General features: G+C 36.5%; 1 protein-coding gene and 1 long non-coding RNA gene across 2 annotated transcripts; one reads left to right on the top strand and one right to left on the bottom strand.

Moving 5' to 3' along the window:
- Positions 1-71,087: 71,087 nt before the first annotated feature.
- LOC118259662 (uncharacterized) lies at positions 71,088-99,439 on the top strand. Its single transcript, XR_004782080.1, has 5 exons — positions 71,088-71,162; positions 71,986-72,083; positions 75,107-75,259; positions 75,689-75,897; positions 98,974-99,439. It is a non-coding gene; the product is annotated as an uncharacterized LOC118259662 (long non-coding RNA).
- Positions 84,255-143,968, bottom strand: CALCRL (calcitonin receptor like receptor). Its single transcript, XM_035569360.2, has 13 exons — positions 142,615-143,968; positions 108,428-108,527; positions 107,826-107,970; positions 106,438-106,548; positions 105,378-105,490; positions 102,386-102,477; positions 96,699-96,825; positions 94,962-95,115; positions 93,878-93,938; positions 93,692-93,758; positions 88,693-88,911; positions 88,285-88,326; positions 84,255-84,916 (listed from the first exon to the last, which is right to left on the bottom strand). The coding sequence occupies exons 2-13, from the start codon at positions 108,476-108,478 to the stop codon at positions 84,695-84,697; spliced, it is 1,404 nt and encodes a 467-aa protein (XP_035425253.1). The 5' UTR covers positions 108,479-108,527; positions 142,615-143,968; the 3' UTR covers positions 84,255-84,694.
- Between the last annotated feature and the right edge of the window lie 211 nt (positions 143,969-144,179).

The following is a 144,179-nucleotide window of genomic DNA, read 5'->3' as shown; positions in this document are numbered from 1 at the left end:
GAAGAAAAATTACTTTGGAGATATTTGGCATTTTCATCACTTAATTTTTCTTTAGAAAGCATAACGCTTTGTGCGCTTCACCTTATCAATATGTTCTTTTTTACTATGTCTGGCTACTAATTTGAAGGATATTTATTTTGTAGTTCAAAACTGTGGTCTATTATAGTTCAAAACTGTGGAAAATCAATTTGTTACTTGGAGAAATACAGAGGAAAAATGTTCTCTATTCTTATGTAGATGAGCCAGTAGGGAGCAGTATATTTCTTGGCATTAATTTTTATATTCTCAGTGTTTGCTGGCTGCACTGTAGCTTGCTTTTTCTGTGTCAGTCTGTGAACACTTGGAAACAGACATCCTCTAAACAAATTGCCGTTCTGAGAAATGGATTCCATAATGGCACATCTGCACAACAGATGGAATTTCAAAACGAAAGACACTTTTGGAAAAGTTAACATGTCTTTACTTTTTATTAATAAGTTTACTCCCTACCTAGGTTTCTAGAGGAAGTGATAATTCTATTCTGTTAGCTATGAAGTCTATAGTTTGGTAAAAGTCAGCATGCCGATAACCTGTTGGGATCCCTTGGTTAAAATAGTCACTCACAGGTGTAAGTGCCTTCATGAATCAAGCATAAATTAAAAGCTGCTATTGTTAGTTTCTGTGAAATCTGAGTCAGGTTTTCCTATTTATAGATTTAATCCTAGTGGAAATGGGCCAGTGGGGAAGCAGAATTTGCAAACAAAAATAGTTCATATTTTGTCTTGAGTTATATTCCCCCCACCCCCCTTTTGGCTGGGTTCATTCCTGGTTAATATTTACAGAATGAAAATCTGAAATTATGTTTTTTCTACCCAAAATGTTGCATTAATTTGTTACTTTAACATTACTGTAAAAGAATTAATGTTAATAATAATTAAAGAAACCTTAAAATCCTAACTCCCTATTCCCTGTTTGCTTGCTTGTTTTGTCTCTGTCAGCACTTTTTATATGCTACCTTATCTTTTCCTGGGGTAGGTAATTTTAGCAGTGTCGTATCGAGAGTTTTGAAGATGTATCACATAGTGCATCAGTGGGAGAGTTTATTTTTGCTTAAAATAAGTTCATGATAAAACCTGATGGGAAATTACAGTAAACTGAATAACCTTCAACTCAGTTTTGTAGGGGAAATAATTGCTATTCTGGATAAAAGTAATGACTTTTGGATATATTTGAAGTTATTTTTAGTAGTTTATGGTTCAAATTTAGATTCTTACTGATTGCACATATGATTTAGTTTCTGTTACTATACAAAGCTTTACTGGTGAGCATGGAAGGGATTCCCCTCTGTCTTCTCAAAATCTGTGTTATTTCATTTATTACTTCTGTGTTAATTTTTTTCTTATGTATTCTCCTGTTTGCTTCTTTCATTTGCCGTTACTCACTTTTCTTTATTGACTACTCACTTTCCTATATTTGTCTTGCCTTTAACCTCCCTCCCTTTTCTTGTTTATTGTCTCTATCATCTATTTTTGTATTCCTGTTTTCCCTTTGCCTGCCACTTTTTCTCCACCTCTCCAATCAGTGCTATACCTTCTATTCCCTTATGCTCATGACAACTTTTAAATCATATTTGATTGCTCCTTTCTGTGAGGAGGTTACAGGGGGGAACAAATACAATCCTTTCAGCTTTTGACAAACTACAGATAGCTTCCATGGGTGGAAGAATTTTGTTTGGCTTCTTTCTGTCTGGGGAGGTGTCAGACGACAGAAGTAGGAGAAGAGACAGAAGCATTCTGTTGCATTGCAATAGAAGTAGGCAATGGCAAATGTTGAAAATTCATAGAAAAGGGAAATTTCTAGTGCTAATTTCTATTTTGCTTTTTCTGCTCCCACCTCTACCTTTTTGTGACTTATTACCAGCAATGCTGATATACTGAGTGAGATCACTCTTCCTACAAAGTAGCAGACAGGGAGGAGCCCAGCAGCTAGTGCTGTTTCAGGCCACGTTAAGTCTTGATAAGATATTCTGCAGAATATCCACTTGATCAGCTACAATGCAGAACAATTGGGACATAGATCAGCCCACCTCCCAGTTCCAGAATAAACACTGAAGCAAGACCTTGGTGAACCCTTTGAGATGAATTTAAGCTAGTTCCCTGGGAGGAGGGGAAAATGCTGTGAAACTGTGGCTCTTCTGCTTGGATATCTCTTCTAAGAAAGCAGATGGATGGCAGTTCCATGAAAGCACAAGGACCATGATACCGAGACACTACAGCAGGATTATTGTTTCCTTGCTTTGGAACTTCTTGGTCTTGTGTGTGGAGCTTTAATTCTACTTCATAGAGTCTTAAGAAAACAATACCTTGAGTCTTCTGAAACTCCTGTAGGCCTGATCTTGAGCCAAATCTTTAATTACCTTCCTGTCTTTTGATTGTTGACTTTGCCTTGCAATAGCAAAACAGAGTCTCTATTTTAGATTCAATAGTGCTAGTTAGATCATGACCTTGCTCCGAAATACTGTTTCTTATACTCTTCAAAGCCAAGTAATCCTTAGAAATATAGGTTAATAAAGGCAGCACCTTTTTTAATGTTAACCACTCTTCAGATGTCAAAACATAGAACAAAGTTTTTGTGTTAAGAATGTCCAAACATGCTGGGTTTTGTTTTCATTCAAATTAAAGCTTTGTCCTGTGATATACAAGAATCCAGTTTCTTCTATAGATTGTCAGAGGAGTTGAATTTTCAAATATTTAGGTATGATATTGTTTCCTTTTAGTGAAATAATATTTTAAAATTAAGCCTGGCCAAATTAACTGACTTCTACCATTTGACCTTAAAGATTTTCTCCTCAATTGTCACCATATTTGGCAATTATATTGTGCCACTTATATAAAAGGTGGCTCCACTCGAGCTCCACAGATTTAATTACAGACTGAATTCATCTTCAAGCTGCTTCCTGGTTGGCTGGGGAAAAGGGGAGTATCTAGTATATTAATTAGGAATCTGTAGCTTACTTGATGATACAATGTATTAAAAAATCAGAAGGTTTCCTTACCTTGACTACTTGAGTAATTGCTCAAGGGAAGAAAAGCCCTGAGTTGATACTCTAGCAGGGAAAAACAAAAACAACACAAACAAACAAACAAAAACAACAAATCAATCAAACAAACAAAAAAAAAAACAACACAGGGGCTTTAGGAGGGAATATCACTAGCTTTACTCAGAAGCAGAGAAGTTCTTTACCCCGTACAGGCATTGTAAATTAAACTGACTGCTAGTGAGTCTCTCAACAGTTAAAATAACCTTGTCTATTACTCCCTAAGGAAACCTAGTTACCCCTGTAGTGATGGAAGATCACACTTAATATAGAATCAGTTTTTCTTGAAGAAATTATCTGGTGTCCTGCATGATACAAAACACTCTGCTCTTTTAAATTTGGTTTAGCTGCAAGTGAAAACAGAAGGGGAAAAAAAAAAGTGATTCTTGCCTCTTTCTGAAAAAGAGCCAAAGGATTTCAAAAGGAAAGGGACATGTAGTCCTTCGTTTTAGCTGTCAGGGCTGGTTATGTCCAAAGGGAAGGCCTGTTGTACCTCTGCAGTCATGTACAGGTACAAAGAGCTTTATACCTTGGTAGCTCCTTGAATGAAAGCAAAAGGACATTTTCTTCTCTTGAAGAGTACAAGAGAAGCCTTCTAACCCTGGTTAGTGAATAGTTAAAATCATGACTGCTTTATTATATACCTTTAATATATTGTATAGTCCCATGATTCTTCTGTGGCGGAATGCTTGGTGGTGAGCTTTTCAGCTGCTAAATTGTGGCTATACACTGCTGAACAAGCAAGTGTTCAAATCATTATTCAGTGCTTTCTCTACTTCCTAATCTGTATTCAGAATTTGAAGGTGGCATATGAATGGCCTAAAGGATTGAAGCTTTTTCTTTAGTATGATAGCAAGCCACCTACTTAGTGAGCAGGGACATTGTGTAATTAATATGCAGTGATCCTTTGACAAGGAATAAAAAAATATATTGTTTAGCATCAGTTCCTCTTATAGGGCATTACTGATTGGCTGCACATCAAATCCTATTCTGCTGCTCCTAACTGGGAAAAGGGAGTTTAATTTCAAGTCCCACCATTAAAATTGAAAAGGGAAGTGTTTGGTCACAGGAGCAAGTCATAGGAAAGATCTGAAGTCTAGGAATGTGGAAATATTAATTTTTTTGAATAGAATGCCATTTAATCTGACAGATGTGAGACAGAATAAAAGACCTTTTAAAATGTCATTAAATCTGTTGGAGCTGTTAACATGGCAAATTGTACAGTTGCTGCTTGACAGTTTCATGAATCCACTGTGATAGCAAATCAGAAAATTTCAGACTAAACTCAGAAGTGATGTGACAGTCCAGCATTCTCATTTGCAAATACAATGAAAGAAAAACTATTTTAGCCTAGCCATGGTATCCCTGAGAAGGGCCTGTGACAAATCAGGTTGGTTTTCTTGCTCCTCTGGTTTTGGGAGGAGGGGATGGTGATGGAAGGGATTTTTGTTCAGTTTTGCATTGTGTCCAAGGATAGGTTTGATATCCAGCAGGGTTCCTTAAAAGACTGATAAGCTCCAGTGGAGATTTTCTATTCCCATTTCTCAAAGCAGGCAGCAGTTTCACCAGGAAAGCCTCAAGCTGATTTTGCAAAGTAACTGTAAACCATTATGCTGACATCCCCAACAGAGGAGAAACATCTATTTCATGGGAAATCCCACAGAGTTCAATTTTAGATGTTTAAACCTCCTATAAGGTTTTTGTTTGCTTGTGAACGCACAGTCAAATTTAATATAAAATGATATAACATCTGCAGAGCAGGAAAAAATATAGAGAGAGATTTACAAGAAAGATCAAAAACATATTCAGAGATATTTCTCAAGAATGTCATCAAAGTGCACCATACAGGACTCTTTGTATGAGTCTATACACTTTTCTTAAGCTTGTAAGATGAAGAGCACTGAATTGCAGAGAACCTAGAGCAGGCTTGTGACCTTATTTCTGGAACACCTCAAAACAAAGATTTGTGGCTATTTAATGCATGGTGTTTGTAGAATAATATTTTGGTTGGTTTTAAGAATTCAAATGAATTCCGGTTATACCTTGACATGCTGCTGGAGGAAACCCTTAGAATGTGTTTAATGCAGACAGTCACCTCAGCCCTCTTAATTATTCATTAATTGAGAATTGACTAATTGATAGCCAGGAGTATTAGTTCACTGTGCATTACTGAGCTCCCCGTGGCCCAGTCAGTAACCTACAAAGTCAAGTAAATGTATGAAATAGCTGTGAATAAATTTAGGCTGTAAATTAGAAAGGTTCTAACCATTAACTAAATAATGCAGAGAAAATCTCCCAACTTGCTTTTAAGATGGACTACGTGAAATTTGTGAATAGGATTGCATCCATGATAGTTTACATGGGGCGAGACTCAGTGACTCCATGGATCTCTGTACAGTCCCGTTTCCTATCTTAATAAATGCAGAGCATTATCTATGATCTTTCATGCTGCTTATTAGTAATATTAGATTAACTGTTGCAGATGGATAGGGTGTATCAAATTAAACCAATGATATATTTGGATGTGTAATCAGTCACTGGAAGTGGTCTTTTTAACACATTTTTTTTTCAGTTTTCATTTCTGCTCTTGCGTTTTTCATATTTGAATCCAATAGAAACTAAATCTGAAAGCTGCATGAATCTGACAGTACAAAAATAGGTTCTGAAAAACCTAATTGAAGAATTGGTTAAATGTTTCCTGGTATCATTGCAAATTCAAACTGTGGTAAAATGGATATTTGAAGAGTCCCAGACCTTAAGTGATAAAATTATTATTGGTATTAAAGCTAAAGTCAAGAACATAGTGTGATAATTATCAAAGGGAAGTATGAAAACCAGTAGTAAATTACTAATTAATGTAATTCTAATTAGAACACTAAAGCCTGCCATGGATGAATATATATTCAGATTTCCTGAGTTGTTTACAATGAAGTAAAAAGATCCAGCTAGAGGGCTGTTTTATGTATGAAGGCAAAGTCTTGCTCAGGTTTGATAATTATTTCCTATCATCTATTCTGGAAACAGTTGCAAACAATATTCCTCTCCATTGGTTGTAATTTCCTCAGGTAATTACCAGATGCTTGGTAAAGCAGGGAGAAACTGGAGTGTTTGACATAGAAACAGAAATACAGAGCTAATACAAAGCCCAAGATATCCAGAAAAAGATTTCCACTGATGTAAATAAGCTGTAGGTCAGGCCTGTGTCACAGAAGTCATCTGAGTAATGGACCCCTCCAGTACCCCGTCCAAAGGGGACTCGTTATATTTATGTCCAGGCACTATCTTTGGAATGCTTCCAGCATAGCTTGGCTCTGATTTGACATTAATTTATTTCAGCTTGTTAAGCCACTACTATATGGTTTAAATAAATGTTATTTTAATGGATGCAGATAAAAAGAGATGAACTTTATGACATGTAGTTCAGTTTGTGAGTCTGACCACTTAAATCCCTCAGTTTTGTCAGCACAGAACTAAATTTTCATTAGCAAAAATGACACATAGGTTGGAAACATCTAAAATGCCCAGGACTGTATGTTGAAAAAAAAACATGTTCACCTTAGGATTTGAACTCTTTGTTGAGGGAATTTCACCTGATTTTTTCATATAGAAACAATTTGAGAAAGTTTAGTAGTGGAATTACTGAATCTTGTGCTTAAATTGCAATTCAGATCCCTGTGGCAGTAATGGAACTGAACTGTATACTAGTTCTTCATGTTAAACAAAAAGGTTGCATTTTAAACAAATAAATACAGAATTAACTAACAGTCCTTACCAAAAGTCTGGGCAACCACAGTAAATTGTAGAATAATATTTAGAAATGATCTATTCCAAATTTGGTGTTTTCTTTTTTTTTTTTTTTTCTCTAAACCCATTTGCAATTTGGATAATTGGAGCAAGATACAGTAAATCTCAAGAGACTTTCTGTAGGGTGCAGTTTGAATCAAAGGGATGGGCTGTTACAGAACTTGGAAGAGTGATGTAGTCCCACAGGGGGAATCACAGAGCCTTGGATTATTTGGTGAGAAAGGCGGACAGCTTTGTGCTGGGGAGTTTTGGGAGGGATGGGCTGGGAGAGTTCAGGGTTTGGGGCTCCTGCACTGAGATTATGGTAGGCGAGATCTTGATAGTTTCAGAAGGTGCTACAATTAGTGCCTGCAATTGTAATGACTTAGTATTCACCAAACGGGATGGCATGGGCCAGGTAATTTTCATTGATTTTAGTTTGGCTATGGCATACAGACACATGTAACTGAGGTGAAATGCAACAGTATGATTCTGCACTCTTCTACAGCTGATCCATTGTGTTACCAAGTATCGTAAACCTTGCTCGGGTGACATTTATGGCTTTCCTTTTTCTCTAACATGGGTGTTCTTTTTCCTTGATTTGGTGACCTTGTTTTTGCTCTGAAAGTGATTTATAATGTAATGTATGAATATTTTATCATCAGTAACCCTGATGCACAGAGTGATCTAAATTGATTCTGTACAGATCAAAATTATTATAGCACAAACCTTACTTAATATTAAATAAATAACACTAGTGTCTTATAGAACTTGTAAGCAGAAGTTTTACAGAGGCTATATGAACTCCATGGTGGTGTTGCATTACCCAGTGAATGAATTTATGTTGGGAAGACCTACACCTAATTAAAACTAAGATAACACCCATTGTGAGAATGTTGTATATAAGCATTACATACAATATAGAAAATTCCAGGTGGAAAGTGACTTCAGCGTGAAATCAGAGCCTTGGACAGGGCTATCCAGGGCCTGGCCAAGTTGAATCTTGAGTATTTCCAGTGAGGCAGATTCCCCCAGTTTCTGTGCAGTCTATTCCAATGTTAAGTCCTTCTCTTGATTATTATTTTTTTCTTCACATGGATTTCCCCCTGAAGTTACTCGTGTCCATCTGTCACCGTTCATCCTTGCCAAGACAGCATCTCTGTTTTCTCTGTAGCTATCTATTAGGTATTGCAAGACTGATTTGATCCCTCAAACCTTCTCTTCTTTAGGCTGAACAAACCCACTTCTTTCTACATTTTTCCACACATCATGATCTCCAATTTTCTTATCGTATTGGTGGCCCTCTGTTTGCTTCTTTAGTTCATCAGAATCTCTCTTGAAAAGGGAGGACTAAAACTGGTCTCAGTATTCCAGGTGTGGCCTATCGAGCACCAGCTAGAGTGAAATAATCACATCCCTTGATCTACTGAATAGACTTTCAGTAATGCAGCCCAGGACATGGCTTGCCTTCACTGCTGCAAGGAGACAACTGTCAGCCTAGGTTCAGCTTGCTGTTCACCAGCACTTCGAAAGCCACACACTTGATATTGAGAATCCCAGCATGTATCGCTGCTTGCATGTGTCCCATCCTGCAGTTAAGTCTTTACATTTGTCTTCGTTAAACCTCCTGCAATTCCTGTTAGTTTTCTATCCTGCTAAGCTGCCTTTCTAAGGTGTCTCTTCTCTCTGTAGTTTCTTCCTCTCTTAGCCTGGTGACACCCTCAGACTTGGTTAGAGTGAATCTGATTCCATCATCCCAATCATTTATAAAGACATTGAATACTATTGTACCCCAGTATTCACCCCAAAGGAACTTGTGACCGGCTGCCACTTTGATGCTGAGCCATTAAGCACTGATGCCTGATGGGCATCTCCAACAGGTGTCTGCATGCATTTACTTTGCATATCTAACCTAGAGGTGACAGTCTTCTGAGCATTAAAAAATGCACACACTTCGTAGAGATTTACATTTATGAAGTCATAGCTGTGACATGTGAAAGATTAATGTGCATAAGTATACATGCCACCCATCTGGCACCTGTTTCCCAGACAGTAACTTATGTAAGATTCATGCATTTCAGAACATTTTGGATACTCTAGAGATCTGTAGCAAAAATGTAAGTTGTGCTTTGAAGCAATACATGCCTGTCAGTATATCTTACACAAACACTTCTTTTTCTGATTCCATAATTTCTGAAGCCTCATGTTTTGCTTTTTTGTGTATATTGTCTCATATCAGAGGTGTCGTTAACAATAAAATGAATACAAAATATACTGATGAAGTCACATTTCTAGAGGCAAAATATCTTTAGAGTGTTAAAAAAAAAAGGATGCTAATTAATTAACGCTTCATGGCACAATGTGCTTGCTTGGTAGCTTGGTTCTTAGTGGGTCATTTCAACACAGAACGGACTAATTTTTTCATTCGTGAATTGTATATCATGTTGAAAATTGTATTATTTTTTAATGTTTCGATAGCATATTTCAGGAGTCTTATGAAAACAGAAGAATATTTTCACAACCCGATGTTCAAGGGCTTTCATCAAAGTCTTTTATTTAATTTGCAGAAAAAGTTGGATTAGAGGGCTTAAAATCTGTGTCTGTGTTTTAGGTTTATGGCTTTTCTCATTTTAAGCAGAAAGAAGGTACTCTGGAACAGAGAATTTTTCAATTACTTATGACAAACTTTAAAATCAACACAGAAAAAGATTTTTCCAAGTAGCATTGCCACAACACTTATGCTTTTTGAGATAAAGGATGCAAGAGAGTTATTAAAGTCTTGGCAATGAGAATTACATTATAACTGGTGCTTTTTTATTTTATTTTTTCTTTAGTTGTTGTTGTTGGTTTTCATTTGTTTACTCCCCATTCCAGGTGAAATCTCTGAGACTAAATAATCATTCTTTCCCAAATGAAGTCACTAGAAAATCTTAGTTTGCCTTTGGGATGGAACTCTGGTCTCCTTGTGCGGCAGCTGAGAGCACTGATGATTCCTGGGATAAGTTTCAAATGACAAAAGCGTGTCACTTGGTCTTTGATCTTTGGTTTTGAGCACTACTGGAAAAGATGTGATCACTCCCACTTTTTGCTAATTGTGGGTGATCACATTAAAAGAAAGAATTACGTTGCCCAAGTGTAAAACTGTTTTTGCAGTAACTGAGCATCGCTCTATAAAACTCGACAAACATCCTGCCTGCATCATATGAAGAATTTTTCTCACTTTTCTGTTGAACTGATTTATTACCATCAGTCACGTTGGAGGGTGCCTGAGCTCGCTTCCTCTTTCCTTTTCAGCTTCCTTGTTTTAGCTCAGATGGTACTTTACTTTAAATCACATGATATGGTAAAAGGTCTGTTATTTGACCTGGGACTAGGGTCACACAACCAATCTTAGCTAGTCTAAAATTAAATGTTAGCAGTGCTAAAATATACTGAGTAATTCTTAACCTAAACTTGGGAGCTGCCAAGTAGGCTGGTATTTTATTATTGCACAATAAAACAGAATGATGACTGTTACTGATTTAAGGTGTATGCAAAATGTACACACCAAACCATGCATCCCACACTTCTATTATTGCAGCTGTACCCTATTTGCTAAGGGCTTTAGGAGACATTTCCTATTTTGTTTGATTTATAGCCTCATAGCCTCACAAATAGTAGGAATTTTCCACTGGTGACTGCACAACGTATGGAAAGGACAAAAATATTTTTAAAATTGATCACGTTTCATAAATCGCCATTTCTCTTCTATAGTCAAGTATTCCCTAGTTGTACAGAGCCTGTTTTGCTCTGAACTGTAAGAAAATGTACTCACAGAGTCAGCTTTCCAACTACACTTGGAGTATGGTAGTGCACCAGCTTTGGCAGTTCCCTGAAAAATTGACGTGAAAGGATAAGAAAAATTAAGAAATGTTGCATGGCTTGAGAAATACTACATGGAAACACTGTGGTTTATTTAAGAGAACAAATCCACAATTGCTGTGTATTAATTAGCTTCCTTAGTGAAGAGCTGGCTCGGTACCATGTTCACTTCTGTTCCAGAATGCTTCCAAATCTCTCTGATACTAAAACAGTGTCCAGACATATTGTATATTGTATCGTGTGTCCCAAGAACATCTGTGGTTGTCTCTCTGCTAATCCAGCATGGGATTAGTTCACATGCAGCTCTTGCTTTGATGGGTGTGTGTGGTGAGCAAGATGATTTAAGATGGCCCGTTTTGTTTAGTTACTGTAATTCATCTGGGACAAACAGAAAAGAGAAAAAGACTTTTTCCCTCAGTCAGAGAGAGCAAATCAGCAATGCTAAAAAAAGTGAAACTACGTGAAGATGTGGAGCTTCTTTGTTTAGCTGTTAGGTTTTTTAAGCATATTGCCTTACAGCTAGGAAAACTTGCAGCTATTTTGCCAATATTTCACACAGGCCAGACAAATGTTGTTTTCTGTCAAAGGCACAAACAGGCGAGAAACGCTTCTTTTACAGTTTAGCATCAACTTTTATTTGGCCTGTTTAATACAGTATTGCTCTGAGAGATTCACAAGTAAGCCAGAACTATAACTCTTGTTGGTTTGGAGGCTTCATTTGCCAGAAATGGCAGTCTTAAAACAATCTCCATGTGACTGTGATTCACAGAAACTTCTAGTTTCTGGTTGAAAAAGCTGCTGAAGGTCACAAAGTACTCACCTTTGCGTATTAGCTCTGCTGTGCGAATGCAGTAACTCAGTAATCATCCGCATGTTCTCATCCTTTGCAACATTTTTAGGGGAAATCTGTGTATAATGGTATGACCTCAGTCTCACAGCCTAACAGAGGCAAAACTTTCATAATGTTCACTCACTTAATTACATAAACTGAAGAGACGGGGAGTGTCACTTGTAGCGGGGCCAAAGAATCAAGACCCTGTCTCAGTTTTCATTTAAAAGAATCATTTAAAAAAAAAATGTACTACATATCATTATCATCATCTTTGTCATTATTTTTAACTGTTTCATTAGAAGCTTCCTTAGCAAGTTCAGATGAAGGTCATTGTGCATGTGGGTGTCCCTGTGCATGTGTTCTCCAAGTATTTCTCTTTCATTTATTGTGGTTTTTAGTAAAGCTTAAAGTGAAGTGATGAAAGCTTAGACAGCAGTTTTAAAAGTGTCTCTTGAGTTCCAGGAACTCAGCTATTGTGGATTACTATTCTGAAGAAAAGGCAAGTTTCTGTCATTTAAAAAGAAAAGGCATTTTCTATGCAGCTATAAAATATTACCATTTTAAAAGCCTAAAAGAAAAAAATGTTTTTAGACAGGGTGGGATTTAGCATGCAGATTTAAACTGGTTTATTTTGGTTAGCTTTTACTTTTGAATTATTGGCATTACAGTACAAATATTCATAGTCATTCATTTAGAGATTAAAAATATACTGCAAATAGATTCTCTATGTAATGGAAATCAGCACATTTATAAGAGCCAGACTGATAAATTTTTTTGTTCTGGGTTTAAAATAGAGGCGGAAATTTTGATAAGTTTTCCAAGCCTCTAGATATTTTCATTGTATAGTACTTAAGAAGACACACCAGTAACCTAACATTTATTTTTACAGAGGGCATTAAGAGACATTAACTTTATTAATGATAGTCAGTTATTTTGTTTTTTAAGTTTATGATACGTACATCAGTATTAGAAGAAACTTGTTTTGTGCAAAAGATAATGAAAGCTGAGTTTTCATTTGGCTGAAACTTATAGTCATGCACCTGTGAAAATGAATATGAATCCATGTTTGTTCTTGCAGAAAGGGTGGTTGGGCAATCCAGCATCTGTTAAAAAATGAAAAACCCTGCTTACTGTGGCCTGCTATTCAAGAACCTCATCTGTATTACATAATTTTGCAACACTAGCTACAAGCTTTCGTGAATTGAGATTTTGGATCAAATTTTACCATTAAAAAAAAAAAGGAAGAAAAAAATAAAGAAAAGTCTCAGCATGTGACAGGCATGATGCAAAGCCTCTGAGAAAAATCACCGATGCAGTGAAAGTAACCCAGATGTCTTTTCAGGCAGGGTACAACCCTTCTCTTGTTATATATGGTTTCTCTATCACCTAACCAGGTTATGATTCATTATGTTAACTATGAAATTATCTAAAACTCAGATGGTTCTGTTAGAAGCAGAGATGAATGTGCTTGACTTTAAAATAGGTTGGTTGACCTATTCTTTAAGATTACGTAGAAATTCCTTGCCTTTCCATATCCAGGAAACAGAATAATAATTTCTATTCATTGTGCAGAAAGGAAACCATACAAAGAGACTTCACTACCCAAACCAAAGTATTAATATATACTGGTGAAAATAGAGGAAGATTTCCCAGTGTATATAGAAACAGTACAGTGGGAAGTGGTGATAGAATTATTTTGTTTGCGATTGGAATACCTTAAATTTAAAATGAATGCATATTACTTCAGTTGGCAGATTGTGTTATCCTTACCACAGTAAAGGTAGTGACAGTAGTTTACAAATTCAGTAAAAGCAACAAGATTTTAAAGCATGAAATCATAATTTAGTTGAGTGCTCTGGTTGAAATGTCTATTTAAGTTAAATGTCTGTCTAAAGTTTTTAAGAAGTAAAGTTTATTAGCAATTCATTCACGTTTTAAGGCTAGAGAATGAATCTTTGACTTAATGATTTTTCATTACAAAGTTACTCAGACAAAACATCCACAAAACTTTCAGTAAACATTCCGAGATCTTTGAAATATCAGAAGTTGTGTACTTTGCTGCTATTTGCCTTTTTCTTTTGGTCTGTATCATTAAAATTTATTTCATCTATTGTATATTGTAAAATTAAAATCTTGGTATTTTGACAGGAGTTTCATAAGTGCCTAGAAATACAAAACTGTGCTCAGGAAAGAAGAAAAAGTGTTGTACTCCAAATAAAGTAAGGCAGGATTTTACCTATCTCTGTCTGTATCCCTGTTTTTAGATCACAGTTTTCACTAGTTGCTGCTGGGCTCTGCGTCTTTCTGCAGGGGGAATTTCTGTGACAGGAACGTGGTAGCCTTGGAAATTTCTCCAAATGACTATCCTCAGAAAATTGCTTAAAGTGACTGGCTGCTTTTTGGAGTGAATAGCAGCCTGTTTCTTTCAGCATTCTCTTGAACTTTTGCTAAACCTCAAAGTTAAAATCCAGGTGTATCCCCAACTCTGACAGAAAAACTTGGTACAAGTAATTAAATCAATGTAATTAGATATAAAGACAGCCCATTTTCACCAGGTTTTTTAGTCAGGAGTGAACTTTTGAAATGAATCTCCCTACTGTCTGCTCTTACTGTGCATCTGCTTACATTGAAGAGCACACCTTTTTTAGTGTACTAAGTTCATATTTTTAATGAATTAAATTCCTAACAGACAAAACTTAAATGGAAAGGGTGCGCCAGCAGCATACATAATGCTCTCCAGTCTGTGGAAGCAGTAGAGGGTGAATGGGAGGTCTCTGCTGCGCTTCGCTCTGCAGGTCTTTTCTGACTGGGGCATGCTACTCGCTGCTGTAGGCATGCATAGTCTGAGTTGTCTGCCACAAAATAAAGAAGCTAAACATGCAATTCACAAGCTGTAAGAAGGAACAAAGTTTTGTTATGTTTACATTTGTAGAACCACTTGAGGGCTATGTGCGAGCCCGAGTACGAGTTGAGGATTTTTCAAGTTGCCTGCTGATTCTGGGTTGCTTTGAAAACTGCTGAATAGATAGTTCTGGAAGTCTGCCAAAGTTAATGCCAAAGCTGCAGCAAATGGCTCAGAAAGTTTTGCTGAAGAGGTACGGGTTTGCTACTGGAAGAACTAGCAATGTATGCAAGGCAATATCACAGAGGCACTGTGCTCTGATTTTGTGGAAAAGGTGCCAGCTTTTTAGGTAATTCATAGGCTGAAAAGGTGGTGTGACCATCCTCCATCTTCTGTTTATTTTCGGGGAAACAATCTTTGTAAATACGGTTTTGTTAAGGAGATATTAAACACTCTTTGTAGTTTCTTCACCCAGTGGTTCTATTATTTCTCCTTTGCCCATCGAACTATGAATATGGGACAGAGGAGCGTGTGTGGCCCCAGTCTGAATTGCTTCTCCTTGTGGATCCATGGGCATTTCCTGTGACCTCTTCCTTTGCAAGGGTGTTTTGTGCTAAGAAGGCCCTGTTAGCCTCTGGCTCTAGCACCTCCAAAAAATACTTTCCTGACCTAAGTGCTCAGCTAAAAAAAGAGTAACTCTTAATTAAAATCAGAACAAAATAATTTGTCTCAGAAAGAAAGGAATAATTACAGAATGGTTAAAAAGAAAGAGAAAAATGGGAAAGATCTGACTGGTCATTTGACTTTCCCCTTTTTGTTTTTATTCTAGTCTGCCAAAGCAGCAATTTTGAAAACACTTGGCTCATTTTTGACTCAGTTGGCAAATTAGGTCACACAAACCACATGTTGAACCATGCTTCCTTGCTTTTATGTTGCCTCACATGGTGGTCTTCCAACAAGTCTGCCATCCAAGCTGTGACTGTGGCTGTTCAGTTTCTGAGGTGACAGGAAACCAGGTGTGCTAAAGCTGTCATACAAGGAAGGCAGACTGTTGCTATGACTTTGGCCTAAACTAGCAGGAAACTCAGGTTCTATAGGAGATGGTTTGTGGCAGGCATGACTGTAAGGTCCTTTATTTGAAAGTCTTGTCTTTCAGTTCTCACAACATTCTCTGCTGATATTAAAAAGTACCGGAAGCATTTTTTAGGAAAGCAGAACATGCTTTCCAAAAATATAAAAGACTGTATATGTCCAGAGAAAATCAGCATACGCAATGTTGTGTCAATGTAATCTGAATGAAAATATGGAAGCTTTATACAGCAGGCATGTGACTGTTACAGCAGACTGTTATTTTGGTCATCTCGTGGTGCAGAAATCTATCTTCCCTATGGATTTTTAAATCAACATCCTAATTATTTTCTTTAGCAATAAATATTTACATATAACTTATTAATAACTTGCACGTATTTGATATTTTGGATATTTTGGATCAACCTCAATGAATAAAATATTTCAATGAAGCAGCAATACCCTCACAGAGTACTAAAAATCACTCTGCAGGATACCTAATGCGATGGGTATACTTAAAAACAAGTGCTTTGTGGTTTTTGTGTCTGGCTGTCAACCTGGATAGAGAGGCTACTTTGAGTTTCCCCCTTATGGAAGGTAATAATTGTTAGGTGGGATTGCTCCTAGGGGCTTTTGAATAGTCCAGGGCACATAAGTTGTGAGAACTCGATACATGAATAATACAGCACGACGTACCTTTTGAGGATGTGTGAGCACAGGGCTGTGACTGAGGCCCTGGCTGAGCACAGAGTTAGTCTTCTAGAAGAGAAGCTGTGTTTCTAAGAGTGTTGGTGGGGTGATTTATTTGCTGTTTTGAATTTGGAGAGTTTTCCTCATTGAGTTCGGATCTGGTGGAAACATCGTTCTCTATGTAAGCTTCTCTCACAGCACTCTGTATGAAGTACAAAGATTGCACATCTCAAATTCAGTGTTTCGTAGGGACATGAAACCTGCTATAGTTCATTGTCTAATAGCTTGTTCTGAGTGTTTGGTGTAGGAATGGGCATGGGGTCGTCTGGTTGTGTCAGTGCACTCCTGTCTTGTGGCTTGCAGAGGGCAGCTGCAGTCTTCTGTGCCCCCTGTGCTAAAATGTCAGCTCCTAGACACACTTCTACACTGGACCCACACCACAGTGCTTGATAAATCAAGTAACCGCTTGCTGTTAACCATTTTTCTGTACATCTTCTCCTAACTGTGCACCCAGTTCCCATTGTGTTTCTTCAAAAGTATACCTTTTGAGATAAAGGCCTTCCAAGATTTACTCCTTCACTAAAGAGTGAGCGATTTAACTATTTATGATAGGGAGCATATGCTGCCTCTTGGCTACTGACAGTACCATGAGGTAATTACAATGTAATGGAATTACTTTCAGCATGTTGCTTTGAATTACTGTGAGACAAGATAATAAAGAACTGACTACTGTAATTGCTTTTGCAACATCACTTTGGATTTAGAACAATCAATGTGCCAGAGGATTTCTCGAATACAACAATTTCATTAACAGAATTTATTGTTTTTTGTTTTTTTTTTGTTGGCTGTGTAATCTGCAGTTAATTGCTTAATTCGTGTTGGGACCATTCATTAGAAAGAACAATGTAATATTTTTTCTGATGCTATTTTTAAATGCTATCTAATCTGTCAAATAGTAGATCTTATCTTTGTTCCAAGACTAGATTTCTTCTGTATTGCTAAGTTATAAAACTCTTATAAAACTCAATACCAAAGTTAAACTAGTTAAGTGGTGTTACTGCTGCTTCTTTTCTGAAAGAAAGAGTTGTGGACTGGCTCTTTCAGTTATAAACTTCTGTCCTGGAGAAAGTTCATGTCATTAGTACAGGTCTGACGCATCTTTTGGCTGATAAATGATGATATCACTTCAAATCTCAGGGGTCTTTAGATTTTACAAAAAGGATCTTTCAAAAACAGTCTGATATAACTTCTATTGCTATTACTTCTTGTGTTATTGTAATTACATCTGTGTGTGTGAATGGGTAGTGTGAATTGAGTTTGATAGGCAGTGTAAACATAATAAAAGGGCAGCTTCTACACCCAGGGAATTCCTCCTAGACCTCATCTGCAGTGTTGCATATGCAGTACGTGCCAAAACCAGCCCTCTTCCAGTGCAGTCTTGAACCTATGGAGAACTAAACAGGCACTATTTATGGTATCCATTCTATTTAATTTTTGTTTCTTACTTGAGTATTTGTTTTTAATAACAAGAGAAAATGACTGTGTACTGAGTGGTGAAGTCCTAGCTCCTTGCTGTTTTCTGTACACAGGGAGACATATTTCCAGAGCTGAAGATTAATGATACAGTTTGGATCATACAGTCCTATGTAAAAGGTCAGGCAAACATTGTCTCACATCTCTTAGGTCTCCCTTCCTCAGGCTTTTTTTTTTTTTTAAACAAGTACTCAGCTTTAACATAATAAAAACAGCTGAGCAGTGCTCCTTTCCTTAAACAAACATGTTTCAGGCCCTGTACAACCACCAGGGCTCTGATCCTGAGAAATGTTAGCTGTAGTGATCTCAGGATCAACAGTGACAATAGCAATTCGCAAGACCCACATATGGGTTGAATGTTGCCTCTTAAAGCTTCCAACCTTATCCAGAAGATTTGCAAAAACAAAGAGAGAAGCTGGCTATGATTATATAGTGTTTTTGGTCATAGGCGAGCTAAGTTAATTACATCTACCATGGAAAGCATGAAAAATGAAAAACAGAAAGGAAATGATAATGTAAGAGATTCCTTGGCAGAAACAGATGGCATTTAAGAATCATGTAGTATCTGATAGAAATGTTAGCTGCTCTTGTAGAATATTTTGTATGTTTTTGTTTGTCATCAAGTAGTTGATGGAAGCTGTATAAAAGTTAAGTGAAATGTATGATTAAACCAGCTCTTTACTGAACCAGCGCATATGTTTATCATACATTCACCCATAAAAGAGAATTATATGAGACTTTTTTTTTTTTTTTTTGCTATACTTGCAAAAATTCTGGGAGCAGCTCTAAGTGCACTTCCTACCATTGTCGTAAATCGCTAGCTAGATGTTTAGCCCTACTTGGGAAATTCTTCTGTAAATCAATGGCTTCATTGAAAATCAGTTACTTCTGAAAGTATGCTGAGAGCTATGTTGAGATTTTTATTTATTTATTTATTTTTCTGGGAGTCAGGCAGCGCTTTTTTTCCCTCTCCGCCCAGTTTGTGTGATATTTGAGTTTCAAGTAAAATTTAAAAATAACAAAAGAAAAAAATGCATAATTATGGAAGTTTCAGTAATGACCTTGGAGAAACTTCACATTGTCTTCATTTTGTGATTAAAAAACTTTCTCATTGTTTTTTTTCTCTTATCACTGCTTTTGTCTTTTTAAGTTGAATTGCAGACTATTCTGTTGCAAAATAACTCTAAGCAATGAAGTTACACAGATGTCATATTTTGAGGTCAAATCTCCCATTTCTTTCTTAGGTGACTTTTTTTGTTTGTTTGTTTTAAAATTCATCCACTGTGTCTAAATCCTGGGTAATAAGCATTCTTGGCAGGGATTATCATTGTACAAGTACAGTTTGTTACTTCTACTTATAATATTTGGCTTGGTTTTGCTGTGTGGGTTGTACTTTGTTATTTTTTTTTTTTTTGGTTTTGTTCATTTTGTTTTTTAGTAGAAATTATGTATATTAAAAACAACTAGTCAGAGGTGATTATTTTCTCTAGACAAAGGTTCCTATATGTCCATTTACTTGGTTTGCTGTACTTCTTTTCAAATAATCCCAAATTATATAGACTCATCACATTTTTTTAGTGAAATATGAATAGTTGCATGTCCATTACAAATATTTAAATGGAAGTAATAATGTTGTTTTAAAGCAGGGTTTTGTAAATTATTAATAGATGTAATTGACATCACAGATACATTCTTTCATGTGAGAAATTCTGTTCTCAATTTTCTGTTTGCATTTCCCAGCACATATTTAACAAATATAAAAGGTGTAGCGTTACTGAGTTAACTATGGTACACATTGCTTTTTTTTTTTTTGGGGGGGCAAAGTCAGTTTAAAAGGGCATATTATAATCATCTTGGCACTTGATCATTTTATTCCTCCCTTCTGAGGTGGAGGTCACAGTCCCTCAGTTCTACAAACTTGAGTGTTTACATGGAAATGCTGTAAAACTAATCTGTGAAATGAGCCTTAGATGGGCTTTAAGATTCTTTCTAAACTCCTTTAAAATAGCTTTTTTGTAGAAAAACAAACAAAAACACATATTATTATAAATTTTATTATATTATTATTATTTTTTTAAACCAGACCACTTGCCTGTTCAGTTTAGGGTGCAGCTGTGCTACCTGCAGAATCAATCCAACTGAGGAGGCAGTGACATCCAGGAGGGCTGAATCAGCGAGACGGAAGGTCGTGCAACATGCTCAGTTCAGAATGAAGTTTTATGGGCACTGAAAAAGCCCTTTATAACAATTTGCTTCATTCTGATTATTCTTTGGATTTATATTGATCAGTACAAGCAAATTTTCCAAAGGGCTTTGTCCTGCTTTAATTGAGATAACAGCAATTGCTGTTGATCTCAAGCTTTTCTCTGTCTGTTTCCACAGTGCATACAGGGATATTATTGTAGCATAATAAGAACAATCGTTTTCCATTGAAAGAAATCTCTTTTAATCTGTGACTTAAATTGGGGTGTTTTCCTGATGTATTTGTGAACTCATTAAGAGTAAGAATCAACCAAAGGGAGAGAAATTGATTGAGGCCATTAGAGTTTAATTCACAGTGCCTCCATCAGTTGCATGCTTCGCTCTGTTCCTGATGGTAATTTCAATAGCTGTCAAAATGACTGTTCTCTGTGGTTAAATGTACTAAGCAGTGTAAATAATCATAAATAATTTCTTAATAAGCTCAGCTTTGAAGGCTAAAGTAAGGCTTTCAGAAAACTGTGAATCTTACTATGTTCTGACAGCCATAGTTTTCAAAATATGTATTTCAAATGAGACTAAGAAATATAAAATGGCAACCTACTGACCTACATAACCTGAATACATAGGGTATAAATTTTGTATGTTATCTGTGTTAACAAATAATAACAGTAATGTCAACATTTACTAGAAATTAATATAGACCTTAAGATACTCTCAGAATGAATATACAGAATGCTGTAATTGTCAGACCAAAAGTTCTGTCTAGTGCAGTACCTTTCTCTGAAAGTAACTAAAAACAAGTGCTTGGAAAGCAGTGAAAAGACACTGCAGTAAGCTGAGTGATTCCATCCAGTGGACTTGAGAGTGCTTTTGTAGTCCTTCAGCCATATGGTATCTTTTTTACATTACATTTACACCATTTTTACAATAGGCAGAGGTCTGTTGTGATGGACAAAAACCCTTTAGTGTTAAACATTTTAAAAGCACATAACAAAACAAGCAAACAGAAAACAACAACAAAAAACCCTTTGTTTCCTATTGCCCTTTTACTGAGCATGAAAGCTGTGACAGTAGCAGCATAACTCCACTGCTAAGATAACTTACTTTATCAGTAACAATTGTGGAAAACAAATATGGATAGCAAAACAATAGCAGCAGCAATGACAAAAACGCCACAGAAAACAAAACAAAAACAAATGAAAGAACCCCCCCCTACCCACTAAAACCAAAACCCACCCACCCATTTTTATAGCTTCTGAGCATTTTCTTTAATTACTCAGTTGTCTTCTAGATAGAAATGGAGTGGGCAATATGATAGTGTAGAACAGTTCTAGAAAACAATAATTGAAATTAGCCCTAAACGTAATGATTTTCTTCTTGCCATTGTTTCACGTTATTTTGAAAATTGGTAGGCTAAAAACATTTTTAGTGTCACTGCTGCAAACTCTCCTGCCTCTCATACTAATATAAATATGAAACGGTTGCATCTAGGAAAAAGCATGCTATCCAAATTCTCCACTGAACTGAAACCATCAGATTTTGCCATGTAGTTCCATTGTGTTAGATCACAGCTCATAATGAAGTGTCAGAATACTGAATGTCAAATATAGAACTTTGCTGGCAGAATAAGCCTGAGGCTTACTAATGAAATCTCTGCATTTTGTTCAGGCTCCATGAGGCTGGTTACACTAATTTTCTGTTCCTAAGCACATAAATGTATTTGCAAAATACTTTTTCCTGAAATATTTATGCTAAAATTGGAAACTGTTTCTCCCCCAAATTGAAGTGTTCCCTCTCCTATAAAATCCATCAGTGAGGTTCTTCTTACAGCCAACCTTAAGATTCATCACAGGGAAAGCATGCTCCTGTAAACTCAGCTGAGTCTGATTTGTTCATTTCACGCCAGACTTGCAGCACCACTTGCCTTACGTTTCATTTTATCAGAAAGATCTGTCAAAAATATTTACTTACAGTCTTTCTTTCCTTCATCAAATGCAAACAGAAGTCTTCATGGGTGGATGGGAAGCAATGTTTTTTAAACTGCTTCTGCTTATTTTAATGGGAATCTTTGCAGTAGACAGTAGAGGAAAATTGGGTTCTTTTATCTTCCTTTTTCCTAGAGCATTCCCTATGTGAGTGCAAGCTGACATACTGAAGAACTTCATTTCTCTTTCCTGTATGCCTAGCAAGAACAGTGATGCTGAATCCTTTTTGGTAGTACTCTTTTTTAGTAGTGGTCTTTTACTTTTAAACTTCAGAAGAGGAACACCAAATATCACTGAGAGAACGGCATAGTTTTGGTGAAACACTGCTCTACGATGCATTAGCTGTGGTTTTGAAGACATACCATACCCATTCCTAGTGTGGATTTGGAAATACATATCTCTTTTGCCTTATATATATACATATAAAATGAGTCACTGACTCATTTTGTGTTGTCCAGTAGCTGTCTATGTTGTGCTGACCTGAAGCTTTCTTCAAGACTACAGTGAGAGGCCAAGTGTTGAATATTTGCCTGTGACCTGTCATAACGTATTTTTCTGTAGTGATAGAAACTGTCTGTTGCAATGAGGATTCAAGATACCTTGGTCGTCAGCTAGGACATCTGTGGTTGCACCGTTGCTGACAATAAAATTTCTGCTTTGGAATGTACTCTGAAACAGTTTTATGAGGTGATTCTTGAGTTACTGTTATTAGGAGAAGTAAAAAAAAAAAAAAAAAATACAACTAGTGCATTATTGAATGAATGTCAGCTGCCTATTGAGAAACTGTTGCTCTGTAAATCAGGTTGGGAGTTCAGCAGGATTTTCAGAATGTCTTTTTTCCTGGAAAAATCAAATGTACATTTAAGTCTGCTTTTCTCAAGGCATTACCTTACTGATACTCTTTGTATCCAACAAGTGGAAAAAATACAGTACAGCAGCACTCAGTGGCACTTCCCCAGCTTTCTGGCTTTTGTGAAGTCCTCTCTCTCACTCAGAACTGGTTTCTATAGGTAGAGAGTATTATTAGAAGCAAGAAAGGATGAGATACGGATGTCCTTTTCTGTGCTCCAAAACTTTGGCTTATGGGAATTGTGTTTGAATATTTATTGTTAGTCCTCTTGGCTTGTTCTTTTCTTTGTGATGTTGATCTTGCAGGGATCTAAATGAAGACCTAAAGTTTGAACTGACCTAGCTTTTAAATTAGCAGTTACAGTCTTGAAAAACAGAACAAAATGTTAAATATTTCCTTTTATCACCGCATCTCTAGAATGCACTGACTGCAGGGTTCAACAGCTAATTGGGGGGTGGGGGGGGGGGTGGGGGGGGGAAGAAAAAAGGTTGCCTTAGGCATTATCTTTCTGAAACTGATTTCTGACTCAAAGTTTTGTTATTAATGCTTTGTTTAAAGAATTTTCTGTTACATCAGTTTGACTTGGTTTGAACTCAGTTCCAGAGGTGAATATTCAGTGCTGCAAAGTGAGTGCTCTACCCAGTGCACTGATTATTCAGGTTCAAGAGATTTCTTTTCCAAATTTTCCACCCAATGTGTAGGGACAGAACACTTGGGATGACACAACCACTTTCTGTATTTGTGGGAACTGTTGCTAGGAGCAGATCCTAATCCCATATGTAATGTTTCATTTTCAGGGAAAAAAAAAAATACTAACAACTCCCCATACGCTACCGAAATAACAAAGTATTATTTATTCCTGTCCTTAAATCACTCCAGTTTGTCCAGACCACTTGATGGCTTGATGGTCTCAAAGCAAGTTAAAGATGTTAACTTACTATTTGATAACCTGTGCAAATGGTCTTGTCTCAGACAGGGTCGTCACAGCAAAGAAATACAGACAAGTAAACTTGTGTAATTCTTACTTTATCTGAAGGATTGAGTAGCTGTAGTAATAGAAAGATCCCTTTAGTCTTTGGTACCTTCTCCTCAGACAGTGGTTGTGAAGCTGTGCCCTTGTCATAACTTTGAACTTCTCTGAGTAAAATGCTGGCTATGAGAGAGGTTTAAATCAGAATTTACGGAAAGAACATGTCATTCAGTTTAGCTGCGTATGGTAAAAACTTTAAGTTTTGCTGAACAGAATGCTATTACCTCAGGTAGTGAAAAAGTTGAATTATTGATTATATTGTACTGACTAATCCAAACCAAAACTATATTCAGGTGATGGAAGGCATGTTAATATAATGTGAACGCTGTACAGTAGGAACTGTAGTCTCTGAAAATAATCTTAGAAATAAAGATCAAGAGTGTAAGAACAGCCAAAATGCAGGACAACTGCTATTTGGTAGCAATACAATGGAATAATTACAAAATTAAGATTGATTAAAACAGATTTTCAAGGGAGATTAGATGAGCATTTTTACCCAGACAAGTATGAGAAAGATGGAGAGGACTGAAGAAGGGAATGTGATTTCAGAGGAGAAAGAAAGCGTTTGGGTTGGAAAACAGCATATATTAGAAGAAGAATGATGAGAGAGGGAGAAGGAGATGAGAGGAGGGAAAAAATTAAATCGAAGGGCAGGCAGAGTTACTGCTGTTTGTGGTTGTGTGGAAAGACAGCACTTGACTTGAAGGGCCAATTCCTAAAAGTTATTAAGCAACTGTAGTTCTGGCTGAAATCTATAGAAACTGCTGAAGAACATGGCTGGTTGGTAGAGCATGCAACCTCAGAGACAGTTGAAGCCCAACCAGACACGGCCCTGGACAACTTGCTGTAGCTGATGCTGCTGTTGAAGGGTGATGGGGTTAAATAATGTCCAGAGGTCCCTTCCAACCTCAACCATTCTATCTCTCTGATTTTTGCTGTACAATTGAAAGATATGTTTTCCTGTGTGGGAACATGTGAAATTGGACGTGTGTATCTAATCTGAATGTGGTCTTGGAAATGTGGCCAGTGGTATCCATAAAGGAAATATGATGAAAATAGAGGAGAAGAAATATGTTTATAGAATGAGATATTATAGATCATTAATAAAATATGATTACTTTTTATTGTCCAGCTTCTTTATCTTTGCTGGTTTTTCACACTCCGAGATTTTTAAGGTGAGATGAAGTCAGCGAAGTGAAGAAGCCTCTTATAGAATGGCCTTCTATATAAATAGATTATTGCCTTTTTAATACAGTTATATTTGCATGGAGCCCATAAAATATTTTAACATACTCAGTCTTGAAATTAAATTACTACCCTAAATTACAGCATGATCAGTGAGTTACCATTGTACCAAACTGGCACAGTTATTAGGAGAGCCTATGGAAACCTTGGAAATGACAATAATAGATATGTCTTTCAGCACTGTTTTGGGAAACAAACATTTGCTAGTGTTGGGACTTATTTATTCATGTAACCAAAAAAGTTGATGCTAGTTAGCTGTGGGACAGAACTGAAGTGTTTAAGTTGACTGAATATAATGTTTTAATATGAGGTCTTTTTTTTTTTTTTTTTTTTTGGGGTCTGTGTAAACATAGTCATGGATTTTCAGTTATAGGATTTTAAGTTTGTTTTTTTTTTTAAATTGTCTCTTTATGCAATGTTTGCTTTAGCAGTGTTTGTCAATTAAGAGGGCACTAAAAAGAAGACTTAATGTGTCAAGTAAAGCTAGGCAATAAGAAAGAATGGTTCTGAGTAGGTTTGCTGTTTCAGAATGTTGTGGAGTTTGAAAAAGTTACTTTTTGTGGACAAATTCTCATATTGAGTTCCAGTATTGTAAAACACATACTTTCAAAAATTTTGAGTAGTTATGATTTAAAAAATAAAATAAATATCTTGCTTATTGTTCCCAATTCCTCTTCTAGAGATGACATTGAAATAGTAAATATAGACATTTCACATCTTTTTTTTTTTTTTTCCTTTCTTTTCCCTGATGTTATTAGTCCTCCATTCTAGATTTCCCCATCTTTAGGATGAGACTGAGGCCAAAACTGGGGGTTATAGCAGCACTCACAAAGAAAAACACTTTTCTGCCTCCCTGGAGTTATAGGATTAATGCTTAATTTAAACACCCTGCTTCTGCATCTTGCGTGGCTTTCTAGGTTGGGCTTTGGGTAAGGTTTGCACCACCAAGGGCTGAGGATTTGCACTGATACTCAAATAAAGAGGATGTTTCTGGGCCAAGCTACCTCTGGTTGCTATCTCTGGTGGGGTATAAGGCTAGTGCAGGATTAGAAATAATTAGAAATGTCTATTCTAATTAGAATGACAAAAGTCTGGGGAGTTGAAATATGGCAGCTAGGAAGAGGAACCTTTCTTTCTCCTTCATTTCTTCCAACTATTTCTGCAATTTCAATTGATAGTTTTTGCTTTAGATGTTTACAGTTTATTTACTTCTTTTTTTCCATTGTGTTATGTAAATAGCCAAAATTACATTTAGGTACTCTGGGAAACAGAACAACATTATCCCAATTTCTATAGATGTGTATATATGTGTGTGTGTGTGTATATATATACACACTGCTCTTTTTTTATTATTTTTTTTCCCAGAAATAACAGATCTTTAACATTTCCAGAAATGTGTTTCTATCAGAGCAGCTCATTAACAGTGAAACCCAGCAATATATTTAAATAAAGTTACCACAGAATTTCCAGCCTTTTGCAACAGATGAAGCTCAGACCTTTGCCAGAGAAGGTCTGAGCTCTGCCAGGGAGTGCCCAAGGCTTTGCTCAGGGAAATTTTAGCTACTGCCAGTAGTAGTAGGTTGGTAGGAGGCAGAAGTGAAAGAGTGGGCAAAAGGCAAGCCACCCTGCAACGCCTCTAACAATAACAGCTTTTTACCGATCAGCACCCCCATCCCCAAGGGAGCTTGTAGCTCTGTGTGAAACCTCTTGGTATTTTTATTATATCTCATAAGTCAATATTGAAGCAAGAGGAAAATGCTGTGGAGGCCAGTGAGGATACTTGGAGGGAAGGGGTTATATGGAAATATATAACAAAATGGACTGGCTTGCTCTATGTTCAAAACCATTTGTTGAAACTGGACAAGAATTGTGAAATAAAAACTGTAACAAAGAGTTGGTTTCTTTCCATCCCTTAACTGCAAAGAAAACTGAATAGGTTGAGAGCTTGAGTGTTTTTGGTTTTTTATCCTTCTGCGCTGCTTAAAATAGTTGCTTAATTTTTTTTCCCCAGATTTCTAGATAATTTGATTTTCAAATATACAAGGTGGTGCACTGGGGGAGAGAGATGGAAATTATTTGTTTAGTGGTCAGACTCATCTGCACCTTTTAATTATCCAGACCTAGCATAGTCTAGTATCACTATATTTATTAAGAATAATTGAGTGGTTTAAGCTTAAACTTAATGCATGTTATAGTGTTATTTGTTTATAGTGTATTATTATTTATTTTTGTTTCCTCTGAAGTCATTGCCACTTATGCTAGTGCTTTCCAGCACCAGTCTTTGAATAACTTCGGTTCCTGAAGTGCAATAAGATCTTAAAGGCAGATGCTCCTGTGGTCTTGGCATTCGTTTACGTAGCTCGTGGATCTGGATCCTCCCACTGATGTCAAAATTCATGATGGTGACCATCGTGATCCTGGTGGGATGCATTACCTTCTGTCACTCTCTTGCCTGTTAGGGAGCATATGTGAATTTTAAGCAGCCTTAGCTAGATGAGGCATGTCTGATTTCTCTATGTTGAGGTTTGATTCTTCCAGCTTGTGTGACAATGTAAGTCTCAGGAGCAGAACCAGACAATTTTATAAGTAATCTCAACCTTTCTGCTTTCTACATCCATATAGGTTGTCCAAATGAAAGTGAATGTCCCTGGAGAAGTGTCCAAAATATTATATTCTGTTCTTCCAGCATCCAATTTCTGATAGTATCAAAATTGTTTTGATCTTAATGCACATAAATAAGCTTCCTGCAGACAGGAGACCTCCATTAATGGAGTATTTGTATTTCCTATGTCGTTTCCTTTGTAATAGACCATCAGCCTGGTAGTTACCGTACCTTGATTTGTGCTCATCTGATAGTACAAAACAGCTTCCTGGGTGATAAGACTGTCCAAAGAAGTAACTTGAGTGCTTTGTCATAAAGAGCAGTAATAGTCTTAGTTGCATGTGTTAGTTTTCTTTAAGTGTTTGAATTTACTTTAAAAATTGCATTTTAGTTTGCAAAATTGTACTCTCTTACTAAGTATTACACTTGAATCCCTACAGATTTCCAAAGCTGAACACAAAAATCTGAGGCAGAAAGTTGTATATTTTCTGAAAGTGTATCGGAAAGGTTAGGGTCATATTAATATAAGTCGGCTGTCAGCTGTTAAACTGAGTTTTGAATTGCTGATCAGTGAGCTGCTGTTGAGATACTTGAGTTTAAAAAACATTTTTGGACAATTCCAAAAAAGTTCCTCTTACTATAGCTACTTGGAACTGCTTTTGTCTTTCTGATCGTTAACAGTTCTTTAGTACAGTGACCTTTGGTGAACAGAGCTGGGCAAAAGAGCTTCTTCTGACTTTTAAAAAAATATATTTTTAGATCAGTTCAAAAGTTAATATCTCTTTATAGCTAAGTCGTATGTGGCTCATATTTACAATGGGAAAAATCAGATGTTTTTTTTAATAGTTGGACCTTTTATATATTGTTTACATTCAAAGCTGAGAAATGTCAAGAGCTGTGCTGAAGTTTAAGTCCTAAGTTCTGTGACTTCTGCTTTGTAAATTTTTGAAGATGTTGGGCACACATTCAGGATATATGATAAATATAAACCCTCATCTTATAAATCCTTCTTTACTGGATCTTGAACAGACTACACGAAGAAGTACAAGTGTTTCATATGGATGAAAACTCATTATGCTTAATGTATTCAAATTATAATAGCAAGAGGTTTTCAGGCATTAGGTGATAACAGTTGCTAAGCAAAATCATTTAGAAGTTGCTTCTATGCCTTTAAGAGCTATGTTTTTATGTATTGTATTTCACATAATACAAATACCCTGCTAGATACTACACAGCATTTTAAAAAACTGAAAAGGACTCTAACTGAGCCATTGAAGAAACTTCATGTTTTCTTGCTTTATGTAGAAAATTGGTGTCATGTTAAAGTTTGTATTCAGAAAAAGATGATAAAAAGTTATAGTCAGACACTGAAGAATTCAAATACACTAATGATAGCAACAGTTGATAATAGTTTAAAGGAAGAGTTGTACTTTCCTATGTCTTTATTAAGCCAGATGACAGTTTAAGGTAGGTGAAGCCAAAAAGTACAACTCTGAAGAAATCTAGATGTAGTTTTCTAAGACTTCAGTTTTGGACCCGTTGCCAACTGCTACTCGTGAGATGACACTGTGTTCACTAAAATATCTCAGGTGACCGCAGAGTCAAGGTCCTTTGGGCATGATCTTGGGTTAATGCTGAGTGTGGCTTCATCTGTTTGGTGATGGTAGCGAGAAGAGTCAAGTGACAAGAGGAACAGGGTATTTTAATGATTCACATCAGCTGACATAGTAAGGTTAAATATTTCAGGTAGCAAAGACAAACCCAGTGACAGAAACAATTTTGTGTTGTTGACTATTCCTGCTTAATTTGAAGCTAGAATTATGCCATTTGGAGCATAACTTTAACAGGCATTTTTACTGAGGTTCAAACAGCATCTTACACATTCTGCTGAGTGTCCCAGTCTTTCATGTTTAATTTATAATTGTTTTTAAACAAAACAATGGTTAAAGGAACCAGTCTAATAATAGTTAGAGATGAAAAGCAGGACAAAAATCAACCTTTACCTAGGCTAAGTCAGGATTAAAAATTGCAATATGGAATTAATTTTGTTTTTTGCCTTTTTTTTTTTTTGAGGAGTATTCTCAAAGAGAATTAAATATAATTGTTCAGAAACTTTATTTCAACAATAATTTCTCTAAATAAGTCTTGGCTTGTGACAGTTTTATAATGAATTTATTTCAAGTGCTGTAAGAAAAACAAACCTTAGTCACAGATCCTGAAGTGGTGAAATGAAAAATGTTCTCTGAAAAGCACCAGCATCTTGCCAGTATCATTTTGTTCTGCAAATGACTGCAATTTATTATGCAGGAAATAAGATATCCATATGTATACATGGAAATGTTTCTTGTGTGCTTTTTTCTTTTTAGTAATAAAATAAGTACTCTTAAACCATAACTATATGCTTGCTCCTTCAGCTTGGGAAAATTTTGCTATAGACAAAAATGGTGATTGCATTGTCTGCTTGACATCTACCAAAAAATCAGAGGTTACCTATGCTGTGAAGTCTTTGTCAGAGTGACAGTCCATCTATCCATTTATTGCAACGTCATGTCATGTGAGGTCGATACATCCTTTGCCATGCTTTTTTTTTTTAAATACAAAAATGAAGTTTAATATCCTATTCAATCCAGATTGAATATATATAAATGAGGAGTACTTTTAAGTTTGCGGTATTTGTAAGTGTGCAATGCATGAATTTTAAGGATTTTAAAAAAATAAAAATGTTTCTTGAAAACCATAAAGGTATAATCAGAGTAGCAATGCGCTTGATCCCTCCTTTCCAATCAGTAAAGTCTCATCAGTAAAGGTGCATATTTTGTATCTGATTATATCATGGGAAATTCAAGGTCATGACAAGCTCAGTGCTCAGAATAGAAGTGTAAGAGGAAACATTTCTCACCCCCCCCCCCCCCCCCCCCCCCCCCAACATCCAGCATTTTATGTTTATTTTCAAACATACTCTAATGCAAGTCAGGTTCATTTTAAGGTCATAAGTGGAGAGAAAACAATCACAGAATGCATCTCAAATATAAAGGTTACTCTCGCTAGGTTGCTTGTAGTCTTCCATAGAAGTGTATTTTAACCAAAGGGAAATGGAAAAAAGGAGGTTATTTCTTGGATATCAGCTTTAGAATTCAGCTGAAGTCCCAGTGTTTGTGGGCAGGGCTGCAGAGAGCTCTTTTTTAAGAACTGCAGCTTGTTTAAAAGCTTAGCCAGAGTCATGGGGTGGCTGAGGTGGCACAGGACCTCTTGAGATCGTCTGGGTAAACCCCTGCTCAAAGCACCATCTGCCAGAGCAGGTTGTTCCCAACCTGGTATAATTTCACTGTCTGCAGGGATGGGGCCTCCACGACTTCTCTGGGCAACCTGCTCCAGTGCTCGTCTGCCTTCGCAGCCCAGCAGTGATTGAGCAGAAGGAACTAAACCTAAATAAAATATTGTCAGTCACTCCATCATCTATGGATATTTTGACAAAGAAAGCCAATTCCTTATCTATCAGAATGTTTGTGTAGCAAAGCTGCAGTAGCTTTGCGGTTGTACACCACTGTGCACATCAAACTGCGTGTATGGTAACTGCAGACAACCAGTAGATTAGCTTAAGTAGTCATATAAGCACCTTCAATTCCTCTTGTGCTTCATTTATATTTATGGTTAAAAAAGTCAGCTCAATATTTAAGTATTGTTTGAGTAATATTTTTAGCATTTCTCAGTTTTTTATCTCTCTCCAATTTGGCCTTGGTTTATTAGTTACAGGAAGTTCAATTTCATTTCTAATAAACACCCGACTTTGCTGTTTATTTGAACTTTATGTTATTATTTGAGCTTTCTAAGTATCTTGAGATTTTGTAGTTGATGATGTTGGACATCATGAGAATAGGCTTGTACTGGCTTTCCTCAGATTTAATACTTTTGTCATCTTCTGGTAGAAGGTTGACCTCGAGCACTGTATTATTCATTTGAAATTGTGCTGATTCATTTTATAAATTGCAAATACTAACAGAAATTTCAGGGTCTGGAAGAGAAATAAAGAGCAAGTCTGTTATATAAGTTCCAAAGCCTTTGGATCAACAAGTTTTTATAATTAGGAAAGCAACACCTCTTCATTAATACCATAAAATACCATAACAGAAGATAAAGATGATTACCATTTTTCAGAAAACCTCTGAAATGCCTGCTCTATGCTTCTTCCATGAATCAGTTCTCTTGGAAAGTTTCAACATCTCCGTAACATGAATACGCTGTGGGGCTAATTTGTGTGGCCTCACACAGAAGGAAGGCTCTGAAATGTCCCAGGGGAGGGACTTGGCCTGGGACATCTCCGTGGTGTTCTGTTGTTCAAGAAAAGATTGAGCAATCTGTGTTGTTGAAGGGAGAGATGCTGGGCAGAGCACTAAATAGCTAATGTGGATTCTAACTGTGAAAAATTGATACAACCTCATGAAAAACTGACAGTGCTGAAGAAAACCCCACATCACCTCCCTGTGGGGACTGGGAGTGTGGTGGCAAGGAACTGGTGTGATGTGGTTATAGTAAAGGCCACAGAAGGTATCTCTCTTGCCCTGTCCCCTCCATTTCTCCTTCAGTAGTACACGGGAAAGTGTGTGGAGTTTTATGGCAATTCTTAAGAGCAACCTACCCTCTGTGGTAAAAAAAAAATTCAGGGTCAGGCTTAGGAGTGTTTTCTTGCTACAAAGTCAGTGCAGGTTTGTAGGCACTAAATGTCTTTTTTTATGGCTTGTTCTTAAGTCTAGCTATAAATGTGGTGGGGAAGAATTGAGACTAAACCAATCACTGTTTTGATTTTACAGTTTAAAGGAGGGACACCTTCGGTGTTTCAGCATTAGGCAAGCAAAAATTATACAGGGATGTTAAAAAAAAAAAAAAAAAAGAAAAAGTAACTGTGATTTAATTTAAGTGCATTTTTAACAGCATGTGCTTTTCAGTCAGCACATTCTGGTTTAGATAAACACTGAGTTGGCAAATGGTGAGTGACAAGGAGTGGCTGGTTAGAGTGTAATCACTGAATGAGTCATGAAACCAATGTTATAATAATTATGCCACTATGACATCAGGTTTGCAAAGCCCTTCATTTGGAAATATACAAGCCAGTGACTGAGAAGTGGATTGCAAAAAGGCACCTGTAAATAAATTAGCCATGCTGAAATGGGAGATGACAAAATGCAAGTGCCTTTTAGTTGCAGGTGGAGGATGTGCTGACTATGTTTTTGTGGGTGATTTAACAACACACCAAAGTTAACAAAAATACCTGCTGTATTTTTTGCTTTTAGAAACATGTTGATAAGGCTGCAAGACCAAGCTAAAATTTTCCAGTTGTTTGTGCAACGCTGGCAGTGGAAAAATCCAGAAGTCTCAAATAAGCAATCTGTTGTTTCCTTAGTATGAGGGAAGCCTCTTAATGGCAATAGCCAGCAGAGCCCATTACACAGTTCTGTATGATGCCAATCTACATTACATAACTGTAAGGCATGCAGTACTTCTCATGATGCAATGTAGGCTCATATGGTGAGCATAAATGGGTGTGTTAAAGGCTTGGTGGGCAGGAAGAAGGAAGGGGCTGTCCTGACCCACCGCTCACCTCAGGACTGGGAGGCCTGGATGACCTTGCTGCTAGATGGCTCAAGAGCGTTCTGTCAGGATTTGAGCCTAGCATTGTGTCTTTTATAATCACAGTGTGTGTGATCATCACACAGTGAGTGATGCCATAAGAAGGACCAAGGTCGCAGCTGAATAATTGACTTCGTGTATCCAGCTTGATCAATACCATAAAATCCTAGATATTCGAAAAGCTGTGTCCCCCAGATATTTGCTTTTAATATGTAGGAAAACATCTTAATTTTTGAAATACACCAACTCTTTGGTTGTCATATTGCCAGTGAGCATTTGCAATTTTTAGTGAGGCAAATGTGTAAAAATCAGCTGCAACTTTTTAGAAACTTTGAAAACATATTTAAATGTCATTAAAGTTGGGCGCTTCTCTACATTTGGTTGTCATGCCTGAAGGAGATAAGTCAGATGTGCAATAATTAATACTAAGCAGGTTTGCTGTTAGATGTGAAATCAAAATTAGACATTCCCTTTTAATTCTTCTCTATTTTAGGTTTGGTTGAATGTAAGTAGTGTCTGTTTATAAAGAACTAATTGGTTCTGAAGAACTACTTATTTCCCTCATCAAATCATATTTGTCAAAACCGAATTATATACATGGTAATTAATTATGATGTTACATGTGGTGGGCTGTTATTTTGGTTCAGAAATAAGCTTCTGGAGCAGACGTGCAATTGCTGAGAAAATTTCCTTTTTGTTTCATAAGTAAGGCACATGTTAAGAAATAAAGTAGAAAAGAGAAAAACTTAAAGTTATGTATTAAGTTATTTTTACTAAGTTTGTTATGAAAGATCTGAAGAGCAAACTTACTAGCTGTATCTTTGTTTAATCAAGGATCTCATGGCATCTTGGCTAGCAGGTGGAGTGCATAGTAAATATGTCTACATATAGCACAAATGTCAAGGGAAACAAAGTTTTTTTAATGCCTATTATTGTATTTTTGGACTTCATGAAAAAAACAAAAACACAATATCAAGCAGTAAGTTACTGTTAGAAAAATAACCTCCATGGTAGTTGTAGTGTATGCATCATACTATTTGGAGACTATGGCAACGTTTTCATGACTGATGATTAATTGCATAGGCAAAGGTTATCAAAGGAAGCAGTGACTCAAGTGGCTGTAATTTTTGTTTCTTTTCCAAAAATTGCAAATAATTGCATATACTTGGAAATACTGGCATAGTGATGCATTTATTGCAAACATTAAAACTCTACTTAAGTCAAAGAGAATTTTTGAAGATTATAAACCCAAGAGTGTAGTATTTCTGTCATTTGAAGTAAATAAATTGATTCACACAGTGACAAAGTTTTGTAGTAGGAAAAGTTCATCAAGGAATCAATGCAGGAGTCTGTAGCACCACACCAGCTTCTACTGCTCAGGAATCTGTTTCACATTTTAAAACATAAGTTTGGGGAGGGTTGGGTGGAGAAATCCATTACTTTAGGAATAGTTGATTGGTAGGTATGGATGAATCTTATTAGAAATAACTTAAGTAAGGTCAAATGTAACTGTGAGAACTTTCTTGGCATGAAGCATCTCCCTGCAGCTTCTGGACAGGCAGGAACTGTTGAAGGAGGTGCTCCAATAGATAGGAACCAGAGTGGAAATGCTTCAGCATCTGTCATCTGGCCAGTAACCCAGGCTACTTTGTTCTTCTGGGGTGGGTTCATTTTGACGTGTGCTCTAAACTGGCAGCTATAAAAGTGATCTTAATTTATTTGTTTCCTTGTTTGGTCAAGACTTTCCCCTAACTTCTCAGGCCTGTAGGATATCTCTCTCTGACAACCAACATGTTATCTTATGACAGTTAACCCCATCCTCCAGCCCAGTGAGAGGCAGAAAGAAAGTTGATCTCCCAGTTTATGACAAAGTTAGTTCTGCTCTTTGTCTGTCTTGCCCAAGCTGAGTAGAGGCCAGCTTTCCAGCATATGGGCTGATTTATGCCATGTCTTTGAAGTTTGGAAATTATAGCTGGCTTTCTTCACTGCCTGATTTTCACTTTCCAGGAATCTTTTTTCATAGTAAGAAACTGTTATTTCTTGTGAGGTTTCTATCCTGGCTTCAAATAGTAAAGAGATCTTAATAAAAACAACACTGACTTTCATGTCCAGTTCAAAACCTCATGTGTGTAGACACGTCATTACACTCCAAAATTTCCTCTTCTGATGGTATGAGACTTTTGTTCCAAATGGATATGAATATTTCTCCTTGCCCTATAATATGAAGAAGAAAAAGTGGTGCTATCAAAGTATTTTGAGGTGTTTTAGTTGTGAAACAGTACAGAGAACATAAAACCAGTCATTTACGAGTATAGGGAAAAAAAGTGGGTGTAGAAACAAATAAAGTATATAAGTAAGTCTGATAATATAGGAGTATCGCCTTGCTACTTTTGTCAGGTCTATCTTTAAAATAAGTATTCTCAAAATTCAGATTGAGATTTAGGAAACCTGAGAAGGTATTGAAATCTGTTAATAAATTGATTCATGTAGCTCTATTTTAAAAGTTTTGTTATATTAGAGGCTTTTTTTTTTTTTTTTTTGAAGTCATTTTAAAGTGTGGGAAACTATGAGGTTAGTAGTTGTTCAAAACAGATGTTTTACCCCTTACTATAAAATGGTGATGACTGGTCATATGAAACAGTGTGAACTATAGAACTCCTCTCAGAATGTCAACAGGAGACACACTGGTATGTGAACATAATCTGGAATTTAATGGAATATGCAGTTGAACCAAAGCTCCCATTTACTTTGGAGTATTCAAATACTTTGTTCATTCACTTTTGCTTTTAGATGGTGAAGATTTAAATACAAATCAGTTAGTCTTATTTATAATCAGCAATTCAGAACATATTTGTCCTGCATACAACTGAATGAGCTTCTTTGTTTTAAAGCTTTTTAAAGCTACCCAGTCCTGGGAAACTGGAGCCTGCAATTTTCTGTATACCCACTTTAATAATGACTAATGGATTCTAACTGTGGTGAAGCAGCTTGTCTTGTTTAAGCAAGATATCTTTATATAAATGGCTCTCTTTAATGAGAAAAGTAATTACTGAGACAAAGCCAAAGCAATCGTTTCAAATATGTAACAGTTCTGGTCTGGAGTGCTGTTCAGAATCAAGGCAGCAAATCGCTGAAACATTTTTATGAATGAATTCTCCCCCCAAAAAATATTTGGAGCCTGCCTGGAGGCTCCTTAGAGGCATAGGGCCATTTGGACAGAAGTTCTGCATTACTTTGCAAGCTCCCATCTTGCTTTGGTCACCTCCAGTCACTGGAGGCAGAAATCTTTCAGATCCATGCAGCTAGGAAAGCTTCCTGCTGGCTGCTCTGATGGTTTGGTCTCTTCACATGGATGCAGAACCACGTGCCGAAATTCAGGTGATATTACCTTAGGGGTGGAATTCAGACAACTTTGGCAGGAGAACATCACTGTGAGAACTGGATATTAAATGGATATAATGGGTTAAAAGCATCCATATATAAATGGATGCTTTTTGGGTCCAGCTTCATTATTTCCACAGAAGCCTAGTATATACCTCTCTTTCAAGTGACAGGAAGAGAAGGCTGCACACACAGGTGGAACAGACCGTTTCACTGCTTTTCTTCTCTCCTAGTTTTCTAGCTCAAGTTTCTGTGCCATTTTATTTCATCCTCTTGTTTAAATGTGCTGCTGTGTGGGCATAGCAATAGAAAGCTCTGCTTCTCCATACAAGACACAAGACAGCTTATTCACTGATAATGTACACCATATTCTCACAGAGCTCTGTTGCCTGTGCACCATCACGGAGGATTGACAGCTGGCCTTGGTGAGCCTTCTCAGGTGTTACAAGCTATGCACATGAATCAGCACTCTTAAGTTACTTAAATCTGAAATCCCTTCACATCATACTGCTTCTTCAAAATCTGAAGAATGATTATTTTTTCAAAACTCAGATTAAGTCAGATTTCTCCCAAAGATTATCTACAGTGCTCATTTAATTGTTAGAAAAAATGAGGAATCAGAGCAATGTATTTAAAATGTCCTTGAGCTGTATAAGGAAAAATGAAGTTTGAAAGTCAGCACAGAACTGGGTGCAGTGCACCCGCACAGCTTTTCCATGGTGCAGATGTGTATCGGGTTTGTTTTGTGAGGCTTCACAGAGCAAGATGCATAGCAGTGTTGACAGTGCTAACTTGTGAAAAGCAGTATCTGTTGTCCTGGTTCAAACAGGTCATTATTATCCATGAACAAATATGAAGCTGACAATTAGGGACTGCTAAGCTTCCTTTCAGTTATTCTCTTGGCCTCAATCCTAAAGACACTGCATTACTAGTGCAGAAATGGAGTCTTGGGGATTGTTTTAAGTGCTGAAGACTCCCTCCCTTAACCTACTTCCTCCTTTATCAGAGACACAGCTGATTAGATAGGAAAGCATGCTGGCTGGCGCCTTCCCACCCCGATTGTTTTTGTACCTCACTGCTATGTAGTGCTGGGGCATGTTCCTATTCATTTTTCATGACCTTTCCTCATTACACCCTTTTTAATTGCAGCTTGTTTCTGTGACCTTGGAGTCCTCCAGGCCAGTCCAAAAGATCAGGCACTGTGTTTTTAAGTTACCTTCTGAAAAGGCTGGAAATATAGTGAAATTTTTCAGCAAAGAAGTTTGTGTGTATGCGTTTACTTTCTTGGCTGAGTCCTGTAGAATATTTTGTTTGTTTGTTTTACAGCTGTGCATTAAAATTTCCATCTAAGACACTTTCTGAAGGCACAGCACAGCCATTTATATAGGAATTCATTTATAAATGAATTCTTGTGTTGGAGGATTCTTAATTACAGATTTTTTATATCTAGTATATGGTTGGCTGTTTTTATCAAAAAGGTATAATCAACTAGTATGGTGTAAATATCCGTCTTTGTTTCAAAGGTTTTCAGTCCCACATCTTTGGTGCTCATCTCCATACTGTCATGTGTTTCTCCCTTTCTAAAAATCATACAGTTGTAGTGGCTTTGAACAAATACCTGTTTATTGCAGTCACAGATGAATTAGATCATATGTTGAACTTATGCTATAGCAAACAAACGGAATTAAAAATGGGCCTTTTGATGTCCCTTACAACATTTGGATTCCCTTGAATAGATATTTTATTTTGATTATTGGATTTGTTTAATGTTTTGTTTGCAAGTTCCATATGCAAGTAGTTTAAAAAGTATCACTATCCTTTATTGATGACAAAATGAATTATTACTCATTATAACTACTTCCTTCCCATCAAAACCATCTGCCTATCAGGTTGAGTGCCAAAAAGGAAAGAAGTGGAAATCGTACACTATGTTTTGAGAAAATGCAGAGTATGTCTACCTGTGTAAGAGTACAAGAACATATTGTTATAGATCCGTTCTGCATGTATTTGAAGTGGGACGGATGTGAGGCACTTCTGGCCAGAAGTTGTGTAACCTAATTTGTGTGGCACCGAGCCTGAGTTAACATACCTTGCCTCTCAGCAGCAAGTTAATGCTGCTGCATGGCTTCCGGATTGGAGTTTTCTCAGCCCCGGTGAGCTGGGTGGAGCGGATGCATTATTGTCCAAACACAGTCAAGTCAACATGTGCGTAGTGCTCCTTGAAGGGGTTGGAGAGCTGAGGCATGAGCATTTGGTGGACAGCCCAATATAAGCTTTATTAGAGCATTGTCATTAGGTTACAGTTCTTAATGTTGTGGCTTAGTATGAGATCTGTCTGCAAGTGTCTGCTGCTTGGATGCTTTGGGTTCTTACAGGTCTCCCGAACGGTGGAAGCGGGGAAAGAAAAGTAGAACTTAGACAAACTGGATTCATCCAGAATGTCTACATGTGGATTTAAGTTTCCTTGCCATAGGTATTTAAATCTGTCAGTTTTGACACTGATGTAATATATTTTATTATAATATCCTGTATGGGAGGATTCTTAGAGCAAAACATCCTCTTTAACTGGTATCCATGCCTCAGAGGCAAATTAGATTTCTTCACTCTTCACCATTGGTGCTTCCTTTCCACATCTCTAGCTCATCTGCAGAAGGAAAATGGCTAGGATGTTTCAGCACCTTTTGTGCGGTCTTAATTCTTTGGAGCCGTTGTCTGCTGCAGTAAATCAGAATGGTCTTGGGACTGAAACAGAGGGACAGTAGTAAAACAGGGATGCAAACATTTGTTTTATTTTAATTGTGGCTCTACTTTCTAGCAACAGATGAACATAGTGCTTTGAATCATAGTAACATAAATAGTAGAGTACATAGCTGCAAAGCTCCTTTGAATAAAACCTTGCTGCTCAGTGTTGATAAACAGGAGTAGATTTTCCCCAATGCCCCTCTCCCAAGTGACTTTGATTACATTGGAAGGGCAGAACTTTAATTTAGAAGCATGCAGAACTCCAGCATAATTTAAAATATTGCTTCTGTTAACTGTAATTTAAATTTCATTCAGTAGTTGCAAAGGTAATATTTGTTTTCTAGAAGGACATATTTTTTCTTTTTCTTAAAGGCAAGTAGATGAATGCACACTTCTGACACTCGTAACTGGTGGTGAGAGAAACACTTTTCTGTAGTCAACCGTTTAACAAATAAACATGTTTTTAAGTTTCTCAGAAGATTCACTCTAACAGGATAAACCACTGCAGTCAGAACTGACATTCATGCCTTTCAGCCTTTACACTACTGAACTGTTAAATGTTAGTATATCATATACACATCAACTTTGTTTCAACAATATTGTGTCAGCAATCATACTGGCACTTATTACAGTATATATGTTAAATATCTGCTGACACCAAAAGATTCAATTCCACTGACTCAAACAGATTTTTTTGTTACAACAGCAGCAAAACAATCATTTGTCTTATAGCTCAAGCAGAAATATAAAGTTACAGGAAGAATTTTGAAGAAAACTCAGTGTTAATCAACATATTCTCCTACTGAAGTTAAGGAGAAGTCTTTTTTTTCTCTTTCAGCTGAAACATTGCAAGTCTCAATGCTTTGAAAAGTGTCTCTGGGGAAAAAAAATGTTTAAAAGAGCTAGAATTGTTTGTTCTGTCAAGCCCTTATCGCTTTCTTTGCAACACGAAAAACCTATTTAACCTAACAGCAACAAGTTTGGTTCATTAACTACAACCTATTCAAGATCTTCCACTGACTCCCATAGGCACTGAAGCAGGCTCTTAGAAATTAGTCTTGTGAAGAACACATGATTTGTGCCTTAGATTTTTTTTTTTTTTATATATATATATATAAATAATTACAGCAATCTAATAAAAAGATGTAATTTGTCTAGCAGGAGATCTCACTTTTATCAAAGTGCTAAGTAACAATGGAAGTAGGTCATGTTAGATAAAACTTACTGTTTTTTGTTTATTTATTTTGGCAAAAAGATTGTAAAAAATGCTTGATTTTCATTAGCTTCTCTTGAAACGTATGATTTGCTCTAAGCCAAATTTATGCTGAAGCAAGAGACAGATAGTATCTGTTTTAAGGAGATGAAAATGTCTTTCCTTAGAATGACTTTGTAGAAGATGCTAAAAAATGAGCGATTTCTGACTGCTTACGATGTTACCCAATGGTAATCATTGTACCAAGGGATAATCCAAACAATGCCTTCCTCATCATTTCTGGAAACATTTTCCATTGTTCTTGTTCTGGCTTCTTCTGATGACGTAAGATAATAATGGGCAGTAATGCTTTTCACACTGTTTCCGGGAGTCCCAGATTTGTGAAATAGCTTTGAAGGTAACAAAGTCAAAAGAAGGTTAGAGTATTTTCTTACTTGATCCCACATGACTGAACACATCTCTTGTACCATCCCTTTTAAGGGCTAAATCTATATTTGATCTCTACATAAGACACAAGTATACGGCAGAAGAGTGAGCTGGGTATTTAAAAAAAGGCACCCAAGAGTAATTTCCTTTAAGTCAGTAAGCTGTATGAATAGAATTTACTTATTCAGTCTATACACAAACTGATTTCCTAACAGTCAACTGAAAACAATTTATTTTTATATGCAACAAAGGAGGCAAATTTGCTACTGGTCAAATCTTAATGTTTTGTTCAACTAGTGTTTTTTCATTATTATTATTTATTTATTTATTATTTTTAATGCCAATTTCAGCCAGCTCTAATTAAACCAGAGTTTGCCCCAAACCAATCAGGCAGGGATGTTCCCTTATAGCTGCAGCATTGCAAATAAACAGTTGATGGGTTGGCTGGGGAGCCTGAGAATCAGTGTCTGTGTTAGAACTCTTGCTTTCATTCTTTGGTGTAAATAATGCATTTGTATTTTGTCTAAAATAGAATCATGTCCACAGGAGGAAGTGTTTCTTATGTGTACTGTAGGGTATAAGAATCTCCTGTAGGAGACCACTTGTTTGAAATATTTGTCCTGACTCATGGAGGTGTTGACCATAATCTCCAAATATCCCACCTGTGCCATTTGAGCTATGAGTTATAGAAGGTGGAATGTGAATGGCACCATTTCATTTTAATTTAGAAAATTCAGATCAAATACATGAATGTTTTTAGGTTAGTTCTCTATCTTTAATAAGCAATGGATTGGCTTTCCAATATTTATTCTCAGTTATAAAATTATCATGAGAAGGTGGGTATAAAGAACATTTATGGGTAATGATAATATAGAAACACTCATCCAAATAGGTGTCTTGGGTCATACAATATTCTTATGAGTTTTAAAAAAAAAAAAAAAAAGGAGGAGAAAAAAGTTATATGCTTATATTGAAGAATTGTCTATCTTTTCTTACTTCATATACAGTTCTTTATTTTTTAAAATATATATAGTATATTTCTACTAATTAATATCATCACTGATATACAATGCAAATTGTATTTTGTTGAGATTTTAGGCAGTACATAATTTAATTCATTAATTTAATTGAAATGAGTGAAACTAATAACACAAAAATGTTTGCTTTCAATATTGGATGCTTAATTAGTAACTAGGCAGATATCACAAGTAGGGAGGGTATTTCCTGATGGTTGACAATTCATTGAGTTGAGTGCCAACAGCAAATCTAAAGTCCCTTAACAGCCCTCAATTAATTATCAGGAAATACCCGGCTCGGGTGGAGTGGGTCATTATGCTTCTATTCCATGTAAAGCTATGAAGGGTGAGAAGAAATCAAAATAATGTACAAAATGAATTGTGCAAAGGTAGCACAGACCACCAAGCCCTGTTTATTCACTGTGTTTGGACAGTGATACAAATAAGGCATCATAGTTGCCCTGCTCATGAGCACAGCTCAGACATCCAAAACTTCCAAGGTGCTTTTAGGCTTAGAAGTGCAATGGGTGTAACCAGGACATGTTTACCATGAGGGGGTAGCATTTCCTAAAATGCTTAAGTGAACAATGGTAACAACTCCTAAGTCTTCCTCCTAACCTATGTTATTTAGAAATTACACTTATATTCATAGTTGAGAAAGGTTTTGGTTGTTAATATTTCTGATGGAGGGTACTTATTCATGGAGGATAAAATTAGGTTACAAAAACTGTTGCAAGAGATCAGGGTTGCTCAAGTGTTTCTCCTACTTTTCTTTGTAAATTGCTTGACTAATAAAGATGGATGTGTAGACCGTCCTTGATAGCAAATCATGTCCATTTCACTCAAATTATACCATTATTTCCAATATTTCAAAGGAAAAAAAAATACTTTTTTTTTTCTTTTAAACACTCCCTCTGCCTAGACCTCCATGCAGTCATTAACCAAGAGAAATACAGTAATTAAAAATATTTGTTGAATCACTTCCATAAAATACCTTATGCCAGTAATTTAACAGAGGTAGAAATTGTTGGGGAGGGGGGGAGGTGGGGGGGGGGAGAAAAAAAGCTTTTCTGATGTATTAGGATTTGAGATTTCATCTGTACACACCTGAGATCAATATTTTTTACATGCATCTAGTATTTACAATCTCATGTTGCTCAGATTCATACAGATGTGTTTTAGGTTAAGGTTTATAACCCTAGGACTGTAATGTCAAAAGTCTATCTCAAAGATAGGGAATCATTCATGAATTTCTTATTCTCCTTTTGGTATCCAATAATAATCCCGTCTTGAGGTTTCTATTGCATTGAACTCTTTCTTATATTTTAAAAATTCTAATGTTGAAAAGCCTTCCCTTAAATTTCAGAGCTAAGTTGGGAAATGTTTAACACTGACTAGCTTCACTAGAAAAGAAAAATGCAATGAAGCACCTTTCATTTTTGAAAGATGATCCAAATGTATTTGAGATTTTTTTTATTTTATTTTAACACTTTCATATCATTGACAGATCTTAAGGAGCTTTTCAGCTTATATACTAGCTCTTACGCAGAAAGCACTTGAAACTGTAAAATAGCCAGGATGAAAACCTGCTAATAGGTGATGACAGCTAAGTGTATTTCACTGACAGAGGTAAAAGGACTCCACCACAGAAGCACAATAGTGCATTTCAGAATTTATATTTAACTCAAGCAGCTCTTACGCTTCCTGTTAGATATCTCAAGGTCTCTTTCTTAAAATGTTTCTTTTTATTGTCTTTTCTTTTCCTAGAAGATAATTTAAAAGCATAATTAATTATGAATGTTTCCAGTTTATAAAAGATATATGAGTATTTTTAAAACTCTACAAAATATTGCTAATCGAAACTCTCAGAATTACAATTTGCTGTGATTTCCTTAACTGAAAAGTTTACTCTAGATTTATTTAAAAAAAAAAAAAAAAAAAAAAAAAAGGTTTGTTCAGGTTAATATAATTTTCAAGGTAGTTTCAATGTTATCTGGATCCAGTTTCAGAAAATGATAAAAATGCATAGCTGGATTGACTGCCATTTTCAATTTTAGTACAGTTTTGAAGCTCATTGAAATGTTCATATTTACATAGCTTTTTTTTTTTTTCCCCACACACATTCCAACTTCAGCATTTCAAATGCTTTGGGAGCCCAAAATTATTTCAAGCTAGAATGATAGAGATTATTAAAGGGAGGATTCATAATTATCCCATGAGAGAGTTCATGATGGGAGAGATCTGTGCAGTTATACCAATCATTTTAACTCTTCCATATTTTAAACTTCCCATTAATATGTACAAACTCATCTTACATGTAAGAAATTCTGACATATGATTTAGACATCAGGGGCATTCCAAATACTTAGCACTTACCCCTATTATTATTATTATTATTATTATTATTATTATTATTAAATAGAACTAGAATTTGATGAGGATTTTGCTGGATCACTTCCTGTGCACCAAGGCCACTCATATTATTCAGAAGTATATTTGACCACCAGGATGTGCAATAATTTTTCTCCATCAGCACCTGGTGCTTGAGCCCTCCAATTTTTTTTCCATCGTTGGACTTTCAACAGAATGCATGTACAGAGACAGAAAAGTAATTCTAAGTGGTGTTGCAGGAGGTGGAGAAACAAATGGGACGGAGAAAGAAAGTGGAAACTGTAGGAAGTCTATAGCAAAATAGTTCATTTCCTTATATTTACAAAATAAATGAGTTCCCACACATTATTTTTGGCCAGAATTGTTTTATATTCTTTTGAAGAGCCCTTGAGAATCAGTTGATAACAAGTATAGATAACTTATTTAGCCACTGGAACCTTTCCTTTTCTATAATAAAATAGTTCAGGTTTATTTTTACAGAGTGCTGTGTCTCAGCAAAATTTTACCACATTTAGGAAGCAAAGGAATTCTAATGTATCTTAACAAAACTCAAGAATACTGTTGTTATTCAGTGGCTAGTTGTTTAATTTAAATGGTGTTTCCATGGGACAGGAAAAAAAACTACTGATAAGAAACAATGTAGTGGAATGGTAAAGATCTTATGACTGTGAGCTTTTCAGTGATCATTCTAATAATTCACGTGTGTTCATAACGGAACAAGATGTCTTGGACTTATAAATGAAGGGTGGATATTACTGCATAAACTATATACAATGCCTTTCAAGCTTTTGATTTAGATGCTGTTTATGTATGCAGCTCAATTCCTGCTAACACTGGAGTGAATGATACACCTTCAAAGGAAGCAAGAACACACCCTCTTTATCTGCTCTAGTAGAGATACAATGAGACAATGAATACAATAACTTCTGTTTTTTTTTTTGTTTGTTTGTTTTTTTCAGACGTAAACTTAAGGGTAAGAGAAGAATGTATTGTATAGGTCTAAGCTTTCCCAGTGGGACACACCTAGGAAATACCGTAGTATAGTTTTTGATTTTTTTTTATGAGGAACAAATCGTGGATTTTCTTTGCAACCAGATCCTGTTCAAAAGACTCAGACATCTTTTAACTCAGCATCTAAATAAAATTTCTGTTGAAGAAAACTAATACCATATGGCCTAAAACTTAGAGCTACTGATAATCTTGCCATCACAAATCTTAAAATCACCAAAGTAGTTAATACCATTGCTAGGTTACCTGTTAACTTGTGGCATCTACATTTAGAAGTTCAGACTTATAGACAAAAAACAGTCTTAAATGGTCTCATAATAACTTCAGTACATTCTTAATGAGGAAAACTGACCAACTTTTTGAAATTTCATCTCTCTTTGTCAACTCAATTATCTTAACTAGAAAATTCAGGGAGAGATCATTTGGGTACAACTGGAGATAAATAATTGCTTAACAGAATTAAAGGCAAGTGATTGATACTATGGATACGTTATAGAAAATATATACCCCTCAAGTTTCTTGTTGGTGGTACATTGTTTTGAATCTTCCCTTATTCCAGCCTGTCCTTGATCTAGTCAAACTTGTTATATTATCCCTTAATTATTTTGTTCCATTTTGTTTTATTGCATCTGTGCAGTGCAAAAAAGAATATTGTGCTTAATATATATTGGGCAGAGACTGTACTGACGTCCATAAGGACAATGTCATTAACTGCACAGATTGTAAGGAAATAAATTTTCTTTCTAATTGTAATGAAATCAAAAAGACTAAATCTATTTAGGTAGCAAGATGTACTTATTCTTTGTGGAAAAGAAAAAAAAGTCATATAAGCTCTTGATAAGCGTTTCTGAAAATAGATAGATAACAAGATCTATGTTTTACAAGCCTCCAGCACACAGTTCTGCCAGACTATTGTTTTGTGCAGCAAGAAGTAAAGCACTGGCAAGTTTGCACAATGATGCACTTGACTATGACTTAATAAAACACATTTTGAACCCCATGGAACTTTCAGGATAGAGATGCTATATGTAAATATATGCTTTATACCTTATCTCTTACAATGTTCAAAGCTAGTTATAAAAATAATAATTATTATTGCTCAGGAAAAGAACAGGAAAAGTTCTAAAACTGCTGATGGTATCCTTGGAATTTGATTTCTCATGTATTTCTTTGGTAATCTTGGCATTTTATTTCATAATGGATTTTGCTTATGGTACATATAAAATCCAGAGACACAGTTATGTCTGTGTCTGATACAGTTTGCAATTATAAAATGTTTTTGTCTTAGTTCATTTCAGAAAGATATTGAAGTATGGCGGGGGTGAATATAAGAGTATTACTCTTTTTTTTTTTTTTTTTTTTTTTACATATATATGTACTGTTATCCAGTATCTTTTCCATTGCATTGGTTGTTTACACATTTAGCAATTTACTGTGGCATTTAAACGAGTCTGTGTATGTGAGGCTTTCAAGCGCTTTTTTTTTTTTTAAACTTTACCTTACTATAAATCTTGACCAATATTTTTCAATTTTAACTTTATTTTTTCTGTACAGCAGTATCACATGTTCCCTTAGATGCTATAGAATATATTTATTCTCTACTATAAATGATGATAAAAGTGGTAAAATACTTGTTTTGTTTTCCAATCATTAGTGAAGACTCTACATTTGTGTCTTTTGAATAAAGACATTTTTATGATAGATCATCTGCTGGTGTAAATCAGTGGAGCTATTTATGTTGACATCCTCCAGTGATCTAATGCTAGGACTTCTTCCCACATCCCTTGAAGATAACAGAATAAGAGTAATTATACTTTAAAAAGACTTTATTAACTTGACATGTCAATCCTTCCAATTTATCTGTTATGCCCTCTTCACTTGATTCTGTGCAAAAAAATAAAGGCATACCTGTGCCTGTGGTGTGGCTTCTCCCTGGTTTCATCCATAGATGACCAGTGTATATAATGTATATCAAAGGTAATCCGGGTGGTGGAACAAATGTGATTTTTTGATCCGGTGTATCTCATTCTAATGCCAAATTTTAGATGATAAAGTTTTTTTGTTTGTTTGTTTTTGTTTTGTTTTGGTGTTGTTATTTTTATAGCATTTGCAAGTCAAGGGATAGTCAGAACACACTGGGAACGCACAGGTGTAACTATACAAAAAAAGCCTTGTATCTTCAGTATTTTTACTACTGCCAAAACAAGTAAGACAGCACACAGCTTCAAGTTCATATCCTGTGGTGTTTGCAGGGCTGGCAGTCATGGGATGAAAGTTGTGCTAATTTGAATATGTACCATTGGCACAGCTGTTGTCAAGAAAATTTCAAAGCAGTTCTGCGCACTAAGTAAAAATACTGAATTCAGTTCAGACTACTATTTTTATGCTAAATGTATACTACAATAATAATGGAAAACATGTTTTCTGCAACATGAAATAATTAGCTGTTGTACTTGAATCACACATTTTAAATATTGTTTTCATTGCCCTACCTGTTTCAATGATTTTCACCTGGGCTGTCATCTACTTACTATTCATAACTTTCCTTTTTTGTCTGAAGGGACTCTCTTTGCTTTAGAGAAAATAGTAATTTTGTGGTATTACTCAAATTTTTTAACTTAGCCCAATGGTAGCCTTTCTGCTCCCAAAATTATCTGTATTTATTGTATGTGATAGGAAAGCTTTAGATTTAATCTGAAGCTGTATCCTGCAGGATTATGTGCATGCATACGTACACCAAAGGTTCTGGAAATAGAAAACAAAGCCAAGTCTTAACATCTTTACCTGTACAGTAGCGATTTTATCCTTCTTTGTTCTGTACTGCTGAAAGCAAAAATTTAAGTTGAGATTTCTGAGAAGATATCAAGTATTTTGATAATATCAATAATTTTGATATTTTTGTAGAGGTTAGGCTGAGAAAGGGGCTAGTTTTGCCTAAGAGGCTTGATGATTAAACAAATTCTGTATTCAATTAGCACTATATTTCCTTTGTTGGAAATGGAAGTTGCAGTAGTTATGTTTTACAAGAGCTAGATCTCGACGGTGTATGTTAGACAGTGCTCTGCATCTGATGACCAAATCAAACATCCAAGGTTAGAGGGCAAACATAATTTCTGATTCCTCATTGGGTTTAGCTGAGCAGTGTTGGAAGTGAAAAGGAGACTGCTCTGAACTGTGGATGCTCTGGGCAGATACAGAAATCTGTCATTTGTGTCAATGCACAAACCTCTTCATTTTCAGCAGCAAAAGTGTTGGTATGTCGTGAAACTCGAATGACTTTTCATGCAGTTCTTCCATAGGGTTCGTTAGATCTTTGTGAATTTAGTTTTAAGTCTTTTGCATTACTAAGGAAATATAAATTATTTATTAACTTTAGCTTTCTTTCCAAGTAACCATACAGCCTTGGAAAAGCAAACATGTCATATGATGGGTAGTTTTTTCAAGTCATAGATGCAGTTCAGGTGAAGGAGGACTTCACTTTTAAATAATGTCTAGAACAGATTCCTGTCTTCATCCCAAATCACATCCTAAAATTTCCCTCCCTCTTGTTATCTCTGATTTTAATTAACTTATTTATTCTGAATGCTGAGACTTGTGTTAAGATTTTACAACTGTCAAGTAATTCAGGAACACTTTTTCAGGTATTTTGTCAAATAGATAAAATGCATGTGAATACTTTTATTCTCAGTTGCAAAGATGTGGAAATATTCTTTGCTTTTGTTCATATTTTTGGGGCTTTTGAAAGTATTCTAATTGATGCATGAAGGATCTGTAGCATTCATTGATGATCTCACAAGTGACATATGTCTCATTCTGTTGTCCATGTTTTCATGTTTTACTTCATCAGTTATGTCATTCTTTGACGCTTTTCCTATTGCATTCTCATCACTTTTCTTATCTGTTTCCACATTTGTTTCCTTGTGGCATTGCCTCATTCAGTACATTACACCCTCCAAATTCACTGACAGCTTCTAGATTCATTCCTTTCTTTTCTTTTATGTAAAGGTTTTGTTCAGTCTTTGATTTATATTCCTCTGGTGCCAGTCCCTTTCCTGTAATTTCAGTTGTACAGTGCTCTTTGAGAAGTACTAACAATTCCCTGTGTTTACTGAAATGTAAACCATTATGGGTTATCATAGTCACGTTCTGGGGTTTTGTATTTGTCTTAGTTTTCTAACATTTATTATATCTGGAGCTAAATTTGTGATAAGCTCAACTGCATTTGATTCAGGACATGCATGAGTTCTAAACTCACCAAGTGAGTTAACCTACCCCAAACTTACTTTTCAAGTAATTTCTCAGGCAAGATTCTGCTGTGGTCTCCTCCACATTCTTTCCCTTCCCTTCTCCAAATATATATCTTGCCCCTTAAACTGCTTGTCATCATTTCTTTAATTCATACATAATAAGGAGCAAAGTATTCCATACTGCTAGTACTTTCAGTGTAAATTATTTTTGAATTATTATTTTTGAGGTCGCCCAAAGTAAATATGGAGTTTATGCTAATAAGAAGGGAAGAAATATTTCCCCCATGAAACTCGGTGGATTTATATAGAATTGCTTTGAAACCATCATGTCAAACTCTCTGGTTTTACTTGTTGCAAGTTACATAATTAGCAATGTAAGCTTTTCATCTGAGTCTTTGTGTCATTTCATTGCTAAAAGGTACTGTGGATATTGAAAATTAGGAATTAAATAATAATAAATATTTTTATGACAGGAAAGTATGTGAATGTAGCAATATCTGTTTTTATTTTATTTTTTTGTTTTTATGAATACACTATTTGAACAAAAAGTCTTGATATTAATACACTTATTCAAAATAAATAATGTGCTTTAGAGGAAACAGGCTAGGCTGATGACTAAAATGGAGGGAAATCTGTTTCATTCAGAACTTTGTATTATGGTGTTTGACAGTGAATTTAATATCTCTAATGTCCTGCTAGCTTAAAAACCATATAAGTTACTGTAGTTTTTCATTAAACCATCATACATGTTGAAAATTAGCACCTTTCCCTTTATCAGGAAAGCTGAGAAAATTCATTAGAATTTAGAATCTAATTTTAAATTCAAATAATATTAAAAAAAAAAAAAAAGAAAAGCAGCTGCCCTTTCACATGTTGGTGTGAATTTATCCTCTGGCAAATTGAAATTGCAAAGAAATGTCAGTGATATTAATTGTCTGGAGTGGTGCTGCACACTAAATCTATCTTTACATACTGTCTGAAACTTCCTAAATAGAATAGACCAAGTTGCATGACTTACTTCACTTTTATTTATTCCATTTTTTTAATACTACATGCATTTTTGCAAATATGGTATCTTTTTCTCTTTACTTATTTTTACCTAATTGCGGGATAACCTAGAGAATATGAAAAAGTAACTCAGCTGACAATACTTAGCATGTTTCTTAACTGTGTTTTTGCTTAAGTGTCCAAAATACCTAAGGATATTTTCAGTGCACCCTAGTTACTTGCTGTATACCCAGCTGTATCCATGTGTTTTCTCCAGTGGAAGAGGGACTAAATCCATTCTTCCCCACTCCAAGCTGTAGTTTCTAAAGAGAGGAAGCTTGGGCCTTGTGATGAAGGCACCTTGTACAGTCAAGGAGGTGCTGGTGAAAAAGCAGCTGGATCAGTAGAAGAGCACAGCAAATGAGATATGTACAAAGGTCAGTCTAACTGCAACCTAAGAATTGCTGTTGTGAATGAGGATTGCCTCTGTTTTCTTTGGCTCTGTGTAAATCCAAATCAAAAACTTGCCTACATGCTTGCTGTCTAAGAAAACTGAGTCAATACTCTGTCAACGCAGAGGGAGCAGTGTGAGCCATGTTTCGTGCCTGAAAGCCACAGTGCTTCCAAGGTAGAAGTGGCTTTGTGCTGCATCACTGCAAGGGTAGCCCTTTCTGAGAATGGCTGGCCCAGAAAAAATATCAGGTAATGTTTGACTGCTTCAGCCTTTGATGGGAATAGTATGTCTATTGTAAGAAAAGTTCTTGTTGACACTTCTGTTAATCCCTTGAACAAGGATTCATAGAATATTTTAATTGGAACTTCTATTGATTTTAATGACATTTCTTGCTGGGACTTGTTAGTCCCAGCAGATTCTAATACTTTTAACATGTTCATTGTAATGTTTCAAAAGGCTACTGCAGGATCCATAATAGAAATACGTTAATGGCCAGCAGCATTCCCATTCCTCTATAGTAAGTTTGAGGGGTCCATAATCCCTTACAGGTACTCATTGTAGGTAGGCAGATTTTGTCTAGGGGTCAAAATGAAGCACAGCAAAAATTCTCTGAAGAAAACGAAATAATGAAGACAATTCTGAGAATGTGTTCTCGAGTGAATTTGACTCTGTCTGTTTATAGTACATGTAAACGTGGAGGGATAAAAGGGAGTTCCTGAATAAGGACTATTGTTAGGAAGAGCGAAACTCACTGCAGAATAGGAAAAAACAACTAAAGAACTAAACAAACTAAGAAACAAAGGGCTAGCAGGTGCAGAACTTGGAAAAAGAAAAAAAAAAAAGTTTTATTTAAACATCTTAAAATTGAAAGCAGAGATTAAAAGTAAATCCGTTGTTCTGAAGAACTAGAATATGATCTACACAGATTTACCTCACCCCTCTTTGATGCTCCTAACTGCCACGTAGCAAGTAGCAATGCCTGATTTTGTTGATGAGAGTCTTTTCCTCAAATTTTGATTGGTCTTCTTTGCTTCTTTTTTTTTGCATGGGCTTCTACTTCTTATTTAGATGCTTCAGTGAGGATCTAGGAACTTTATGCTTTGTAGATTTTAGCCTTAAAAGTACAGATACAGTAATGAATATTTGCACTGTTGTTGTAAAACAAGCAACCATTTAGAAAGCCCAAACAAAATTCAAGCCTCAGGGGAGCTAGACACTTTTGATACACAGTACTTCTGCCATAAAGGATTTGTATTTTGAAGGGACCAAATAATAAGAGAAATGTTGTTATCTCATTTAAGAACATGGAATGAAGAACAGAGCAATGAAGTGACTTGTTAATGTCTGAGCCAGGAATAGAACCCAGACTGCCTCACTCCCCGGGCAGGGCATGAGAAGAGATTGCCCTTCTCTCCTCCGTGAGCGATTAGTGAGGGCTACCTGCTAAACGGCCTGAGTTTGACCAAATATACACTGTATATCTTGTTTAATGAATTGTGTTTTTACCGGAATGGAGGTCATTTTTGAATAAATGTTGTAACTCATTAATGAGAAATTATTTGTGGGCTGAGTATGTCACTGCTGGAATATTACTTCTTGATAATCAAAGTGACTATATCGGGTCAGAAGACACTGGAATTTATTTTTCAGGGAATAAGCATCAGAAAAGTCTTTTCAGGGCAGTCTTTCCTGTGCAGCCGTTGTTAACATTTACTCCTGAAATACGTGGTCTGTCTGAAGGAGCGGTATAAATCTGTCACCTCCAATATGGTGGACAATAGAGATGCAAAAGGTTTTTTTTTTTTTCTTTTCTTTTTGAGTTAGCATTGTCTGGTGCATACAGCCTAGAACTCATGCTTTAAAACCAGCCATTATCGTACAGCAATATATGTCCTAAGGAAATGTTCTTATGGTTTACATCTATAAAATAAATTCTTCAATATTTAATTATAATCCAAGTCCTATGGATTTGTGATTCCAGCCCTGCTGGAAGCTGAGTAGGGTAGAGATACAAAACTTGGAAAAACTTGTCTGGCATGTCATCTTTTTCAACTGTACTTAAAGAAGTTACGTCTGCAGAAGAAACTAAAAAATTACTGAAACTTAAATATTCACCTAAACAATGTTTAGAACAGTCTGAATCTCCCAGAAATGTATTACCTGATTCCACAGAAAGTGTTTAGAAGGGTGAGTTACAAGATATGGAGAGATGGGGGTTTAAGTGGGAACCTCTTTGCTGAGTACAAGAGCTAGGGTAAAACTTGGACTTTGCACACTATGTATTCCTAGACATGTCCTTAAGCTCTCTTTAATGAATGCCATTCTCATTAAACTAAATTGGACTCATATGCAGATACCAATATGATAATTGAAGGAGTTCTTAATTTAGAAGCAGTTTATATTATTCCACATGAAGTAGCAGAGCTATAAATTTTTAAAATCAGGACAGGGACATGGATTTTCAGAGATAAATTTAACAGTAATAATTGCTAATCTCCTGTGGTGAGTCATTGCTTTAATTCTGAGAAGGTGGTCTTGGGAAAATAAAATAAAACCCTCACTGTTCTTTGAAGGAGGAAAATGACCATGGTTTTGAAAGATTATAAATTATTTTTCCTAATGGCTACTGATTTCTACCAGGCTAAAAATCCCTCCCCCCTCCCCTCCCCCCTTTTTTTTTTCTAGCAGACTAGAAATCTAATTTACTTATCTATTTTTCCCCACTATCATGTGAAAACTTCTAGAAATCGAGAAGTTTTCAACATAAAACTGCAAAGTCCATATGCTCCCTTACTGGACTGACATTTGCTCCAAAAATTAGAATTTGCTCTAAAATTAGAATGTCTACCAATACGGAAAGCCAGCAGAACTTATTTTTGTGTGTGTGTGTAGCATTTTACGTATTGGTCTCACAGAGAAAGTAATAAATTCCTCATTTCTAAATATTTTAGCAGAAAGAACCCTTATTGTAAGTGATGTGAACAAGTAATATCTGATAACGTATTTCTGCCCGTGTGTGTCAAAATCAACAATGTAGTGATCACATTATACTATTGACCACAATTTTAAAAATTAGAATAATTCTCTAAATTCTTTGCTTTAAAAACAAACAAAAAAAGTGGTCTGTTTAGAATTCAGTTTATAGTTTACTCAGAATAGAATAACCAAATTTCAGCAAAGTTGGCTTCCAGCAAAGCTTTTTATGACCATTTTTGTGTAATAAAAATAATTCAGTGTTTAATATTGTATTGGAACTGCATTCTCAATTGCATAGTTCCTTGTGTCTTTCAAAAAAAAAAATAAATAAAATATCCCAAATCAAAACAACTAGTATTGGACAAGTCAGACATCGGCTTAATGTCTAAGTATAATAAGTATGTGGGTAATAAACTGAATTGTCAACATGCTGAAACGTATAAGTAAGTTCCTATCACTGCCATTTATACTAAATTTGTTTTTTAATATTCTGTTTTTTCTTAGGAGTCTGGTTCATTACCCATACTCAACAGAGCACTGCTTGCTGAATATTGTATGTGCATGTGCAGGTGGGTACAACTTTTAAATATTATAATGTATTTTAAATGTTACTTCAAAGGTTTTACTAACTCCATGACCAAATGAAGAGGAGAGAGATTTTTGTATGTTTTGCAATGTTACTGCAATAAAACAATCTGCTTAATTAAAACATGCTTCTGGCCATCTCTTGTGATGTTGGACGGCCTGGAGAGAGGACGGGCCCTCCTGTAACATTTCACTCAGACAGTGCTTAGCTGAATATTTGGCTCTGTAGCCAGGAAATAAACAAACAAACAAACAAACAAAAACCACAGATGTGGAACAAAGCTAACAGGAGTGAGAAGACAATCAGGTTGTCAAAGCTGAGTCCTTGATGTGTTAACCAGTTTGTCCACAGGCACTGGAGAGGAAAAACGTGGAACATTTCTTTGAAGAATTTGTGCAAAGACTTCTCTGCAGGCAGCCGTCTGTGGTCTTCCTAATGGCTGTAGCCAGAGAGCTACTAGTTATGAACTACCTTCCTCGTGCATGCAGACTATATGGAAATCAGACAATTTTAGAAAATAACTTTCAGTTGCTGAACTTTGATGTAGTTGCTGTGTATGTCCAATTTCTCCTCTACCTCCCACCCCCTGCCCTACCCCTCCAGATCTTTCTCAAAGAGGCTTTTTCTGTTTTTCAATAGCTCTTTTCATCATTTAGGATTATTCACTGAAAACATTGTATTTATTTCTGTGATTGGACAATGGTAAAAACGAGGAGAACTTGATAGGTATACCTTTTATCTACTCTCATGCTCTTGTCGTGCTTTGAATATTACTCCTTTGCTTAGACCACATTACTCTGCAAATTCTATATCTCTGTTACGCTTTTATTTGTTTTTAACTCAACATATGAGTCCACCCTAGCTGTTTTGCTTCTTTCCTTTATCAAGCATAGATTTTCTACTGTAGCTTTTTTGGCTTTATTTCAAACCTATAAAAATTCATTTACCCGACTTGTAAGTTTCTGAAGTCACATTTTGCATGTGCTCAGTGCTTTCTAAAGACTGCCAGACCAAAAAAGTCTGAAAAAAAAAAAAAAAAAAAAAAAAAGGGAAAAAGAACAGGACCTTTTGTAATTCCTTGTGCTGACCAGAGTACACAGAAGCCAAAAGCCAAATCCTGTGGAAACTAAGCATGCCTCTGCCCAAGCATATAAGGGCTTTTCTTGTGGTTGCTTCCAGCTTATGTTAGCTATGTTAGAAATATATTATTATATACTGAATTCAGGCAAACTCAGATAATTAGAGAAGGTGGATTCTTGTGAAACTTTGTTCTGTCACTGTGAATATTCATTATGATTCAGCCTTTAATGATGTGACTGTATGCTCCTTTTTGCACAGGAACCAAGCCCCCAAGGAGCAAGCAAGATGAATGTTGATCGTTAGTCAGCCATTTGTTATTCAATTTTATCCTCCTTTATTAATGTGTATTCTTATTATCTTATTCATTACAGACTTTTCAAATCCTACTGTGAAAAACAAAATGACTCATTTACTAATGACATACATGTCTATAAAAACCAAGTTCTTCACCCCCCATTAATTGGTTAATGACATGTAACTGCTGAATGGTCAGAAGGTAGAATTATGTTCTTACGGCAATTGGAGAGCTGAGATTCAGCAACAAGGCAAACCACTATCATTGGTATACTTGAATACAGATTCTCTTGACTTCAGCTGCTGCTATTAGGGTTCAGCATTTCAGTGGTTTGTGTCCTAGGTCTTCAATTTCAATATTTAGGACATGTCTACATGAAATACAAAAAAGTGTTTCATGTTTTAGGAAAACAGAAAATAATTTTCCTGCTATTATAGTTTGATTCTTTAATCAAAATAGCTAGCTGAGAATAAAGCAGTGCAAACCCAGCCCTAGAAGAGAAAGAAGAATGAACATTATTAAGATGAAGTTTAGTTTGAAGACATGCTTGGAACTCTACAGAAAAACTCAAGGATAATTGGCAGGACAGAAATAAGAACAAGACATGAGCTTTTGCAGTATACCTCTGCCTTGCTGTTTCCCCTTCTGGCAAAATGAGGTGGAGGGTTGTAAAAGCATGATAGGCAGTCTGGATTACTTTTCAGATCAGAAACACCAAATGCCATTAGATGAGGAGCAATTTCTATGAAAATAATAGCAGTGACTGTGTAAGCATAGACTACGTAACATAAACATAAATATTTGCATGAAAGATGGCTGAAGTAAGGTTCTTTTGACCACTGCCATTCTAGCATTTCCTGGTTGTTTTGCTATAACTGAAAATAATTGTCTGCATGTGATGGCAAGAGGAAAAACCTCAAGTGTAATTTTCATTCTCCCTGCTGTTTTCACAGAACGACAGAATTATAGGTGTTGGAAGGGACCTCAAGAGATCATCGTGTCCAACCCCCCTGCCAAAGCAGGTTCCCTAGAGCAGGTTGCCCAGGTAGGCGTCCAGACATTTTTATTTTATTTTACTTTTTTATTTTATTTTGTTTTGTTTTATTTATTTTATTTTAGCTAATACAGTGTTGATGAAGATAAGATATAAAGAACACCAAAGAATAATAATAAAGATTTGCATCCACTGGATAAAGTGATGAAAACAAATCCAAGCAAATTCTAGGTGTATTTGGAAGAAATGGCTATTGACTCTTTAAGTTGAAGTTTTCCCTGGGAATGAAATAGGGTGGAATTCCTGACTACGTGGTAAGTGTGGATGCAGAGTGGTCTTTTGGATTTCACAGACACATTTCACATTTGACCTAAGATTAAGAAAATTAAACTTTTTTTTTTTTTCCTTTGCCACTTGACACTTAAAAAACAAACAACAAAACATTGTAACTGTTATCTGTTTGGATTTTGTAAAAAAAAAAATAAAAAAAAAAATAATTCTGTTCATCTTATCTTGGATTTATTAAATGGGAGGTAATTGTCAAGATATCTTGTGACCATTGGTTTACTTTATACCTGAGGTTGTATTGAGCCTAGATTTGGGGGGTTTGAAACACTTTCCTGTGCTCAGTTTCCCAACACACTCTCATGGCACTCAAAAGGGTAGCAGGGTATAACTCCAGTGAATGGCATGGTCTGGTCTGGGCCATAGTAAATCAGGTAAATCTGTTAGTAACGTTTCCCAGTGACTGGTATAATCAGACAAACTGTGAGTGCGCTGGGGCATTCCAGAATAATTTCTCAGTCCCCACTGAGTTTGAAATCTCTCCACAGATGATTGCTAACACTGATGAAATTCTAGGTTTTTATTTTTTTCTTTTCATACTTCAGTGAGGTTTTAGCGTAGTCCATTCCAAAAGATGCCAAAGCCCAGTTTGTACTGAAGTTGATAGGTTAACAACTGATTAATAATCCTGCATGCTTTCTTTGTAGAGTGTCCAACCTGAAATGTATTATTATTTAAAGTGTCCATTATGATTGCACACAGTCTTCAGCCAGTTTGTGAATGTGCTGTGCTAAAGCACCAATGTTTAGTGTCTGCTACAAAGAATCCTGAAATTCTTAAAGTATGTTCCAAGGCCCTTCAAAAAAACAGTGCTTTTCATAATGATTCAAAGAGAGATCCCCTGAATTATACAACCTAAAATGACTTGCAATGGCCATTAAAAAACAGATTAGTTCAACGCATCCTATTTTTCTTTCAAGATTTTAAAGTGGTAGTAAGAGCACTTGTAGAGTCTGTATTATGTGGTAATCAAAAACTGTTTTCAGTTTAGGGGTTCGTATCTGCTATTCCAAGTTATATTCATCTCTCATGTATATATTGCTATGTAACACAAGCAGAATATTTCACTCTTGACTTTTTCTTTAAAAAGAAAAGTCAAAGGTGAAAAGAGAGTCTTCAAACAAAGTCTTTTTTCTCTCTCTCTCTCTCTCTTTAAAAATATTTATTTATCTATTTTAAGCAGCATATGAAATCCTATAGAGTTTTGCAGGATGTTCTAACATTTAATTTTTCTTAGAGATAATGAGAAGTCTCCTGAGATCTACTTAACTCAAGCTATGGGACATTGAGCTGCTGCTGTAAAACTCAAAGAACCGAAGAAATCAAAACAGTCAGGTAAATGTTATCTTAGACTGACAAAGCTTGAATTGCAATACATTGGTGTTTCTATCCACATTTTTTATGATTAAATTCTTTGGCTGTTTTAAATCAGATAACTGCAATGGATCTACAGTGACTCAAACCAGCTGTAAATCTTTTGATGATTTCCATAAATTATTCCTGGCCTTCCCAGCACTCCTTTTTAGTTTCATAAATCAAAACCCAACCAGTGAGTTTTGAAAGTTCTGGAAGATGGCATCATAAACTGTTGTCTTAACTTAAAAGCACTTTCCTTTCCAGCTTTCCTGATAACAAAATATTTGGGGTTTTGTAGTTGAAACTCGGAATTATAAGGAACATCATGAAAATATGTTCAAGTTCACACTGTTTTAGTAATGATTTGTAATCACAAACCACTGGATTTCTTACACTAAATGCTTTTCAGTTTGCCTCTAAAATGCCAGGAGGACATGCCTGTTGTGGAGGGCAACACGTCATTTACAAACTGCACAATACATTCAAGGTAGTCTTTATTGAATATACCATTCTTTACATCCAGCTTGTTAGTCATTAAACATGAGAGAGAGAATGATTTCTCTGGGATGATTTTTATAATCTTTTCTACACTAGTAAACACTCACTTTAACAAATAGTTTTGTTCTTGGAATCATTAGGATTGATCTTTTTAAGGATACATTTAATAATGAGTTTCAAAATTGAGCCATTTGGATTGCACTGTGTGTGACTCTTATCTTCCTTTTAAAGAACATTGCAGGCTTTTACTAATTTGCCGGAAAACCACTGTTCAAAAACCTAATCCATGTAATAAGTAAACAAGGAAACGTTAAGAAAACAGAATATGTTTGTAGAGCTGCCAAGTTATTTTAAGCTTTGGAAATGATCTCACAATATGGAAAAATAAAAAGGAATGTAAATTACTTAGTAAAAGGTGGGAAAACGACAGAAGTTGAACTGCTGTAATTTTTCTTCCTGATATAATTCTCAATCCTTTTGATGAATGATTCAAAGGAAATTGTTGTACTTATCATTTAAAACCATGATCAATCATTAATTTTCTGATTTTTTTTTTTTTTGAGATGATGATGTTAGTGGTTTTATCATTCCGGTGTATCAATGTCTGATAATGGATAATACAAGTAGAACAATATAAGAAATAACCCATTGGACATATTTTTTGTGTTTTTCAAGCACATCTTCTGTCCCCAATATCAAAGCATGAGATCAGCTTTAACTGCAATCCCTTGCTTACCATCCAGCATTATGTTCCAGCCAAAGTCCATCTTTTTTGCCTTACAGCATGTAAAGGCATTTTTATCAGCTACCCTGACAGTTAGATTACTCAGATGAGTTCTCTTCTCCCTGTATCTATGGTAGCTAATTGAACAGTAAATAAACACATATATTAATATATGTCATCCCTTGGTAACAGACCTCCAGGTCCTGTCGCTGGTCTTTGTATCTGTTCTTCAAGTTTTGTATTTATTTTTTATTTATTAGATCACTTCTCTACTAAGATTATAAATTATAAATTTTGTTATCAGAAGGAATTGAATTGATCTTGGGACTTTATTGTTTAATTAAAGCATGACAACACTAAGGCGAATCCATGAAAAAGTTCACTTTTACCTAAGAGTGGTATGTTAGACAATTCTGAATTTCCAAAAACACAGTCATCCATCTGATTCCTGGAAAAAAATCTTGTGATGTTATTTTTTTTTTCTTGTGCTAGTTTGAACAAACAAAAAATGCATTTGACAAAGAGAAATCCATCCCAAAGTTAAACTGTAAAGTTTGAGAAGTACATTACTTATGTAACAATTCTGCTTTTAAAGCAGATAGTCAAATAATAGTTTATAAATCATGTTTTTTTCACAACATTCATGGTTCCTCCTTTTCTTTACAGCAGGTTTAGTATTTGACATCAAGAGCATTTCTAAATGAATTCTCATGAATGATCTGGGAGTTGTTAGATGATGGGGGTTCAATATCAGATGCACTTAACAAAAGAGAAAAGCAACTTGGTTTTGCTGCTTTCTGAAGTACAGGTACTAGCAAAATGTTTCAGATTATTTTTTTTTCAAAAACATAAAATGACATCACATAAAGTGATATTTTCCTCTTTAAGTAGAACAGCAAATAAAAATTCACTGCGACTTTTGTTCAGTTACATGTATGTATTGGGAAAAGTTTACCTACAGCACTTGACATTTCAAAATCTGGACTTTTTAATTGCTAAAAGTCCATTGAGTAAACTCTCCTACCTTGTTTTCTTAAAATGGGTTGATAGTTACAGTTTTATATGGCACATAAAGCTCTTTTTTTTTACATTGGATAACTTGGTTTCCCACAATGACACTAAGAACATGCGAATGTTCAGTAGCTCTGTCTACAAAGAGGTTGCCACAAGGGGCATAATTTTGAAAGAGATGCTCAGAATTACGTGCACAGTTATCCGTCATTCTTAGGCAGAAATGTTGCATTCTTATCTAGAATATGATTCTTTTTTACTAGCTTTGGAATCATGCTAATAGGGCAGAGTTGATGTAAAGGCACAAATTGTGTCTTTTCACAACGTACCAGTTGATGAGTTGATCAGTAAATTTGATCCAAAACTTTTAAAGACACTTTCCTGAACATTTCAAAAACAAACTACTTTTGCACTGACATTGTATACCAAAGAAGCTATTTTGGTGTGATTAATATCCCGATGTTTATAAACTGATAATTTCTGCCCCAAATAATAGATGTTTCCGATTAATTTGAAAGAAATAGATCATATATGTTCTTAAATATCCTTATATTAGCATGTTCCATCTTGAAATTCAATAATTGAATGTTTACCATTCTAACTGAGATCAGTCTTTTATGGCTCTCTAGTTAAAGTAACTCACCACCATACAGTGCTTTTTGTCCTGCTCTGTTGGTTTCATAGGCTTTGAGAGACAGCGGCTACACACACATATAGACAGATTACTCTAGCTACTGTAGCCACTATAGGTCAATTTGTGCAGAATATTGCCAATAAGACCATTTACTATGCCTGTCAGTCAGACAGTATCCCTCTTATTTCTGTCTTTCTAACCTCTCGATTGACAGTTTTTCAATATATTTGGCTAAAACACCTTCAGACTTTTCTCCTAAGGCATGCTATTGACTAATTACTATAAACTTGAATATAGAAAGAAAAATTAGTTACCTTGATATTGGCTATTATTTTCTGATTTTCCTGATTTTTTTTTTCCTGATAAAACTGTAAGCAATCCAGAGTGAAGGCAGTGTCTTTCTCCAGATTCCTACAGCATGTAGTCCTGCTGGAGTATTCAAAACTCCATGAAGTTTTGAAGTATTACACAGAATACAAATAAATAGTGATAGTTAATAATAAGTTACTGATTTTAGCACTGAATATCACTATTAAGTTGGATTTAATTAGGGTTTTGTGTGAGAGTTCATTCTTAGTGGAAAAAACAAACAAACAAAAAAGCAATAATAAAAAGTATATCATCTCTTACTGCAGCCAAATATTTGTAAACTGAAGTTGCTGAGAACATAAGTGGTAACAGTCATCTTGCAAACAGATGGGACAGTCCTGTGCTTGTGAACTTTTGCCCTGGGAAACAAGAGATAAAGCAAATGAGGGAGGAAAAATAAGGAGAAATGCTCATTAATTATTACTTATTAGGCAGTATTACCTTGCAATAATGGTTTCATTCAGGCACATTTGTATAATAAATCTCTAGAAATAGTATTAGAGTAATTCAGATACTAGCAGGTAGTTTTCATTTTGAAAATTGCCATTGGGTGTTTGTGTAGTCGTGTGTGGCTTTTCCTTAGCCACAGTAACTGGAGTCAGAGTGTTACTTTAAGCTATTGATGATGTCACAGATTAAATTGTCTGTAAACAGAAATTTACACTCTGCACTTCTGCAATCTGCTATATTTCAATCTTCTTGTTAGATTTCTTGCTTTGAAATCTAAATTAATAGTGTTTGTGAAAATGTCCAATGTAGCCTAAAATTTAGGTGAGAAAATGCATATCTAAGAATGACCATTTTGCTGTTCAATGATGTTAAGTGCTCTTCCACTCTTTCAAGTGGAAATCAAAATGAATTTCAAAATGAATTTATTGGCAGCATATTTTTATGTCTGATTCTCTAGAACTCCCTATACAGCTCAGATTTCATTATTGCAGGACATTTTTTGTTTGTTTGTTTGTTTTGGTAGGTTTTTTACATCTGATTTCATAATTGGCAATGCCACACTGTTTCATACAAAGTGAAATTGTTACCTGTTTTGAGTCCGGTTAGGTAGGAAATATTTTCTAAAGAGATTTGTACGCAAAATCTATCAGTGTTTTTAATCATTACCTCATGCTTTCTGCTTTCTGAAATATGGTTTATTATTTTGCAGCATCCTAATACACTAATCATCTCACTCTTAAATTCCATTGACACTATTCTTCCAACCATTACAGATTGTCCACATGCTACCACCATAACACTGAGACACATCCAGTACAGGTCAGCTGGGATCAACCTGAAATTACTGCCAATATAGGATGCTCCTATAACCAGTGCCTCCTGCTTCCAGTACCAGACTTGTCAGGTTCAATACACAGCCCAAGATGAAGTTGGAAACAGAGCCTTTTGCTGCTTTAAGGTGGTCATCAAAAATAAGTGCTATTCTAGAGTAAGGCTTCACAAATTTGATTTTGGATACTGCTGCCTCTTTAGCAATTCAGTTTCCAGTACCAAACTCAGCACCCATGTTTGATTTCATGCACAGTTTGTTATCAGTTCCACTATACCAAATAGCATGAATATTTTGTTTTTTAAAGTAGTTTTCTGCCTAAAACTTCTGATGGTAGTGAACCAGCTCTTTCACGGAGTAGGATTTTATTACTTCAGGGAAACACTTGTTGCTTACTAGGGTGTGTAGATATATGTGTGTGTGTGTATATATATATAACTGTTGTTGATTGGCTGGCTGGTTGTTTTTCTGACCCATTTGCCTGGGTCTTAGCTAGCTGAGGACTGAGGACTTTGGTGACCAATGATCACTGTGCTTGATGCTGTGGAGGCTCCTATAAGATTTATGTCTTCAGTAATATAGCCATGCCTTTATACAGTCTCCATTTCAAACATTGTAGAATGCAGCAATGAAATATTCTGAGTAGTAATATGATGTGTTATCTCAAATATACATTGCCTTGGAAATCTATCACTGTTGCAGCCCCTCTGTGGAGCATTCCACTAGTATAAATATTATTTCATTACAAAATCTTGTACCTTGTTCGGCAAAGGTAAGCTTAAAGATATTTAAGCTGTGTTGCCTGGCTCTGACTTTGTGCCACAGTATGGCACACGGCCACAGACTGGGCTATGCATAGAAATGCCATTATGCCTTTCTTCAGTGGGAATTACTGCTTCCTGAAGAGGACAGAGAGGACTAAGATGATGTTACATTCGATAAAGAGCATTTGCAAATCTTATTTCCACTTCAGGAGTCTATCATCTCTTTAAATACAGAAGTATTTAATCTAACTTAATGGTGTTCCCGTAAAGGACTGATGATTTTTAAGCATGAGATCAATGATCAATCCTCTTTGTGTTGCTATGCACTCTAAGGATGTAATTGAAGAATATGCAGAAACAGAATGTTTTGTAGTCAGCAGAATCTTTGAGAAGTTTTTCAAGTTTATAACTTTTTTAAATTCAATGAAATTCTTTTTTAAAATGCAAACAACTGTTCTGAATTAAGGTCAAAACATTGAAAAAGTAGTTACTATAAAAGTGAAAAGAAGAAAGCTACTTCCTCTGGCTTGGGTTTTTGTGGAAGCCAAAGCATGACTACAAAGGTTCATTGACATGATGGCAGAACATGAAAATAGTTTATTGAAGATGGGAACTACTTCCAGTAAAACATCAGGAATAGCTTTAATAGAACTTTCAAAAAGCCTTTGGAGATGCTTAGAGTTTGCATGTTCTCTTTGATTTCACTTATATTAAAAAGTCCTGCATGTGCATTTACCAATAGCTGGCCTCATAATCTGCACATATCATCATTTGGCCAGCTTTTTTAAGTCTGTGGGAATAGTCTTATGCTTATTCCGTTGTGACTTTCACATTAAGGTTTTGTGGGGATTTTTTTTGTTGGCTTACTGTTTTCTTGCCTTTTTTTTTTTCCCCTGAACTAGTTCCCCATTTACAGCAGTTACTTCCTGCTGATGATGCCACTTTCAGAAATTTTTAGTGTGTTTGTACTGTGTATGTATAGATACCTGTATTTTAAGCATATTTCATGAAAGTACAATCTATACACTGCAAAACCTGGGCAAGACCTCACTTTGGGGAGGAAAAAACAAACAAACAAAAAACGTCAAGAATGAATCTATTGAAATCTTCAACAGTTGCTGTAAATGTTTTATCTCTTTTAATTTAGAAATCAGAATGGTACCATAAATTCATTGTGACTTTAGTTGGCTTCTATGTATTGCTCAGGAGTAAAGTAGTAACACAGAGTTTGCAGCAGTATTATTCTACAGAAGTATATACAGTTTGCAGCAGTATATACAGCACCAACTGTGACCAGCCAAGAAGACTGGGTTATTTAAGCTCTCTCATTTATTTATTTTAGAAAGTTTGTTTGGCTGCTTATCAGGAAGTGACTTGAGGAAGGAAGCACCACTAATTCATTTATCAAACACTGCTTTTTCTAACTCTTCCAACAAAATGCATATGAACTTATTGTAAGAAAAACATATTTGTAGCTTCTTGTCTTCAGTAACTCGTTTTGTTACATGCATCATGATTCATCCCCAGGAGGGGTATCAGTCATGGGGATTGGCAGGGGGAAGAATGAAAAATTCTAAGTGCATCTAAAATATATCATTCCATGGTAGGCAGTGATACTATTTCCAGCATCAGTAGCTCAGACATCTGTTTGGAGGAAATTCCTCCAGCCCCTGGACCTCGTAGCCTTTGTGTCTGATCCTCTTAGGACATGGAATCAGAAAATATCTAGCTTGGGGACAGCAGCCCCTGGGGCAGCCCCTGGGGCTGCTGTCGCTTTTTGTCAGGCATTGAATTTGGATCACAGAAATTGAAATGTTAGAGATTGCTGTTTATACATTTTAAGGAACTGAAATAGTGATAACATTGGAGAATATTCAGAACAATTCTCGGTGACTGTTCGGAGTTCACACAATGCTGCTGTCAGTAAGAAAGAAAACAGCCGTACAGGAGTAAATTCACAAAATACATGACAAGCATGAGAAGTCCCTTTCCTCAAACCTAGATTTTCTCTGAAGAAAGTTTCTGATGTCCATGGGTAAATTTATTTGTCTGTCTATTTATTTATTTATTTCACAGAATCACAGAATCGTCTAGGTTGGAAGAGACCTCCAAGATCACCCAGTCCAACCTCTGACCTAACACTAATAAGTCCTCCACTAAACCATATCACTAAGGGCTACATCTAAACGTCCTTTAAAGACCTCCAGGGATGGTGACTCAACCACTTCCCTGGGCAGCCCATTCCAATGCCTAACAACCCTTTCAGTGAAGAAGTTCTTCCTAATATCCAACCTAAACCTCCCCTGGCGCAACTTTAGCCCATTCCCCCTCGTCCTGTCACCAGGCACGTGGGAGAACAGACCAATCCCCACCTTGCTACAGCCTCCTTTAATGTACCTGTAGAGAGCGATAAGGTTGCCCCTGAGCCTCCTCTTCTCCAGGCTGAACAATCCAAGCTCCCTCAGCCACTCCTCGTAAGACTTGTTCTTCAGACCCCTCACCAGCTTGGTTGCCCTTCTCTGGACTCTCTCGAGCACCTCCATGTCCTTCTTGTAGCGAGGGGCCCAAAACTGAACACAGTACTCGAGGTGCAGCCTCACCAGAGCCGAGTACAGGGGGACAATCACTTCCCTAGACCTGCTGGCCACGCTGCTTCTTATACAAGCCAGGATGCTGTTGGCCTTCTTGGCCACCTGAGCACACTGCTGGCTCATATTCAGCCGACTGTCAACCAGTACTCCCAGGTCCTTCTCTGCCAGGCAGCTTTCCAACCACTCATCTCCCAGCCTGTAGCGCTGCTTGGGGTTGTTATGCCCCAGGTGCAGGACCCGGCACTTGGCCTTGTTGAACTTCATACAGTTGACGTCAGCCCATCAGTCCAGCCTATCCAGATCCTCCTGCAGAGCCTTCCTACACTCGGGCAGATTGACACATGCACCTAACTTGGTGTCACCTGCAAACTTACATGAGGGTGCACATTTGCCAGTTTTAGCATTGTTTTCTTCACACATAAATGCACAAAAATAATTATCCATAGTGGATTGAAGACAAACACTGCATCAAATTTATCTGTATTTTCATTTCAGTAGGGCAATCATCTTCAGCCCGCTTTCATTATTACCATGCATGGCTTCAACTCACAACTACCCGAACGCTGTGAATAATGCAATAAATAAGTTCTTTGCAACTTCATCAGTATATGATGAACTCCTCATAATTTTAATAATTTAAAGTATAGGGTCCATCTTTTTTTTTTTTTTTTGACTAAGAGTCTCTAGTTGCGCCAACATGCTTTTCGTGAATGTGCCAGTCGTGAATGTGCCAGTGAGATTTGTACTATTTTTTTTATACTCATTCTGCAAGTAACATGAAGAAAGCGATAAGCAGAGCCTAGCACTCCTGTGTCCATAGTTGGGTATTTATAATTTTTGGTAGAAATACAGAGACACAATAGTGGGTACCTTTGTTGTAGGACGGAACAAAAACATCTAAAGGGCTTTGTTGTGTAAATAGACTCAAAATATTTGAATAAATACAGGAGAAAGGGATTATTTTTCACTTCAAAAAATATAATATGAAAGAGCTAATGTGAGATAGTTTTTCAATAGTTGCTACTTTTCTGTTCCAATTTAAAGAAATGGGCAAAATACAAACTTGTGGACTTTTGGACTCTGTTGCAGAAGGCTGCAGTTTAAGTTCTTTTCAGCATTTCAGATGTGTTGCAGAACACAAGGCAAATGTAGTATTACAAGGATTTTTTTAGAAATCTAAAAGAGGGAACAAGAGATCTTCAGTTATAACTGGTTATAATAGTATTGGGAAAGAGGCGAATGTGCAAAACAAGCATCCTGCTGCCTCAGCTGAGTGTATAGGTTGCTTTGGAAGGTGGCCTGTTTGGAGACATTTTTGCCTAATCTAGCTGCATGAATCAGCAGTCTCCCACTGCTGCCTTGCATTGGGCTGACAGCTGGACAGAAGTCTTAGTGACTTGTCTGAGTAGTTATGTTACTGGGTAACACAGTGTAAACTTGAGCTATCTGGAGACCTTTCCAAGAAGAATACTGGCACAGTCCTGCTATAAGCAAAACCAGAGTTCTGCATTTTATGCATCACAGACACCAATAAATCTTAGTGCTATTGTATTGAGATTAAAAATATATATATTTGTAATCTAATTGGGCTGAGCTGGAGGAAAAACAACTCTGGTTTCATGGAAGGGCTATGTTGTTTCAAACTGTCCAAATGAAAAATTTCTGTTTTAATAATTATCATGGCAAATTCTCTTCCTTTCCAAGAGTAGAAGGGTGAGTGATTTAGGTACAAAAGTGTGATTACCGTATTGAATGTAAACCTGAAATGGTTTAAGGAGTTGAGTGCTCTGGCACTGGACTGAGCCCAAAACATTTGTCTGCTTTGAGTAACATCAGAAAACAAGTACACAGGTGTCTGATTTTGCAATAAAATATGAGTGTTATATTCAAGATTTTTGACAAAATGTCAAACTTGTGCTCAAGGTGAGAAACTTCAAAATGTTATTAAAGCTGTTAACACAATTTGTTGTTTTCTCTATAAGGGTGTTATAAGGGTATTATATATCTTAACTGTTCTTTGTTTATGGGTACTATGTGAATTGGGGGAAGTGTTTGTTTAAAGATGGTTAAGTGGAATGTATCTTTCTTAATACCAGAAATGAGATACATTTAAATAGCTTGCTTAATTGCAAGTCTGTGTACTACATAATGCTTAAATTCATGAGAAAAATTGAAGTACACGTTAATTGTTTTTTAAGCTGAAATGGAACAGGACAGGATAGAAGAGGTTAAGCAGCTTCGTACAGCTCTGCCTTGTATCCGGTGTGTAAATGGAACAGTATAGTATGGAAACATTGGCAATATGGTTTCTCCTCTGATAAGCCAGTGGTCTGGGAGGATGGTCATCTATGTCAGGGCACTGGGACTGGAACTAATGCTAGTAATATAAACTACCAAGGCATAATTCTTTAGAGTTCATTAGTTTGTTCAACACTGCTGTTGCAGAGTCTTTGTGAGGATTAAATAAAACGTTGAAGGGAGTTTGATGGAAAATAAATCTATCCAGAGCCTTTGAAAGATGACTCTAAAACCTGAAGAAAACAGCTGGTAGGAAAGTAGCAATTTGCATTTAGAACAGATTTCAGTGGTAGATAGGACTGTGTTATTTATAAGATAGACCTATACTGCAATCAGGGTTTTAAAATCAGGGATCTGCAACAGCAGTCAAAGCGTGTGTAATGAGTATAGTTTTTATCTATCGAGTTTGAAATTAAGTTACACACTAACAAAAGGAAAATATCAGATTAAAATAAACCGAAGATATGCTGACTAAGGAGGCAAAATGTGAGAAAGAAGGGAATACAGGAAATTTTAGCATTTCAGAGTTTTGCTTTTCAAGTTCCATATTTTTGATGTGCGATTGTTTTTTCTATGTTAGTCTCCTAAAATCTATGACCTTCTCTCCCAGTAAAATATTTTTTTTAGTAAATAACTTCAACTTGTTCTAAAAGGAAACAATTCTTTCTTTTGGTGTTTCTTCAATATTTGGCAACTGTCATTCAGCCAAAAAAAAAAAAAAAGATATATTTTTCAGAGGGGAGTGCAGTTACCGTATTTCTTCTGCAATGCTAGAAATGAAGTTTAATCTGTAATATTTGTTTTATTGCCATTCTATTTAGAACCTGATCTTTCATACACTTATAAACCACCTCTGATGGAGACCCCAGCAGCAAAATTAACACACAGCAGCAATTTTACATCTTGTTCCATATGAAGGACAATGATTTCCAGCAAAGAGAGAAATTCTGGTATATTTCTGTCAGATTTCTCTTTATATGATAAATTCATTTCATTTGGGTTTGGACAAAGTATAATATGCTGAAGGCTTGCACAAGTAAAGCAGTGTTGAAAACTTCAACAGATTTGATTGCTTTTTGCTGGTTGAAAGCTTGTTTATTAACCCATTTGGTTTGGTTGCTATTATAAAAAATCACATTGAATGAGTATGAACTAAATTGAGAAAAAAAATGTTTTTTTTCCTCTGTCTTCAGGTAGGCTGCCTCTTGAGTTGAGATTCTGTCAGATATGCTGAAGTATATTGAGTTCAGAACTGTAGTGTGGGAATAAAGCCAAAATTACTGGGGAATTGGCCTGAGAATATAGCCTGCTTTAATGTTCTTGCAAACATTTTTGCAATTTCTGTGCTTCTGTGTATTTGTGAAATACAAATATACCCCACCACAGGCTTCTAGTGACACTGTTCTTGAAGGCTTAAATATGTCTGTAACAATTTTTCATTATCTTTCACCAAACCTAGGTATTGTCACCTTTTTTTTTCCTAAAAAAACAAAACAAACAAAAAAAAAACACCTTAGTAAGTACAGTATGTTTTTATTATCATGACTATTTGCTTATTAGCTGAATGGTGGGCTGTATCAGTTATAGAGTCTTGTGGCAATTGTACAAGAACAGTAACTTTATAGCACAAAAATATTAAACAAAGTTTCTTCAAGAACTTAATATCGAGAATGCTGGTTGATAGATCCAAAAATATGCCCTGGAGTCTTGGAGAGCCTTATGTTTTTCTTCCCCATTAGCTACTGATGGAACAACTGTACTTGGAAATTTACCAGAGTAGATATTCCAGAGAAAAATTTATGGTTAAAATGTTTTGTTCCAACATGAATAAAGCAAATTGAGCATAAAAGCACACAACCCTCTTTTATTCTGGAGGAATAGTGTCCACAAGGGGAGTTATGGAACAATTATCTGGATTAACTATTCTGGTAAACTTCAGTGGCTTTTTGTATTAGAAACCTTTTTAACAAGGCATATGGTGTTGAAAAGAACATCTTGTTTCTTCAAACAGAGCCAAGATAGACTCAAAGGAGGCAAGGAAACTAACTAAATGTTTAAACAAAAAGGATCAATGTATGTTTGACCCTGTTCAAACTCACAAGAGAGGCTGAAATCTCAAGGAGCTCTTCTCTTGCAGGTGTCTCTGTTTACAGGACAGAATATGAGAATAATCCAGCACCAGACAGTGTGGACTGAAGAGGATACCTGAACCAGTTTACTGTCAAGAAGGCTGTGTCATCACAGACCTCCACTGAACCAACAGCTAAAAATAGGTCTCGACATAATTATGTAGCTCTGAGCATTTAGGTCCTGCCTGTGGCTTTTTGGCACTCTGGCAGGACAGGTGCAGCTCTGTTGTAGCCTGCAGTAGGTTTGAGGCTTGCATTTTCTTGGGACTGAAGACTTCAGAGGCAGTTAAACTAATCTGCAGATGAATTGACTTTGAATCTCAAAGCAAAGCTGAATAATTTTAATGACACATAGTTGGAGGGAATATAATGTAATTCCCTAACACATGGCTACACTAAGTATTTGCAGATGATGAAGAAAGTTTGCAAAGAGAAAATGAAAAGTTCAAAGCAAGTGGGGAGAAGCAAGATCTTTTCTGCTGAATTGTATTTTCTGTCATCACTGAAATGACAATGTTGCACTCACTATCCATTTGTTACTGGGAAGGGTCTCAAGTTCTCAAATTTTAAACCTCTATTACTACTGAAAGGCAGTGCTACACATCAGAAAAAGTCTGTTCTTTTTCTGTACTCAAAAGAACATACTGGATCATATTTCATGTATCTTTAGTATATCCCTTGGGCTGCAGTGTAGGACAGCTAAAATATGAAGATGATGATACAAGATTATGATATCTGCCAGGATCATCCTTTAAATTTAAACATAATTTTTATGTGATGAAGTGTAATCTTGCACCTGTAATTACCAACCAGCAGGGCATTATCTGTTTGGTTCAAAGTCGCATTGTGTCCAGAAAAGGAGATTCACTATCCTGAAGGTGATTGCAATGACGCAGCAGTGAAAAAAAGCTCTAATTTTAGCAACAGTGAAAACCATTAATGATAGATATCCCTCTGTTCTTTTCAGTTGCACCCTGAAACCAGATGTACATATTGTAATTATAAAATATCAGCTCTCTTGGTTCATTTTGGATGTGGAAACGTAATGCAGTAGGCCTGGAAAAGGTAAGAATTTGTATGTTAGCTTATGTTTTCTGAAAGCACAATTAATTTGATTTTTCATTGTTTATTTTAATGTACTTCAGAGTATATTCCTTCCTTTTTTGGGAACTTGCATTCTCCAGTAAATATCTATTATTTTCAACTTTATGACTTCCTAAGTGTATCTCTCTGAATACATAGCTTGTCATCAGTATGCGCTGACCAGACAGCTAGCTGTCATACGCTTGATTAGAGAAGAGCACACCCCTATTGTCAGTAGACCTCTTTAACTTAGCAAGTTCTGTGTTTTAAAATCTGATGTTTATCCTGTACGTAAGCGATACATACAGGTGCAAGTATGTATCTGATGTTTATACTGTATGTAAAAGTGATAACGATAAACTTTCAGAGGCTTCTTGAAATAAGTGCTCTGAAATAAATGTATAGTACTTCAAAGATGAAAATATAGGGAAGTTACAATGAACACAGGTGCTACAGGGTCAGCTGATCAAAAACACTCCAGTGCATTTGCTATGGTCTGGTTAAAAGTTAATGAGTGGAACAAGTCAAAAAGATGTTCAATGGATAGACCACATAGATGCTGTTGATTTGTGAATGTGACGACAATACTAATTCAAGGATTAGGTGAAAGCAAGCAGGGAAAACCTGGTTTTCATTTTGATTTTATTTTATGATGCACATCCATATTTGTTTAATTCAAACCCACACTAGTTCTGTAGAGTTTACTTACAGTTCAAAGTGAAACATTGCTAGACTAGCCATTCTTATTACATTCATAAACTATTGGTTTCAGCTGCAACCAAAGGAGGCACTATTAAAAAAAAAAAGAAAGTATTTTCAAGCTTTGAAAAGATCATGCTTACTTTTAAACAGTTAGGTAGTTCTAGACGTGCTACTTAAAATGATTTATTTAAGTCTATGGGAGCTTTATTATGTAGTCTAGAAACAGGACATAATATTTAAACTTTATAGTAAATAACTTCAGCAGTAAATACTGCTTGAACAGAAATAGGAATGATTTCTTTATCTTGGCACCTATTGTAGGGAACTGGACTGGGTGGCTTAGAATTTCATCATGTAGATTTGTTGTAGTTAAAGCCATATAATATTACGTTGTGAATAAAAGAAGGGCCAGGTGGAATTCAAGGAAGGAAAAGGGAAAAGTGTGTGTAAAGTTGCCACCCTATCCTTTTTCTTAAACATATGTGCAATGTCTACTAATACTAATGGAAGAAATTTCAGCCTGACTTTTAACATTTCCTCTTATAAGCATGTGTGGGCCTGGAAAGGAAATGGCGCATGTGTGCAAATAGAGGGATGATATGCAATTATTCTTCATTCTGAAGTACTTGTCTTTGACAATGATAGAAGAGAGTGGTATTGGAGTTCTTAAATCACTGACATGCCATACATGTTTTTTGATTTGTTTTGTTGTTCAGCTGTTTTTTTTGCCATGCAGGTATGCAATGTAACATCGCTCCATTGGCTTTGCATGCTCATATTGTCCTTGTGTATTTGGAGTATTGCCACTGGCTCTCTGTGTTCATACCATCCATGTATGCTTAGTAATTTCATGCTTCTGCTGGATTAGAAATATGACGAATTCTTAGACTTGTCTGGCTTTCAACTTGCAGCTGCCTCTGCTTGTAGAATCTGATGGGGATTCCTTCTCCCTTTAGTTGTTTCAACAGCATTAAAAAGGCATAAACTGGGAATGATTGAGGAGAAGGCCAGAGATTCCACAGCACAATAAGGAGCGCACAGCCAGAAAACCAGCTCAGTGCATTCTTCCTTGCAGGAAGGCGCAATGCCAGTTACTCCCCAGTGCCAGAACAACTTTACTGAGGAAATGGGTGTGAGTAAGACAGGCTAGCTGAGGCTAAGCTAGCTTCATTCTTATGCCAAGTGTACCTCAACAAAAACAGAAAGTCTGTGAGTGCTCATGACTTGCCTACTGCTCGCCCCCTGTGGTCCCTGTACAGCTGGCATGGTTGGGAAAAAGAAGCAGGGCAGGAGCAATAATAGGTCCAGTTTCCAAGGCTTTTAAGACAGCTGTTAGAAGGAAAGAATCTTGCAGGGATGTGGATACCCACTGGTGCTGGTGTTTGGTGAAAACTAAGAAATGCGGGGAGGAAGAATGAAAAAATGACATCAATGACAGTGAAGTAGGGAGGTCAGAGAAAGGTGGTGGGAAAGACAGTAAGGGATAGAACACAAAATGTTTTGTTAGAACTTCAAAAATGTGTTTTTTTTTTTTTTCATTGCAATTAACTGTTCTTATTTCCATGCAAATGTTAAATGACTTGTTAAAAAATACTTTTTTTCATTATATAATGAAATAACATGCACTGTATACAGTGCTATTATTGTCTGAAAAAAAAAAACAAAACACCCACTTTTCTAAAATTCTGGTACTAACATGTTTCTATTTTTGCTTTCAGTATTTTTCTTATTTCTGTGAAAGCTTCCTGATTCAACTTCGTTCATTAAGAATTTCTTCTATTTCAGCTACAAATCATTCTAATCAGCTTTTTAATTACAGTTAGAGCAGGCTATTTACAGAACTCCTTACTTCTATAAACAAGTCCCTGGAGGGAAAAATAATAAAAAAAGAGGTGAATAGCTTTAAATGAAAATGAAAAAAAAACAAAAAAAAACCAGCTATACCTCACAGAAAATACAGAGTTGAACTGGAAAGGGCTATCTGGGTCAGAGGCCAAACCTTGAAATGATCTGAAATTGAATTAGTTACACCACAGCTATTTGATTAAAAATAAATAAATAACTAATAATGAAGGAATTGATGTTCTAACTTTCTGAACTCTTGTAGTCAGTCTATTGCTTCATCTAGATCGAGTTTATCAAAGTTATGTTAAACTGAGTTGATTTTTCCAATAGAGCTGTGAATATGAAAAATGGGGCAGTATCACTGTACCTTTTAAAAACTCCAGAATATTAATATATTCTTTTTGGTCATTTTTCAAGTCATCTGTGATTGCTTTCTGTGAATTTTGTTCTTGTCTCAGATTCTGAAGTATCCATGGTGATGATCTACCACAGAATATTGAAAGAGGTCCTTGAACAACAAAACCCTTTTAACTGGCATCATCTGCCCAAAATGTCCCGGATGGAGCCTGTATCTGAAGACAGTTCCTGGCTTCCATTAGGAATCACAAGATGTGAGTCCCTTGTGAATAGTAGAAACAAATTGGACTATGGACAGTGTTCTGTGGAATATATGACCACAGAGCCTTCTGGAAAGCCTAGCCAAATGCACTTTTGAGCTCTGTTAAATGCACATATTTGGCTCATATTCAAAGTTAACTAAATGAAATATGATTATTTGTGTTCCTAGCTTTTCACTGACATTTAAAGAATTAAGTCCATTGGCATTTGGGGGTATTAAAATAGGCACAAAATAGTTAATGCTACCCTTTTTTCCTTTAAGTCCAGTATAGCCATAATGGTTTTATTATCATATGCATCATAGTGCTTATAAAGCGTTTCACAGGTATTTCTGTTCACTGTAATCTACTTTTTGTAATATTGAAAGATTGTTGCTCACTCCTAATTCAATATTTTGTTTTCTTATATATTTATATGTGAAGCTATTGCATTTACAATGGACTGCCACAACACACAGGAATAGTCTGTGACTATTCTTTGAAAGGAACAGAGCTGATACCCACCAGTTTTACTGCACCTTGTCAAAGACGTCACCGATTTAGCAGTGATCCATAGCCAATGCACTGAAGACCTTCAGAATAACTTCCTCTGCTACAGTCACATACATCAGATTTAATTTGCAAGTATCAAGGTAAGGAGCTAAGCAAATATGTACTTCTACTCCAGTTTATTTTCTACCTTAATAATTTGTGCAGTTGATATTTCCTTATGTATATATTTGCTGTAGAACTTTAGGTTTCACTCCTAAATCCTGCCCTGAATGCCGGCCATAGGCCTACTGAGAACTTCAAACCATTTCTCTACATACTAGAACATGTTCTTTTAGGACACAGGGAAAGACAGACTATAACCTACACTAGGCAGCAGGTGGCTTGCATTCTTGGTCAACTCTACCTCCAGCAGAGCTAAAAAACTCAATTTAGGTCTCCTGCACTTACCCCTAATGCTGGATTTAACCAGACAACATGTTCATAAAACATGCTTTAGATGTTTGGATTTTTCTGTATTTATATTGTTAAATTTGGCTAATATATTAAGCTTTATGTAGAGCTTAGGGACATGGTTTAATGGTAGATTTGGCAGTGCTACGTTAAAAGTTGGACTAGATGATCTTAGAGGTCTTTTCCAACCTAAATGATTCTATGATTCCATGTGAGTTAGCACTAATCAGAAGGTATTTTTTCCCTTTGTAATAGTTTACATTTAGAAAGTTGTGAGTTTGAGGGGGAAAAAAAAACACTCTGGAATTATCAGTAGAAAGTGGAGTTGCAAATATCTTTACAATTTAGTGTGCACATTGTTATTTTGGAAATTGATAATTATGTATTAATATATATTAATTTATATTATATTAATTGAATATATTTATATTAAATATTAAAACAGTTTAATATAAAAAGAATCATGTTATTTGTCTCAAATGAAGCATGAACTTCATTTGGATCAATTTAAACTCTTCATTTAGTCAGTCTGTTTCATTAAAAATATACATCTGTGGGACGGTAGATAATCATTCTAATTATAACCAGGAGGCTGTCAGCTCTGAACTTCCAGACAGGCTCTTGTTACTGTGCAGAGCCCAGCTCCTGAAAAGAGAATGGTAGCAGTGTATAAGCATGAAGTGACAGAGGAAAAAAAAACTTTAGCTTTTTTTCATGGATTATTATTTATAGGAGTAGAGTATGTATAACTAGAACTCTTGCTTGGGCTTTTTCATGAGACTTGAAAAAGGTAAAACAATTTTTTTCCTTTTTTTTTTTTTTTTTTTTGTGTGTGTGTGTGTGTCTAGACCGGTGTTTGCTTATTTGTTAAGTGTATTTTGTGTGTTACTGCTACTGCAATATAAGTAATTATCCTGCTGTTCCTGAAGTGTATAACTTTCTATAGTTATTGCTGCTGGCATAGTGTAATAGCTCAAATTGTAGCACTGTGTAATCTGCATTGTGGCCTTTAGCAGCCAGATGCCTGCAGCCTGTGTCACTACATCCACCTGACACAGACACAGATTTCTAGGTTGGAAGAGACCTCAAGATCATCGAGTCCAACCTCCGACCTAACACTAAGTACTCCACTAAACCATATCACTAAGCTCTACATCTAAACGTCTTTTAAAGACCTCCAGGGATGGCGACTCCACCACCTCCCTGGGCAGCCCGTTCCAATGCTTAATAACCCTTTCGGTAAAGAAGTACTTCCTAACATCCAACCTAAAACTCCCCTGTCGCAACTTTCGCCCATTCCCCCTCGTCCTGTCACCAGGCACGTGGGAGAACAGACCAACCCCCACCTCACTACAGCTTCCTTTAAGGTAACTGTAGAGAGCGATAAGGTCGCCCCTGAGCCTCCTCTTCTCCAGGCTGAACAAGCCCAGCTCCCTCAGCCGCTCCTCGTAAGACTTGTTCTCCAGACCCCTCACCAGCTTGGTCGCCCTTCTCTGGACTCGCTCGAGCACGTCCATGTCCTTCCTGTAGCGAGGGGCCCAAAACTGAACACAGTACTCGAGGTGTGGCCTCACCAGAGCCGAGTACAGCGGGACAATCACCTCCCTAGACCTGCTGGCCACACTGCTTCTTATACAGGCCAGGATGCTGTTGGCCTTCTTGGCCACCTGAGCACACTGCTGGCTCATATTCAGCCGACTATCAACCAATACTCCCAGGGTACCTGCTTTCCTCCCATCCTCCACCTGCTTATTCTAGGTTCTAGAATGGATTTGAACATGAAGTATTCCAAGTGTTGCACTAACCAAAACGTTATGTAATACAGAGTTTTGCATTTTGAACATTGTAGCTGCAGTATTAAGAAGAACCAATTGGTAGAGATCAGTAAGCCATACCCTTAGCTGGAATAAATAGATACAGAAGAGTATTAGTGAATCTGTAACAGTATCTACTGGTGGACATTCAGTCCTCACCAAAATCATTCTACACAATAACCTAGAATTATAGGTTCCTGCTCAAATGTCAGGAATGGGAACTGGGAGATTGGGCATTATTACCACATTGTAAAATATTGTTATCATACACACAATAGTATTAAGACCCAGAATTAAGAGCCTTGTGCATATAAATACACCTTGGCTTAATTGGGCACTTTTTTTCCCCTCGAGTTATGGCTTTTGCTCAGGTTTCCTTTTATACAGGTGTTGAAATGAGATTTCAGAGCCAAGTTGTTTTAAAGCTGCAGGAAAACAAACACAATTCCTTCCTTTTCCTTAGCCCTCAACCACTACCACGCATCCTTTTCGGACAACCAACTGCAGTAAGTATTCTGTCTCACTTGAAGCAAATAGATGCACAGCTTTTTCTTTTTAGATTTTTTTTTTGTTTGCTTTTATATATACTGCTTTTTCTCTTACCAATAAATAAACGGAGCTAGGTTAAACAATTGAGTGAGTCCAATACAGCCTTACCTACTTGACTTTCCACAGTGTTTTGACTTATTTTTTTAGCAGTAAGTCACCATTCAGCTCTAAATGTTTATCTTTCTATTCTTTGTCACTTAAAAACACCAGCCCATATATCCCTAGTCCATTATAATAATAATAAACTAGTCATTTTTCCTACTGTTTTAGCACTTCTTCACTCTCACACTTTGACCCCCCTCCCCCCACCCCCAAAAAAAAAAAGGTGGAAAAAAAATTAACTTTTTTCCTAGAACTGAGTAACCCAATGTGTTGCTATTTATGATAATAATACAGAAAGCAGGCTGAAAATGCTGAGCTGTTGCTGGTCTTGAACATCTTATAAAGGTATGTAAATACATATATATAAATATACAGGAGACAGCAGAATATAGCAGACAGAACCTTGGTAGCACATCAGAGGCTTCCAAATATTTGAGATCCTCCATCATTCAGTGTCCTAAGTACAATGTTAACCCATCAATCGGACACAGCCTAAGACCCCAAACGGTCACTGGTTAAACCACTTAACTAAGCCATCTTTCAGCTTTTCCACGTGTACAACAAAAGACTGATTTTTAACCACTATTTGTAAACAGTTTGGAGAGCTTTTCCTAAAACTAGCAAACAACAACAACAAAACAAGCCAAAAACCAGAAACGCACGCACGCACAAAAATTCAAAATGCTAGTATATTTACTTGCACTTAAGAGTATATAATCTGTATCATATGTTCTCTATAGCACTTAGTTGCAATTAGAGTATATAATATATATATATAAGCTGTTTCTGCAACTTATAATTCTATCAAAATAATTGAAGTAGCTAAAACTGGAACAATGAATATTGTATCACAGCTCAACAGAAATGAAATTTAATTATCAAGTAAGGTAAGATTTCTAACCTTATTTCAGTTGGGTTATATTACCTTCCACTTGAAAACAGGTTAAGGGTGAGGGGACATTGTAACTCTTGCAGCAAAGGCCTTAATTAATCAACTATAAATTAACAAGTGTTCTTTTCTCGGTTTCTTTTTCTGCCATCTTAGCTTTTAATCTTCTACTGTCACAAGGAAACTTTAAACAGTCATCATTATGTGTCCAATCGTACATAATACCTCTGAAATGAGGATGTTCAGGCTAAGGGCAATGACATTGAACTCCTTTTCCTGGCTATAGGCTAGCTAATAGTCAAGAACCAAAATGCTTATTCCCCCATATAAGACTTAAAAATTCTAGATGGGGATTTCTTATACACCTTTTAACAGAAGTCTGCTGAAGGAGAGATGTTTCCTGGCACTTGAGCTGTAAGCCATACCTTCAGTTCACCCAGACACAAAGCCTACGAGCAGCATTGAGAAATGAAAAACGATAGAAACAGTTTGTGTTACTCTAAAGTTATTGCACAGATTTTTTTTTAAGAGCCACGGTAGAAACTCACTCAAGTAGGTATATAAATATATACATTTTTGAAGCAGTATGTTTCGTTTAAGGACCAGGTAAGTTGTCAAGCTCTAAATTTAACGGAATTTACTCAAGGACATGCATAAAGAACACATACCTTCCCAGTTTCTGATGACAGAGTGAGTTAACCAGGATTACTGTAGATTTCATTTGAAAATAGATGGCTAAATTTCACATCTTGTCACTGTAGGTAGACGCATCATTAACTTGGTTAACTTATAAAACTCAGACCTGCAGCAGTGTGTACGGAGACAGTTGGCCCAATGTGACTGCAGTTATTTTGCTTCCTCACTAGAGCTGCTACACCCACACAGTGCCGAGGCTTGTGCCTATGCTGAGGTACAACTTCAGTATATTCAAAGACCACAATGCTACAGATTTAAAACATGTATGTGCTTAACACTATTGTGCAGATTCCATCAAGCCTATCTGAAGGACAACAAGCCAACAAAAAACTAACCACAACCAAAAAAACCTCACTCATTCTTTCTGTGACTGTGCTTCTTGCTGGTCTTGCTCAAACGAAACAGGTTCTGCACAGCTAAGTGATTTGGAACCGTTGTGGTTGGGGTTTGGTTGAGCGCCAAGTTGAGAGAAACTCAATCCAGGATGATGGAATGAAAAAGATGCATTTACTTTAGCTTCTGCTCTGCTGCCAGCTTATGATGGAACAGAACAGTTGGTTTCTTAACTAATTATCAATGACTTAGTAATGAAAGGCAGATTCAAAAGACAAATAAATAGGAATATGAAGCAATTTAGTAAAAAAAAAATAAAAATTAAATGCAGTCATTTTGTAGCCATCTGTGCAAGCTTCCTCCAGAATTGCAACACTTCACTATGCATTAAAAACTTAAATATTAAATAAACACTTAGTTATTAATAATTATTTAGTATCTATGTAATGACTTTTTCTCCCTGGTTAATAATTAACACACAGTTAAGGCATTTGTGAAATCGTAGGTTGGATCAGCTTTGTTATTGCCAAATTACAATACAAAAGATCTGAATAAATGTAGTAATATTTTATTGATCACAAACATAATACTTTCAGCAATTAAAATGCATGATTCATCTGACAAAGTGAAAATAAAGCACAACCAAAAAATAACTTCACATTTTTTTCCATTTCATTCTTCGTGTAAGCAATAAATACAATGCTATAGCTTCTATTAATCTTATTTACACAGTATAATACTTGAATGTTGCCTGGTTTCCAGCCCAAATGTTTCATGACAAAAAAAAAAATAGTATGTGTTGCAGCATTTCTATGGCCAAATACTCTAGTAGATCATCACAATGAGAAAAAAATACATAGCATAGATGATAACATTAAAAAAAAAAAAAAAAAAACTGAGGGGATCTTGCACTGGAACTTCAATCTGTGCATTTTACTAACTAAAGGCAGTAGCATTAAAAATAGACATTCCCTTCATACAAAACTAAGATGCTAGAATTACAGACACCTGATATAATATAAGCATTTCTGTAGCCCCCTTCAGACTGACACAATAAATCCTCACTAAATAGCAACAACAAAAAAAGAGCAAATAATAATAGATGAATGCATGTTCAATGGAATCTCACAGCCCCTCCAAACCAGAGCTTACTTCCGTCCCAGAGAATACAGATAATGACTACAATATTCCACAATGTAGAAAATAAGCCATAAGAAATATCAGTATAAGGATTTGATTTTAATTTACAGTGACAAAAGACAAAAAAAAAGAAAAAAAGAAACAGACCCTGCTCTTGGCTGTGTAGGAACTGAAAAAGGTCAGATAGGAAGACTAAATAGGTAATTTTTATTTTCCAATGCAAAACAGGACATAGGTTAGTTTAATCTCATGAGGAGCAGGGAATGTAGCTCTCCCTCCACAGACAGGACCATTTTCTTGCATGTCCAGTTGAACGTGTTTCTTTTGAAAAAGTGTTCTTAGAAGCATGCTGTGACTGTACACCTAGAAGCAGGACAATTTCTGTGCAAAAACAAACTACTCCTCCTGCAAATTACCATTACAAGTTTCTCTGACAGGGGACAGGCAGCTATTAGCATCCAGTACTTTGTATAAAATGACACAAATTCTTAGGCTATTAAATTTGAAGTGCCTAGCTGAGAGATAAAGTGAGTTATAAATTTAATACCATATCACATTCTCAGCTGTTACTTGTTTTAATTGTTTTAAACAACCCACCATGTACCATTGAAACAATTGTCTGATAATATGCCATAAAGGATTCTGAAGCACTTTTAAATAGACAGGTATCTGTGTGGGCTTTGATTCTCAGCTGGTACCCACTGATTCTGAATGTGGAACTCGTGACAGATTTGTACCAGTTGATGATCTGGTCCTCCCAGAGCTATACCAAAGCTGCTATATCAGAGCAGGGATTTTCTGCACCACTAGTAATTTCAGACCATCGCACAGATTTTTAAGTAACACTACACAGATCAGCAAGCAAGAGTAATCTCTAATCATGTTATAACAGATGCCATCACTGTATTCTTATAAGAGACTGTGACGTCTGATTGTGACATTTCACGCTGCTCTTTAGTATAGCACCCAACTGATTTTCACTACCAATCAAACAGCCTTCCAGAAGAGAAATCTTGATTTTAACAGCTTAGCAGAGATTCTATGTTATGAAACTACAATATTAACAAAATACTTTCTAAATTCAAACCCCAGAACCCCAGACATAACTGTAAAAAAAAAAAAAAACAAAACTAGGGAAAGGTGCAAGTGGCATGAATTTACTGCATTCTCCTAGTGTTCTAAATATAAAGCATTTATAGCCTTATGAAGTCACAAACCAATAAACACTGTGACAGCAAATTATTTAAATGCTAATGAAGCTTACAGAAAGGCTACTGACAAAAACGTTTAAATGTTAAAATCAAGTTCTTCATATACAAACCTAAGTACTTAAAACTAAAGTGGTCTCAGAAAGAACTGTCTTTAAGTTTGTTGACTTGCTTACCAGATGTGCGTTAGCATTACAATAGTCTATCAACTCCAGTATCCACTTTTCCTCTTCTTCCCCTACTTTTTCAAGTAGGCTTATCTGCAAAATAAACTCTTAAAACCTTTTTCTACTTCTGAGCTTTTTAGAAAGACTTTTATAAATTCACCTTTTACCATCCTCTCATTCTTTAGCAATTTTGTCATTTCTCTAAAGAAAACCGTTATTTCTTTAAAGCATAAAGATTTACAAAAATATAGAGCCCTATAGTTAGACACATTTTCTCAAGACTTTCCCATCAACCTCCTCAGTTTTCAATGAGGCCTTTATCTACCAGTAGAACCAAAAGAAACAACTTTTAAGTCCTGTTCAGAATCAAGCACTCCGAAAATAATATTCTCAATCCATAATGTTTTGAAGCTTTGTAAGAATAAGCTTATATTGGATTTTTCCAAATAATGAAATCATGGAAAACATTAATTTGCTTGATTAATCTGAATTCTCATACACTGGCTTTAAAGGTAGTATACCATTTGCACTGCGTTCAGTCCTTCATACTTTTCTCAGACAAAACAAGCCACAAGATTAATCAAAAACGTTGCCCCAAAAATGAAGGAATAAATTATTAAGCATATGGCCACGGAAATACCTGAAAGTAAAACAAAAGAAACAACATGACAACAACACAATCTGTATGTGATCTCTTTCAAGTTGAGTAAATTGCTTAAGCACACAGTGAAGTTCCATCAGTCTTCATTAGTGTCAGGATGGTATAGGTATAGGTATTCAGGTTACTACTTTTCTTTCTGGCAGTAAGGCCTCATTGATCTGGTCTGCAATAAAGTTGCTAAGAAACTTCGACAAACTTGAGGAGGAGGAGACACTCCTGCGTATGTGAAAACAGTTTAAATAAAATGCTTCAAAGCTAGCTGTAAATCATTACATTGCAATACAGAAGTAAGTAGAATCTTAAACTTGCACTGGCATCTCTCATGCTTCATTTAAAATAGTGGCAAAATCAAATCAAACTGGCTCAGCATCAATATCTTTGAGTTTGTTATCTTAGGCTACCCTTTTTCTTATTTTTTTGACAGTCAAATGCTAGACACAAAATTAAACTGGACAATCTACTGTAATTATTGCACCTATTTTAAACCATTTTCCTTTTTTGAGTTTTCGGTTGAATTAAGACAGTACAGTATGTTATTTACACCCTAAGTTTCTGTAGGCAAATGAAGTGGTTTCAGTACAACACAGTCTTTATACAAACTTCCAAGAAAGTAAGAAATCCTTCATTGATTCCCGTTATACAAAAAATTGCCAACTTTGTCTACACAGTAGAAACTAAAGAGGCAAAGTCTGTATCCTTACATAAATGCACATATAGATAGATAGATGTATGGATGTCCATACTACATAGATACAAAGAAACACAAACATATCTATATATACATACGAAAAACGTGTTGGTTTTTGTTTGCAGGAGAAAAACATATCCCAAGTTAGGTAAAATCTTCTGGCCATGAAGTCATTAAATCAAACTTCAAGTTCACGAACTACGAGGGTGAACACTCTGCCGTAGGCCAAGTCTTTGGCAGTCAACCATACAGCTTCTCAGTTTTTAAAACAACACTCTCCATGTCATGATAGCCCTTCCCATTTAAATGTTCACTGGTGCAATCGTGACTGTAGCCATAGCCTTGAACATCACTGATTGATGATACAGTGTAGGAAGCGGTGCGCATAGCATCTGAGTGGCTGAAGCTGTGCTCAAATTGGATTTTGTACTGATTCCAGTGTCTTCTCAAAACAGCTTGGACCTGTGACAGAAAGCAAAAACAAAAGCACATAAAACACTTGGAAAGATATCATTAGACTTCATTCTTTGATGAGTGAGTGCCATAATAAATGTCTCAGCAACTTAGGTAGTAAGGCTGAATACTCCTGGAAATTGGGGGTACCTACAAGTGATAGGTCACATGAGATGTTCTGAAAGAATTTAAATTTCAATAGGCACAATTCTTTGTGCTTTTCACACCAAATTTGCCAGCTTATAGGAGAAGCAGCTGCAACAAAACTTTCTGCTTTCTCCCCTGTGGTCTAAGGTCTAATGTCGACAGATAAGATTTACAGGTAAAAAGGTCATTTCTATTCATTCTTACGTTCAACAGGACATCCTTAGCAACTCTAAATTCTTATATGGTCGTCTTATACCATCTGCTATGGTTCTTACACAAAAAAGCCCTTGTTGTTTTCTGACCACAATTTAATAAAATGACTAGAAAGACAATTTCCTGAACTCCATATTTCTACCAGAGTTAAAAATAACACTGATAAATAGCTAAAGGCCACAGTTTGTCACTGAAAGGATGTTATGTTTATCATGGGCTTCCTCTCCTACAACATGGTTAAACACCTGCGCATATTTGATTGATGAAGTGTTACATTAATGAAATTCACATGGAATTATTTTTCAGGGAAGATGCCAAGTAAGGAATGCTAAGAATGCCAATAACTGTTTTTTCAAAAGGTGCTTTTCTTGTTGTTGTTGCTGTATTTTTAAAGAACCATCTCTTCAAAAAATTGCCCACAGATCCTGACTATTTTATTTTCTCTTCACACAAACTATTTGTCCAATAACCAGTGACTCTGGGAATCCCTCCTGCACCAACTAGCAAACTACTGACTTTCTAGATGCCTACATTTGTCCAGCAATGCACCCCAAATCACTGGTCTCATTCAAAATCATAACTTTCACTCACATCAATCAATCGGTGCATATCAGTAAGTTTTCATTTGTTCTTCTTTTTCCATGGTAAATTACCTCAGTAAGACCAGTACAGAAAAGACCTTGGTCTTTCTTTTATTGCAGAAAAATACTGGCTCTACTGGTTGGCCTTTTGGCCAGTGCCCAAGACGGTCTGCAAGCCACCACTTGAACAGAGTTTGGCTCCTGATATTTGCTATAGAAAACATCAAAAGGTATAGTAGCAGTTGGGAAAAGCTACAATTTAGTTTAAAAAGAAATGATTGCTTTTGGCACTTTTAATTGCTAATAACCCCACTGGAACACCTTTTTCCCATTGTCACTCAAACTGCCGATTCCACTATCAGCACTCACCTTCAGACCACAGCCTTGCTGCAAACAGCATGCAAGTGTTAACACTGATGCCTCTCATTTTGTACAGTATATAATGAGGTGTTGCTATGATAGGTGCTGACAGAGCAGCGTCTTGTACACAACAGCAAAGTTACGGTATCAGGCTAAGTTAACGCATTGTTATGACAGCAACACATCATAATGGCAACAGAATATACCTATGCCTCCAGGCTCACATGCCAGAAACAGAATTATTTAATAGACAAAGGTAACCTTGTTTTTGTGCAGACAGTTTTTCCTAACTACACTGCCATTCTCCCCATGGATTTTCTTACTAATACAGTTGGTTATGAAGTAATAGATTCCCCTCTAGAACCAGGGTAATGGGGAAAAAAAAATACCCCCAAACGGGTCAATATTGGTCACTGAAGCACTGCAACCAGAAATAAAACTGGTTTAACCAGCATAAATCTCCCCTATATAGAGCAAGTGGACACATACACGTTTAACTGACAAAGACAAGGCCTAGAGTATAAACATTTTGTTCAAGTGTCTGAATCCACTGTTTAACATTATCCTGCCCACAGTTGTTCAAGCTGTGGAAGAGCTCATCTTTTACACTGATCAGCCAATGGTGACTGTAGGATACTGAATTAGTGGAATGACTAGAGTTTGCTTTTGCAGAAGAGAACAATGTAAAAAATACCTTACGAGTTTGTAATAGTGGAAAATTAACATATGAAGCAAATCTTTTTTACTGTACTTTAAAATTTGGGTTTCAACTTGTTTGAGGAGTAAAACAGCCTCAGAAGATCCAAGAGGATTAAAATGCAGAGCTGAGCAGTGGACAATATTGTTTCATAGAAACTCTAGAGATGATTTAGAGTATTTTTTCCCCATTTTGCATTGGAGCAGAATAAATTCTCTGATTTTTTTCCAAATTTTTTTTTAGAAGGAATTCTGAAGTATAGAATTTAGAGGGGAAAGAGTGTGCAAATTATTTGTGCTGAATGTGGGCAATTGGTCAAATCACATCCAGACTGTCTTGTGATTTGTTCTGCTTTGAATCAAATATATAAGCTGGGACTTGAACCTGGATCAACTTTACCATAAAACCAGATCACAAACACTGGCCCAGGTCCTATAAACTTTGAAAAAAAAAAAATCTCTCTTTCTTCATCTTTTCTGCCTCCTTGCCAAAAAAAATAAATAAAATAAAAATAATATATAATATATATGGACACTCATACATTTATTGGAAAAAGAATAAAAATCACGAAACCACATGGAAATTTCATTGCAATTCAGTCAGCTTCAATTTGAAGAGGAAGAGTAGGAAGCATGACCTACTTGAATCAATTCTTTTATGAGCCAAATACTTAACCCGTAAGTAAATATTACTGTCCAATAGCATTGTATAAGCACACAACATCTGAGAAAAGAAACTAAGGGTTCAGTCCTATGAAAACATCTGGTTACTCCCACACATCTGCTCACAGCCATACACTGCAACTTCACTAAATGTAGAACAAATGAACAAACAGATGTGTAGGGATAAGTGCAGGATTGTAATCATTCCTCTGCCAGAAGTGTTGGAAAAGTTTTTTTTTTGTGGGATGTTTTTGTTCATTTATTTTTGTTTCCTTTTGTGAGCAAGAGCTATATTAACGAGCAATTTTATCTATTTAGCCTTTCTACCACTTTTATCTCTGATAGTAAGGCCCTATAAGTATACTCTCAAGTGCAAGGCTTGGGTGCCAGGACCTTGATCTATTCAAGTTAACAGCAAAGCTTGTTAGCTGCAACAAGGATCAGTTCCATATACTAATGAAATGTGATGCAATTCTCTGACGTAAGAATAAAGAAGTCTGTTCTTGGAATTGACTGATGATGGTTCTTCAAAACTGCACTTTTTATTCAACAAAAAATTTTGACCCAAGCACAACAACATATTAAACTCCGATTTTGGAATGATATTTTTCAGCTATGCTATATCCTTAATTACTGAAACAAAACCAAAATATATAAAAATACAAAAGTATACATATATAAAAATATATATAAATACATAAAAAATGGTTACTCTACCTCTCCATTAAAAAAGCAGAAAATTGTAGCCACCAGTAGACCCTGCAAAATGAAAAGATTCTGCTTTATTTCACATGCACATACTTTTTTTTTTCCAGTTTCAGATAATTAGATGTTCGTGATAAAGTTCCAATACAGATAGTAAAGAAAGTGTAGTACAAATCTAAAATCTGTGAATCATTTCTAAAACTACCTTATTAAAAAGTAGTGGGCCTCCTGACTACCATGGTACGTTTCTTTCTTTTAATTAAAAGAAAATTCAGTGTATTGAGAAAGTTGAACTAATTTATAGAAATATTGCAAAAAGGTCTTTAAAAACTAAAATAACAGGATCATTGCTCCTTTATTTGCTTCACATGGCAACACCTATCTAGCTCAAGTGGGCAAAAACTATTTAATATTTCCTACCTGGTAATGCATAAGGATGTGCATCACATAGTCATAGACTTCCTCAGCAATCCGGCCTTCTGGTCGCCATGGAAACAGCACAAACTCAATGCCAAGCAGGGGGACTAGAATCAGGGTAGCTCTCACTGCTTTCATGTACAGGTTGGATTCTGCCTTGTGGGTGTCTTTCAGCTTCGTTATGAGAACACGGACGATATTCAACAGGAAGAAGAGATTCACCTGTTGGAAAAGAAAATAACACTGAAGAGACTCTGAAAATAATCCCCCCCACTATTTTGTGATGCTGAAAACCAGGCAACTCAAAAAGAACATACAATGCATAGAGAGCATTCTGATTATATAGTAAGAACAACTTAAAATTTGATGAAAACATCTTAAAAGAATGAGGTTGGGCTCTGACGTATAATGCCAAAGTCCATTCTTCTAACTTATTAAACAAACGTCCACCCAGATAACTGTTGATCTTCTACTGTTAACAGCCCCTGTACCTTTCTCTCTGCTGTTACAATAACAGTACAAAGCTGAAAGATGGTTGTAACAAATTTAAATTTAAAAAACAGAACGGCAGGTAGCTGTTTTATAAAAAGAACACATAGAAATCAATTGCTGGCCATGATTTCTGCACAAGCAGCACCCTATGGAAGACCACAGGTCCAAGCCAATGTCCCTAGAGGTGTGATCTCCAGTATGTAAGATTTTTTTATATTACTTTCAGCTATTTTAATGCCCCTGTAGGAGACGCAATTTATTTTTAAAAAAGAAGTTCTGGCAGAAGGTAAGCAATGCACACGGATATCACCACAGCATCTGTAATGGTCATAGTCTGATTGAAACTAGCCCATAAAAATTCAATGATTCTATAGTAATAATGTATCTTACATGCAACTAGAGCACAGGTCTCTACAATCGAGCTCCTGCAAAAATCTGACCCTCAGTGGTTTAAAATCTACCATTCCTTGCCTATTTAGATTGCTGTGATCAGTTACATTTGTTTTTATAACCTTGATTATGAAAAGACTAAAAAAGCTTCACCATTGCTGTGATTTTATTTAAAAAAAAATAATTAACTTACAGTCCCTTCTGTCCTAAGACTCTCGTTTATTTTTACAGTTCAAAACAGAAACCTAAACCAAAAAACAAAAGTACAATACTCTTTTATCATTTCCACGTAAAATAAACACCCCCCACACACACACCCAACAGCCTAATGACGTGAATAACCAGAGCAACAGCAATGGTAGGGATGATTACACTATTTTCCTCTATCATGAAATAATGGCAACCCCTTAATGAAGCTAAGCTAGAAGAGCCCTTGAGAGCACAGCCAGCCCAAGCACCTTGCCCAGGGGCACAAGAGGCCAGACAATGCTGTACAGGGAACCCACTATGGAAGGCAGAGAGCTAGAGTCTGGGCCTTTTATCTCTTCTTCCAGATAACTGTCTTTCACTGTCAACAATTATCTAGAGAGAAAAGGAGAGGCAGGGTAGGGAAGAAGCCAGCAAAAAGACAGACGAGTCCCTTCTAAAATAACTAGGAGTTCATTGTCTAGGAAGAGGCCTCTGCCTCTCCGTAGGACGAGTGCAAACAGGAAAGCCATTTCAGACCATGTGTGTCACCATGTTCTCCATAACCCTGGCAGAGTTCCTGGCATGTCAGTTAAGGTTTTCACAATAAACAACTGTGTATTGTTACAGCAACATGGCCCTTGACAGATATGTTATGTTATTTATATTCTACTTACTTGCTATTTAAATCATTTTAACAGGAAATTGTTTTACATAGGAAACTATTGCATGAATTTCTTCTGGAAGCTTCCAACTACCTTTTGGCTTTGTATAAGCAACCAAGGTCTCCTGGTTCTCTATCAAGGGATTTATTTAGATTTTATGCAGCCCATGATCCTCATCCAACTTCCTATAGCACACACAGACAATAAATCCTTCCTCCATTTCTAAATTTAATCCTTCTCACTTAGATTATTAACTCAGCATCTCTCTCTCTCAATTTTCACCCTTCTTGTGTTTTAGTAGCATGGCCAATTTCTATAATACTGTCCTTGAATGTTGAGTGAAGATGAACTTTGCAGCAGCTATGAGTAAAAAACCACCTGGTAAATTTACAAAATGATGAAATGCACAAATTTACATTTTGTGTAAATAAAATGCACAGTATACAAAATGATGAAATATGGAACAATTTCATTGTTCCACTTACTCACCAAAGCCAAAAAGCACAAAAATAAACATATCCAGAGTTTGCAAGTAGATATTCGGACAAGCAGAAAAGATGAATGAGGCAAAGCAGAGGAAAGGCTTGAGAAGAGCAGTGTGAGTATTAGTGGAAGTATGTAGCAACGATTTTTGATGAGTCTCTCTTCTGTCACAAATACAGTGAGATCAGGATGAACCAAATTCTTACTGAAGTGATGAAAATGGGTCTTGATTTTAGCAAGGTAGCAAGTAGATTTTTACATTTAAGCAAACATAGGCCTGTGCAACTACTTGTGTGTATATTATCATCAAATTGACTGTGATGGTTGTTTCTAAAGTCCCAAAGAAATACTGGTGTGCCAGCTGCAGCCGAACACATAGAATAATACTGGCAGCTTCAGAGTGACTGGGAAATTGAACCAGGCAAACGAACAAAAATGGAAACAAAGGCAGAGAAGGCAATCCTAGATGAGATGTTGGAACCTTCACTAGGAACTTAGCAGAATTTAGGTTCTGCCTTCAGAGCTGTGAACTTAGCTGAGCTTATAAGTCAATATGTTCTCCCACGCTCAATCTACTCTTTCAGTGACACCAATGCAAACTAGAACACTAGTGCACTGGCATATCTGAAGCCTACACTGAAAACTGCCTCCACTTGGATCAACATTCAGCTAGTGTAATAACTAACATCACCCTCTACTGTTTCATTCCCACACTATTTCTTTAGTTGTGGTTGCTTAGGCAAACATTAGCAATTAAATGCATAACTGGAGACAACTCCAATCAAAATGGAACTTAGGTCTGCTCCCGTTTGCAGTTTCTTTGGCAGGAATCTGGCCACAGTTATGCAAAAGCAAGGACCAGCAGAGTTGTTGCTAACATCATGTAGGATTTTCAGTGATGTACAAAAGTTAGAGGCCTAATACCCAATGGTTTCTGCCAATTCCTCCTGGCATCCCCTTGACATCTTCTTCGTGCTCTTTGAGATCTTGCTTCTGCAAATAGAAACAGTGTCTTTTCCCTTGTTATCTAATTTGCAGTTTAATAGTGTTACTTAAATTTCTACTAAAGCAGGTCATGCTTAGTAAAGTGTGAAAATTGTATCTGGCAAGCAAGCTGCTAAAGCAAATGAGGGTTCTGTTCACCAAGTCTGAACACATGCATTTCATCTTCTGTCTTTATCCCTGGCTTGTCTTTACTGAATTGACATATTAATTTTTGTGATCAAAAAGGAAAGGAATTCCTTTAAGGTATTTTCATTTCACACACATCACAGTCAAGACGTATAGTTGTGTCTAACCTTCATTACTCCTTCATGGTTTTCACGTAAATTTACTGATTGTACTGAGGCGAGAAAATTGTAAGAGAAATACTTTCAGTCAGCTCACGAGAAATATAGGAGTATCACAGGTATACATATTTGTAAATTGCAAAGAGAATGGACATAGATTCTATCAAAACCAAGCAAGTATAGAATATTATTATGCCTCCAATAAAATCAGAAGACATTCTTAGTGTTGCCTTGAGTGGAAAGACGACTTGACAGTTTGGGACTCATTCCGTGGATTTGAAATCAGTGGGAGTCTTGCCACTATTTTTAGTGTGACTTTGTGGAGGCCACCGCTGGGAAGAAGAAAATGATCTTATATCCTAAAATGAGGTCACTTCATGAACAATGCTATAGTTCTCATAATACATTTTTTTCTGTTATTGTTTAAGCAAGCTCTGACTAAGATAAATTATATCTCAGCTTTAAAGAGCTTTACTTAAGTGATATATCCGTGAAGAGACACTTGGACAAAGGAAGTAATGACCCACAAGGCAGTGGAGAACAGCATATATTTGCTGGGTAAAACATGGTGCTACTGAAGTGAGCAAAAAAACCTTTCACTTTCTGTGCAAACAAGATTTCATCTTTTGTGTAAATTGGAGAGAAGAAAAATAGAAAGGATTTAGAATTGGTTTTAAGTTTATACTAGTTAACCTGTCTTTGTAATAACATATATGGCTGACCTGACTAACAGGACAAGGGATTATCAGCAGTTAGTAACACACCAAGGATCTCAGACTGCTTCTGGCTTCTCACGCAGAGGACCTCACGTGTCATAATATCAACACCATCTTCAAAATATATATTCACCAGCTAATTTCACTGTAAATGAAACTGCAAGTCACAAGAACCGCAGGATTTTATGAAATGGTCTTCAGAAAGAATTCTGTATGTGCAGAATGCCCTCTGCAAATATTTATTAACAGTTTAACAGAAAAGGAAGTTCACATAGATTGGAAACCAAATTGTTTCCAAAATTGTTTCCTTAATCTTTTCATTCTTACTGAATTTCCTTGCATAAACTGAAAAGCATAAAGAGAGTCAGTAGACATTAATATAATACCTTTGCCAGATCTGCTTGAAGTTTCTGTTAAGATAAGTAGGTCCATATTAGTGTTTTCTTTTATAATGCACCTATGTAGAAATAAACTATTGACTGAATTTCATAGGTTAGATTCAGTCCTAGAGCAACTGAAGTACAATGTTGACTTATATACAAGTGGAGTCTTCAGTTACTTATTTAGAATTTACTGTCTTCAGTGTCAAAGATCTGTGTAATAGCTCCTTGATAAGGTCAAGACTTCCGTATCTTTTGTGTCCAAGATACCGGCTGCGTTGAGAGTCCTGAGAATGAGTCATTGTTAGCTTTACGCTCTTACCAATTTATAAGACCACCAAGAACAATTAAAAAAAAATAAAAATAAAGCGAGAAAAACAAATTATCTGAAAAATGCCTACCAATAGAGCAGCACAAATAGGGCCATGGATGATGTACAGCAGATGAGTATCAGAGCTGATCCAACAGCTGGAGAAAACAAACAGGGAAAGTAAAAACATTTGGTATTTTGTTACCTGTTCTATTCCTTTTTCTTTTCCTTAAAGAAAATATAACAGTTTTGCAAAGCTGTTTGAGATACTACTTACTTGTCATTATAATACAAAGTTCTAGCAACAGCATGTATGCAGGCAGGGATCAGTGGAAAACCTGCGAAGAGAAAACAATATTTTCTTCATATTTAAACCTACATAGTAAGTAACTAGCTAAGCAAACATGCATCTCTTGCAGCGATCCTTTATATTTTCATCTCATCCAAATTATGTACAACTACAGAGCAAATAAAGTAACATCAATTCAGTCTCTGTTTTCCCAGATTTCTTTCAGAAGAGTGTATAAAACCTTATTCCCACTGTCTTATCAGGAAATCCATACCATTGTACAGATAGAAAAGGCAAATCAAATTATAACTATTTAGAACATAACAATCAATCTTTATTAACACATTTTTTTCAGACTGCAATCTACAGTAATGCTAAATACTAAGTAATACTAAAAATATCAGTATATTTTTATATATAATCAGCTGTGTCTGTTGTGGTACCAGTATTTCTAGCTGTCCCATGTCATGTTACAGCTGAATGTGCCAATACAATGAAGTGCAAGTTCTCACTTGCAATTTGTGAATATGCTCTTGTGCATTACCTGAAACCACCACGTCTGGCTTGTTAGTTTTAATACTGACATTACTTGAGATCTTTAGCTACTGCTATTCTGTATTTGCTTAGTGAACAATACAGGTCAAATGGAACTGCTGGAAAAATAAATCCTTGGCCATCTCTAACTCAGTTTTGACCCTCCACCCTAGACATGGCCAGACTTCTCTGAAAACAAACATTCGTTCCTGAATAAACATCTTCAAGATGAGGAACAATGAATAATTACTTCTTAATGTCTTTTTTATAGTAGGAGACTATTTTCTCTACACAAAGGAGGAGTCGCTTCCTGACTCCAGTAATGCATAATCTCTCTTTCAGCAAAGATAGAGGTACATACAACTTCCTACGTTAATATTTCTAAGCCTGTTAAAACACCACAGACAAAGAAGAGGGGTGTGTCATCATTGTTCAAAGCTGCCAGTGCAGAGAAGCAACAGGACAGCTGTTCAAATTCTCATGAAAAGGAGTAAAAGATAACATTGGCCTGACCAATACAGAATGTGAAATTGCATACCCCATCCAAGAAGGTAATACCACATCAAGTGCTGTTTCTCAGCAAAAACAGCCACCACAATAAGAGTATGCAGGTAAACGCCTTCACACAGCATCCAGAAGTAGTTGCACCCCATTAGGTACAGGTAGATGAACTGTGACACTTTGCAGCTAATCTGCAGAAAAAACAGAGTACAACATAAACTCATAAGTTGCAGAAATCTCACAGAGATTTATTTGCAAAATTGAAAAAATACTGCTCGAGTCAAATATTCATATTTAATTCTTTTTTCACTATGCTTACATATTTTTTATTTTTATGGAATTAAATTTCCATACTTCATGGTGACCAAGTTGGTAACTGCGTCTGTATTCTTATTAAAGCAGACATGAGAACTTTGAGTTTCTCCAGCATAATGGCAGAGAGCAGTAATGATATTTCCCTTTATTGTAAATATTGACACAATTGACCATTCCAGTCAAAAGGGAGTCTTTAAATTATCGAATGGTAACTGCATGAGAAGATGTACTTTGATGAAGCTAATTCCCCTTCGGTTATACCAGTCACACCATAGCGAATGATTTACATTTTGAAAACACTTAAAAAGATCCCAGTTTCAATCTAGTCATAACTGAACTTAGGGCCAGGGGACAACTCATACAGTAGGTTCTAATAAGCAGCTTTCTTGTTGGCATATATCTGTATTCAAAATATCCTCTGATATTCGTCAATTGAAATGGTTGTAGCTTATTGTGAAGAATAAAATGTGAGATTGTTAAAAAGAAGTTATAACTTGCTCTTTTAGACACAGTCTACCTTCTTTTTTTCTTCTGACATTGCTGCATTTGATTGATTGATCTCATTCTGGCACTTAGCTTAAACCAAATACAATATTGCTTTACCACATTCTACTACCTAATTAACTTACTGATGATTATTAGCAGCTATCTCAAGCGTATTATCCAGAATTTTTATGAGCTTTTGAAAGGATAAAGAAAATTGATCTTTTTACTTGATTCCAACTGCTTCTGGATTTTTGCCCTAACTTTCACAGAATTTAAATTTATCTTCTAGGTCCAAATAAAAATATAGCCATAGTTAGGGATTTGTTTGTTTATGTATTTGATTTTCAGGCTCTTCCGTTGCTATAACTCCTAGCCTTTTGGGAGAGGCTACTGATTCACACTTAACCCAGTATTATCAGGAAATCAGAGAGAGACAAATCAGACCCTAAGAGTTGGCTTTTTTAGTCTGCTCTTTTTTTTTTTTGAATGTTTTGTTTTTGTCAGTTTGATCTCCCTTCACAGAAAAATTAATTCCTATTTCAACTCAAGATGGCAAAGCAAAAGCCACATGAAAGTAGCTGATAGTGCCAAAATACATTCTTGAGCCTTTTTTTTTTTTTTTTTTTAACTGCTCTTCCTTGGTGAATTCAACTGTCACAACCTCTCTGACATCATCTAGAATAGGCTGCTTCCTTGTAGTTGTTTCAGTGCAGAAGTGATCTGTACAAATTCAGAAGAGCAGTTCAGCATGCTCTGCCTGAAGCTGTTTTATTATTTCGAAACCTCAAATGTGAAATGCCCAAATCACTTTTAGCCATCTGTTGTAATATGTTACATGGTTACACTGTTACTGAACATTTTAACCTTGCTGTGTACATCATTTCATCAACTATTCATGCCTCATTTATCCTTCTGCATTGCTGAAGTTGTTCACATACAAATCAACAAGGCTGCCAAATATACTTTCACTTACTGGATTAGTTGCAACTAACTCCTGATTGTTGGCTATTGCAGTCAGTGAAATTATCGTTACAACAGAGTTGCAAACAAACGAGAAAAATAGATTTTTATGCAGGGTAATCCTTTGGCAACTCAAGCTCCTAGAAAAGAGAAACAAGAACAAATGAATACACGAGGGGACAGCTATGCGTAATTGGGGACAACTCTGAAATTTTGAAATACTAGAGCTCTTTATTTATTATGCAGTCTTACATCAACCCTTTCTTCAACTCCAGTCCAAATTTAATAGAATAATGTGAAAGGTAACACCTCTCCTTAATTTCCACTTATTTGACCACAGGAGGAAAGTCAGTACATTCAGTTCCAATACATTTACAACTAAAGACCTGCTTTGTAGTGGTTATCTAAAAAGGATTTTGATATGGGTAATATATAACACATTTTGTATGATTTATACATTTGTTTTTGTTAGTGCCTGATGATTTCCCAATTAACCGTCATATCTGAGCTTGAGGAAGCTGTTCTACCCTATGTTTTCATTTATCCTGATCTGTCAAGATTTTTGGAGGACAATTCTGTTCTACTCCCATTCTCAGTCACTTCTCTTCCCTAATCCTATAGCTACAGAAATACCCAGTAAGTAAATAGTGAATAACTTACCTGAACTTGTATATAACCAAGTTAAAAACAGAATATTAACAGTTATAAAATGCCATATATAAGTTCATTTGTGTTCATTTTCAACATTTCATTTGAACATTGCAATAAAATTAAAAGTAAAAATATACTTTCAAATGTTTAAAAAAAGATAACAAACCCAAACATTCAATAATACTAAACTATAGCTACCATTGAACATAGTCATAGCAGATTTCTTATGTGCCATTCTATATACATCAGGTCTAGCTTAGTGCCACTGCAAGAGACAGGAGTGCTGCTCATGAAAGTTTTTCCAAAAAAAAAATCAGTTTTACAGACACAAAAGATAGAAAGCCTACATAGAAATAAAAACAATTCAGATCATTAGGATATTAAAGCACAAAATTCCTGAAAGAGCAAATAACATCCATTTTGCTATAAAAGCAGATGATCAGTTTTTTTTTTTTTTTAAATGGGTAAAAATGACCATTTTAGGTTTAGAATAGGGGGTGCACAGCACTTAAGAGCAAGCTGACTTGTTTATAGTCATACGGCATGCCAGTGGCAGCAGATGGGAACAGAGCCCATTTTGCAGCATTCGTGTTCCTCAGAGTAACCTACCCAACTGGCAGAGAGAGGTGACTAAAGGCTGGGGAACAGTGGAGATGCCCGTTGGTTATTTCCAAGAAAGAATCCAGTTACTGAAGCCTGTGCTCTATAACTGCATCTCCCTCCCTCCATGTTTTAGGCAGCAATCTGATGTACAACTAATTCACAAAATGGAACAGCTCAGCTGAGGGGTAAAGTCTATCACTTTCACATGCAACCGCTCTTCACTTGTAGAGATACCAGAAATACACAGACAGGGTCAGCAGGGGACAAGTCTGAATTGTCACATGGGGCGGGCGGAGTGGAAATCAAGTTCTAAGTTTTCTAGCTTTTTCAGACAGCATGCCTGAAATAAAGTATAGACACTGGTGATTTAGCTTTAATTTGGGGGGCCAGCGGGACAGAAAGGAGAAGAACTTTATATTTTGAGAGAGAAATACAGAAATGGAATAGTCTCAAAAGCTAGAGGAGCATGTTGAAATAACGATGGATGAAACATGAAAACAAATGACCCCACTAACAAAAGACATGGTCAAAAAAGAATGTCTATAGAGATTACACTCCTTGGTTGCATTTTTTGCAACTATCACAAGAAGCGTGCATGAAGCATCCCACAGATACATGGAGTAAGCGAATAGGTTCAGATATGCACAGCGCAATACCAGGAATCAGGCAGATGAGTTTCTGCAAATCACACCATGGAGTCCTGAGGCTAAATACACTGAATTCAGGGGAAGGAAACCACTCCAGGAACCAGTGGTGCCACACAGCACACAGATCAACCCTACATAAACTCCTGGTTGCCAAGCTTTATTTGGCTGAGGAAGACAGGAAAAAACGTCCAAAATACAGAACACAGCTATGGATGTAAGTTAAGTGATAAAGTATATCTCATGAGGCTTTTTCTTTTTTTTTTTTTTAAAGTTACTTTTGTTTTTGCTTTTAATGCCAAAACCACAAAGCATTGATTGTTAAAATATGCATAGTTCTTATATTCTTTGAGTAGGTATCTATATCTTTTTCCTATATGGCTCATATAGAAAGAAAGCAAGCAACACAAGATTCCAGCTAACAGCTCTGTGTAAACAAGTCCTGAAGAACTCTGGAAGTCTGTCTGCTTATTGTTAAGATTCAACACAGAGGCAAGGAAAAGCACGTACAGCTAATGGGGCCATCTCTCAGGGTCATCCAGCAGCTGTTCCTGTTGAATATTCAAACACACCCATCCACACCCACCTCCACCCATGCATAAAAGGATTGAAAGGATCACCGGACAAGAAACAAGAAAGCAAGACTGCTGACATTTAAAAACGAAGACTGCTTTTGGTAATAAACAGATTTCTTCCTAAGCCTCCCCACCCTCCCTTTTCTGTTACCCTTCCTATAGACCTTCTTCTGTTTTTCTTAGTGACATAATGCTCTAAAATCATTTATTTCTCATAATTATGATCTAAGACCATTCAAATGACTTATCACTGGATTAAACCCTGTGCAGAAAAATAAAAATAGACCTCCTGCTAAATTATATATTTCCTCTTTTAATTTGACTCCTTTATGTCTTGGGCACTATGGAAAAAATCATTTCTCCAGTACTTCTGGAAAAGAAAAAAAAGGTAACATTTTCAAAAACACGCAGACATTTCTGGAGTTTTTTTTGTTGTTTTTGTTTTTTAAGATACTCAAATACAGCAAGATTCAACTAGTGAGATCCATATATCCACATGCGGGGAATTAGCCTTTCAGCTGAAATTAACTTAAAGTTACTTAGATTGATAGATAGATACTATCATCCAGCTGTTTGCCCAGTCTATGTTTAGTGTTGCTAACCTCTGTGAGTGCTGTCATATGAGTTGACATGATGCTTGATTAACAGTTTCTCCTTTTTTTTCATTTTTTTGGTTTTTGTTTGTGTGTATGTGTATCTTTGAAATTATAGCTTCCCTTTCTCTGAATGCGTTGCTCTATTCTGTTTTCTGTTGCCTATTTTTCTTTATGAAAACAACCTTAGAACTATTTTAAGAAAAACTTCCTATAAGACACACGTATGATTTACAGTACATAACAGAATGAGAACGCAGAGCCACTGCAAAAAGTTACTTTTATCTGTCATAGATGAATTATCAGATAGGAAGATCAGAGTTCCAAGCTTATAGCTTGTTTTTAAAACAAGAACTCCAACCCACTTGGAGAACACAAGTCACAGACTGGCAAAGTATTTCTAATGAGATTTCTGAAGAAAAAGAATTTCAATTGAAAAATAAAATGCACTAAAATCTGAAAAAAAAAAAAGGTCAAAATCTAAATAGTTTATACTTGAAAAACTGAAGATATTTGAAAAAAAAAAAAAAAAGTAAATTTTCCTATGGAGAAATATCCCATCTTTCTGATCAACCCTAGAGATATTCTAATGGTCCGCAAGTCAGCAAATGTCATCTAGAAACTATCAATCTGCTAACAGAATAAATTATTTGGAAACATGACAAGTTCATAAGCACCCACACACAATAGCAAAAGAGAAATAAAGAAAAAAGAAAAGAAAAAAGTCCACCTGTTAAAGCTATGAATAATTACACAACGTTCAGCCGATACATAATACATCCTGGTATTAATCTAGATCCTTAAATATCCTTCTGGTACTAAAAATACTTTAGAGGAACTGCACATCCCAAGAGAACAGCTTGTAGAGAACTTTCTTTAGCTTCCTTTAAATTTTGCAATTTCCTTTTATATCTGAACATAACCACAGTCTAGAATTGTGGTTTGTGGATCTGGATTAATTCCATGTGGTTCTCTGAGGACAGAGGATCCTTCTACCAGAGGGAGAAAAAAATGCCTGGAGGATATGACAAACATAACATCGTTATAATGGTAGCAAAGCAAACCACCTTCTTTTGCAGTAACTGCCACAAGTGGAGATGGAATTGGCTTGGTTTTCATATTAGAGTACAGAAAAATCATTCTCTACTGTCTCTGAGCTCTTAAAATCATATTCAATACCTTTTTATTTTCTCCTTAGAAGTCTATGTCAACGCATTTTTTCTATCATGGGATATATATATATTTTTTTTAATCTTGAACTTTTTCTTGTAAGGTTTACAGTAATAGCATTGCACTTTTTTAATGCAAAATCAACCTTATAAAGACTTGGGGCCTTTTCATGTTTTGATTTTGTGGAGGGAAAGTGAACTTGGAAATAGTTGGGAACAAGTCAGAAAAAGCTGAGAAGTAATCTTGAATACTGTATTTCAAAGAGAAGCTACTGAGTTGAAACACTGTTAGGAATTTATTGCAAATAATGCATATCTAAATTAGAAACATGATAGCCAGCCAGGTGTGACTAACAAGGATGATTTTTAGCAGATATTTGCGACCCCTATCAAATCAAATCAAAGTCCAGAGCATGAGAAAAGCAAAATCTGACCCAGCCCCACCATTACTGGTGTATGTGCTACTCATATTTACATATTAGGAACAATTAAGGGTGTGGTGAGATGGTAGTGGTAAGAAACACGTGAGTCTGTAGAGCAGATCTTTCTTTTCTAATGAAAATCGATGCAGATTGAACTACTGTGAGTTAACAAGGAAAGCCTGCACTGTGCAGTGCAGCATTTGGCAGAGCTAACAGTTCATCTCTGACAGCACTGCACTTTGCCTCAGCTCTGCTCATGTGGCAACACTGGTTTCAATGATCCTGGTTTCAGCTTTCTACTAATCCTCATCAACTTCTAAGAAAAAAAAAAAAAAATGTTTCACAGGAAAGAGTTCGCAAAATGTGAAGTACTAAGCAGATGTAATTTTAAAAGATCCCTGCAGTATGCTGCACTTTGTTGTGACATTGGTAATATAGGGTTCAAACTTTCTTGCCAGAAGATACTATATTAACTTGTATTCAGTGGATAAGGCATGCCATCACAGTTGTAACATAGCAAATAAAAAAAAAAAAGGGGAGATTATTTTTCTTGTTCCCGTTCCTAATGTTGCTCTTAGCTTTGTTTTCTTTACAATTTATCACATTTTGTGGCTACCGACTTTGGAATACTACTTTATCTATCATATATCATCAGTATTTTGCTTTCCATTTGCTGTTTACTTTGGTCCATGCTTGACAAACCCACACCTTCAGTTATTATTAAAAACAAACAAGCAAGCAAGCAAGCAACCCTCCTTCCCTTGCAAACACTTGCTTAATAATTGTTATGTTTTCTAGTGCCATTTTCCCATTTCCCATTTTCAACATATGCTACACTTTTTAATTTGAAGACTTGGGATTTTAGGTATCTGAGAAAAGAAACCTAAATTTTTATTATATCATCATGTTCAATGCCAATCCAACATACTGATTTTTTTTCACCTTCTTGTTCTGTCTAATTTTCTGGGATATCTAGTGTTCTAAAGGTATTGGAACTATGATACAATGACTAATATTTAGTAAAGAATTTTACTTATACTTACTTAAAATAAAAGAATATGCCAAGAGAAATCAAAAGTGATGCAATTGAGAGACCATGTCCTATGATGGCCAAATAATACAAGTTCAGAGCCGTCTGCAATACAAGAACAAAATCAAGCACTTGTGATGCACACAGAACTATTATTAATAAGTACAAGCACATCTCTTCTACCTCAAAATGATTGTAACAGGATGAAGATAATAAAAACATTACTGATAATGACGAATCAAATCCGGAATCCTGCAAATCAACATCTTACTAAAATCTCTTTCTGTAGGGCACATCACAGATTGATTGAAATTGCTACGGCTTAGCAGTTCAAACATTAGTTTTTTTAACTATATACTATGTTTCTTCTGAGTATTTATATAAATCTGGTTATTTATGTTACTGTGCTGGGTGCTCTCCTGTCTGAGGCTTGACTCAGATGCATTTATGCATCTCTTAAGCAAAACATATTAGTGTGCTTTACATATGAATTTATTTATTTTTTGCTCATAAATTTTTCTCCTATCATTTGAAAATTACTTCCTTCCAAGGAAGCTGTGATTGTGATACTGGAACATTAGCTTTCATTTCAAGAATGAAAAAAATTAACAACTCAAAAATAGTAAAGACTAAATGCTGTTATTTAATAAATCTACCATCAAATTCCAGTATTATGAAAAGCTAGGTACATAGCAAAAATAAAAACGAAGACCTGGTGAAGTAAATATTTGGCATGTATACATGTTAACATCAATTCTTTCTCTAGTAACAAAACTCTGCTTTAAATTACGGAATCTGTTTCTCAAAATCACTTATTTGGCATTAAATACAAGATAACCATTTTGCACATAAGAAAATGAAGATCTTTGGGTTTAACCTTTTATTATCACAAAAGAGTATAATTATCTACATTCTATTAGGAAGAATAAGAGCATCCGTGGGCTCATGTACTCCGTAGTCTGTGTCTCCTCTGAACCTGTAAGCTCTGAATGGTTGCAGCCTTCTTCATATATATGGACTTTTCAAATCACATAAAGAGATTCAAGGTAAAGCTTTAAGAAATGTTATTAGATGAGACAAGGTTACCTATTTGTAGAATAGTGAGAATTGTAGAATAGCTAGAATTTTTCAAGTTATTATTTATTTATTTATTTAAATGTATAATAAAGGAGTTAAAACAATGCAGTAGTTTAAGTGAAATTTTCATAAGAAATCTGGAATTGAGAAAACGAGTGCTACCCCTGAAACTGTAAAGACTGTCTATGTATGTATTTCTATGGAAGGTCCATATCATATCCCACATGACAACCTCATTCAGTGACCAATTTAAGACAAAGTAGCATGTTTAAGATTTTGAACATTTCTGCACAATTTAGAACTGGCCCTAAACAGTGGTACGCTAGGGACCACAGAGGGACTGTAGTGGTATGCTAGGGGCTACAATGACAGTAAGAATTGAGCAATGAACAACGGCCATGTTTATTGTGCATTATCTAACCTGCCTTGAAAGAAGGCCACAAAGAAGCTCCTCACATTATTCATACACGAAGACCTGCATTGATCTAATCCTTTCTGAATAACATTCTGTCAGTTTCTAGTCAAATATTAGCAAGAATCAATGAGTTGATATCTCTCTACTATAGAATAAGAATAGAATTAAACTGCCATGGATATACTCAATTGATTTGAGAAAAAGCAATGCAAAAGTGCTTTATTATCACCTTTTCTCAACGTGGTTTCTTGGTAAATAACATTAAACACTCTGACAGCAATGATGCAAGCAGTTAGGGTCCCTATTAGACTAGATGGCAGTATTCTTGATACAATCTACTGTTACTGTGCTTTTTTTCCATGAGGCCTAGATTCACTCACAATCTATCCTTACATTTTGTATTTCTATTTTTTGGGCATTTATGGTGTCATTTTACTGCTTTTTCCCATGACTGAATGTGTTTTATAAACATTATGAATACTATTAGTGGACATGGAGGCTTTTTGTGTGGGTGAGGGATAGGAATATGCAATTGTATACATTATACCCTCACATATCACTGATTATCTCAGAAAGCAGTTGGAGCTTTACCACATTTTTTTCCCTAAATCTGTCAATGGATGGGCATCCAAGCTAAACTACAGTCTATAAAAGTGCCATCTATATAGATACCCACATAAATAAGTGTGCACACAGTCTACCTTTGATACATAGGAAAAAAACAAACTCACAAAGCATGTTTTTTCCATTTGTGTGGGCAGTTTAGTAATTCAAAAACTGGAAAAAAAAAATTCCTCTTGTGAGCCAGGACACAAGACATCCACAAGGGAAGGGCCACAAGGGAAAACAAAACCTAGCTAACACTTCTTATCATTTACTAACCTGTGGCCTCCAAAAATCCTGTGGTCAATCCACTCAACTACAGCTTGCCTACACTTTTGTAAAACAGAAAATATTAGCTCTGCTTTTCATATTACATTGGAAAATAAAACAAAATTTAAAAAAATAAAAAATCCTAGTTCTTCTTAATGCTGCCTGGAAGATGCAGTAAGTCCACATAAAACTGTTGTGGACCTGCTGAAAATCTCTGCCACTATGAGTTAATTGGATAAACCCATGCACTCAGCAGGTCTTCAAGAGAAGTGCAAATGTCCTGCAGTTCTGCTGAGCTTGTACCCTACTTCAAAATTACAGAGCAAAATGTAACGGATGTTCTTTTAAGGAGTACATTTTGCTTACCAGTAGGTGACTGTGGATGACATAGACAAGTACTAGTGCACATTTAAAATACCCACAAACAAAGATGATAACATACTAATCAAGTAGTTAAAATCAGCTGTGAAAGCCTTTTTTTTTTTTTTTTGAGTCTGCTTAGAACAATTCATCATTTTTATTCAGCATGTTTTCTCTTTTTGCATTTTGATGTTACATTAACTCTGCTGCCTAATTTTTGAGATGTTAAATTTTTCAGACCAATTTCTTAACTGGTGACATGCATTTGTTCATTTCCTACCTTCACTTTTTCATGCGTATAGATATTACACTGGGTGTAGTTTGTCCACGTCCTGTTGCTTTCTGGGTGTCTAAACCAGTTCCCACTTGGATCACAGATCTTCGTCACTTTTTCTACAGCCAAAGTAGTTGGAAAGAAAAACAAAAAAAGAAAAACAAGACAAAAACACAACAGTCAGCACTGAAGTTCTACTTCCTGATGCCTCGTATTTCACGAAAAAAGATTGGCAAACAAATGACAGCTTTATTAATATGACTAGAGAGACACTGCTTGTTACTACAAATTCTGAGAAACTAGAGGCCATTGCTTTTGCTTGGCAAGGGCAACTGATGATGTGTTCTTCTTAAGAAAACAAATAGATTTTCCTCTTCCAATCCAGTTAAGTATCAAAAATATATGAAACTGATGCAGAACTACCAGATGAAGTGACAGGAATGGCTTCTTTAACATCCAAGACATAAACTGATGTCTGACATCCTACCACTGTAAATTAGGATTGGACAGGCAGGAAAATATCAACAGAGAAACTGCTCAAGAACCAGACTGGAAAATTTCCAGGACCATATAATGATTTCTACCTAATCAAATGAAGAGAGGCATCAAAAGACCGTGGGAAATACTAAATGCAGTAGAAGCAGACAAGAGTTGACATCTATGACATTTTCCACATGCTCACAAAAGCAAAGTTAAGCTTACAGAAGTAGGAAAAGATTCATTTGGAGAAACTCTTGTTGACTTCAACAGCTAAACTGAGGTAGAATAAATAATGTTTCTGCTTATCTCTCAGAGGGAAAACCTCGTCTCTATGAAGAAAGAGCTGTCATCTAAATTCTATTTGTATTTCCTCACCTACAGAATCCTACTAAGGCACATTTCAAAACAAAACAAAACAAAAACAACAACAAAACCCACTAACTTGCCAATATTCTATGTGATAGAGGGAAAGTGCAGATAATGGATTTGGAGTTAGTTAAATTCTAGTACATTAGTGACTTGAGTGGAGCAAAAAGTAGGCTTTTTATTAAACAACGTGTTGATGCAGAAGCCCATGCACACTTACCTGATGGATTGAAATCCTGAAAGTAGTCAGGACAACGCTGTACTGACACAGTTCCTGCAGCAACATCACTCCAGCACAACCAGCCATCCCATGTCCTGTTACAGTAAGGACCTACGAACAAGTGGACACCCGATAATAAACTAACAACCCTCCTTTCACAAGTAAGATATCTTTTGAAAGATAAGTCTTTCAAAAGTAAGATATAGCACTGCATATGTTAAGTTTCTCACTTGCAGCAATGAGTTTTCTTCATAAAGAAAAAAAAAGCAAACAAAATTTAGCAACAGTTAATTATAACTTCATGTAATAGAAACAGCTTCTTACGTATATATTTCTTCGAACATGTTTTAGAATACATCATCATTTACCTCATCAGATTTAGAGCATGGTAGGCTAACATTCTTTGGGCAAAGCAAAATGCATCAATTCAGACTGAATAATGCACGTGAACAAAGAGCCTTAAATTTGCAAAGACCATTTTACTGAATGTATTTACATTTTGGATGTACACCAAGCCTCTATATATGTGTTTATTAGCTCATGGAAAACACACTGGTATCCTAGAAGCCATCAGAAAGCCCACATGGGAGGCAGCCACAGTTCCTTGTTCTCAGGTAGAACTGAGCCTGCAGATACTTCTCTAACTGCTCCAGGACAGGGATGTCACAGAGTCCTTCTTCTGGAGCCCATTTCAACGCCTCAAGGCACTCACACAGATTTTTAATATCTATATGTAGGCATGCAGAATGACTGACCTACAGATCTGAACATATTCTTGTATTTTCCTTCAGTTTTCTATTCAAGACATAACATATTCTCCCTGCCCCCTAAACTATCTCAAATGATGCGTATTTCAAACATCACATAGTTCCCCTTCTTATCTAGAGATTTTCCCGCTTGTCCAGATCCTTTTAAACTCGTGGTGCCCTGGGCTGGACATAAACTTACACTGTCATACTCGTATCCATTTCTGACCTCCAGACATTGCTTTTCTACAAAGAAACACTTCAGAAGAGAAAAATACTGTGTAATTATCCCTTTTCCCCCCTAAACCATTCAATGCTTTCAGAAGTTATAAAGTTGGAAATGATCTCCATTTTCTTAATCTGGATATCTGTTTAAATTATCATTTTCTAATGTCATCAGAAATAAAAGTTTTGTGTTATTTACCATATAGTGGATGTAATTCAATGGGCATTACATGCACTGTAATACACAGTGTTACTGTGAGTTCCAAAATGATGTTTCTAAAATATGGTATGAATAGAACCTGAAAAAATTGTTACCAATATAAGCAATGACTAATATAACAAAAGGATCCTGGATTACTTTAGTTATATCTATCGACCACCTCCCTCTGGAAAACCTTATGAGAAAATAAACTCTACCTTCTTTCCTATGAATGGGATCATGCATAATTTTCTGGTAGCATTCATACTGTGCTGTCATAATTTTATTCCGTGTAACACTCAGTTGAGCGAAGTCGTCTGTCATATTCTGATGCCCCTCAGCTGGTATGGCAGTGGCAAAAAACTAGGAAGAATAAGACTTATTTTAGCAAGTCACTTTTAAATGTATTTTTAATGAATTTGGATCTACTACTCACATAAAAACTGATAAAAGTTTCTTTAACTTCAATCACTTTAAATATTATATTTTGAATATTATTTTACTGAAGGAAAGTGATCTTAAATCTTACTACTGACGATCTGATTTTGTAGTTTTCTGGCTGATATAGGCATGTCAACTGTTACCATAAACTTCTCTGCTAGCAAAAGATATGCTGGGTTCAACAGAGGTAATTACGGTTTGTTAGCATAGGAAATAAATGGAGGATATAAGGCAGTAAAGATCTTGCTTTGTGGAAACTATATTTGAACTTATTAGCTTTTAGAAAATAGCAATTTCTCTGGTGTTCTGTACACACTTGGATTACACACAAACTGGAATTCATTAAAAAAAAAAAAGAAAAAAAAAAGATAAAACTCACCATAGTAACCAAGAGGAAGAACAGCAAAAACGTTATCCAGTTTTTTGTCATTTTTGTATTTGGTGCAGTGTATTTTATGTTGCAATCAAATGAACTCAAACTGCAATGTAAAAAACAGGAAAAAAAAAGTAGTAAATCACAAAAGCCAAAACTGATAAAAGACTTGATATTTTCTTTCTGCATTAGAACAAATCAATGGAAGTCCACTGAATTTTATTCTCACATGGTGCCATGTGATATACATGGTGATGTACAATATGATGTGAAGAAAATGCCCTCAATTCACCAGTAGCAAATTGCAGCAGCCAAGTTTTTGCTGCACCAACACCTCCATCTCTCACAGGGGAGGAAGGAAGGGCCACCCATTGCTTCAGCTAACACCACTTCTCTGGAGGATTTGTCCCAGTTGGGAAGCTGGTACCCACTCTGACAAATATGTGGCAATTAACAGCTTTCAAAGGCCAAGATCTGAGTTGGCTCCTTGACATCTCTGCTTCGGGCAACTAGACCATGCTGCAGTTCAGTTTACTCTACAGTAGACTTAGATTTACACACACACACACACACACACACACACACAATTATTTCCTATTCTCTTCATACCAGCTGATTTTTAGCTTTGCCATTTCTGGAAGAACAGGTCTAGTAAGTAGATGCTTTAACTGAAAGTCACAACCTTGTAAGGATAAAAAAGGACAAGAGATAGTTGTAAGCTATAAAATAGTTTCTGTATATGCAGTAGCTGTAAAATATATAGATAACAGAACGATTCAAAAAAGCTGTAATTATCTGACAGTACAGACTATTCTAGAATTTGATTCTTGAAGTGTACAATGCACCTAAAGCAAAAAATATACAAAATGATTTCTTAAGCACCTTGACCACCTGTTTTGCAATAGAATAAGTAATGGAAGAATAGAATTCTGAGTAATAGCACGAAGAGCATTTTGTGCTAAATTTAGCTATTTAGCACGAACAGGCTATACACACTACAAAATATGAGATCACTGTTGTTTATTGTAAAACTTGATGAAAATACAAGAAGCCTGTTGTAAAACCAATTACTGTTTTACCTGTTTAACCCAGAGTAAAAGCGTATCAGTAATCTTTCTCTATTTTTACCGCTGGCATGCAATTCTCTAACACTGATTGCTGGAAATTGCTCAGGTAATTCAGCAAGACGCTGAAATTCAAATATGCTGTTCTGAAGGTTCTTAAAACACTAGAACACAGACCAACTGACATACATGAAATATATTCACAATGCACTCTAATAGTTCTTCAGAAAATCCATATTTGATGAGAACTACAGTGAATTGATTATTGCAAAAATCACTATCTGACACATACAGAATGGCAACTTTTGTAGTGTTTATTACTAAAGACATTGTTAATAAAAACAATCTAAATATCCATGTACAATGACTAAGGATTGACTGAATACAAAACATAAATGAAGACATCGTAACTAGTAAAGAGGCAATATGATTTCAATTCTGCATGACAACAGAGGGCAGGGGTGCATAAATTTAAATTTGTTACAATCCTTTAGTCAATTTTACTTGTGCCTAATTACCTAGTGGGGAAAGAAAAGAAAAAAAAAAAAAAAGCACTGCCCTTCTAAGGAAATCAGAATTATCTACTTGGATATAAAACAATGGAATAATCTTCCCTCTCTCTCTCTCCAGTGTATGCCAAAGCACATCTGCATAGGGCTAAAAGCCATACATGATGTGAGCAGAACAAGGAAAGAGAGGAATCAAGTAGAACACAGCATCCTTAATTTAATATTTGTTTTTCTACTTGCATACAAAGAAGTTAGAAATAATTTTCTCCACAATAGTTCCAAAAATCCTTCTGCTAAAAGGAATGTTGGATGGCAAATTTAAAATAAAGATTCAAATATTGCCCTCACTTAACCTTGCTTATTTTTATTTATCTAAAAGATATAATATCATAGAAGCAATGGCAGAATTCATCTGCTTCACTTCACAGCCCATGATCATTTCGATTTCACAGTATCAGAAGTCATCCTGTAGCCTGGTTCCTTTAAGGGTGTGAATCTTTTCTTATCTAGTGGTTTTGTAGACACTCCCTATCAAGTATTCCAGTATCCAGCATTAAATTATTAGTTTTTCCCAGGAGATAAAAGATTAAGTCAAGTCTATAATTCACTCAATACTTTCCACTCAGTCCACACAGTTACTAACTGCAAAGCCAAAAACTTATACATAGACAAAAAAAATCCTCTTCCCGAACATCACTACTTTTGGATTTAATTACAAAATGCAGGGTGAAGGTCATTCAGACACCTATTTGGACTTCAGCAAACCATTTCTTGCATCATCAGATGAATTCATTCACTCAAAATCTATTCCAGTTGGTTTGGACAAGAACTTGTACAGGAAGATAAAACACTTTCTTAGGAATGGCCAGCAGCATGCTCAGTTCATTGACTGAGGCAGCAAGCCAGCACTCCTGAGAAAGTAAGGCTGCTTTTATTAATCGTCTGTTCTGATGAGCTGAAAACCAAACACAATTCTTGGAGTATTCTCTGCCTCTCCCAGCTGGGAAGTAGGAGATGCACAAGGCAAGGAAATTGACAGTAAATGAGAGACGTTGTCAGGTTTCTTTACACAGTAATGCTTCCCCAGTTGTTATTCTGTTATTAAACATCTTTGACAACTCTACCAGGGATAAGAGAACATCTTTATTGGACCGAGATTAATTTGAGTGTAATGAAAGTTAACTTGAGGGAAAAGATGGTAGAGGCTCATTCAGAATCCCCCAGTGCCACTCAGACAGTGGGGGATTCTGAACAAAAGCCATCAGGATTGTGATTTACATGATAGGTGTTGAAGGAAACTGTAAGCCAGTGGGGAAACACTAGGACAGTTCTGCCTTACTGATTTTCCCAGTAAAACACAATGTCAGTGGGAAGAGAATGGCGAATCTCAATAGCAAATCAGATCTTCAAAATCTCATTTTTGTTTTTAGTGTGTGCTGTACTGAACACCAAGACAGCTGAAAAACAACAAAAAACAACCAACCAAAGCCAAAACAAAACCACAACTCAGCAACCTTGAACTGCCTGCTTTTTGTCTTGATTGCATTCTCCATTGCCCATATTAATGATACTCCACAGGCCCATGCAATGTTTCTCACTGATAGCAGTGACATCTACTGAAGAATGAATTCAAAAGGAACTGCAAGCTGAACTTAGTCAAAAAAGTCACTGGTGTAGCTTTAACAGATGTTCACATTTCTCTTCCTCCTGCTTTCTCTACAGAGCCATCCATCCTGTCTCATCAGCTGTTTCTACTTTTAACCTTTTCCCATCCTCCCAAGAATAAATGCTGCCCTTGCTGAGCTCCAGACACTTCCCATTTCAATGACAAACCAAAAGGGTAAAAAAAAAATTAAAAATAAAAAGTAGAAAAATACTGTTTTGAACTTCAATCACTTGACCACATTTAATGCATCAAGAAAAACCTCAGGCTTCTACCTAAGGCAGTTACCCTTAAACTTGACTTGAAGTCAGAGTGCAGCTCCGTATGGGTGGCATGGGAAGGAGAGCCTTACACTTATACACTTATACAATGATGTATACTTACATCATTGCAGGCACCTTCATTCACATGCACAAACTTATTTCACTAATCGTCTGGTCATCTTTGATTCACCCAAGAAAAGAAAACATTTTCAATATAAATCACATTAGCTTGCAGCAATGTTATAATCTTGCAACACTGAAGTTGAACGTGCATATATAGATGTATATCCTTCCTCTCTGGCATAAAGCAGGGATCAGAATGGCTGCTTTCTTAACAAAAAAAAAACAAAAACAAAAACAAAACAAAACAAACAAACAAAAAAACACCTCTTCCTGTTATTCTAGCACTCCCTGATTTTGTCTGGTTGGACTCCCTCTCAGATACAGGCTATTTTGATACAGGCTATTTTATTATTTCTGATTCTTTTCAGAGAGGGGCGTGTGATTCAGAGCATTTCAAACCCCAGGCAAGGTTTGGTTGTTTCAGCCCAAGGTACAGGCAAAAAAAAAAAAAAAAAAAAAAGTTGTAAAATGCCCAACCCTTTCCAAACATCCTTGATTTGAATTGCTGCCTTACGCTGTTAGAAAAATCCAGTGGTCTCCAATGGAACTAAAGTGTCATTTGCACCTCCATTCACATAAATCTTGAGAGAAAAACTGCCCATTAAGGGACAGATTCTCTTTCAAGAATAAGGGCTTCTGCGCACCAAATTCATTTAGTCCTGGAAGTGGACTAAACATCTCCACACTTACAAAGAGACCAATCCAGGGCAATTTGGAAAGCTCCCTAATCAGGTAAAATATTCTTCTGATTTCTGAGGGAACCACTTCTGCCAAGATTTGGACCAAACTGCTCTGATGGTATGACAAAACATCTCACAGCTGTGTGTGGGAATTTCTCTATCCTCCTAATAATTACGGGGTTAATAAGGCTCAAGACTAATAGTTACAGAACAAATCTACCAAACTCTGGGTAACACGGTTTCATGACATTAGAATTCCCTGCTCACCACCACTTTGAACTAAGACCCAGTATCAGCATTTGCAGACTCCTAAAACCAGTGAGACAGGAGATGAAAAGAGTGTGATTTTCCCTGACAAGACTTTACAGTACAGAAGCATTAGTTCTTCACAGCTTCCAAGAAACCTCACTGCACAAAAACATTAAAAAAAAATGTTCCTCATACCATTTTCAGCTCCTTAGGAGTACTAGGATAGATCGCTGTGTGTACCACTGACTGGTAGCAAGCAGCAGCATGAAGATAGAACAGTGCAAAGAGCTTGCCTGAGAAATGCAAAGGGATAAACTGAGATCTCCTCCTGCACTGCAGAAGAAAGATGCTTACAGTGCTCTTGAAGACCTCCACAAGTGAACCAGCAATTATGAAAAGATGTGCAATATTCATATCACCACTGTAAAAAATAATATAGGAAATAAACCAAAAGTACCACACGCCCAGTTTCTTTCAATATTTCATTCTCCAAACCCACAGCACTGCTCACATGCATGGAGATATTACATAAAATACCATATCTGTTGTTCTGCGCACAAACTTTCCTTCCTCCTTCTACCTTCTTTTCTAGTAGCTTTGCCCATGGAGCAGCTGTGGCACAACAGTATTTACTCTATTCTCGGGGATTATAAGTTAAAATAAATGGAGAAGAAACAGAGGAGCACCTCATTTTTATTGTTTTATTATCTTAGACCAACTTCATCATGCATTAAGTGGTAGTTTAGCTCAGTATGAGAAAACACTGGCTGCTTATTTCCTAGGCCACGTTATGTGTGTTTCAAGATCTCCTGCTTACTGCAAGTAGAAAATTAGGTCTAGTTCCCAAAGATGTTTCACATCATTTATTCTATTAGCATGCAGATTGTTTGTTCATTTGTTTTTCCATCACTCTAGTAGCTTGCCAGAGGCCTTGCGGAGATTGCAGAACCATCTGTAGATAAGATTACACAGATTAAATTACTTCTGTGTACTTTTTCTCATTAATAGCTTTTGGCTACCATTCAGATAAGTTTTGTCTCCTACATCAACGGACACTACTAGCAGTTATTGACAACACACTTGGCCATTTCTAATAATACCTAAAATCATAAGAACCAATCATAAAGGGATGGTGGTGTTAGTTTTTTGGTGTGGTGGAAAGACATGACTCACTATTTTGTAACACTTTTCCTACTCTGTTCAGTTCAGAGGTTTGGGTGACATTTTAAATTATCTGGAGAAGAAACACAAGCTATAGAGGTCCAGTTAAGAAATCAACCCAACCCAACCAACAACCACCACAAAAAGAAAAAAAAAAATTATTCCACCTCAACAAAACCCTCAGAATAAGGGTTTGGAGGAGAAATCCTCCACAAGGTTCTTCCCCTGGAATATTCAGCAATTTTTGCTTTTGGGCGATATTACTCCTGTCTACATAGCAGAGAAATACAAAGACATTCCTCCTTGCTCTTACATTGACAGGTCTTCTCTTGGCCTCTGTACTTTCAATGCCTTTTCTCTAAATTACGAAGGCTCTACCTTCCCCTTTCAAACGTTGAACTTTCTGTTGACTTAAGAACATACACAGCCAGCAGTAGGAAACGCTGCAATTGCATGTGGAAGACAGACAACAACTCAATTGAGGATTAATTGAGTTACAATTTAGCAGTATCATTTACAAGATATTTAATTGTGTCAAATAAATGCATATATGAATGTTAGAAATACCAAAGCAAAGTAATATTATCTAAGATAAGCAAGAGACACAGAACTCCACAGTTCCAAAATCATTTCACAAAGTTTTCTTGGCTCTAATATTTTCTGCCAATAGTACTGATTATTTTATCTTCTAAACAGAAAGCTTTATCAGAGTTCAACAGCACAATATAATGTAACTTCCTTATTTCTAGCCTAAAAGGAGATAGCAAGAGCTGTCAGCTAATATAAAATAACCTTTACTGTAGAAATCAGTTCCCCAGTACCACTTTTCTTTACATATTTTATCAAAATACAACAAATAACTTAGGATAATATTTCCCCCATTAGTTGCATTTTAAAATGATAGGGTTTCTCTTGGTTGTTTTTTGTTTTACAGTTCCTGTCTTATACAGTAATACCAGCACCCCAAATGCTTTCCTCCTTGAGTTGTTAAATAAAGGCAATGAAAATGTGGGTAAATAAATGTTTAGCAGCAGACTGACATTGAGGTTCTAGAGCTTATTCTCTGGGATCCAGCTCTGATTTCCAACATTTTATAGTTACTAGTGCCTTCAGATTTTTCTGTGAATGCTATTTGTCTATCACTCTGTTGAAGAACTTCTTGTGCTCACTTTACAAGCTTAACCCTTTTCACCCCATAGCCCAAACCCAAACTGTGCCTTGATTTCTAAAGTCCTTCAACATGGCCATGTATGCTACTAGGCGTAATTCACATTTTGTTCAATATTCTCCATTCATGATGCTTAAATCCTTTAGCATTCATACAAGTGTGAAGAAACTTAGAAAGAAGGTTGCTCTGTTGAATAAAGTTACCCGTAAAATGCTAGAGTGGTCAGTATCAAATGCTGTAGGAAAGATCATTATTGGAAATGAGGATGAAAAGCGAATAATGACTGATTAAATTCCAAGAGCTGGTTGATTAGGATGATTAGTGGTGGTACTTTTTTTCTACTAGAGTAATTTGCTGGTATATTATTTTAAAAACTTCATTTAAAATCTATTCAGTAAGCTTTCTTAAGATTTCTCTTCCTCCAAAGCAATTGCTGTGTTGAGACAAAGATGTTTCAATTAACGCGTTAGTTTTAATAGAAGGGGATTGCTTGTGATGTTTTCTCTTTTCCGTGGATCTAATGATAACAAAAAGTTTGAGAGCTCCCACAGTCTTCTTATTAGGTATATTTGAATGCTTCATTACCCTTTTGCCACTTGCCAATCTGTATTTTCTCCTGTGTTCAACAACAAAAAATAAAAACCTAATTGAAACTGGAGAAAGATATTCACAGACACATGCAGCAAAACCTCATTTGCTACACCCCAAAATTCACAGGGACATGTTACTAATGTGACCCCAAACCCAGTCAATTACACAGTATAGCCAACATCATGAGGATGTCACTGGAGCTACTGAATCTTCCTGCCCAGGCCCAAATTCTATGAAAATCAGAGAATGTCATAGGATAACTCAAACTGGAAAGGACCCACAGGGATCACTGAGTCTAAGTCCTGTCGCTGCACTCTAGCTGCATATTCAAATAGAGAAGCTGTAAAGCTTTCAGCAGAGGCCTTCATCAAGCATTTTGTTCCAAAGGCTCCCTCTCTCTTCCTGTCTCCCTCTACAGCTCCTTCTGGCATGAATATGGCAAGGATTTGGACCAGGGAACACCAACACTCATACAGCTGCTACAGCGAGGCCAAGTTTCCGCAGTTATTTCAGAGTGTGGGCACAGCCCTTAGCTGAGAGCATACAGAGACTGAGGACCTTTTTTCTGTGACCATCAGAACTGTGAACCTTAAGCATGTGTGCCAAACAAAAATGTTTTCCACCTTGCTTTCCTCTCAGCTCACGCCTGCTGACATGAATAACAAAAGAGTAACCCATGTGGTTCAGCAGCATTGCAAGTGGGAAGGGCATACAATGGGAATTTTATCCTGGAGCACCCACTCTGAAGCAGAGGGTCTCTCTGCTTGCTTCCTTCCTTTCCTCTCTGATCTCTCACACTCTGCTCCCTCTTTCCTCCATCTAACTGGGAAAGGCAGGGTGATTTATTTCCAAGAAGGAACTTTTCATAAGAATATAGCTACAAGATGAAATTATGTAGGTGAAAAATATTATATTGACCTCTCTGCTCCTAAGATTTTTCCACCTCCAAACAAAATCAGTCAATTAAAACAATGGCAGCATGAATTCATGACTTCATCAAATAGACCTTAAAACACTTGTATAAAAACCTTGCTCAGATGTTTAAAGTTCTTTTTTTTTCCAGACACTGCTTGTTCAAGAGTGCAGAGCGAACTGCTGCTCTGTGCATGTCTTGCAGTCACTATTTTTATTTGAATGACTCTGCTCAATGCTGCTTACCAAGTAACGACCCGAAAGGGAACCAAAGGTTTCTTTGTGAAAATGATTACAGCATGAAGTCATTTTCTCAACTGGCCCCCTTTAGAAAGTTTTCTGTGTGTGTGTGTTACTTCTTCATTGAAACATGCTAATTTTACAGGAACAATATTTCTACAGTTCAAAGAATTTTCTCAAGGTGAGAACAAGGCAATGGGAAAGGGGGAATGGGTTAACCAAAGTGCATCACGACTTCTGTTTGTCCCAAACTTACTGCTCAGGCTTTTTGTCACTGGCCCCGACCCAATTTGGCAATTAATTGTGTTCATGTGAAACTCACAGGTTTTAAATCAGAGTTCTTCCTAGATTCACATTTAGAAATGTGAACATTTACATATAAATATACACAAAAACACTCTCATTCAGTTCTAAATATACTTTGATAATGTTTTCCAATATGATTTTTTTATGAAATTACTAATTTTTAGGTGGACCATGCCACTTCAACAACTCAGAGCAGGATGGAGAAGTAGCAGGTGGCCAGGAAAGGGAACTGCTTACGCCAGCATAAACACTGTGCTGCTGCAACCACTGCATCAGGACCGGCGTCCTAAATTTGGGTTCACCTCTGGTCAGTCAATCGAACAGAAGTGACAAAGCAAACAGAGGTAAACTCTCAAAGGATATGTCTGAAGCGCTATGGTCTTTTGATTTTGTGTTGATTTTTTTTTAATAAAACAAACAAACAACAACAACAAAACACATAATATGAAGAACTAAAATATCCCCAAAGTATTCATCTTTTAACCAGTAATAATTGGTCTCACTGGAAATGAATTTTCAGATGGAAGTTCATACCAAACACTGGCATTTTCTCTCACAGGCTATTTCTGATGCATTTACTATACCAAAAAAAGTTCAGGCAAATTTACAGCAATTTTAGAAAAATTCAGCTTGGCATACATATTCAAAACAAAATAAACGACCAGCTACTTCAAAGCCTTTACCAGGTCAGCCTAAGTCACCACAGTTCAGAACATTTCCTCTTAAATTTAAAATTTCACATGCCAGAAGTCAGAAGTGCAAGATCTGGTATATTTCAGCCTTTGAATATTAGACATTACAAGTTATATTATGTTAAATTATCAAAACTATTAATCTGTCCTGTAGCAAAAGCCAAGAACAAGCAACAGCCAAAAACAACCTTCTGAATTCTAGTGGTCTGAAGCCTGTCTCCTTTCCTTTTTAATTACCTACAGTTATTTCCTATCTTTATTATGTTTTTTTTTCTCTGTTGTATTCCTCAAATGGCATTTGATCAACAACTAAATTGGACTCATACAGAGCGTGTTAGCCAGAAAGAAGATTGCAAGACTCAAAAACGTTAAAAAACAGAAGTAGTTAATCCCAATAATATGGAAAGAAACTACCTTCCACATATTTTTTAGAAGTTTATAGCACTGAATAATGATTCCTAGCTGCATATCCATATAAGCAGGGTCTTGAGACCTGCACTGCCTTAGTCTTGACTTCTAAAATCAAGTCCTATACTCTACATGGAGAAGAGTCAAGGCTTGCAAATGACAGAAAAGAATGGAGGCACATACTCAAAGGACAGATTAAGAACACAGCAATGTCAAAGCTTTTAACTTTACATCTATAACCACAGCTTTTCTTTTTTTCCTCTCCACATCCTCCTCACAGACCAGCTGCAGAAATCACCTTAACAAAGCCATAAAGCAGAAGGAGCAAAAAAGGTTTTTTTTAACCCCCTACACACAATTCCTTCAAGTGAAGGCATGTACCAAGATATTGCTATAGCCAATCATACTTTACAGGCAATTTTCCGCCAATCTGAGTTAACATTAGCGTTGACAAAGAGAGGAAAATATCACCCACCAGTGATTTAAAGTCTTCTAAATGGGAATTCCCTTCAGCTTCATCCACACTCTACCACACCCAGAGGAATAAGCACAACTCTGACACGGATTCAAGCTTCTCAGAGTAAAGAACCACTTGTTTTGCTAGAGTTACTGTCAGTTTAGAATTGAATTACAGGATCATAGTAATTAACTAATCACCTTAACAAAATGAGAACTGAGATCCTTTAAACTGCTACCAAGTGACTACACTAACTTCTCTTATGGTATTTACCCAATGTATTCTCCATTCCAATTTGAAAGCACACGTGGAGAACAACATAGAACAACTGGCAGCACTGTAAATTCGAGTCTTCAGAAGTTTTCAGTCCCCTACATAGCAGTGATGACCATTTGGACAGCTAGAGTCAAATTCAGTCAACCAGAACATATTTACATGGTTATCTTTATCAATTATCTTTGACACTGTGCACTTAGTTTTATACAAGTAATTTCTCTTTTTCATGAGGCTGGTGTATCAGTCTGAATATGGACAGTAGGAATTATCTTCACCACTGACTGAAATAATGTTTGTGTCTTTTCTGAAATACCACTTAGATTTCTTCCACCTGAAAGGGTATACAGCAGTCCTTACCTGAAAGAACTAAGACACTAGCCCTTTTTGAATTTTCATATTTGTCCATCAATTTTCTTGTACAAAGCCCTAGTTCTTCCTTTGAAATACCGGAGATTAACAACAGCTGGAATCTGAAAAATTAACTTGATGGGCCCGAGTCTAACTGGCCTTAAATCTGAGTTGACATCCTATTATGTTTTCATGCTGTTAACAGAAAGGTGATGCTGTGCCACTGAAAAATGCTACTTGCAGAGATTATGCTGCTGGGAAAGATGTTAATAAGTTTGAAATAGCAAAAGCAGTTGGCGTATCATCTAACAATTTAGCTGGCATGCAGTCTGTAAGCCACATGCATATTTGATGGTCAAGCACTGCACTAATTCACCTCCTCTGACTAAGAACTGCAAGGAAGGATGACCATTAATAGGAGTCCAGTATTAGTTCCATGGGCATGAAGCTTTGCATATTTTGTTCTTTTTTTTTTTTCTTCTGCGCATTCCATCTGTTTCACATAGCTGGATAGTAACGCTGCGGCACCATGAAATGTATCACTGCACATTATCACATAAAATCCTCTGCTCTTTGTGAAGCACAGACTTTACAGACAGTGCCAGCTGCAATCTGTAGGAAGCAGTCTGAATGTTTCCATGAATTGAGTTAAAGATCATATGCTCAGGGTGTGGCCGTGGGAAAGACTAGTGTATCTTACACACAGTCCCTACAGTCCAATTAGTGTTCCTTTAATTACAAACAGACTTTTCCATATCCTTTTGCACTATTCCACCCTGACTTACCTGAACATGAACCAAAAAAAAAAAATAAAATAAAATATTACATAAATTGGACACAATATCACAGTCATGATAAATTTGAGTCTCACTCATACAAGGTATTTCTTGAGGATGAAACATTATGTTCCAATAAAACCTTACAAACACTATAGCTATTCATGCACAGCTATTCTGGTCATAAATTATACATAAATGTTATTTATATGCCATTTACACACTTCAGCACATTGTCTCCCCTTCAAATGTAGAAATAATAATAATATAAAGGCAGAAACATGTCACGGAAATCTCAATTAAAGCTTGTCAAAACTGCAAGCAACTGAGAATCTCCATTTCAAGCACGAAAAATATTAGGTGGCTTTAATATAGGTGTGCATATTTTCTGCAGACTCACATCCTATATTTATTTTCCTGGAGAAGAAAAAAAATCTACAAAATTCTGATACTGATTTCATTGTCCCCCATTAAAAAAAAATAAATAATAATCCTGGTGCAAATGAAACACGTGGAATTCTATGGGAAGCATCTATTAAAATTAAGACATTCAACTGAGTAATTCTACAGGCCAGTTCTTGCCATTGCTCTGCCAGTGTCTCAGATGCAATTGCAGGACTCACATTCAGTAGATTTACTAACTGGCTTTATTAGCAAAGTTTGGACTTCAGACTCTAAGGCATTACTTAATATTTCCCAGACCGAGGTACCAGAAGTCATTATGAAAAAACAATTTTTGCTTACATTTTTCCATTCCTTCCCTGACCTTTCAACATAATAAGACACCTTAAAAGGCTCATCCATTTCATTCACTTGCATTTTATGCAGAGGATCTGAACTTGCACCCCACCACTCATCCCTCTCTAAGCTGTATATATGTTTTTCCCTGTTCCAAAGGGCGTGCAAAACTTCTAATTCCTTTGACTGAGAAATTTTGTTCACAGCTGCTTGCTTGGCAGGGATTTGGTGTGTGTGTGGGGGGGAGACAATTTTCCAAGCAATGGGGAAAAACAGTACAAAACTTTCAACATCAATGGCCTTGACATTGCTGGAGCCAACGGAAACGACATCACCCAACTGATTCCATGCAAGGGAACCATTCAGAAACAAACAAACAAAAAGTCTCCTGCATTTATTTCCATTGGGGTAGCTTCCTTTGGTGAAATGCAGATTTCTCCTGCATTGGCTCCCCCTTGCTGTTGATAGAGCAGGATATTTGCCGAAACCCAGCAGGCAATGAATATAATATTATGAATTAATCAGCAAAGAGAAAACACTGTTCTCTTTTGAAGCTATATTTTTCTTCCAAGGAAGCCATCAAGTGCTTTATTGGTGACACAGATAATTGGGCCAAACACAGACACAAATTTTTTGTACTAATTCTTAACTAGATGCAAGTATTATTGGCCAGTGTATTCCTGAAGAGGTATATATTTTGCTGATACTGCAAGTATTTTTGCAGAAATAAAAATGCTTGACTATTGCTACATGTCTATAGCATACAAAGAACAAAACATTTCATGAGCTAACTTCTCACTTCCCTAACATCTCCAGGCTTCTCAAATGAAATCAGAACTTGCAGGAGTAACTTTTTTTGTTTTTTTCCTCCTTCCTCTCTCACCCTTCCCCACCCTCCCATATCCTAGTAAATTTTATAACTGCTCCGTGATGGTCTAATGCAGACAAACAAACCAGCCAACTTCTTTAAAGAAGTTAAAAGCTGTTAGCAGCTGTTGTTACCCAGCTAGTCTCTCACATTTCATAAAACCATATTCTTAACTTTCTTTTGCAACACCCCCAAATCTTTACTGACTGTACAGCTAAAGAGTTGCCACACATCATTCCAAATCTAGTGGCATTTTAATGATGGCATTAATTATTCTGGATATCGTATAAATGTTTTATAGAGGAGGAAACAAACTACTTTTTGCTTTGTCTTAGCAAAGCGTAAGATGGATTAGATAGACTTTGATCAAGAGCAACACTGACAAGTTTAGCTGCATTAGGTTTATCCTATTATGCATATTCATTCCCTGGCTGCTCTTACCAGACAACTTCTAAGTTTGAAGTCAGTATAGATCTGTCTCATTACACCATTTTAGAAGGCTATGGAGAAGTGATATAAACATTTGGTAAGTGATTTTAAGTAACTGAGAACTTCAAGTCTGAAGTGGCCATCACCCAGAGATCTGAACTCTGGACACTACTTGGCTGGTCATTGTTAAGCATCAGGCATTACAAGGAGGATGGCCCCAAAACATCTGTTGAAAATCAGACTACCAAACTTATGGGAAAATTTAACTAATCCAAAAGTGGGAGCCAAAACAGCTACTGAACTATATAATGCTACTGAATGTAGAATGATTACAGTACAAAAAAAAAAAAAAAAGTGGGTTCAGTTCTAAAAACAACAAATTAAAAACCTTCAAAGCATGTAGTTTTTCCTTTAAGGTCACAGAGAGGCACCAAGAGGAAACATAAAGGACAGATGAGAGTAAGGTAATTAAAAATACTGATCCTAAATCAGAGAATTGAGAGTTGGTTGCTAACTTCAGTAGGAGTTCTGTGAAGAAATAGCTAAGCAACATCTGGCTCGTAATGACATAACTAATGTGCGAGGTATTTTAAGCAGTTAGTCTGACAGACAGTCCTGGGAATCTCTGCATCTTTCATCTGCTAACACAGATTTAATTTTTATTCTCTGTTGGAGAGAGTAGCAGTGAGAAGTGGAGTGTTTAGAATCAGTCTACTGAAAATCTGTTCAGGCCATGCTTTGGACATTACCTCTGGTATCACTACAGACACCTCAGATGCTGAGTTTAAAGGAACGCCTCCCAGAAGGGATTCCCAGCATTAAGTCACTTGAGTGAGAAAATCTACCTTAATGTTCTCTCTGCACCTAAGAGACACGAAGCAGGTTTCCTGTACAGTAAAGGTACAGTCATTACCTAAGGTGACCTCCTGTCCCAGCTCTACCTCTTTCTCATTTCTTGCAATGCATTCTAAACACTCACCCTACAGACTGAATTGCATACGATAGCATTGTATTTGAACTACTGTGCCTAACTAGTTTGACATGTTAAACATTTGCCAGAGCAAAAGAATGTTAGGAAAGGACAAGAACTGTAAAAATTTATTCTTACTTGAAATAGAACATATTTCCTGATTCAAAATGTGAAAAATATTACAGTGTAAAATAGAATATAACTTACATTAAAATACTATGCATAATATATGTAAGAGGTAGATATCCATGCTACACCACAAAAGATTTGTGAACTATTCATGAATCTGATAATTATCATTACTGAATATCAATTTAAAAAGCTGCAGACATAAGTTTTAAGACTTGATTTAGATTTTGAAGCACTCTCCCAAACTAACAGTAATTCTGAAAAACTTTACAGTCTTTCTGGTTGGGGAAATTTATTCATAATTGTCCTAATACACCAAGGATTTCTCAAATCTCTGCACTTAAAACAAAACAATAGAACTGAAAGGGTGTTAACTTCAGAAGCTAATTATAACTTTTTAAATACCAACACCATTAACAATTTTACTGTCCAAACAATCCCTCTGGGACATTCACAACATGTGCTAGTGCAGTGCAAACAAACCTGCCTAGCTATTCATGATAATCTGCCCTTTTTAATTGAACTTCTACAAAAGGGAAAAGTGAACACTGTATACAAATACTGCAGTAAGTGCAAAAGTATTACAAATCAAACAATTGGCCCTCATTTTGTTTTTTCTACAAATTGCTAGTATCATAATCAGTCCCTAGTATTGACTCCACTTACATCAAGGTTGCAATCTGCAAGCACACAGGTACAGCTACACACATGCTGCATCTCGCTGACCACTACTCATCACATGTACGTGTAATGAGAGAGATCAAGCCTGGAGACTGGGTTCACTTGCCTACCCGTAGGCTCCTAGGCCCCTTTGAGATGGCCTGAGGGTAAAGAGACAGTTGCCAAAGCTTTCCCCAGTGTCTCTGGAGTAGCCTGCATGGAAGTAACCACTGCCTGGTTTGCCTCCAGGCAGTAGTAGGTGCCTGTGTACTGGGCAGTCACTTCCCACCCCAAACACATAACACCAGAAATCCTTCCCATATTACCAGCTTCCCTAAGAACTGCTTAGCTGAAAGAGCAGAAAAAAAAAAAGGAAAAAAAAAACGCCCCAAAACCACAATGAAATTTGGAAGAAGCATAAAAAAAAATACACAGCATGTTTACATTTTGGGTTTCCTAGCAGTTTTGCTAAAGTCACTATGACATGTTCGGAGCAAAATCAAACAACCCAAAAACAAAGGTCATGTGAAAAGGCAGGGAGGGTCACACTTAAAAGCTGGATCACCTCCAGGGAGTGCAACGAAGGGGCAAATCAGTAAGCAAAATTTTCAGAGAAACCTCAACAAGGGCCAGAAAAGCCTTATGAAAATTTTGGGTGAAATTCCAACAAAAAGGTGGAATATCATCACGGCATAGTTGTAAGAAACGAGAAGACAGCTGAAGAAACATTGGAAACAACTTGTATAGTTTTCCAGCAACTGTAATCTACCAAAACAATCACTAGGGTAGATGAGTACTGCAGGCTGTTTAATTTATCCTGTTTATATAGACTTTTTTTATTCTTATTATTTTTAAAAAACATTGTATACCAGAAACACTGCCAAATGCAGAAATATGGAGACACTTTTGCAGGAAACAGCTCCTCCCAGAGTTTAAGTGACCAAATTCAAGCAGTCTTAAAGTACAGAGAGGAGGTGGAGGAAAGGGCGGCACCCTTTTGCAGCAATGATTAGTTTTACTGCAGTACCATTATCTGTTGAGGTTAGCAGCTTGCTTCTGGGATTGCAAATGACACTGCTGGGCTTTGCCAGTCATAAAATGGCAGCTCTGAAGGTATTATCTTATAAAAGCTGTAGGCCAGCACCCTTCTCCATTTCCTAAAAGAGCTCAACAGAAATAGATTTTTGTAGAGACAATATTTGATGAAGAAATATATATTCAAGGAGAAGTGGCATACATTGCTGTTATAAGACCAGACTGGAAATCCAGTTAGTCCCCTGAACAATTTGGAAATTCTCTCAGATAAAATATTTTCACCACAAAAAGGTCTAAGTAGATCTAGCATTAAGGGGGGAAAGAAGAAAAAAAAAAAAAAAAAGAGGAAGCATTCACATTTTTGTCTAAGGTTTAAGAAGTTTTGCTCAAGGACTCTTCCATGGACCTCTGGTGACTGTTCAGCTGGAAATGAAGGACTGCAGATATTTTTTGAAAGCAGTAAGAGAGACCCTGAGTCCCAGCCAGCAGCCTAACAATGGAGCTTCCAACAGCCAAAACTGTGTGAATTGTATTACAAATATCATCCATTACTGCTCTGTGTGCTTATGGACCCTTCATATAATTGTAGTTTAACTATATAGTATTTTATTATGAAAGATGCTAAGCTGTATGTAGTAGACCTCTATAAAATCCTACTGTGTAGTTCTTATGTATTCCTTGGGAACAAACAAATAACCATGGTTGTAAAAAGACTATTTCATACATCACTCCCATATCACTTGCATTTCACATCTTACTAGTATAACATGAAAATTTCTTTATGATAACCTGCTCTAGGCTTAAAGACAAAAATATTTTTTTTAATAACACCTGATTTATATTAAAACCTCATTAAGAAGCTATATATCATCAATGTCTTCTATCATAAAATGGCTCAAGTGCATTTTTCTAAGCAACATCCTTTCCCTCCAACAGGACTGTGACATAGGTGGAGCTGATCACTGTGGGATTTGGATTAGTTTCTTGGCAGAAGTGGTTATGACGTACTTGCTGCTATATCCTAAGGTTTGTTAGATTCTTCATTCTAGCTGCAGCTACCACATCCTATGGGGATAACTAAGGAATTATTGCAGAAAACTTATCTGAGCTATAGATTTGAGAATTTTGTTCTTCAAAGATGTGTTTTTGCTGCATTAGTTACATTTATCGCAAGGGCTGCAATGCTTCAATAACTTAGTTTTGCACATTATTTCTTATTTCTACTAAAAACTATGGAAGTAAGAAAGATGAGCTACTTAAGTTATAAAAATCTGAGATTTCTAAAGGCAAGTGTTAACACTCAACAATTTATTTCCCCTCAACTGAGCTGAGAGCTCTTTAGAACTGTGAAAACATGTTTATAAGTCCTGTCATTTTTGGTATATCAGACAGTTAATTTTGATTGGGGTCTTATGATTTAACTGCAAAGAAAGACATGTTGAGACAACTACAAATGTGAGTCTTCACACACTTAGGATTCTCCCTGTGCTATTTCTCTCCTCCCAGCTTGATTAGACATTCAGAATCCGCTGCTCAGTGTTGTCATTTCTTCATTGTTACTCCCCTCAAGTGCTTCTGTGGGTTGGCAGCTCTCTTGGCTCAGAAGAAACCTGGGTGCGATTATGACTCTTCCTTGCAAAGCTTCTTCACTACAGAAACTCTGACTATATTTCTTTTACTCTTCTCTATGCTCCACTGGCCCTTAATGCCATCACAAGGGAAAACAGACTTTGAAGTGTAACTACCATGCTGAGGGTGTCAAAGATGATTAAAATGTAGAATACTAAATGATGACATAATTGGTCTAATTCTCATCTTAGTGTAGAAAGGAGCAAGATTAGAGTAGCTGGTGAGAACTTATCCTGTCCTGAATAACGCAAGACACCCAAATGGTCACTGTACACAGGTTTTATTACTGTTCTTGGAGGACAAAAGCTGTAGAGTGTTAAAAAGCTTACTGCCTAGCTGGCAAACATGCATTTTGTCATGATGACCTATGTCACTTATGATCAAGTAAACTTTAGAAATATAAAAATAAAGTTAGGGAGCTGTTGTTGTTCGAGGCTTTAAACAAAACACAAACATGCTTTCCTTTCTGTGCTAATTCCAAGAGGAAAAGGAAGTCAACACAGTTAATAGCTGATAATTATAAAAAATACTATGTTACTTTATATAGCCCAGAATATAGCTTGCACAAACACAAAAGATCTTTCCTTCAAGTGCTTTCAGTCACTGGCTTTTTCAAATGTCTGGATAATAATATACTATCATTGTTAACTAAATCTGTAGTCAGATAAAGGTATGTGAGCTTCAGAGTAATAAGTAAGTTCCTGAGACCATCAAGGATAAATTGCCCTTTTTTGCAAAACATTGCAAAAATAAATTCAGTTCCTTAAAGTGAAGCAAACTTCTTTTTCCGTTTCAACAAGCACTGTGTGCAGGGTACGGACAGAAGCCAAAAGAAGGACACTAAAGCTCAGTGGCCTAGATCTAATTAAAAACGAGAAATCCTCCATTTAGAGTGTAAAGGTTCCAGCTTAATTATACCTGTGAAACAGCTTTAAGTATCTAAAATAAATGAAAAGCTCATGAGGCGTGTTACAAAAATTGAACAGCCCTGTGATATTCCGATCCCTGAAAACAACATGTCACTGCTAGCAAATCAAAAACATCTGTTTCCACACAACATTAATTGGTCTTATGAGCAATTTATTATGGAGCCAAACTTCTAAAAACCTAAGAAAAAAAAATCATCAGGATTGGAGGAAAGGTGAGGGTGGAAGCTCGGTCCCAGTACGTGTAAACAAACTTGCACATTTTCTTTAGTCTACTGGAGCCTTCGCATGTTTGGCAGTTTTATAGCATTTCTCAAGATACAGCTACAGTTGCATTGTACTAATATACATAGAATATATGGTATGAATACTAAGACCATCAGCATTATGAAACTGTTTAAGCCAGTAAATTTCTAGTCCCTGTGTTGTAAGTGTTATCTGACACCTAAAATTTGTGAAAACTAAGCTACTTATTCACTTTGGTGCAATAGCCAGGAACTGATTCACAAATTAAGAGCAAAGCCAAATAAAAATCAAATTTCTTGCAAATACATAAACCATGTATTGCACATACCTAAACCAGCTGATCCCTAAGAAAAAACCATTAGCAGCAAGTCTTCTCTGACATGACTTATTTTGGAGGCACAAGGTTTTCATTATGTTGTTTTTACTGTAGCAAATCTGCACATCAAGTGGACAGAAAGATTCTGTATTATGCTAGGTGGCATGGGAGGGTGCTGAGGCTGAAGCCCAAGTATGAAGCCCAAGCCCAAGGAACTGATGAACATATTAAGTGCATCAAATAAGTAACAGCATAGCTGGCTAAGCTGTGTTGGCTTCTGTATAGTTAATGTTTTTCCAAGAGCAAGAAGGTTTCTCCCTATTCTTAACAGGGTACACACGGGCACAGTAATTTATCTAATAACTACAATTTCTGTACAAAATTTATTATTGTTTCCTGAACTGAGGATGACACAAAAATGTTAGAACAGGTCTGCACAGTGCAAAAACCACTAGCAATCTACCAAGAGCTGGATATTCCCTTCCTTACTCACAGTGAATATAGTGAATATACTTTCATAAGTCTTTCACCTAACAGAGGAATTTGGGGAACATTACTCCGATATGCAAATAGTTCCTTGGAGCAGCTGCAACAGCACATAGGTGCTACAGAAGTACACTTTGCCCACGAAAATACATATAGCTAAGTGAAGATAAATTATAAAACAGCACTCATACATTTTTTGTCGCAAGTCATGCTGACCATTTTTTTTCCCCCCTCATATTCATCACACTGGGAAATAATTTTTCATCCTAAAAAACAAATTGATCTAAGCATAAGTAATCATCAGACTGTATTTTAGGAGACTACAGATGCTAACGTCATAAATAAAATTTATACCGTACTTATCTTACTAATTTGCCTATTATAGAATGAATGAACTATTAATAGGACTTAGCATTGCAGAACATATATTTTCTGTGTCAAAAGTGTTGTTCTTTCAATGATTAAAGTTTACTGATTTTTATCAGTGAGAGATGAGAAACTGTTCCAGCAAGCTCAATCCTACTTCCTTGAAAACAAAAACAAGAAATAGCACCAGCTGCTTGGCAGGGTTCTGCTAGAATGATAACATGGTCTCTGAGTGCTCTTGTTTAACCAATAGAGTTAATTACTGATGAATACTAACACAGCAGTAACACTGACAACTGCATCACCTACACCATCTAGCAAAATAGCTGTTAGCTCATGGTGGGCACTACATTCATACTGGGATTTTCTAACGTTATTTCTGCATGTATTATACTTCTACAGTAATATTTGAGCAAAGTAGTTGATTGTCTAAAACGATGAAACATTAAAACTTAGCAAAGACTTGTTAGCAAAGAGAATTTGATATATTTATAACATGCAAATTCAGTATTAAATCTACCTGAAACTAAGCACAGAAAAAAATCTTTTCTTAAACAGTAGCTACCCACTAACTTGGGTCAACCTTCAGTAGTGATTCAGAGAAAATAAATATGAAGAGAGAGTTCATTCTGCAAGTGGACTGCAATGCTGCCAAACTTCACGTGAAATTAACAGAGTGTTGCTCATCAAAAATGACACCTATTTTTATTAGAACAGAGAATGATCAATTGCTTATTAAAAACATGAACATGAGAAAGAGACAAAGGAAATTCTTGCATAGCTATTTTATTGAGAAGACAAGAGGGAAAGAATAAGAAACGGCTAAAATTATGAAAGAAGAAAGTGACAAGGGAAGTACTGGGAAAGAGAAAAAAACACCACACATACAAAAACACCAAAAACCCCAAACCCCAACCACAAGTTCTGCTGTAACTATACAGTTGTATCCACTTTTTTTGGATAATGTTCCAGATTTGTGGGTCTGGAAATTTGGACAGGAATCTCGTGAGAACATGCTTTCTCATGATATTTTAGATACTCCCAGGTTATAAGCCTGCCAGAAATAATGCAAGAGCAGCCTTTTTCCATAATATTTTTGTTCTTTGATTCCAACTCCAGCAAAAGAGTAGGAACTGCACAGGCGTGTGAACTTCAAAGAGTGATCAGCAATACAATTCTCTTTCCCTGTTCCTCACCAATGTGCAATAGGGTACAGCTCGGGTTTTGGAGAAGGCAAGAGAAGACTGATTTCATCTGAATCACTTTCTAGTTTTGAAAACATATTTGTTGATGTTATTTACAATAAACCACACCTCGCAGTAGTCTTGTTTCTACTTGTTTTATTACCAAGTGGTTTTCTAATAAACATCAAGGATTTTTGTCCCCTTTCTTGAGCACTGTGTTGTGATATCACACACAGGATTCCTGCAGCTTACAGATATGACTGGTAAATAAAACAGGATGTTGTTGCAAAGATTACCTTTCTTAAACAAAACAAGAAAAAAAATGTTAATTCATTGAAATGCTATGAAAAGGGATCTTCTAACAGTAACAATGATAATATGCTTGCTACATTTTGAATGAAACAAAACAAAACCACCCAATTTTGTATTAATTATCCCTCAAGGCTGGCTACAGAAAAAGAGGTAGTTACATCCCTGCAGTTGACCACATAACTAACATTTCCAGATCTGTCCCTTGTAGTTCTTCAAAAGGCATGCAACCTGGAAATAGGTCTTCTGATAACCATGCTGTCATGCAATCAGGATAAAGTAAATCAAAAAATCTACTGGAAGAAGGTGGTTTCTGGCTTAACCACCCTTTGCACTGGCCATATAGGTTTGGTGGAGAAGGATTACTCTATGATCTATTACAATATATACTTTCACGTTATGGGTGGAAAACACAGTAAGTTTTTTCAGAGAGTTGCAGGTAAGTGAGAATCCTTATTATAAAGATTTGGGGATGCTGCCTTTGGAAAGGCAGCAGTCTAACACTCTCAGAGCACAGAAAAAGGAAAAAAAATAGAGCGAAGACGTATTTACTTGCTCCACAGAGACTATGCTAGATGAAAACAAAGCCTATGGAATCAAATGGAAAACAAAGGAAATGAGAATGAAATAAAAGTGAAGTTTAACTTCTCTTTTACTGTTTTTAGCTAGAAGACAAGGTCTGAATAGTGGCAAACTTACAGGGGTAGCACTGTTTTCTCTCTGAAAGCTGAGGCACCCCAACAGCAGGGCAGGAAAGGCATTTGAATCTCTTCAAACAGACAGCAGTTGCCCGATAACTTGGTGACCTTCCTGTTAAGTCCAAAGGCTGCAAACACACAGAATCTGTATGACCCGTGGCACCTTCAAACACTGGAAGTTGTTAACCAAGTTCCCAATATCAGGAAACAACCGTCCCTCTGTGACAAGCTGAGGTTCATCCCCCTCTGTGGGACTGGAAATCATTCATACTCTACTTGAGTATGCTTACAATCTAGGCCACTATTATTTTTATTATTATTATTATTATTTAAAATAACTGAAACAGTAAACATAATTGTATATAAAAGCCTTTTCCATGTTATGTATAAAACTAATCTCCAAAAGTAGAACCAATCTGAAAACAAACAATCATTGCCAGAAAATTTCTGATGACTCTTCAATCACTTTTTTTTTTTTAAATCACTTTTGATAAGAAGGCCAACGTTTTTTATATTTTCTGAATGTTACTCTCTGTGGAAGTACATTCCTTGTATCTCCACTGAAATCATGTAACTCTGATATCTATGACACAATGAACACTGTCCCCTTGGTCACCTTGGTATGACTCAGTGATTTCTAGATCCCAGGTTGTTACAGCATGAGCTAGCAGCCTAGTAGGAAGGTGATAGCTGTTTCCATCTCTCTGTTTTGGGGAACAAGTCAAGAGAGAGATTTTCAACAATGAGGAACCCCGCAGGGAAAGCAAACCACTTTTGTGGTCCCTTTCTTAGTGAGATGACATAGACCTAATTAATCTAGTGTTCTTGCAACTGGTCACTGTCTAAGAAAACCCAGAAAGAAAAATAGCAAGCAAACAACATATATGTAATCCTTTTCACATGTTCAATGCTCTAAGTGCATTTAAGTGTTCCTTTCAGAAAGTCCCAAATAGATTCTGGAAGTCCATGTGCATTTCTTGGAGATATTTCTATTCAAAATACTGCTTGCTTACAGGCATGTAGGATTATTTTCAGGAGAAACACATTAACTACTGTGCTGTCACTGAAATATTGTTAATTAGCATTAATTGGTTGTTTCATTTTTACATTAAGTAATGCACATTCTCCTTCCTCTGCCAAGTGATATATTCATATTCTTTGTTAAACAGATAATAACATTGGGTGTAGGAAGAAATTACTGAGTACCCACTATGGCTCACCTTTCAAAATTAGTGGTACCATGGACCCAGAGGCCAGCAGACATTTTCTTCCACACACACTTTCTCTTTGAAGCTTTCTTGCCAGTCACTAGCTTTTTTTTTTTTTCCCCCCCCCTATCTATGACTCCCTTCAAATTGCTGATGACTACAAGCCCTAGGCCTTTTCTTTTTTTGTGCTCTGCATCTCACCCATATAGTTCCACTAAGTACATGGAACTGTATAAGTATTCTACTTGTGACTTGAAGGATTTTGAAGGACCGAATATTCAAAATCCAAATGGAGCCAGAGAGCCGAAGGAAAACAGTTCGTCTCTAATACTTCCAGTGAGCCATTTGTCCAGCTGGACAAAAGCTGTCCAGTTTGGAAAAGCTTCTGATGTGTAGCATTAATTCAAATCTCATCCACTGACACTTCACATCAGTTAATATGTCTCTTATTCTGCAAGAACCAGACTCATATAGATATTCATGTAGTGGCTGATTCTTCCACCCCCTTGTCCTTGCATGCAGAAAGGGTCTGTGCAAGAGAAGGCAGCACTGAGATTTGCTGTAAGAAATTTTGCTGCCAGACAGACTTCCCTTCACAGTTCTGCTAACCTCAAAACTTGACCTACAGTACCCTTAGTTTTCCATTCCATAGACTCTATTACACAGCTATTCCAAATTAGGCTGTGTTTATTCCAAAAACCATTTTCACATCTAAGAAAAAGACACGTCTTGATTAAAGACTAAGACATTCTCATACAATGCTGAAAACATGCAGTTTTCATCAGCATCCCAAATCCCTGTGGACTGGTTACTAATCTACTCTACTAATCCCTGGATCCCAATTCCAATTTTGTGTCCTCCCAGATTTGACTGAATCCTCTCACTTGATCTCCTTATTTCACATTAGCTTGACACTTTCTTTAAATATTTGCAACTGTGACCATTTGTGGGTGTCCTTCAGTTGGAGAAGTGTGAATTTAATTACACATGACATAAACCATCCACAGTTGCTTGAAAGGTCCTATAGTTGCTACTTCTTACCTTCACCTTTTACAACAGACTAACCCTATGGATACCAAATGTTGAAAATGACTGAAAAATCCTCTATATGTCAAAAAAACAGTACTGTAAATGAGCTGTTTTCAAACTTCAAAAGCAAAACATTTGTTTTTAAAAGATTTTCTGGACTTTTAAATTCAACAGCCCATCATAAGCTTCTGCAACTTCATTTTGCTAAATACACTAGAACTAAGTTGCCATTTGATAGTGAAGCATTTCCTGGCTCTTCTTATTACTTTATCCACCCTACTTGTCATTACTAATGATGACAAATAAATACTGAATACTTGCCATGTATATACACTTATTATGAACATTGAAAAGCCACTTTCTACAGAGGTATTAGATAAAATTTTATTTCATCAAATTGAACTTAGAATATGGGCAGTTTGTAGCCTTACCATACTAATGATACGGTGCTGACAAATGAAGCAAGCTGGTAAATACAAAGCTTGCTCATAACAGGATTGAGCAAGAAAATACACTGTAATGACCCTGTCTTGAACATCCTGTAATAGTCCATTGTTCCCCTCTATTACTCTCATTCAGCAATTTTTTTTAATTGCGGATGCATGGCAGCAAAGGAACCAAAGTAATGTTGAATCGCACGTGCACAAGTCACAGCCCATAACTGAGGTGAGAAAAAGACCCTGGCAAACTGAGACAAGTTTTGAATGGTCTGTTAGCTAGATATGGAGCCTTACAAAACAACAAAACCAGCACAGTAGCAAAAATAGGAAGATTCCTTCCCTTACATAGATGAAGAAGAGATGTGATAGTAAGAGTCCTCTATATGTGGCAACTGGATGTTTCACCTTCACTGTGTGAAAAACTAGGAGCTAGCTTACCACAACAGTTACTGGCATCTTAACTCTCTCATGTACTGTACTCCTGCTTTTGGTGCCAAATTAAAATAACGAATAGACAGTTAATTTAGCAATCCTACTGCTAATTCCTGTCATACATGTAACTGCAAACAGATTTCTCACCATCTGAAGGAATCTTTTAGTTTTTCCAAATGACAATGTAGATAAAGAAAAGTCGTGGACACCTGGCTCAGCTTTCTCTCTGCAGGTAGGAGGTCACACTGAAGATAATATCATTCCATTTACTGATTTGTTCACAGTTTACTTTCCTACGGGAACCACATTCCGATTAATTCAGATATATTTGTGCGTGAGTGCAATTTTCTTTCCTTCCATCATTTTATCTCCCTTGCTGTGAGATTTTATTATTTTACTGTTAATTAGTGCTCAAGGAAGGTTGAGAATCTTAGGCTTCAGAGCTGGACAACTGTTCTGTTTCAAAGCTATGAATGTGTAAGATTATAGGAGCTTATTATAAAAGCTTGGAAATCCAGGAAACAGGCTAAAGAAATTGTAAAAAGAATAGAAAATAAAAACTTCTGTGGGACTTCTTAAGCCAATCCTCCATGCTGTTTTTGAACATTTTGGTTTGGCAAATGTACATTCCCTGAGGAGGCTGAGTTACCACAGGTAACTGTCTATCATGCCATTTTGTCTTCAGTGGATAAAACACATTTCAAAAGTATCTCTTCTCCCCTTGTCTAGTCAGGTTTAGAGAGCTTATTGCAACTGAGCCCTAAAATCAGCTATCTATCTGGGTTATTTTGGTGCTGACTTCCCCCTGACTGTGTACACTTAATCTTACAGAAGGCAGCGTACATTGACATGCTCTGGTGCCCCAGTGCCCCCACAGAGATGGTGCAAGAATTTTGCCATCCTTCCAAACCCTGAAATACTGCCATGTCCTTCATGGGCTGTAATGTGACTCTGAGAAAAGCTTAGCATGTCAGCAGACCATGTTATCTCTGTAGCTCTAAATAAAAAAGTGCCCAGTTAAACTACATAGGCTGAATTCTGCCCTTGGATTGCACGCATAGTTTTTAGAAGAGGGATCTGCTCTACAGAAGAAACGTGATTTTTACAATCTCTTCTGAAATATTTGGAGGGGGGGAGCAGGGAAAGGTGCAAGCCCAGCAGCTGCCACAATGGTTCACGTTAAAAGGTTAAAAACATCTGAATTATGTTTTTCTACGTAGTTTCCTAGGAACCCTGCAAATGCTCAGATGGTGCATCCAGAATGCAGGGGACGACATAAGGCTCCTGTAAGACAGGACTGTGATCTCTGCAGTCACTTTAAGAACAACACTGTCAAGATCCGAAGACTGCTCAAACCACCTTCTTTAGTCAGAAATTAAGCATTTCCAGTATGAGAAATTGAGTATGAATTTAAATGAATATAAATGAATACCATTAATTGTACTCCAGACAGAATTGTTTGATCTTCCAGCTACTGCAGATTTGGCAGCTCTGTGGGCAATCAGAACACTGCAATAGCAGCATTTAACTTGCTGGGAGTTCCTACTTTCATGCACTCATTGGTTTCCAAAGTTACTCTTCTCTAGGACTACACTTTTCCTTGTTTGTTTTCACCACAAAGATTTTTATTTCCTGATGCACAGATACAACTAACTGATTAGAAAACTTGAAAAAAAAAAGCTTCTTTACACACTCCTTCCAAAACAGAATTAAAAAACAAACAAACAAAAAACACAACAAAAACAAAATACCACCAGGGGGTGAAAAAAAATGCAATTACCCCCCAAAACCCAACTGCACTGGCATTCAAGTAACCACAAGAAAGGCTACAATTTAGCTCAGTGTCTAAGTACCCACTTAGTGTTAAGTATGTGGTTTTTCCGATTGCTGCTAGCCACATACAAAAAAGCACGATCATGGTGGCCTTCAATGTATTATGATGCAATAAACAACACAATTTATTAAAAAAATAGAGAATGCAGAGTAGCGTCCATGCAGAGAGCAGTTGGACAGCCATCAGGAAAGAGCCTTAATTTTGGCTTTCCTGAACTTGTTTAAACTGACTTTTTCCCTACAGAATACTAAATCAATTTAAAAAAAGGTTATCAATCTTGCTAGTCAGCTATAGCACACACATCTGTTGTTCTTAAGAACAGCTTTTCAAGGAACAGGACTATGAATTTCAATACACAGTCATTTATGGAAAGGGTTCTCACCCCCACCTTCCCCTTCCAAGAAACTAGATGCATGAAGACAGACATTTCTCTTTGAAAGGAAGGATAGGGCAGAGGTTAATTTCATCTGCATGAGCCAATGTAGGATAAGCTGTTGGAAATATTGTCAAGCCACATTCTTAATGACTGGCAAAGTGACTCATTCAGAGTCATCACAGGAAAGGAAGTGGAATAGAATAAAAAACGGAACAGGATGGGGGCTTAAACAGGAGAAAGAAGTGAGAGAAAGGAAACCGAATTGTTTAAAGAGGCCTGAGGTTATAAGTCCTATAACTGATTTTTTATTTTTTAAAAAAAGCGTAAAATATATATATTGCACTATGCATATATATACACATGTATGTATGTATGCATGTATACATGCATGTATTTATGAAATCCAAGTTCTTTCTAGTTGAAAAGAGACGTGCATCGCCTTCCAAAGCTGCCTGCTGAGGTATTTGTCTCAGTACAAGAAGGCATTAACACAGTACAGGAAATAAGCAAGGATTCCCTCTAGAAACCCACAAGTTCATAACAATTATGTTCCTATTCCATACAATATGGACTCCACAGACTACTGAGTTATGCACTTCTGTTAAAGTCCACAAAAATGCAATAAACACGTTATTCTGCTTTCTAGAGGAACACTTTGTGGAATCAACAAATAAACCCTGATTTTCATTACAAAAAATACATCTTTGGCTTTCCTATACTAGCAACTTGGTGCACTGTGAAAATGTTTCTCTTCTCCAAATATGATTACTATGAAACTCTGTATAATTAACCACCCCATAATATCAATTTTTGAATTTAAATAAAAACCAATATGCGGACTGCTTTAATAAATAAACATGTTACTTGTGCAACTAGAATTTCCACTGACAAAAAGAATAATTTTGATTCCCAGAGAAGATGAAAAAGCAATTTTTACTATCATAAAGGCAATGTTCAACCAATTCCCAGTTCTTCGTGCTTCAAATTTGACACCTATGAGTACAACTTCTCACTGAACTAATGTTTCATTGTGCAAGTTCAAACAGATACTCAGAAAGATTAATACACATGTTAAATAATGTAATTTAGAAAATATATTGAAAAATGAAAATGGCATGGGCAAAAAAAAAAAATATCCTGGAAAAATATACTGGAATAAATGCTTTTAAATTCAGTATGTCATCTCCCAAACAAGTTTATATCTGCTTGTGAAATATTCCTTACTTAATCCCCAGAGTGACACCTGCTGGATTTCACTAACAGAAACAAAAGGGCAGATCTCCCCATTATACAGAACATTTAAGGATAATCTGTGCAAAACCATGTCCTTTTGTTAAAATTTAAAAAAAATGTATAAAGTCACTTTTTTGCTACATTTAGGACAGTAAATAAATAAATAAATGCAACAATAGAGGAAAGCAGTATGATATCTAAAGCTCTTATTCATGCCTGATGCATATATATTCTTCATTTCTATTTAGGAAGGACTACAGAGCACAACAACACGGGGAAACAAACTATATGCATTTCTGATAATATTAATAAGAAAGAAAAAAAAAAAACACAACAACTAAAGCCTAAAACACATAAGTTTGTGTAGAACAAGTATCTGTTCAGTACATCTTTTGCTTTACTTTAATGAAACTCTACCAGCATTGTCACTCTAAAAATAAAACAAAATGTATACAAATGAATTTCTAAGATTTTACCACTCTAATATAGGAGACAAAAACCTGAGGTACAATGTAAAGAGTGACACCTTATGCCCATCCAAGCATCAAGGGTGTACACTTTTCAAACGCAGAATTATCAAAGAATATGTTGAAAGCAATACCTTTTTAGTTCCTAAAAATTTTATCTTCCACCTAAATGCAGTTGATGGTATACCACAGTATTTGAAGTAGTAGCTTTGAAAAAAATAAAAATAAAATTCACTAATCACAGTGTGTAGTTCCTTGTCTTTGGCATTACATGGGAAGTCACAGTGACTGGTATGGGTTTCATTAAACAAAACTCTGTCACTAGTTTTGTTTGGGATTAATTTTTTTTTTTCTTTAAAAAAGGGCTGCATGCTCCAGGCATAAGTCCAGAAATACAACACTGACTTTTTTTTTTTTTTTTAATCCAAGTAGTATGCTAATTGTCATCTAAAGCTTTATAGTAGCCAAAACTGCCCAAAAGCCTTGGGTGACATCTATGCTATATTAAAAGGTAACAGCATCCGAGAAACATACAAAGTTATACAAGTAAAAAATCCGTTTTCCTTTTCTTGTAGTGAATACAGCGCTACTCTCATGGAAAGTCTTTTTTTAATGCATTACATTTGTTTAAATGGATTTCAAATGCATCTTTCCAAGGAAAAGCAACTCTAAATAAATCATTTCTGCTCTTTTGGACAGCATAGGCTGCAGCAATGATTGAAAGTGTTTGCACAGAACTAGGGCAGAAAAAGAATGACTTTGCTGGGAAAATGTAAACAGTATAAACAAGCTTGGGAGACCAAAGCAGACATGCATGAGAGATAATAGTGAAAACAAAACTGAATGAAAATGCTAAAATTTAGCCTTCCAGTTTTGTCTTGGTTCTAAAATAGAACAAATAGAAAAAATGCTGCTGAAAGAAAATAATGGAAATAAACATATTAAAAAGACCTTGCATTGTACTGCACTGGCTGGGGAATTCTCCCTGAAACTAAGTAACAGGCTAATTTCTGCTGCTCTTTGTGCAATGCATTACACTGAATGTCTTTTAATTTTTATGCTGATATTGTCAACACACTAGCATTGCCAACGTGAGTACAAAAAATGAAAAAAAAAAAAAAGGCTTGCTTTCTCCTTTTTCTTCTAAATATTAAAACAACATTCAAATGTGTTCAATTTAAAAAGCTGACATGATTCACAGCTTTCTAAACGAAGAATAAGGTTTAAGACTTACTTTCTAAGTCTCTTTCAAAACATGCATGTTCCCTCTTTAGCTGGCACATTAAGAAAAAAAATCGGCACAAGATAGATATATTGCACATACTTACATAAAAAATTAATATAAGGATATAGTAAACTCCAGAGTTCTGACAATTTGCTACAACAGTTACATGAGCAACTAAGTGAGTGTAAAGCTCAGCTGAGGCAACTCCGATATCTGAAACCCAATGACAGAGCTACAGACGCCTTCACAACAGAGAGTGCCCTAACACTGCAGTAGTGCCCGTACTGCGGACGTGCTCTGTTGGAGTGGCTGCTGATCAGAAGCACAGAAGGAGTTTTGCTAGCAGATCAAGAACACTGTAAACATGTTGGGAACAGATGGGAACAACTTCTTAAAGAGAAATTCTATTTTGTTTCCTAACTTCAGACTCGGACCTCTCACTGGAGAAATTCCACCAGTTTCCTTCATAATAGCTAATGCTATGACGAGTACTGACCAAAGGAGTGATTAGATATATACTTCTCAAGTATCACTGTGTACATTTTATTATTAAAAACATATTGATAGCAATAGTTCCTTCCAAATGACTGAACTGGTTTGAATCCTTTATCTGTGTGATTTCATAGACCCTTGATGGCCCAGTCCTACCCAGCTCTTGCACATGCTAGAAGTGCTGTTGGGAGAAGCCGATTTACTGGAATGCACAGAATACAGAACTAAGTAATTATATTAGTGGCAAAAGAAATGTATCAGCGCTTTTTTTCCCTTGGTTTTGTTCTTACCTGTATCCTTGTCTAAAGCTGGATCACAGTACTCAGATAGCCCACAGAACGATACTGCTCTCCTTGAGTAGACCCTGTTATTTAGCCAGGTAAGTCACTAATCACCAAGAACAAGATGTGAAGATTTGTGTTTTACAGATTGAGCATTCAAAAATGATGGAAGTTATCAAAAACACAGCTGCCAATAGATCACAGTACGTCAGTTACTGGATGGATAATGTCTGTAACCACACAAAATAATTCCTTCAATAAAAATACCCACATTGAGGAATATCCTGCCCTTTGACAGTCAGTGGAAAAATTCCCACTGGCTCTCAGCGGGTCAGGATTTCAACAATTGTGCCTGTATCAGGAAAAGTCTATTCGAAGGGACAAACATTACATTTCTTAATGCAGAGCAAGACTCCAGCTGATCAGGAATTCAGAGTACAGCAACATTTGAACAGGACAGACATAATGCAACTCGTGAACTTGCAAACCAAGCTATATATTCAGGTACTCAGTTTTGTACGCTAAAACATGCAGTCGAACTGTTCAACATCATCACCCTGTCATTGTCTTTGCTTTGTCTGCAAATACTTGGATTCTGGCATCAGAATACATACACGTCTAACACTTCACACGTAGGCAGCGCCACCAAAACCTAAACCAGTTACTTGAGAAGAGCATAAGACAAGAATTTTAATCATCTAGCTGAAATACTTCTGAAGACCATAGTTCCTACTGCACCGATCATTAAAACAAGATGAACATTTTTTTCTTCAAGTGCCATCTTGTTTGATTCAGTACCACCAAGCGCCTTTGGTGCTGAAGATTTTTGAAGCTAGGTAAAGATTTTGAGATTTGATGCAGCAAAGTCATTGACAGTATACGTAGATTGCAGAAGTAAATACCATGGAAACACCGATAATTACTTTTAGTTGAGCATTTCAGACAGTGTACCAGCACATGTATTTTGAAAGGAAACACACGGATTCAAATCTGGTCTCATTCACATTTATCCAGAACTAGTGTGTCTTCCTTCAACCCACTGAAAGGACCTCAGAGCACAACAATCAGGCTTTTAGCACATTACCAGTCTGAACAGCTTTAAATTGTTGTATGCATTATTACTGTAAATGAATGACAAGATCCCCAGGATGCACAATATGACTGGAAAGACTTGTCATTGGCACAACTGTAGGAGCAAAATCTGGCCCCAACATATTTGGCATGACTCTTTAAGGTAGAGAGCAACAAAACCTCAGCTATTTTTATTTCAATCTCAGCCCCTATAGAAATATACGGATGACTAAATGAATCACTGCAGATCAAATCCAAGTGTGATTTAAAACTTACATTGTGTCTTAACTATCTTTCAGAAATAAGATTCCCTGATTCCGCAGATCCATTGCTTACACAGACAGGCAAATGACTACATATAGCAAAAGGGATCATCACAATAACACAACCGGACTTGTAAAAAATGACGGTACTGCATCAGCTTTGGAAAGATGAAGAAGTGGCATGACCCTCTTAACTCTGTACTGGAAAGCACAGAACCACACTCTTCCCCCCCGGCCAATAGTTTCTCAAGGCAATGAAATAGTAGACAGCCACCCCTCAATAAATCAGTTTGGTGCATGTGGGAAAAATCTCATCAGTAAGACCCCGGCACACGCACAAGCACTAAAGTCAAGCTAACTTTTTCTCAAGCAAATAGGAAGTCCAGACAAAACAGGAGCTTCATCTTTTCAGTCATGTAATCACAACGCAAAACCTAATTATGAATTAACTCAAATATTATCTCTTTCCGGTATAATAATGTCAATAAGATTAAAGGAATGTTCAGTAAGAAAATTTAAACAAGTTTATCACCTAATTCGTCCTCTCTTGAAAGAGCTCCAGTTGTATTGAATTAGTCTCATGGACCCTTTTCAAACCCATATGTCTCTAATTCTCTCCAGATGCAACGACAGAAATTTGGTTAGCTAATATTACGGTTTTAGGCAGAATCCTTTAAGTGCTGATTAGGGTATTTTTATCTCTCTTTCTCCCTCTTTACCATTGATCACTTCCTCGAGGATCTATAAAGCACCACTACTTCCAAAACCAGCGCAGCACTTACAAATGAAGGTGGCTTTTCCTCCTACCCCTTTCTCCCCGCAGACCCCAGGGAAAAGCACGCAACAGAGCTAAACCCGGATCCCTTGGGTCGGCACAGAAGAAAAAAAAAAAAAAAAAAAAAAAAAAAAAAAAAAAAAAAAAAACGGTTTTAGGTAAAAAACCGGGACCGTTTCGCTGCGTACTCACCAGGCTCAACTCCGATGGGCTCTGGCTGGCTTTGCCTCCGCTCGTCTCTTCTCCCCGCGGCTGGCAGCTCGCTGTTGCCGCTGGCTGCGGGGCAGTGGCGCTCAGCGGAGCGCGGCGCTGCTCGGGCAGCAGCAAGAGCGGCTCAGCTGGGGACGGAGAGCGGGGAGCGGCGGCAGGCAGCCAGCGGGGCTTCCTGTTACATCAGCCAGACCCCGCCCGCAGCCCGCCTCGCCTCGGCTTCTCCGGCTCCGACGGCACGGCCCCGGCAAGGCGAGGAGCTGCGGCGGGGATGCTGAAGCGGTGGGAAGGGTGGCAGAATCAGGAGGTGGGATTCAGCCCCTCCGGGGCAGTGCGCAGGGTAAGAGCTAAGCCCCTCTCCGCCACAAGGAGAGGGGCTGCTCCTGCCCAGCTGGCAGGGCTGAGAAGCCGCACGGAGGCACGCTTCCACACCCAAAGCTGTGCTGCGGCTCAGAATCGAGCTGAAGTTAGGCACTTGCTTAAATTTGAAAGTACCGCTTCGTTTTATACCCAAGGGAAATGTTATGCGTAGGTAAATAAACCCTTGAAGTATCGGGGGTGGAGAAAAGGCAGCAGGAAGGGGAATGCTGCACAGAAGTCCCAACTGCGTTTTGAAATGCCCCTGATCTCACGGCATCAGGTACCAGCTGCCTGCTTTAAAAACTGCCACAACTGAGGACAAAGCAGCATTGGTGACAATCCTTACACTGGCTTCAAGAAGTTCACATCACGACCTAAAAGTGTTTCCCTGACGGCATTTATTACCTGCTCTTTGCACAGCTGGTACCTGTGCTACAGACAGAAGGTGTGCTCTCCAAATCAATACAGTTGCTGTGCACACATGGCATGCTGTGCTGGACAAATGCAGGTTTATGGAGCAGTAAGCTCAAATACTAACTAGAAACACCTCTAACAGTAGGAATCTGTATGGGACATGTCTCCAGATGTAATGGTTTTGTAAGTGCTCATCAAAATGATAACCGTTTAATTTGCTCATGAAACAAGCTGAAGTATTTCTGCTTGCTTCTCGCTACGTGTTGTCAATCCATTGTCTTACCAGCAGAAACATTCATAGAATGTGAACTGGGTGAGGGAACTTGTTTGGCCATTGAAAATCCTTTCTCCAAAGATAAAAGCGGCCAAAAACCCAACCAAAACCCAACCAGACAGTATGAATGGTGAAATCACAATCTAGGATCACTATAAGAGCAGGCATATGACTTTAATACTCATTTGGCACGTGAATGTTGGTGCTTCTAGGACCATACTTCAATGGGAGAATGTTTGAGTTTTATAATCAGTGAAGAACTAAGAACTGGCACTCTAACTCCCTAAGCAATGTAAACAGAAATTAGATGGGGATTAGATCTGATTCTGAACAATGATGAAATTCAGGCAGTGGAATCTCATCAGAAGTGAGCCTGACTGCAGTATTTTAGACCGTTTAGGTCTGGGCAAGAGATTGCAATATAGTACACTATACACTATAGCCTAGAAAATGATCCATATATGTCAGCTAAGCACACATGTGCAAGACAGGCTCAACA

This window comes from Cygnus atratus, chromosome 6 (assembly GCF_013377495.2).
Source record: "Cygnus atratus isolate AKBS03 ecotype Queensland, Australia chromosome 6, CAtr_DNAZoo_HiC_assembly, whole genome shotgun sequence".
Classification (NCBI taxonomy): domain Eukaryota; kingdom Metazoa; phylum Chordata; class Aves; order Anseriformes; family Anatidae; genus Cygnus; species Cygnus atratus.
This window is presented reverse-complemented; position numbering and strand designations above follow the sequence as displayed.

What these genes read in the sequence shown, in the direction of transcription:
- CALCRL (XM_035569360.2), bottom strand. Translation starts at nt 108,478, where the DNA reads ATGACAAAAAACTGGATAACGTTTTTGCTGTTCTTCCTCTTGGTTACT. An exon ending in TCAGGATTTCAATCCATCAG is followed by an intron (nt 105,491 to 106,437) that starts GTAAGTGTGCAT and finishes CTTTGGCTGTAG; the next exon opens with AAAAAGTGACGAAGATCTGT. An exon ending in AGTTAGTTGCAACTAATCCA is followed by an intron (nt 95,116 to 96,698) that starts GTAAGTGAAAGT and finishes TTTTTTCTGCAG; the next exon opens with ATTAGCTGCAAAGTGTCACA.